This window comes from Chlamydotis macqueenii, chromosome W (assembly GCF_036417535.1).
Source record: "Chlamydotis macqueenii isolate bChlMac1 chromosome W, bChlMac1.mat, whole genome shotgun sequence".
Classification (NCBI taxonomy): domain Eukaryota; kingdom Metazoa; phylum Chordata; class Aves; order Otidiformes; family Otididae; genus Chlamydotis; species Chlamydotis macqueenii.
In genome coordinates, this window is record NC_141592.1 from 521020 (window position 1) to 631667 (window position 110648).

At 42.6% G+C, this 110648-nt stretch overlaps 2 protein-coding genes and 1 long non-coding RNA gene across 4 annotated transcripts; 1 reads left to right on the forward strand and 2 right to left on the reverse strand.

The window, feature by feature from the left end:
* Window positions 1-19589: 19589 nt before the first annotated feature.
* Window positions 19590-53864, reverse strand: MALT1 (MALT1 paracaspase). Of its 2 annotated transcripts, XR_015261366.1 has the most exons (18): window positions 53704-53864; window positions 52088-52254; window positions 47293-47414; window positions 46138-46288; window positions 42235-42413; window positions 41545-41641; window positions 40797-40829; window positions 39028-39054; window positions 37904-37936; window positions 35867-36070; window positions 29997-30174; window positions 28584-28658; window positions 27357-27484; window positions 24813-24962; window positions 23268-23425; window positions 22240-22365; window positions 20480-21473; window positions 19590-19861 (listed from the first exon to the last, which is right to left on the reverse strand). XR_015261366.1 is itself a non-coding variant. In XM_086769759.1 (17 exons), exons 1-17 carry the CDS (start codon window positions 53862-53864, stop codon window positions 21039-21041), a joined length of 2424 nt encoding a protein of 807 aa, XP_086625885.1. In that variant the 3' UTR covers window positions 20273-21038. The 2 variants fall into 2 exon arrangements, 1 of the variants encoding a protein (XP_086625885.1); XM_086769759.1 differs by lacking the exon at window positions 19590-19861 and having other exon boundaries at window positions 20273-21473.
* Window positions 53865-65155: 11291 nt separating this feature from the next.
* ALPK2 (alpha kinase 2) lies at window positions 65156-93694 on the forward strand. Its single transcript, XM_010126658.2, has 10 exons — window positions 65156-66526; window positions 73917-76776; window positions 79246-79393; window positions 80059-80186; window positions 80287-80322; window positions 82454-82728; window positions 82852-82940; window positions 84415-84632; window positions 86390-86438; window positions 93039-93694. Exons 1-10 carry the CDS (start codon window positions 65159-65161, stop codon window positions 93271-93273), a joined length of 5406 nt encoding a protein of 1801 aa, XP_010124960.2. The 5' UTR covers window positions 65156-65158; the 3' UTR covers window positions 93274-93694.
* A 9107-nt stretch (window positions 93695-102801) lies between these two features.
* LOC147596518 (uncharacterized) lies at window positions 102802-107425 on the reverse strand. The gene is made up of 2 exons (XR_015261363.1): window positions 107291-107425; window positions 102802-103343 (listed from the first exon to the last, which is right to left on the reverse strand). It is a non-coding gene; the product is annotated as an uncharacterized LOC147596518 (long non-coding RNA).
* Between the last annotated feature and the right edge of the window lie 3223 nt (window positions 107426-110648).

A 110648-nucleotide genomic window follows, 5' to 3' on the forward strand; every position in this document is an offset into this window, starting at 1 on the left:
CGCCGTGCGTCGGCAGCAGAGCCCCCGGAGCAGCCAGGGCGGCCCCGCTGCCCGGCGGGGCGCGAGGTGCCTCCCGCGGGCCTCCCTCGGCGGGGTTTCGGCTCTGGGGCGACGCAGCAGAGCAGAAATGGGGCCTTGCCGGCCTCGCCGCTTTATTCGTTTCACAAGCGCGGCTCAGCCCGCAGTTGCGGCCGGCGAGGGCCGCGGGCAGGGCCCGCTGTGCGGGGCTGAGGGAGCTGGGCCGGCTCAGCCTGCTGCACCTGAGTCCCCGCAGCGCAGAACCGCGTCCCCGCGGGGCTGCGGGACCTCGCCGCAGATCGACGCGAAATGAGCAGGGCCTTCCCGCAGAGGGTTTGGCCTCCTGGGACAAGCTGCGTTCGGTAACAGGCTTTTGTTTGCTGCGAAGCAACCTGCCGCTGTTACACATTTTCCTATGAAATTTTGTCCCTTTCTGTCACGGGACAGCGTATTGTACAAGCGTGCAGCATAATTTCTAGAAGTTAAAGTTTTGCATGTGGATGACTTTATTGGGTCATATTCACAGCTTTAAATATAGAACTCCCATCTCACATTCATGCTAGAAGCTTGGTTTTTTTACAGACTGCATAGACAGTAATGACATACTCTGGCTGAAATAATGACATTTTACTAACATCTCTTAGAGGCCTGTTGGTGAGGCAGCAGAGTCGCGGAGGCTGCGACGTTAGCACAGCTCGGCCTGGGAGGATGCCTCCCTGGAGCTGTGTTCACAGGTGTGGATCGGGCAGGCTCAGCACCACGGCCGCACACGGGACTTCACCCGCTACAAATTCTGGCTTGTTCCAGTTAACCAAAACAACAGCAAACTGCTTCATTGCCAGCTGTGGCAATCGGTGAGACTGAGTTTATAGAATTTGAATATAATACATTAATGTGGCAATTTTTAGAAAAAATAAATGGATTTGTGTTCTGCCCTAGTCTTAATGTTCAAGAAGGGCTGTGAAATGCAGCTTGCACAAGCCTAGGGCTCATCCCGCAAGTGACTTGTAGAATTAGGCTGTGATATTTATAACACCCCATTTCTTCCCAATGTTTTTGATTAAAAAAGTGAAAACTACAGTCTGTTTTCTTACATTGCATTTCTGTAGTTGGCTTGCATAATAATATAAAGAAGATGGCAGCTGCTACTACTACTTTTGTATTAATATCTGAAATGTTAATTGATTTCACAGTTTATACATGGCATAAAGGTCCTCGTGCATGCTGCCTTTCAGACAGATTTACTGGTTTTCCTTCCAGCCAGGTGTCCTGGACATCTTCATGGCAGAAAAAGTCTGTCACCCTAAGTATTTGATTTTCAAAAAATAAAATTAAGAGAATTTTAAGTATCATTTACAAGTGGTGCCAGGCTGATAGCTCTTCTCCAATGGCTTTTTAGTTCAAACACACAAAATAACAGGCAATTACAATGCACGTGTCCCTACAGCGTCACTTCTGCTTTGTGAGGCTTTGCTAGGTTTCTTAGCATGTTGACCTTAGAGCTGAGATTTAGTCCTTAAGTCATTTCAAGAGTGTTGTGGCTCTGCAAGTAAAGTTGGTTTGCTTAGCTGCTGGGGAGGCACGGGTGGCTTTAAGTTACTCCAGCATTTCCAGAAGTGGGAACTGGAGTCCGTCGCTCTATCCCGTCTCAGCAGCTGGGGCTGTACAGGGACATAACTTGTGTCGTGAATTAGGAGAGTTTTGGTTCCCACAGCTCCTGAATCTCCACCCCTGACATTTCCCTCTGAAAGTACTTCCTTACCCTACTGCAGCCGGCTAGCAGTGCCGTACCATGGCCAGTCTCTGCAGGTGGGGACGCAGAGGACCCTGAGCATGGGTGGGCTGGAGGAGCCTGTGCCATCAGCGGCAAGGTGCTCTGGCCGCAAGCAGCTGCTGGCAGCACACAGAGTTGACAACGCAGATGAGCTTAGGGCTTGCTCTTCATCAGATGAGGAGTGTCCAAAATAGAGGTCCCATTCACTTCCCCACAGACACTATGCCATGTAATCCTTAGAACCGGTGGTGGAAGAAATTACTGGGGTTTAAGATTATTCTGTTTTCTCTATTGACTTTCTAGTGGCCAGGAGCAAAGCCTCTGACTCAGCTGTTCTTGAGGTGGAGAGTCTCAGTCAAGACAAATGAAACCAGGAGTGTATTCCTTCCACTTCAACCCCAGAACAGCACGGAGACGCGATGTCCTGGTCACCTGCGCTAACAGAGCAGTGAGCTTTGCTATCGAGTCGTACACCAGCTATTTCATTCTCCAGCAACTTTAACCTCACCTTTTCTTTTTCCTGAAGAAAGACCTCCAGTGCAGCCCGCTATTACATCTCAGCAAACAGTGCTGCCCATTCAAAACATTTTCCCTTTGATGCGGCAGTGAATGTGCAATAGTAACTTCTTAATTATTTAACTTCGTAAGGATTTTAAGGCTCTTGAAATCCAAAACTCTAAACCATGGTCTATTCATCCCACACTTACTGTATAGGAATCACTTGTAACTTTCTCAATATAAATAGCTACAAACATAGCTTTTACACATTAAAAATGTGCTGGGGCGAAAGATGGTTTTGCAGGTGGATTGACGCAATAAAAAATAAGGTCAAATGACATTTAATTTTGTAATGTCAGAATAAATGGTACCCTTTTTGTCCCTCCCAATTTTGTTTGTTGTTTTTACTCAATAACAAAACATTTCCTTCTTGGCTAGTGAAACATCCTTAGCTTAAGCAAGCAGGGTAAAATACAGATTCCATATTTCCAGTCCTAAATTTATTTTCCAGACTAATAGCTTTACAACTTTTGGCAAAAACTTAATGCTGTCTGTTACTTCAGTTGCTCTTTTAGGTTTTCACCTTAAAATTTCCTGTATCTTATCATCTACCAGAGCAAAGGCCTGCATTTCTTGTTTTAGAATACTTCCGTTTTCCTTTTTATCACTGTTAAGAATGCAGACGTACTTTTCTTTAACCACTATATTTAAACATTCAGTATTAAAAAAAGCCCCTTACAACTGAACTTCCCCTTTTCAGATGCTCCTGTTACTATACATATACATACACTGTTAGTACCGAGGCTGGCCAAGCTGTTTTAGCAGGTCTGTGCTGTGGGCGAGGCCGAAGCTGCGGCTCCCTGTCGGGCTTTCCCGGGCCGGCTGCAGACCGAGGAGCAGGCGGCTGCACGTGCAGCGCTGCTGCGCACGTGGGGAGAACCGCAAGCGGGATGAGGCCCGACCTGGCTGCAGCCCTGTGTGCTGGAGGGGCGCCTCTGCTGCAGGGAACCCGTGGAAGAGCCTGGCTGCTCTTCCAGGGACCCAGCCCAGGGGACCGATGTCTTCCCTGTGGTGAGGCAGGCTGGGATCAGGCCTGGCAGGGTGCGAATGGCCACGGCTGAGCAGGAGAGGCGGTCTCCAGAGCCTGTGCGTGCCTTGGTCCAGCTGTGGGTTCAGCTGTACCTGCTGTTCCCAGCAGCAGCTTGGATCCCATCCCGTTGCGAGCATCTGCTGATCAAAAGCTGAGCTGCGGCACGGCAGGAAGGGGTGCGACGATGTCCTCATGGCAGGAAGGGGTACGATGGCAACCTTTCTCCTTCCAGAGGACCATGTGGGCACTGCACTTACTTAGGGCAGCATGCTTATGGAGGCATAAAAGGCCCAGCAGCATCCACATGGCAGGAATGCTCTTTTGCCCGAATAAGAGTAAAGAGAAGAAACTGAACATCTGGATCTGAAGGGGACACAGATTTTACTCTGATCAGACAGGAGCCGTTTTCCTGCCAGGCGGAGAGCACGCGCACCTCGGGCACTCACACCCACACATGCACTGTGGGGTGAGGCCCCAAGCATATTCTCAGTCAGAAAAAAAGGGGTTTGCTGAAAATACCCATGTACATCAGACTCGCTGTGGCACGTACACCAGAGCTGGCACACAGGCCATATGCCTGCAACACTTGCTGGCTAGTCTCCCTCGAGCTGCCAAGGGTGGAACTGGTGTTCATGGCAGATGGCTGTGTCCCGAGTCTCTGGGAGAACTGTCACAGGTTTACATCTGTTGGCAAAAGGATGCCTTTAAGCCCAAGCATTTCTAGACAAAGTAGGAAAACTTGTGATGATTTGATGATTGTCAAAACTTGGAAAGGCATTTCTTCTGCACCGGAGTATCATTTTTGGAGAATCTAAGATGGAGATGAGTGAAGGGAAGGCCCAGGGTCTGCTGGGAGCAGCCCGTGCTCGAGCTTTTCTCACACCGCTCCACAGCCCCTTGCCTGAGCCTGTCACAAAGGATGTGACTTGGCTGGCACGCTGGCTCGCACTGCCCGTGCTTTGTGCACACTTCCAAGCTGTTCTTAGAATCACAGAAGGGTTTGGGTGGGAAGGGAGCGCTAAAGCCCACCCAGTCCAACCCCCCTGCACGGAGCAGGGACATCTCCAACCAGATCAGGTTGCTCAGAGCCCTGGCCAACCTGGCCTGGAATGTTTCCAGGGATGGGGCATCCACCACCTCTCTGAGCAACCTGGGCCAGTGCTCCACCACCCTCAGGGTAAAACATTTATTCCTTATGTCCAATCTAAACCGACCCTCTTTCAGTTTAAAACTGTTGTCCCTTGTCCTGTCACTACAGGCCCTGGTAAAAAGTCTCTCTCCATCTTTCTTATAAGCCTCCTTTCTATATTGAAAGGCTGCTCTAAGGTCTCCCTGGAGCCTTTTCTTTTCCAGGCTGAACAGCCCCAACTCCCTTGGCCTTTCTTCACAGGAGAGGTGCTCCAGCCCTTTGATCATTTCTGTGGCCTCCTCTGGACTCGTTCCAACAAATCCACATCTTTCCTGCACTGGGGTCCCCAGAACTGGATGCAGTACTGCAGAGGGGTCTCACCAGAGCAGAGTAGAGGGGGAGAATCCCCTCCCTCGACTTGCTGATCACGCTTCTTTTGATGCGGCCCAGGATGTGTCTAGTTTTGTTTTGTTCTGCATGAAGAGACCCTCAAACAAAGGAGATTGCTTACAGCATCTATACTAGCCCCACGGAGGGCCCATGGAACAGTCAGCTGGTTGGTCAGTACTGTGATCGCACCACTCCATGTACTCCAGCAAAACAAGTAGTGTGAGAGTGAAACGCTGCGGTGGAAGGCGTGCGGGTGCGCGGGCAGGAGCTGCAGGAGGGGCAGCACGCGCCTGATCAAAGCAGTTTGCCCCGCAGCACAGAGGAGCACTGCAGAGGGCCAGATCTGGACCTGAGTTTTCCAAGCCATCACCTCACAAACGCAGTCCTCCACCTGTGTCACCAGCAAGTTACACAACAGGACCCTGCGCGTATTGCAAAATGTAAGGCTAATGGATTTTCCCATGAGCACTATGGTCTTTTCCGCTTAGTAACACCTTCCAGATGCTGTGCCAGAAACCCCTCAGTCAGCTTTCTCTTCAAGCGTTAGCCACCTGCCTGATTAACATCCACTGCAACAAGGCTCATCAGCCTAGGACGTTGAAAAATGGCTGTTTTGTTCCCTTAACGTGCCATATGTATGGGGGTTTTTCCTTCCTTCTCCTGATATTTATTCAAGTATACGAGGATTATTTCTGAATTATTCATCATGCAATATCTGATTAGGCTGTGGTGTGCTGGCTCCCACTGCTTAATGAATGAGCCATTAGCCTTTTGCAGATGGTGCTATCAACAGCTATTTGAATGCTGTATGTTCACCTGCATTTACACAGCACTCGGAGCACGAGCACAGAGCTGAACCTAAGCGCAGGGCTGGGAGATGATTTTTTACTGTAATACCTGTCAGGTGTCGCGCCTTGTACCATTCTGCCTGGCTCGCTCACTGCAGAGGCCACGGGATGGCCTCGTTCGGCGCTCCCCGCAGGAGCTTTCCACAGGGCCCCTCTGACGCGGGAAGGCTGGAATCCTACAGACCAGACAAGCAGAGGAAGTCTTTTTCCAACACTTAAATTTTGTTTTAGACAGGATCTAATACAATTTTCTCAGAATAGGAAATATTTGTGTAGTTGAGTATATATCCTACCAAACTAGTCATTACATCACTTCAAGCAGTGAAGTAAAGTACACAAAAAGAAATTGCTAGCAATTATGATCACTTACGTATACACCGTCTGTCTGCACCAGCGCGTCCTGGGAGGTTTGGTCACTGCTGCCGGCTCGGAGGCACGGCTCACCTGCATGAGCAGAGAGACAGGCACTGTCTGTGTGCTCCAGGGAGTTTCTAACTTTAGGAGAAAGAAGTGAAAGAAGACACTGTGCTAGATAGCCCGAGCAGTGGACTGAGAGGAGGCATAGCTGGCACAGGCACGCCCTTGCTTCGGGAAGGTCCTTGACAGATGTTGGAAGACTGTCTGATGAATCGGGGGACACTGCATAGCGCATGGTGCCAACGAGCTGGAGAAATTCAACCCAGAGTAGGCAGCGCGCTTGTATGCGCCTGCTTGGCGGGGTTCCTGCTGGTGCGCTTAGGGGCAGGCAGCCAGTCCAGCACCGAAACAGCCGGGGACGGGGCACCAGGAGGCCGTGTCTCCCACACGAAGCCACCGCTGCCACCGGCAGCAAGGCCTGCCGGCCCCTCTGGCAGCGCGCTCAACCAGGCATTTGGTACCAGCAGCGCCAGTGCTTTTACTTCTGCCTTTCCATAGCCTACCCCGTGAAATGGAGTGAGCCCATAATAAAATAAGGAAAAACATCCAGAGCTGGACTCTGAGTAAGTCATCAGAAGAAATAAGCGACAGCCGCTAGAAGAAACCTTTGCAGTGGGAAGAAGTTCAGTTAGGTGCAGCCTTGTTTCCAGCAAGAGTGATTTTTGTGCTACTTTTCTTCTGTTTACCTCAGGAAAAGCTGTCTTCATGGAGGAGGATGTCAACAGCAGCCTAGCCTGTCTGCAGTTGCTGATTTTGAGGTGCCCCTGATGTTCTTCCTACAATTGAAGCAAAAAAAAAAAAAATAAAGGCGGCTTGCTGATTGCAGCCAGCACAGCCTGGGAGTATTTCAAGCAATCTCAGACTTTCAGTGCTCATACTTGGTATCTCCTGCTGGACGAAGGACATCTGATTCATCACCAGCAGAGGCTACAGAAGATGAGTCAGGGTTATACAAACCCCATTTAGTTTGTGTAACAGCACTACTTTCTGTACTGAAAACTTCCTTTGCTGCTGCCATCAAGGTCTCTACTGAACAAAACCCTAAATATGCAGCGATTAGCAAACCGTCAGCCAAAGTGGGGCTGGTTGCTTGTGCGACCTGGTTTTGGGTGTTTGTAGGGCATTGGCTGCAAGGGAGCTGTGGGGCTGGGCAGCGCAGTGGCAGGGAAAAGGGGCCTGCAGGAGGGGCTGGCGTGGAGGAGAGCAAACTGAAACTCAAGTGCCAGCAAAGCTGCTGGGCAGGGAAGTGTATCAGGTTGTGTGAAAAGCCTTCCAAGAGCAGTAATAGACACCCAAACTCTGTGATGAGTCAAATCAAAAGCAGAAATAACTTTGAACAAAACTTTTCATAAGATACGGGAGAAATGCACGTATAGTTTGCATTTGAGTATTAAACTCTGTATAAAAATTAACTCTGATTAAATCCAGAATATTAAAAATACTGGCAAGCTCATCTTTATGTTAAGCAGTTAATAATAATAGTTTAAAAAAATCCCCCAAGCCCCTTACAGGCTTTGCTCTTATACAGATCATTTTCCTCACTGATCATTTTAAGAAAATATGATTTTATGAATGGCTAGGAGACATCTAAATTCCTCAAAATGCTGTACTGACTGTTGAGAGCTCCGCTTAATTCACTGCCTGCGGCACAAGGTGGGAAAATGATCCCTCCCTAGGAAAGACAGGTGCTGTTATTGCCATTTCCGTGCACGATTGTAAGCTGGAAGGTTTCAGCAACATCTGCTTTTGTGCTGAGAATTACCGACAGCAGATTGCAGTGAAAACCAGACAGTTTTTCAGTTGCCACTTACGTCAATGGTGAACTCACTATTGAAAATAATCCACAGGTGTCTGTGCTACACATCCTTTTGTGGATCTGTCACAGCCTAAGCTGGGGGTTGATGAACGCAACTTCCCAGTTAGGCAGTGCCATGGAGCAAGGCTAAGCCTGGCTCGTGTAACCGAACAGCAAAGCGTGCAAAGCCAAGTGGCGCACAGCCGCTTGCTGGGCTGGCCCCTGGCCGGGGCAGACGACGTCAGCTCTCCTTGGCCTCGGTGCATCCTCAGAGGGTGCCCGCGCTGGAGACCTGCCCGGACGAATACCTCACTGTGACCCCCAGCCCCGGCTGGAGCGGGGTCGCTGGCAGCAGGGAGCCAGAGCAACCCACTGCTCTGCCCTACGCACGGGCTGACAGCGGCGCTCGAGGGCCCACTAAGGACACTGCAAACCACAGAGGTGTGTCATCTGTATCTGTGCAGAGATACGCACGCGTACGTGTCCATACACATATCTACCTTAAGTTGCATGTTTTAGGTTGCGTGCTTACAAATAGGAAGTACAGAAAAATCTAACAGCTCGCGCTTGCTAACCCTTACCCGTACACGGTATGTAGCCATCGCAGGTTCTCACGCCTTCGCCTGAAGAGCTTGCTGCGGGAGGCAGGCCAGGGATCGGCCCTGACCCCACGCACAGCCCTGCGGAGGAGTTTAGAGGTCTATGTAAGAGTTAAGTGGACAGTTATGAATAAAACAAGGCAAGTTTCTTTTTGTAAAAATTTCTGAGGAAAACAAAATGTCTGCTGCCGTCATCCAGTGGGATTTTAAGAGAAGTTGCAGGTTTACACACTTAAACAAGAGGAACCAGGACAATTAATAGCTTGTTGGCTTCCTTCCAGCACCAAGTTGAACCCAGGCTCTACTGCAAACAGTCCTCGAGCTCAAGCTAGAGCTCAAGCTCCTGTCCTTAACTTAAATTATTACTGGGCTTTGGCGTTACCCACCTTTGCGTGTGTTAGTGATTATCTTTAAAACACCCAACAGCCTAAACCACCAAAAATGTTTTAAAACACATCCAGGTCAGAGAAACACTTCTGCTCACGTAACGCACCACGCTGGCATGCCACACTGCTAATCCATGTGCACGGCACGGGAAGCACCCCTCTCCCGTTTGGCAAAGGGAGGCAGCAGGTGCGGGAGGACCAAGGGCTACGGAAGAGGGAGGGGAGGAACCAGGGGAGCATCTGGCCCGAGGTGGACCCAGCCCGAGGGTTTCGGTGTTCAGCAGCAGCCCGTGCCCCTGGTTTTATCTGCCGCCTTTGAGGCCCATTAGCAGCCGCTGGTGGCTTTCCTCTCTGCGGAAGGGCAGGTGGTGAGGCTCTCCTGGTTTGTTTCACATGAAAGAAGCAGATCTAGGACAGTTATCTCGCTGGAAGGGGTCCGCAGGTGACAGAGTCCCTGCCCAGCAGCATGCCCCCACCTCCAGCTGCTCTGGCCTGGCTACCTCCTCACAAAATTAGCGTGTTTTTCCCGCACAGAGATGGCTAACCATTATGCATCGGTTAGACATCCGCTGCTGTCACTGGTGACAATACTTGGGACTGCTGCAGCTGCTGCGGCGCTGATTAGATTGTGCTTAATGGCAGGCTGCTCGGGGAGATACAAGCACGCCGCGGGCATCGCTTCCTCCAGCACCTGCACATGTTGCGGGGGCTAATCCGCCCTTTCAGGCCTGGGGTATCTCTCCTCTTTGTCCCTTCACCTCTCAGAAACCTCTGTCTCAGAAATCATGCGCCCACGCACCCACTGCTCCTCACCGATGCCTGTCCACACCACGGGCTCAGCCTCCTTGGCTTCGTTCCATCCCGGACCTCGCCGTGCTGCTGCCATCCCTCCGCGTTGTCTCCTTCGCCCTGCCAGCATGCCCCCAGGCGGCGGATGTGACCGGGGGGCAGGCAGGAAGCTCTGAGGTTTTGGTTGCACAGAAATTTGCAAACAGCAGTCTAAAAGAAAAATATCTTGATTTTATTGAAGTGTTTAATCTCTTTTTTTTTTTTCCCTGTCAAAACTATTCCCTAAACACCAGTCACAATTGTGCATGTTGCTCACTCTCCTCCCCGCACACTGCATGGTGGATGGGAAGAAGGGAAGAATAAACTTCTGACAACAAAACTGATGCCTGAGTTACAGCCATGGTTATACCAACACTGAGAAACCCAGCCCAGGACTGATGACCTCAAGCAGTGGAGCTCTGAAGCTCACGCACTGAAAGCGGCCCCGTGGGCAACAGCAGATGGAGCAGAGCAGGAGCTTCCCGGGATCCCGTCACTTAGGAGAGCCCTGCACCTCTGCTAAGCTCCCACACGCACCAGGTGACAGACCTTTGCTCGCCTCCTCCCAGAGCCGGTCTGCGGGGTCTGAGGGAGGAGGAGGTTTTGCCACAACGTCTCTGGTGCCAGGGAGAGGAACAAAGTGGCCCCAGGCGAGAGCCACCTCTCCAGCGCATCGCAGCTGAGGCCGCGGCAGAGCACGGAGCTTCCTCTGGCACAGCCCTCACCTCGGGTCCTGCTCTTGCTGCTCGTGGCACATCACTGTGAGCCTGGCGAGTGCTTCGAAGGAATTATACAGCAAAAAAAATCCCCTGTTGAAATCATACTGAAAATTAAATAGTTGAATAAAAATTTAAGTTTGATAGGAAAGCACACAGTGCGAGTTCCCACCCTAAAGATACTTCTTGGAGCTGTCAAAAAATGTCCATCGCGCATAATTAAAACCAACTGCAGTTTGTGATACATCAAAATTCTAATTTTACCTTTTGTACTTTATATATCTCATAGTTTAACATCTTCAGATCTGGCAGGCAGATGGAGTTTAACAGGAAATACTACATCAACAGATGCTCCTACCTAGTTATCTTTGTTCAGTCTGGGAATAAATTGAGGGCTAAGGCAAGAAAACATGTTTTCTTATAGGGCCACCATCTGCTAAGTTGAGAAGCTGCTGCCACCGATGACTCAGTATCACATGGATATGTAAAAATATTATAATATCATTCTCAAGACAGCTATTATTATATATTAATTTTATTATAACTATTGACCAGCACGAAGAGGATAGCAATAAAAAAAAAATACTGTAACTAAGGAGTCTAAAAGGAAAATAACTTTAAACAGAATTAGTTGAGAAAGGGTAATTATTTCTCTTGGGAACCTTTAGATAACAAACTTGGGTTTTATCCTTCTTTTCTATCATGTTCTGTTAAGAAAGGGAAATGGTGGTGGTTCTTGAAGACAGTGCCAGAACGCACAGACCTTGCTCAATGACACTTAAACCAGCAAAACTGGAAAGAAAATTCTTGCTTTTGATGTACAAGTACACCATCAGAACACTTTCACAACTGGCTCTCTGAGGCAAGTTTTATTACATGACTCAGTTTTGGGGATCAAAATCTGCAAGCACAGTTCTGCAATACAGCGAAACGGAGAGTGGTATTTTAAGCTGCCATGTAGCAGCCTATACTTTATACACCGCGTGGGGAATCTGCACTGCGTGCGTGTATTTGGTAGACAAGTGTAAATGCCAAATACTCCAAGAATGATGGGCTATTAAATGATACATTCACAGACATGGTATAAAACAAGTCAGTTTAAAAGCTTTTTAAAAAGTTTACCAGGCTAAAGGAAAAACGTTTCGGTTAATTCCTCTGCAAACTGGGTGCGGTGGCACTAAGTGCCTCATGCTGGCCGCTTGCGGTGTTTCTGGTCGCTGACCCCCAGGGTGGAGGGAGCAGGGCAGATGCTTTTTGCTGCTGCTGTTTATTTCGGCTGCCTGCTGGAACGCTGCTTGTGGACTCTGTGCAGCAGAAACAGGTCAATTAGCATTAACAGCTAGTCACTTCATAGTCATGACAATTTTTCATCACAAGCAATATGTTTTTTGGCAGAACATAGCTGTAGGCAGAAACAACTTCTTGATAAAAAAGCTTCTGGCTAAATGTGTTTTTTTTTTTTTTTTTTTTTTTTTAATATACTAGCTCTTGTCTTCATCATAGATAACGTCAGAACCATTAAAGTAACCAGTCTCAACCTCAGCAATGCAGTCTGAACCTGACCAACTTATTGGTATTGCTTCAGGGAGTGCTTTAATAGCAATAACTTTCTCACATGAGAACTGAAATAAAAGCGGCTGCATGCTAAGTAGAATTTGCACTCTAGAAATATCTTTTTGCATCCCAGAGAATGAATGACCTCACAAACAGTTGTAAAGTTGAATGGAAGCCAAAAATCTAAGCAATTCATGTTAGAAACATCAGTCCAAAGCTAGAGGCCAAGTCTGGAGGACTACCAGTGAATGGAAACGTACAGATCCACACAAATTTCAGAGTTTAATTTACTGTAAATTATCTAGTGTTGAAGATCTGAGCTGAATACGTGCAAATCAAAAGCAGTGGACATCTGATTATCTATTATCTTTACGTAAAGCAGTGCTACAGTTGAGAGAGGATGCCAAAGAATAAGGTGCACGCAAGCTGCGACCTCTTCCCTCCATCCATCATCCAAAGTTTGGTTAATACACCTACTTTACTCAAGTGCTTCCTTTACACCGGAAGACCATAAGCCAACAAACTTCTTCAGCCAAGAAGAAGTAGACAAGTCTTGTGGAAAAAGGAGTGCTTTAAGTCCCATTTATTGTGAAATTAAATGGCAGAGTTGATATTAACATTAAACATCAGACTAGGCGGTTTTGTAACTATTCATTAACTGCAGAGCAGCGTAGATACAACTGCCTCCAAGTCAGCCTGAGAACAAGGGGCTGCACTGCTAAACGTTTGGCACCCACCAGAAACAGAAGATGACATACAAACTCTCAAGCACGAATTTGGATGTAGTCCCTGCAATGTGAGCCCGGTGTGCTGGACTCAGAGTTATGGCTGGAGAGAGAACGGCGAAAATAACTTGGAAACTCGGTCGATAAAGAGATTACCTAAAGGTGTCCGGGGGCTTCGCAAAAGGAATGGTGCTGGTGCTTGCTAAATGAGGGAATGCTCAGGCAGCAGTTTTTAAACAAACATGGTATGCAGTAACTAAGGCAACAACATTGCCGTAATTTTTAAATTAAACTTATTAACAATCTACAACATTCTTCAAAAAGCATCCTTAGAATGTATGGCTTTAGGTGGTACTAGGAGATTTAATTTATCACTTTGGCTCATCAGGTAAAACGGTTCATGACGTAATTAGCTCTGTGCACTTGGACGAGTATTTATTTCACTCATGTTTCTCTGTTAATCATGCAATTCTGCAGGCATTTTTCTCCCGCTGTGCTTGACAAAAGCTAGCTGCCAGCAAGTGGGTGAATTCTAGCACTTGAAGTCCTTTACGACGTGACAGCACTGACAGTGGGAACGTATTACGGACCTGTTTCTCTACCGCTCGGCAGGCCGCCTCAGGAAGAGGCCAGGAGCGGCAGGGGTTTTCTCCCACGTATCCCATCAGAGCAAAGCGCGTTTTAACACGAGGGGGCTGCCGTGTCATGACCAGGATTATGCCAGTGGAGACAGTACGACAGAAACGAGCAGGGAGTCTCCCACTGTAACGTGGAACAAGTCCTACCTCTGACTGATGTGCTGCAAAACCCACCCCGCCTTTAACCAGCACATTGTTTCTGTGATTCCAGGGCAGCGTGCAAACACCCGCAGCTCTACTGCCGGGACAGGTAAATGGCTTGGCACGAAGCACAGCTAATTTCTGATTAAAATGAACCCATTATTTCTACTAAAAGCAGAGCTGATAATCTAATTGGTGTTTCAAATAAAACGTTTTCTTTGCAGCTGTAATACTGAAGCAGTCTGCAGCAGTTTTCTGCGTATCTCTAGGACAGGCAGAAAGCAAAACCTAAAAAACTGAGCATCAGCAAATCAGTATTTTACAGCTACTCTGTACTTCCTTGAATGACTGTAATGCTTCTTACAGACAAAATAAAATATTAGATTTGATACATTCCGACAATCTCAAAGCAGTTCTTAAAAATTTCTGTCCCGATCCTCAGCTGGTGCTGCGAGGCAGGTACCACAGGCACTGCTGGCACTGAACAGAAGGGAAACGATGGGAGAAAAGCCGGCAGACATGGAGACAGGATGTAAGAGAGGAGTCCTGGGACCACTCTAAGTACCGACAGCACTGAAAGCAGCACATTCAGCAGGGAATTAGTCTGAGCAGTTTCGGCTCCGTAGAGGCCAGCCAGGCTTCTCCAGGTGCCTGGGCTGCCTCATGGCAACCAGCAGGAGAGGGGCCTGCCTCCACCAGGTAACCCGCGCTGCCCACCGTGCACACACAACGTACATCCTCTTAGGGATGGCAGAAAGCTGAGCTACCTCACCTTTACAGAGGTGAAATAAATCCCAACCACCGCGTTAAGTCATAACCGAGCCCAGGAAACATCCGAGAGCTGTTTGACCTTATGTGTAGTGAAGTCATTTGCATTACAGGCTGAAAACTTTTCACACTAATTGCAATTGACTTTGAAAAATGAAAGCAGGCTGCTAGCAAATGACTGAGATGATTCTGCCTAAAGAGAGGATGGGGAAGTCCTAGTCACTTCCTCCTGCATCCACTGCAGATGCAGGTGCGGAGGCTGGTCGCTGTGGTAACACACACCCACATGGATCCTGCTCTCATGCTCACTGTGCGTGGCAACAAGGACGGGAGACAGCATTTTTTCTTATTAGCTCTTAAAATGAACCTAGTATGACTAAATTGCAGCAACAGCACCTTAGAAATTGAATAACTGCTGAATTTCCGCAACGTGGAGGTGTTCTTACTGCATTCCTAGACTACTGCAATTACTAAACTAAAAGGATGATCAAACTTAAAAAAACCAAAACCAAGCTAAAAAAACCCCAAACTCCCCAAATGCCCAACCCCTCCTCCCAAGCCTGATACCCTAAACCTATCTCCAGCTCACAGCAAACACCTTGGATCTCAAAATGTCACACTCCAAAAGGTGAGTGGATCTTCCTCTGCCCGAGTTAAACATTCTGTGCAAGGAAGGAGTAATGCTGAAATGCATTCTGCTTACAGTAGTCAGGAATATTTGTCAAGGTGAACACAGCCCTGAAGCTTAACGTATGTGAGAGCAGCCAAAGCTATTAATTAGCTGACAGAATAAGGAAAAGTAGTTGATGCATGGACAAAAGCAAGAACTACAGAGACAGCAAAACCAGCATTGAAATCTTGCAGAGCTTTATGTCAATAAAGAAGGCAAATCCACTCGTACCATTTCTATGGAAGATATTTCTCCAGTCCAGTATGAACAGTGCTTTGCTTGGACTGCAAGAGGAAATGACTTGATTAAGTCAAAAGATGGCACTATTCAAATATCTCCTGCTGTTCAAGTAGTTGCATTTTGAGAGAAATAACAATGTCTGAACCTGGGCAAAGAAAACCTGAAATACTCCATTAGGCTAATGCCCTACGTGAGCTAGACTGGGGATAAAACCTTACCCGTGGTATTGGGCCACCCTCTTCCCACAGCCTCAGCATTAGGTACGAGGTTCACTGGTCCCTGACCTCTGGTGTTAAATAATGCAATCCAGATCATCTCTACCACAAGAAGGTTTCAGATCTCAGCTGGGCCAAAAGCCAGGTCAGAGAATTACATCAGTCAATACTTCTAACCAGGGTCAACTTGAGTTCCAAAACAATATTCTGGCTACTTGATGCCTCCATGTTCCCACTGTTCTGATGTTCCCACAGCGTCTGACAAATGGTTAACAGTGCACTAGGACAGACTTACGTGGAACTGTAAAATCCCTCCTACTAAACCTACCAACAGCAACAGGATTCTAGAGTGCTATTCAAGAAATACCTCAAGCGAGAAATCTTCTGCCCTACAGAACTCGTACAAAGCGGAGAAGATAAAAAACAAAGTGGATTGGCAGAGAAAGGTACTTGGACAGGACAATACAAATGTCTTACTGCTTACGACAGCATGGATCTCCTTTGGTGGTTTGCCGCAACAGAAATACACCCGAGGATGCTTACCCAAAGCCAGGGGCAGCTGTGTGCCACGTTACGTCCCAGCACCCGCTTCCACAGATCAGAGAAAAGCACGGCCAGCATAGTCAAAGGTCAAGGACAGGGAATTCAAAATGCCAAACCAACAGACCAAGTGAATCCCAAGCCATTGATTCTGGAGAGCTCTCTCTTTATAAGCCTCTCATGCTCCTCTATTCCCATCACTTGCTAGAAACAGGATCACTCTCGCAAGTTTACTGCTGCATGAACAACAGCTTCCTGCATTTCGCTTACCCACATTGCTGCAGTGTGAGCAGGGAAAATGGAAGCAGCGTATTGGCCTTTCTGAAGCATATGAACTCTTCCTTTGCCAGAGCTGATTTGGATTACCTTACAACTTTTCTTCCAAACCTATTCAACATCCAAAACCAAATAACAAACGCCCAAGTTATACAAAATCCTGCAGCTGTGGATAAAGCAGACAGCAAAGTAACTTAGCCTAGCAGGTACTGCAAGCAAAAAATAAATATTATCCCCAAACAATTGCACTTTAGGAGAAAAATACGCACAAGGCTTCAGTTCAGAAAGGGCATCACAAGCCAAAGAGAGCTTTAGCAAATGCCTGGGTTTAGTCACGTACTTTAATCCCACCGGTTTCACTGAGATTTAAATGTTGGCTTAATTTATGCACGCTGAACTTTTAAAGTGCTTACTGGATATGGGCCAAAGGAAACGGATGCTGCTTGCAGCTTGCCCTTAAGAACCAGATATTTCACCCTTAATGCCAATGATTAAAACAGTTAAAGCAGCTCCTGAAGACAGTGATGCAATGAGAAAATGCCTTTCCATCACCGTTCTCAGTTTTAAGGAGGGCTCAGAACGATACATTTCCTCCACAGACCCTACTGCCACAGGCAGTTTCGTCAGCCGGTTTGCACAGGTTCCCCTCCAGTCTCTGCAGTCTGTGAGGTTCTCTCCACCATGTTCACGTACCATTTCAAACACCCCGGCCACAGATCCTCAGAGGTGAATCAGCTCCTGCTCAGCCAGGCTGACACAGACGGTGTGCCGTCGGCCCACGTTCTAAACCTGAGGACTAACCAACGCACGCTGGAGCTCTCCGGAGCAGAGGATTCACCCAGCGCTGACCAGCTGACCGCCCGCAGCTCGTTTCAGATCACGCCAGGACAGCGCTCGCCCATCAGCACTGCGCTGCTGGAAGCCCTTCCCGTGCCGTGAAGGAGCATACCTGCAAAGAGACAAGCACATACAGTCAGCGAGCTCCCCTGCCCTTCTCTGGGCAGCTTTTGACGCTTAATAACCGGATTCTTTCTCCATCCGTATTTCCCACGGAAAGACAAAATATTACTGAAAGACGCTCGGGTATCTGCGTGAGGCGATGGAGAAGGATCACTTCAGTTCAGCCAGCAGCACAGTTCGGGTATCAGAAGCTAGAAGGAATACACACCTGTAAAAAAAAAAACCAAAATAAAATAAAAATCCTTGAAGCGCATAGTTTGAGAAAGCCGCACAGGCCCAGGGTGCAGGTATGTTTAACTTGAGCTGAAGCTCATGATTCAGATTTCCCCTTCTTTTTTTGTTACGGAAATGATTTTCTTATATGCTTTGTTTTAATAAAGTTTTGGGCTTTTTAAACTGGGAGGAGTAGAAGAATATAGCAACTACGTACACACAGATAAATCGTTTTATGGACAACAGTTTATTACACAGTAAGAAACAGAAACTTTTATACAAATGAGGAAACCGGGACAAAGTACTAGCTAAATATTGCAGTACTAGACCACGTCTCAAGCTATAATTTTTGATTTATAAGTCCATTGCACAGGCTGGTTAATGCATAGGTACATCTCATTCATCAATAAATATTTCACTATTTAATACCCTCCAGGAGGAAGGAGAACATTAGAAACTCAAGCTCATTTGCAGATTACTTCAAGCACGGCTGTCATTCTGGAAATAAATACATTAATATCCATGTACATACATCCACCTTCCAGCACAGATGAACTGGAAGATCAACAGATCCAGTTAATGATGCACTGGCATTCCCACCTGAAACCTGTTACGACCACGCACAGCACCGCCCTCGCTGTCCAGCCAACACGCTGCAAGGCTACCGGATCCCACCAGAAGGCAGCTCTCTCAGCTCAAGACTTAAACTGGTTTGCCCACCACACCAATGAGATTAAGTTTTTTTATTTTTTGCTACCTACTTAATGAAAAGCACTACAATAATTTTTCTAAAGTGAAAAGATATTTCATGATGGGCACCTTAATTAAAGCAATACTGCTTACCAGTATTACCAGGGCAGGAGAGGCTACTACCCATACCTGAAAACTCCCTTGAATTTTAATTACTCCACACCCCAATATTTTCATGTTTTCAAAGCATCAGCACTTAAAAAAAAAAAAAACAATAAAACATCAGTGTTTGCACACTTGTCCGCAGACACGCATAGGCAAGTCACAGATTCTTCAGTATTTTGAAACAAAACCAAACAGCCCTCTGATCATCTTCATGGCCCTCCTCTGGACCTTCTCCAACTGGTCCATGTCCTTCTTAGGTTGGGGGCTCCAGAACTGGACACAGTACTCCAGGTGGGGTCTCACCAGGGCAGAGTAGAGGGGGAGAATCCCCTCCCTCGACCTGCTGGCCACGCTTCTCTTGATGCAACCCAGGATGTGGTTGGCCTTCTGGGCTGCAAGGGCGCATTGCCTGCTCATGTTGAGCTTCTCATCCACCATCACCCCGAAGTCCCTCTCCTCGGGGCTGCTCTTGATCCATTCTCTGCCCAGCCTGTATTTGTGCCTGGGATTGCCACGACCCACGTGCAGGACCTTGCACTTGGCCTGGAACTTCACGAGGTTGGCACGGGCCCACCTCTCCAGCCTGTCAAGGTCCCTCTGGATGGCATCCCTCCCTTCTAGCGTGTCGACAGCACCACACAACTTGGTGTCATCGGCGAACTTGCTGAGGGTGCACTCTACCCCACTATCCATGTCACCAACAAAGATGTTGAACAGGGCCGGGCCCAGCATGGACCCCTGAGGGACGCCACTCGTGACCGGTCTCCACTTGGACATCAAGCCATTGACCACCGCTCTCTGAGTGCAGCCATCCAGCCAACTCTTTATCCACCGAGTGGTCTGTCCATCAAACCCATGTCTCTCCAGTTTAGAGAGAAGGATGTCGTGTGGGATAGTGTCAAAAGCTTTGCACAAGTCCAGGTAGATGATATCCACTGCTCATTCCTTGTCCACCAATGCTGTCACCCCGTCATAGAAGGCCACCAAATTGGTCAGGCACCACCTGCCCTTGGTGAAGCCATGTTGGCTGTCACCAACCACCTCCTTGCTCTCCATGTGCTTTAGCATGGTTTCCAGGAGAATCTGCTCCATGACCTTGCCAGGCTGACCGGCCTGTAGTTCCCTGGGTCGTCCTTGTTCCCCTTTTTAAAAATGGGGGTTATGTTCCCTCTCTTCCAGTCATCGGGGACCTCAACAGACCGCCATGACTTCTCACATAACAATGGCCAGCGGCTTGGCAACTTCATCCGCCAGTTCCCTCAGGACCCATGGATGGATCTCATCAGGTCCCATGGACTTGTGCACCTTCAAGTTCCTCAGATGTTCCCGAACCTGCTCTTCGAGTGCAGTGAGTGGTTCTTTGTCCTCCCAGTCCCTGCTTGTGCCTTCCACAGCTTGGATAGTGAGACAAGAGCCCTTATCGGTGAAGACAGGCAAAAAAGTCATTGAGTACCTCAGCCTTCATAGTAGAAGTTAAGTTAAAACAGATCAGCAAAATCTTAAGTGTGTTACATAAGAGAAAGTTTGTAAGAACAATCCACCACAGTATGAATCTGTCACTTTGCTCCCTCTGACGATCTGTAGTTCTCAAAAAAAAAAAAAAAGAAAGAAAGAAAGAAAGAAAGAAAGAAAGAAAGAAAGAATTAAAAAAAAAAAAGTTATAATGTTAGTTAACTAGCTCAGTTCGGGTTTTGTTTTCCTTGCACAGCTCTTCATCCGTCAGTTGCTCCCAGACACTGGACATCTGACCAAGAGAGAGGAGAACGCAGTCAAAGCTGATTATTAGCTACAACCAAGGGACTGGAATGCCAGTGACTGATCCTACTATGTACTGAGGAAGGAAAGAACCTAAGGCTTGAAGGAGACATTCCTATAAACGGAATATTATAACATGAAATCTTCACTTCTGTAAAAGCTCCCTCTTTGCTCAGTTCATTTACATTACGTGTCATCTTATATACTCAATAGGAGGCTGTTACAATGTACATAAACACATAAAACCTTATTTTAATGCAGTATATGAAGAGAAATCTCTCGATGTTGAACAACAAACAGAGATGGAAGAGAGAAAGGTATATTTATCATTTTGGGGCTAATGGGTTTTTAAAAATCATGTTGAATCACAGAGGACATGGAAATTCATTTTCCTGCTTAATTCTGCCAACGTTTTTTCCTCTGACAGCTATACGTGTTTACCTTGTTTTTGTATATGATGAGTGATTCCTCTCTCAAAACAGAAGACTTATGAAAAACATATTTACAGTAAATCTTACAACCCCAGTAGGTACTGGAGAAGCAGCCGGGAAGATCCAGGGATTTACTATCTTGAGAGGAACTTTGACATCACAGCCAGGCTTTATGCATTCACCCTCTACCAGAGATCGGCAGCTTCCTCCTAGAAACGTGTGACTGCCCCTGTTTGTTAGCTGCTTGACTGCCAGAGAATGGAACAAGAGACTCTGAGGAGTTCAGGTTTTCCCCTGTATCAAACATCAAATGGTAGGAGAAAAAAAAAATTAAAAGTCATGCCTTTTTCATTCCTAAATCTATCAGTCCAGTTTTGTCTCTTTGGATCTGAAAAATTTTCATCATAACCTCCTTCCCAGTACCACCCCTAGACTTTCCAGTCCCTCTGTCCTGAAGCCCCCACGCTCCAGAAGACGGATAAGCAGTGTGGAAGGTCCCTATTAAAGGATGATACTCTGGTCTGTTCCGAACACATCACAGCTACTGCTGTTCAGAGAATTTGAGGTTGTCAGAGAAGGAATTCCAGTTCAACAGTATCATCAGTGGTCTCTACTGGTACATTACTCTCTTCCACAGGGTGAGGGTAGTTCTGTACTTCATGTCTTGAAGCTAATATCCTTGAAGTCCCATTGCAAGAACATGCCTCTGATTGTCCGATGCTGTCTGAGCAAACGCGGTTTGGATGGTAAACGCCCGGACAGGAATCCGGTTGGCACCGACTAGGGACATAGTATTTAGTTGCCACTAGACTTGATTCTGTTTGATTATGAAAAGGATTATTAGTGATGCAGCAGGTCTGGAGACAGTTACTATTTCTGAATCCATGATGAAGGCCTAATTTAGCAATAAGAGGCTTCCCAACATTAACTTCCTTTCTTTCATCCATTGTATCTTCTATTCCTGGATACTCGTAGTGTAGGCAAACAGTAAAGATCAAGTGTTCCTGCAAAAGATGAAAGGCAGGAGGGTGAAAAATAAGTTACACTTCCTCTCTAAGTAAACAATATAGGAAACACTTAAAAGAGGCACAGGCTACTGGAGGAGGAGACTAACCTTTTTAGGAGCTAAAGACATCTATTAGGCAAAACTTGTTTACTGAGGACCTCTTTCGGTTAATACCCGCTCACCTGATAGTCCTTATTTCTAGCAGCACTTGTATTACACCAGCTGCCAAAAGCACTGAAGAAGATATACCAAGTAATGTCCAGCACAGATGTCCAGACACAAAGATACAGAGATCAACATACTGTGGCACTGTTAAGTTTAAGTGAGAACCTTTCAAACACTGCATACCCAAGAGCACAGGCTGGAATGGAAGGAGATGATACAAAATATTTCATCTCCTACTAATGACTTCGTAAGATGCAGCTCTGCTTCAGGTCACATTCTTCTTGTACTGCAGGGCACAGGAACATCCCCACAGTGTGCAACAGATGATTTTCACAAAAATAATCATCTTGGCAAAGTTCAGTACAGGTCTAGAAAACACAGAGTGCCTTGCACCATGGTATCAGAGTTGCAAATGCATCGATTCCCTGGCTTTATTTTTCAGCTAAGAAACTAAAAAGACTAAGTTGTGCTATTAGCCATCTTTTCTGTGCAAAGATACACATTATGCAGACAATACACTGCTACCTCAACAGAACTGCAAAGCAACATAATTAATCTAAATTATGTGAACAAACTTACGAGGAATAACATATATTAACCTTTAGTTTTTGCAGTGAACTTAGCCTGGTATAGAGGCAGTGTTTGGGAAGGTCCTTCGATACTAAATAGCTTCCAGTTTCCTCAGGAGTTCCTTTATTGGCTTCTTTAGGATCCACATCCAAGTCCTGTGGCAAGAAAGAAATGAGAACTTAATTGAAGGTACAGAATTTGTAGATCATTAAATAATTAGCAGTATTTCTTTTCAGAAAGTCAGCATTTTCTTCTTCTTAAAAGGAAAGAAAACACCAATCTTGGGTTACTTGCAAAAGCTGCTGAAACCACGGTTAGCCACCATTTGAGTTCCATTTGAGTAGGTTACCCTCTTTTGCTGATGGCTCCTGTCAAACCTGCTGTGCTTGCTTCAGGATTGCTTTTTATTTTAACTTAACTTCTACTGTGAAGTACAGTACTAGAACACTAATTCTATGGGCTAAAAATACCTCTATTTATTATGCACTCTAACTCAAATATTTTCATTATAAAGCATCCAAAGTGACCTGTTTGTTCTAGCTAAAAAGATGTTCTGCCCCATGTCCTCTTTCATAGACATCAAAAAAGAATTTTTTTTTTTTTCCCCCAAGGAGCTTTCTGTTTTACTGTTACCCTTCACTTCACTGTGATGAGCTGAGTAACACCAGTGGAACTAGACAGGATCACTCAGGTGCAGAGAACTGTAAAACTAAAGCCTAAGAAACCTTGTCCTGCAAGTAGATGTGTGCTCTGCTCACAAAGGAGCTACTGACATTTCACTTCTTTAATTAAATATGATAAATGCTTGACAGCAGATAACAAAAATCAAAGGAGACTTTGAAAAAGATTACCCCAGATTAATTTTAATGTATTTTTATGTATTAAAAATATGCATTTAAAAAAAAAAGTCAATGTGTGTGTCTGTACATATGTAAGCACCTGACATCAACAGTTTAGACCCATTTTACTACAAAAGATGCAGTCTGACACTGACAGACCAGACAATTTTCAGCTTCAGTGGAGGGAGACCATTGAGACACCAATAGGAAGCACTTACGAGTGCGAAGTCTGTAACGTAGGCTCTGCAAACTACTATTTCAGGTGGCTGCTTTACTATTCGCGTGTAGATTATCATGACATTGGAAAACTCGGCTGCAAACCCCAACTGAATCTGAACGCCACATTTGAATTCAAGATACATACTTTCTGGAAGCTCTGCAAATAAATAACACATTGCATCCTAAATAAAATTTAGCATACATGTTTTCTTTTTGTTTTGGTTTGGTTTTAAATTCAGAAGTTTTTAAAGGCAGAGACCTCTTCCTCCTGCCCTCCCTCTGCCCGTCTCTTACAGATTTACGCTGGAGCAAACCCGGTTAGAAGCTAACCAGGCAGCGACAGTTTGCTGGTATCACACAGTAACTGGCAGACGCTGCCAGACAGCCGACTCAACTGCTTCGCAGGTTTCTTTCCGATCTCTGTGCAACGAGCAAGCCAACGTTACTGTAACGAGGATACAGCTTACTGACCCGAGATTTTGTTTCCATATCTGTAAGGTTAATGTGGTCTATATCCAACATATAAGACACAGCTACAGCATTCTAAGAACCTTTGAATTTGAGAATACAACACATTTCAGGTTCCTTTTTTCCCTTTCACAGCCTATGCACACATTCACAAAGCCTACCCTGCAGTATTCTTCTTCTTTCTCAGTCCATAGAAAGATAACTGAAAGGGCTCAAGGGCCAACGCCATCATTCTGTGTCTGTACACTTGTACTGATTTTTCTGCTCCCACTGAAGGGGATTATTTAACATTATTACAGACATACCTTTATACAAATACAAAGGTTATTCTCTTCCCAAATTCCAAATGCATTCTCTGCTACGCATGGCTTAAAACAAATAAACCATAAGATAACGTTATGTGTTTATAATTTTTGGTTTGCATTTCAATTATTCAGCAAACAAGAATTAAGGGCTTGCTTCCATAAACAAAAATCTACACAACTAGTTGTCTTAAAAATGCTGCCCCTGACCCCCTGCCCAATCTGTCAGAGAAATTTTAAAATGTACTCCAACATGTCTAGGTGAAAAAGACAAAAAGGTTTTAAACTCCACTGCCCTGCTTAAAAGAAGTCTAGAAAGTCTGGAATTGATCTCACCCTTACTTTAGTTTTCTTAGTTGCACACATTGAGAACTCCTTTTCATTGTGCACTTTTACCAGACAGTTCACCAGCTATTTTAGGTGATTAGAATGAGATTAATGATGTCTTAAAAGTGTCATCGTTAGACACAAACGGACTATGGGGAGATTATCCCAGGGGCAGACATCACCCAAGTCTCTCCTACAGTGTTTGAGTCTTCTTAAATGTACTTACTTGGGATGAATTCTGCGTGTCACCTTGTTCATTACAGTCTCGCGTTCAGGTAAATTCCAACACAAAAGTTTCCAAGATCTGAACATGCTAATGAAAATTCAGATAGGAACTTGCATTTCTTCCATTTCCACTCTATATCAGAACCCTCAGAGTAGAGATTGTTAAGGAAGTACATCCCCTTATTTTTCAGCAGGATGGTCTAAAAGCAGCCTGTACTATACCATGAGCTTTGGCCCACTGTAGGTTCCGTGCCAGAGACTCTGCAGAAGACGTGATCTGTTGAATGGGGTCAGTTAATGCCCTTTTCTCAGACAAACTGCTGCGGATCTCCAAAGCTTGCTTGCCTTTGGTGAGGTGACACTTGCCCATATCTAAAAATAAGATGCATAGTTTCTTTCAAAATCAATGCTGCTGAAATTCTAATTAAGTACATCCCTGCAATGCTGTGGGGTTGCTATGGTTATGCCAGTGTCAGCACATCCATAGAAATGTGTAGTTTTGGAAGCATTCATTGCTCACCTCTTCATTCACTTAAGGCTAAACCAGCACGCCAGATGCCTGCAGAGAATCCTGAGGGTTTTGCATGCACCCATGTCAATGTTTTTCTAAACCAGTTTTGCATGCACAAATGTTTTTCAAAACCAGTTCAAGCAATATCACAGCTCTGATTCCATAAGGTTCTAATTAATGTGACTAATTTCAAGAATGTGAATAATACCACTGGAAGGGATTTCTGAATAACTGGATTTCTTCATTTGGGGAAGTGTAGGGAAAATGGGTGCTGGCAGAACTGCGACATGATCTTACGGGGAAGCCACAAAGGTGGGGGGAAGAAGAGAGAGAAATCTCAGAGAATACTAACCCACGTAAGAACACTCAAAAGCAATGACAAAAAGGGTGAGGGGAGGAAGAGGGTGAGAACATTTTTGGATATTTGTCCATTATAAAATTTGTAAACTTCTTACGCAAGCTGAGAGACTGATTGGCCTGTGACAATGGCAGACTGCAAGGGGTGTCTGTTCTACTCCTACTCCTGCTCTGAAGAGGCTGACAATGGCAGAATGCAGGATAAAAACTAAAGACGTAGTATACACACACCCTACAGAGACAGTATGGATGTAGGATGAGTGGAATACAGGGTTCTCTTTTCACAAAAGAGTAACAGTCAGAATGTCCGAGAAGGCAAGAAAGATGAAGGAAAGGGAAGATACTGGAGCCTGCTCCAAAACAACAAGTTTCAGGAACAAGGGCTTAATGAATTTGGGCCTAAGCACAGCAGCTGGTAAGCACTCAGCAGAAGGAGCTTTATTAGAGTTTCTGCCTGGCTTTCAGGAAACACAGCTATAGCTAACTCTAGTTTCTACCACTGCAGATGAGGACAGCAACTCCTCAAACTACTCCTTTGTATTTAGGTAATGCCAAAATTGAGTAGTAAGTATAAATAAAAAGTACTTAATGCAAAGAGCACTCTGCTTGACTGCACCTGGCCAAAGGAAAAAAACCAGATCGCCCTGTGTGAGGTCAGGGGGAATCAGCTTCAGCCCTAGCCTTTGGAGTAGTCATTTTCATTTTCCCATCTACAGATCCTGTTTCTTCAGGATAATTCTGAGATCCTCTGAAATTTTACTTAACTTTTGACAGAAACTTCGTGGAAAGTTTAACAGATAAGACTGAAAATACAGAATGGTAAGTTTGTTTTATGGGATCTAGTCAAGGGCACACCAACTATAAGCAAAAAGACAGAATATATATGAGAATATATATCAGACAAACAAGCAAATGGTAAAGCAAGAACCATCGCATTTCAGTTTAGATCCTGGGGGTATGCTGGATTCCTATTGCCATCAATTTGACATAAATTGTATGCTTATATTTCAGCTAGTCAGCCAACTACCTCTTCCCTTTCCTCAGCAGAGCACAGACAGAAGCTGTTGGTTTAATCTCTGCATTTCCTGTTCAACAGTCTGACCTGCTGATAGCAGAATTCTACTGTGCATTTAGGATCCTCTTGGATTGTTTTCTGCTTTTTGGATCCCTGTCAAAAGACAGACTGGGCAAAATTCTGAGACCTACAGCTGCACCAAGTACCCTGGAAACCACAGCAGAACTTGGCTGCTTATGTACATTACCTACAAATCACAGCATCTTACACAGAGAGCTCTCTGTTACTGGCCGTATCTGTTCTACGTTGGAGTAAGCCTTTTCACAGAAGCAACACATCTTCCCTCAACAGTTTAACTTTAGCACTTTTCCCATCAATTATAAAAGACAATTACTGAACCACGCATATGGAAAGAGTAGATTGCCTTTCATAGTGCACTTATACCCTTTGATAAAGGGCAAATGATTATCATCGCTATAGCACTCTTTGAGGTAGGTAGGACTCAGTTAATTGTTTAAATGAACGTGGAAATGACTCGACTACCACTAGCAGCTGACACCTCAGCCAGAAGAGTAATTTTTGTGAATGGACAATTCAAAGCTCCATGCAGAAAGCCACTCAGAACAAAGAGATTCACTAAAAAGCAGAGTATAAAATTGATCACTATTAAAGAAGCTCCATTTCCTTTATAATACCATGGTATTTGTCAATGTGCTGCCCAACAGCACCTACTTCTTGATAAAAGCTGCTATTTTAACAAAATGCAACAAGAAAGAGCTTAAAGTAGTGTAACACTTCCACCACGCCAAGAACAACATTTAAGCAAAGAAGTTTTTAGTAATGCAGGCTGAGAAGACTGTTAGTGCAGTAAGCTGGAGCTCACCTTCTGCAACCTCATCAAGCAGTACAGTAATCTTCTTGTCTTCTAACAAACGGTCCTTCAAGAACTTGATGAAGATTCCATTGGCCAAGCCCGACTGCTGAATTTCAAAAGCTTCTGCTCCTTGGCACCTATGAGATCACCAGTATCAGACAAGGTAAGAACACTGAAACATCTGTGTGATTAATAGAAAAGCAGAATCATAGAATAGTTTGGTTTGGAAGGGACCTTTAAAGGCCATCTAGTCCAACCCCCAAGATTAAGATCAACATGAGGACAAAAGGAGTACAGTTATGTTGGAAATGGGGAAAAGAAACCCCACAATTTGAAAACCAGGTTTTATCTAAGGCCAACCTGCTCTTCATGTTAATTTGCAAGCAATTAATCCTGGGAAGATTTCACTTACAATCAAGCCATAGACCAGAGCTGACGTCAAACTGCTTATACGAGGAGCTTAAATTTCTCACAGAAGACTTCCTTAAAGCTCTTGACTACTTCTATTCAACAGCTTATGCACTTGACTTGAAAGCTGATAGAGAGGTTATTCAGCTTTCTGCTTAAGTAACCTCTTCAAATAGTTTCAGTTGCAGTTGTAACTTTATTCTTTACACCTAGAATAAGAAACACAGGGGCCAACCCTACTCCTCCAATAATTCATTAATTTGTATTTCTAACACCTTTTTTTTTTCCTAGAAATGTAACTTGCATTAACAGAGGAGACAGCACGTAGCTTCCAGTTCCTCAGCTACTCCACAGTACTCAACCTTCGGTACAAGCTCACAGTGCAGCAAGTACCGTTAGGAACCCAGAGACCGTAACTCGCCCTTCCCTATCAGCACAAAGAAACAGAGCATTACCGCTCTGAGGGTAAAATTTGCTTTTTTCTTCTCTGTGATTTTTCAATCTCTAATAAGTAGTATTTAGATGAGTAGAGCACTCCTAGAAGTAACCATTAGAAAAAGATCAGGACACTGTCCAGCAGTTTCTGGTGTGCTGAATGCAGTTCTTTTGCTGGTGTTACACTCTATCTGAACGGGAACGTTAAATACTGGGAATCATTACACATGCATTTCCACAGTCAGTGGATATAAATTCCACAGATATGGATATAAATTACTGATCCTTTAACACCACAGTTAGTATTTTTCTGTAAAAGATTAGCTATACAATCTCAGGGGTCACTTCTGGCTTCAAAACCTCTGTGGCTTAGCAGGAGGAAAAATTCCTTACGTTGCATATCCAAAAACAATGTTGGCCGTAACCTTCAGAGCATCTAAGATGAGAATTGTGTCATCATACTCATTTCTGCAATAAACGGAAACACAAAAAAAGTAAAACAATAATTTGAGAACTAATAATGGTACCAAACTCTACAGTTGTTCAAAATACCAAAACAGCATAGTTCAGAAACAGTAATTTTTTTCTCTCCTGCAATTCTGGAATGAATCCTGACAAAAGACAAAAATCAGCACCATCAACACTCTTCACGAAGACAATGTAAAGACACAGTCAGACATCATGCATTACCCAGATGAGGCCATGCTATATTAACCCACAATCTCTTAAAAAATAGTTTCTGGTAACTAGCCGATTTAGGCTGTAACAAAACCTGTATGATTTTATTTATTTATTTTCAAAATATGGTGTCTGCATAGTTAATGTGAGGCTTACACAGTCGTATTTCCTATTTGGACAGCCGACTGTGAAGCTGAATTGGGTCACAGGCATTTCATTAGCAGTGAAGTTTAGAGGCTTTCCAAACACTACCGCACTAGCAATTGTCTATTATGAAACATTCCTGAGGGATCAGTTTTCAGAAGCACTGACTGAAGAGCTGATTTCAAGTGCAAGTTTAATCGGGCACAGTCTCTTAACATGGTAAGAAAACAGTACTGTGTTTTGAAAAACCCGGTAAACTAGTTGATTTTTAAGCTGTAAATAAAGATACAACATCCCCAGCATAAAAGCAGTCCAAAAAATCCATGCCTCTGAAGAGTTCTAAAATAAGCACTTCACTTGAGCCCTTCTGTCACATTAACATGCCATTGATCACAGGGATCCTCCTTCCTCCCTGTAACGATGAAGATAGTTAATGATGCCAGAGGGTAATTTTTCTTCCTTAAGATGCCTCATTTCACTTTTATCTAATAAGACTGATGCTCTATAACTTTTAAACAACAAAAAAAGAAGAAATCAATGTCTTTCAAATCAAGAGGCAGGTATCTACCCTGGAAAGAGGAAGTCTAATCACTAGCTTCACATTTCCATCCACGGCCAAAGGCAAAATAAGTCTACGAATGAATCCTACGGACTTTACAAACACTCACGTGCAGGCTGTGAATTCTCAGAACAATGAGCTTCCAAGTGCAGCGAATTCTCAGCCTAGACTAAAGACTTCTCCTCAGCATGAAGGCTGCTTCCTCTCAAGATCCCTTGCTATTCTCTCAAGGTGGCTGCTCGGGTTTTTTTTTGTTAATTTTTAAAATTGGCTCAGTTTTAATCTGTTATGGCAGTGAATAAACTGAACTTCACAGTTGGTTCCCGAAACTGCAGTCATTACATGCTCCCTCTCAATCGTGAAGCAAAAACATCCCTCAAGCATCTAAAGTCAGTTATCTCCATTTATGAATGATGAGATCATACCTTTTCCGGCACATATCCAGTAGGAAGACATTAAGTCCCGTCTCTTTTTCCTGCATTAGTTTGAGGATGTTCTGCACACATAGGCAGTTTGCAGATCGGTAGGGATTTGGAGCATCAATAGGGACCATGAAACTGTTTCCATAGTTTTCGTAGCCATGGCCAGCATAGTATAACAAACCTGAGAGTTCAAAATACACGACTGAAAACACAGTTCAGGAGTACACCGGAACATTTCTATTAGCATTTGAGAATGGTTAAAAACTTCAGGCACTACGTCCACACTATGGGTCTGTGGGAGATTAAGATCATTCAAGTTACTCCAAGCAGATTATTTAATACTGATGTGCTTTTGTTAACACGGAAGGAAGGGGAAGCAGGCAGGGGGAACCACGTTAACATCAACTTCACAATACACAGCCACAACAAATTAAAAAAAAAATTCACACATGCAATAGAATCAATTAGATTATTTGCATCAAACACACAAACTCAAATACTCCTAAAATGCTTTAAGTAGAGTTATGAGCTCTAACAGAAATAATCTGTTATGTACGATACATAACTCACAGACACGGAAAAGGAAGTGTGCTAGCTGTAAAACATCTCCCCACATGCAATTACAACGCTTTGAGTAGCAGCGAGTCAGTGCAGATTTTATAGATAGAAAAAAAAAAACAAAACAACCTTAAAGAGTTCCGATGAATCTTTTTTTTTTTTTTTAAATGAGAAATGCTGTCATCTTTATTTTGGGTTATTCTCCTTTATTTGTTTTTTTTTTTTTTTTTTTTTTTACCATTAATCATTGGCAATTCTTACAAGTACTTTTAACTACGAAAAAAAAAGTCAGAAAAGCCTTGCTTGCGCTATGACAGCATTTTGCAAGTTTTGAGTTTTGCTGTTTCCTCTGTCCAGTCAGTTTCTCAATTTATTTTTGTCTTTTTTATAGGAAGGGATAAGAAATACCTTTACATTTAGAGGGGAAAAAAGAAAAAGAAAAAAAGATTATTCTGTGATCATGTTTGGTTGGACTCCAGAGCAGGTTCCCATTATCCAAGTACCAACAACTCATTTTTAGTTGATTGCATCTACATCTCTTTGCAGTTACAGACTCATGACTCTTGTGGGTCTATGAAACAAACACATTCTTTGCACGCTTACCTAGACACAAAAGATTATCCCTACAATCATCTCCCTCATGTGTCAATACACAACAGTCTACAATATTTTAGGATCTAAAATCTTCAATAAAACATGCAATAGTTTTGTATAAAGAAAACATATCAAGGAATTGAAAAACCTTTTTCTTAACCCTGAAAAAGGGAACTGTAACCTAGTGCTTACATTTTACTTATATGAATAAAAATGCCAAATATTAAAGTCATATCAATTTGCAATAAGATTAGATTATCTTAGTATCAATAAAATCCACTGCCATAAAGTGTAGTTACCAGAAGCTTGTATGATTAACTGGAATTTTTCTGTTGTCTGTTCCCAGTGCTGTTTTTGCTTATCTATGGCAAGTTCCATCTTCTAAAATGAATTTTTATTTATCTATACAAAGCAGTCTACGGGTCAGAACTTCAATTAATATGTAGTTATAGTGCTGCAGTTGAATAAAGGTCAACAGAGATATGAAAATTTATGCTAACTGGAGATAATGGTCATCTTATGTCATTATTCTCACTAAAAATAGCTGTGAAATTAATGGCCCTACAAAACTTGAATATTCAGGAAAGAGAAAAGTGCCTTATTCTAACACACTAAAATTATCTACATTTAAATCAGCTTGTGTAGGGAGGTATGCTAGGTATTGTCACTTTTTCACTACACAACTACAACAAATGAAAATACTTCTCTCTCGCAGCCCTGCACTTTTTGTAAAGGAATACCAAGATCTAATGACAGCCCTTCAAATTAAGCCTTCGGCTCTCTTCTCCTTGTAAGCTCTCAAGTCATTAACAACTACGCCAAGACCTTGCAAACCGCTCCATTCAATCAACAGTGCTCAATTTCTTTTTTTGGGAAACATGCATGGTCAAGATGAGCAGCCAGCAAGTGCAGACAAGGTGAACTCCAGGACGCAAGGTTTCACTTAAACAGAAGTTATTCAGCTGCCCATCTTGGAAAATGGCAACAGCTTCGGTCAATTAAAAGTTAAATTTCTAAAGGGCACAGAAGTTAAAGGGTATCATTAAAAACCTAAACAAATACGGGTTCTACTGGGCTTTTTATAAGATTCCAATGGTTACCTGAGACTGGGTAGTTTCAAGAGAGTTAAAAATGAAGTTAAGCACCAGGTGCATAACTCCACGTCAGGTCCTAAGTTAAAAGAAAACTCTTAAATTTGATTTCTACAGAATTTGGATCTGGATCTAAATCAAGGTTCTTTGAGATTATATATATCTGAGTGTATGTTAGATAAGTAATTGGACTGGCTGAAGGAAACAAGCCTCTTCAATGTAAAGCGCGACTTATCAGGGTATTTCCTCAATGAATAGAAATAGCTCAGAAAGAACAAGTAAATTTCTTTATATCCTTGGCAGATGACTGCACTATGCTCATTTGAGGAGTACCTGCAACAGTTAATACGTTGAGCTCCAGATCAGAAATAAATCTCTGCATACCCAGAGTAAGCAGTACATGTTTGGAGGGCCTCATTAGACATTCTGACACAATAATTTTAAGTAGGCTCAAGTTCCTCATAGGCATCAGCATTTAAGTGATATCTGCCCCTCTCTCTCTCTCTCTCTTTTTTAAAAAAAGGAAGGAGCCTAACTATTTTTAGCCTTTAAAACATATGGGTCTATGCTTTTACCCTTTGTGGAATACAATATTAATTGCACCATACATTCAGAGCTAAGACATTAGAGGTGACAATCATCATAACTTTGTTTACTACTCCTGCTCTTAAGGAACAGTATCTGAAATGCCACTTTCCTGGCAGTAAGCAAGGATTACACCATGTCCTGTTAGGCATCATGAACATGTGTAACAAGGACTAAACAGGGGCAGCCACTATGCCTCCTCTATTTGGAGCTGTGCCCACTAAAAATGCAATAAATCATTATCTATTTGTGCAGTGACAGCATCTTTTATAGGCTTTAAGCCATTAACAGCCACTGTCTAGAAAGAACAAAGTGACCATTTAAATTGAAGTAGTTATTGCCAACACTACCGAAAGAATGCTCTGCTTACCTTTCAGAAATATGAACTTGCTGGAAAAATACAACTGCAAAAATGTGCCTTACAAGAGCTTTCACATAGTGCCGGTGAGAAACTCATTAAAGCCTTTCAGTACCTTATTTTCTAAATTCATGTCAACAATTACAGAAAAAAAAATTGAGTAGGTGCAAGAATCTAAAAGCTCACTCAAATGTGTAAGCACATCTATTTCCCAGAGAACAAAATCAGAAAATTGCCATCAGAAATTCTAGTAAATGTTACTGCTGTAATTAGTCTCCATGTCATGCAAGTTTTGGCTCTGACATAAATGCCCAAATGTCAGATCAGCCAGTTCTGCACAGACAGAGCATCAGGTAACACACCATTAAAAAAGTAATCCTAAGAAATAATCTGATAGTGTGCTCCAAAAAAGAATCAAAAAATGTTTTCTTGGGTGGGCATTACTATAGGAATTCTGCAGTTTAAATAGGACAACTGGTAGAACTTTTTGATCTTTGTTCAGAATAATTTCTGGAGTCATTTATGCAATCTCAGCTTCTAGAAAAATGACAAAAATAGCGGCAGTCAGCAGCAAACTGCTCAAAGCCCAGAGAAGAACTTTTCTTACACTCCAAGCCAGGTCATTCTAGGCCTTTTCCATGCAAGATATGAAGGTTTTTGCTCTGTGCATCAATTCCACCGTGCCCTTCCCCAGCTAGCACAGCCACCAGTTCGGTCTTGTGCTTTGTCCCTCAAAATCACATTTATGGAAGACAAGGAATCCCAATATATGAGTAATCATCTAAGAATCAATGCCTACCAGTAGTCGTAATGCATACCAGACCCGACTGGTTAGTCATTATCCCAGAAGAAGGCATGTCCTGTGCAGCATGTGGAGGAGAGCTTAAAAAGATTATTAATATTCTATTACGGGTATCTTATAAATGGACTCAAATAACAAAAAACTTAGAGGGGAAAAAAGAAGGAGGGAAATGTGTTAAACATCTTTTAGTATATGTACTTTGCTTAATTTGTCCTCCTATAACTTAAACCAATACTGATGTGATGCTGCAGTATGATCATTAAAGTGATGCTGCAATTTAGAGTCCAGAGCCTTGGATTTTTGTGGGGTGTTATTTTTAAGTCTGAAGAGTTTAAGAAAAAAAAAAAAGAAAAAAAAAAAAAAAAGAGGGCTGCTGCCTGCTTAAGCAGCATAACCACTATCAAGCTTTTCATCTAATGTGCAAAGACACATAGAAAGAATAAATTTTATACTCTATATTCAGAGCTTTCACAGAGCTGTGAAACAGTAGTTGTATCCAAGTTCTGCCCAAGCAGGAACCTTAATATTCAACCCAGTGAGTTGTGCTTTATTATTGACAAGCACAGAAAGTCAGAACCTGAAGTCCATTAGCTCACCAGCTTCTCAGCTGCACAGACAGAACTTAAGAGAACTACATTTTCATAAACAAATATCTTTTCAATTTGCTTTCTGAAGTAGAAATGCAGGTTTGCACAACTCTCTCTCCCTGTCAAGGACATTACAAAAAACTCCATGCTTGCCAGGCCAGTCTCACAACAACTGAAAGGAACCAGCAATTCAAAATCAGGATTTCCACTTAACCTGAAAACTTGGCAAAAAAGAAGAGGGGAAAAAAAGATTGCATCCAATCTGTTGAGCGTTATGCCCTAACTGTAAAGCACAACGTTCTTCTCTTATTTCTGTACTGCATGGTTTAGTTTGTAACATCTTCATGAGAGATATCCTTTGCTATGTCCCACTCTCCCTCCCCGGTCCCAACACACCTGGGATCAGAGCGCAGCTCACTGTCAGGGCAAGCAAAGCACCCCTCCTCCTCTGTTCTTTACAGAGCTGGCGAGCGAGGACTAAGAGAGCAGAGCCGCCCCTCCCAAAGAGCGCCAGGACGGAAATCCAGAAAGAAAGAGCATTCTGCAGACATCCAGTAGAAAGACAGGGGATGAATGGAAGGGTCCCACCAGCAAGCCCCGAACATATTCCACGCTGTACTTCGCGCTGTTCCCCACCTCCCCACCAGAAACGCAGGCTCGCAGTCTAAGTGTGCCAAGGGATTGGCTAGCCCTACCCAAAGAGTTAATCTGCAGGCACGGGAACGGAGGAGGACAACAGAATAGAAGTTTACAAAGAAAGCGTTTAAGAGGTCTCCTAAAGGCAGCAAGGACCGCGGCCCAAGACTACACGTAGCCTCGTACACTGCAGCCACACAGTTTTCAACTACTCTGCTGCTAGCTCGTTTCCATAATACACTAATACAGGAAACTCAACAGACTATTCTTGCTCTTGCTTAAATGACCACTACAAACTAGTACTGATGACCTGGAACAAATGTGCATCTTCTGCAGAGCATGTTGTCAAATCCGCTGCAGAGATGCAGCAGCGTTTAGCAAACACACACATCAGTACTATCAAACAAAAAAAGTGCACTGCAGTTTCAGGCATGGTTAAAGTTCAAACATTTTCTCTGTTCTAAGAATAAAGAAACAAGAACATTTTAACCAAAGTCAAGGGGCATGCTGGCGGGCGTTTTTAACTTACTGTTCCCAGCCTACATACGTGCTATTTACCATGAAGTTTCCTTTACTATCACATATAGTGACCTGGCAGATGTTTGTGTACTTGACACATCACAAAACTGACCTACTTCAGAAGGGATATCACGTATTCTTACCATATACTCCTTTGTCCAGGAGAAGTAAAAATTCATCCACTGCATTTCGCATCTCGGACTCAGTAAGATCCAGCAAAGAAACAACTTTGAAATCCAGCTGTCTCAGCAAATTGGTCAATTCATAGACATCTACCATGGGAGCCTTGAGCTGGGGGTGATTCCAGTAGCTCATATTTCCTATTAACAGAGCTACCTTGTCTGTTGCTGCAAAGACAAAGGGAACACAAAACCACATCATGTTTATATATTCCATGAGTTCAATACCTTCAAATTTAATTTCTTCCAAAGTGAAAATAGTGTCCAATCTCAGTTCAGCCACAATATTTTATATGATTTTAAAAGTCACCCTACATCAACGACACAGCTCAACTCTCCTCTCATCCAAAAAGACCTTTCAGCATTGTCTGACAGTCAACACATCCGAACTGTGATGCATCTCAGATTGGATAATCTGTCAAGAATTGAGTCACTAAACCTATCTCCCATTTCTTTAGTTTTTCTGAAAGCACAGACAACTACTTAACTCCCCCATGCAAGAAGAAATTTAGTAAACATGAAAACTCTTACAGCAAGTTGCCAAAGCTATGACCAGTACACTTTCCCCAACCCTCAAATTTTCTTACACTTCTTAAAAAACAAACAAAACCCACCACACACAAGAGGCCACTTTCACACCTCCATCCTCCATGTCTCATCTCTCTAAAACACAGTACATTTAGGTGGAAACTTTGACAGGTCAGACGTAAAAAGTCTTTTTACTGTTGGTTAAGGTTTCTTTTTACTGTTGCTCTGGTTAAAAACAATTATATGGAGATACAAGAAATTTACAGAATTGACGGCAAGTCTACTGATATTCTCATAGTTTGAGATACGTTCCTTTTGATGAATTCTGTTGTAAGTAAACAAAGTACCAATTAAAGGGAAAAAAGTCACATTTAACAGAAATGCTTTAGAGACCACTAGCCTGATTTTCATCCACACATTGCACACTAAGTTACAGAAAGGCACTCCTTCAAAGCAAGGCGTTTCCTCCTTGGTTTGTTACTTCTCCTCTCCAGCAGAACTATCATCCCACAGCTCTGGTGGCACATGAGATCACGTGAATGCCCCAAGCCTGCTTCAGTGTCAGTAGCCCCGCACAGTAGATCCAGAAGAGAATCTCTGTCCACATCCTCAATGTCTAACATTTTACTTCCTTCAAACAAGATGTTTTCAACGTTTTTCAGCTGGAAAACCTCCAAGGTCTCAAACAGTGTAAACTATTTTAAACTGCAGAGACAGTGAGAGAGTGGCAGTGGCATACCGTAATTGAAAAACACTTCTAAAAATACAAACTTTCTGAATAATTTAGAAAACATGAACCAGGACTGGGAAACACTTGCACTCCCCCTCACAATGAGGAACCTAAAGGAGTGGTAAGATTTTGACAGAGGCCAGCAGCCTTTCCATCTGGTTTAGCATCAACAAGACAACATGCCTGACCACAGTCAAGTCTACCATGCAAATTTAAGAACGCAATGAAAAAAACCCCAGCAACTATTCTTCCTAACACACATATGCTATCCATCTATCTTTTATGAGCTTCAGCTCAGCACCAAAGCACCCACACACTGTGCACAGTAAGAGCTGAGCTTGCAGGGACAGCATTCCCTTGGCAGACAGGCTACCAACCCTTTTTACCACATCAGCCTAATACCACCATCTCCAGCTGCCGAAGTATTCAAAGTAATGGCGTAACACACTGGCGAAGGTCGTGGCCAGCGGAATTTGAAACAGTAAACTGAAACAGATGAGAATTTGTAGACACTCCACCGAGCCACTAAAAATACTGGTGCCCTCACCACGGTTTACTACTGAAAGGGCATGCGAGCATTATAAAGGACCATAAAAATACACAGAAGCCTCCCTCCCTGCAGCTACTTACATGCACTACAGTTATTTCACTAGCAGTGGCAGAAGCAGCAATATCCAGGAGAAGCAAAATCTATTTCCTAGGTAAGAAACACATGCGTTCATTATAGCTACAAAACCACTTACCAACAGGTCTGTGATTTGATTGTTCTTGTAGGTCTGCTTGAAAAAGATGAAAAGAGCAGATTATCAGTAACTACAATCATAATTGCCAACGTCAGAAAATGAACCGCATGTTCCATATAGCTGTAGACTATTGGCACGGCTTTGCCTAATACGTTACCAGTTTAAAACAAAAAAAAGTGCTCTTTTTTTCTGGTGAGGTTTTGGGGTGTTGTTTTGTTGTTGGTTACCTGATTTCCTTCACCCTCTTCCAGCAAACATAGCCTAATAGGATATGAGTCGTTAGTTCTACAAATTAAGAAATAATAGATGCTTACAGTATAACTTTGAATATCACAAACTGCACATCAGCATTTCAGTGACACCCAAACCAGTTCATCCTCTCCAAGTGAAATGCAGACAAGCAAGATGGGATGACCATCTGTATGGGTTACTTCATACTTTGCAGAGGGATGGCAGAGCCGATGCTGCGCCAAGAGGAACAGGTCAGCGATATGTATGCTTTGGAGAACATGTTACTTATGGCAGTACCACTCCAGTGACTAGAACTAAGTCTCAGCAAAAGGAAATACATCTGATGTCTAGCCCAGGAAATTACATGACCATTGTGATCCGAGATTGTGGGAACACCGTTCCCTTATGGAGCACTACTCCAGATCTACGTTTCTATAACAAACATCAAACAGGCTTCAAGTCACATTAGCTCACTCCAACACGAATTTAAGAAATACATCAATTCAACGTATCATGGAGGACAGCCAGACACTTTACATCTCCTTCACCTTCAGGCAGCAACATACTAAAACTTAAGAGTCCAAAGAAGCTACAGACAAGAAAACAAAAGAGAATTCCTTCTGTATTTGTCTAAATGTATATGTAGTACAAAAGACCAGCTTTGTGTGATTTTACAAAGATAATAGCAACTCTATGATTCGCTATATCCTTCAAGTTAATTTATTGTAGCCAGAAAGCTGTGCTGCTCTTAACATGATGCCTGCCCCTATTAAATCCCCAGTTACAAATACATCCAAAAAACGTAAATTATATATTGTAACCCAGCTAGGCTTCAGTGATTTGTGACATAAAATGAAGATGTGAAATTAAAGTTTTCAAAACTTTTCACTTACCTGGTTTTTGAAGATCACTTAGATCTTCTGTGAAGAAATACACCAAGAAAATCACAGTTTAAACAAGAAGCAAAAAATACATTTTTTAGTAATAAAAATACAATTAAGTGTCATGCCATTATTAATAGAAGTCAAACATCAGAAAACAAACTACCTTTCTCAAGTACTTTTGGCTTTGCATTTCTGTAAATCTAACTTTTCATATGTTTATCCCACATGCAGAGAAGAGAAAATCCTACATCAGTACACCAAACTATGCTAGACACAGCATTATAATATAGTAGATATCAAAACAAAGGGAGAAACACATCCTACATCTAATCCCACAGGCATGCAAGCAGCTTGAATGAATAAGAAACAAGGTAACAGAATCACCCATTTGAAAAATAGATGTTTGAAGGGCTGCTGAAAAAGCAACATCCTGAGCAAGAAATCTTATTTGTGAAGCCATGTGTATTCAGAAAGACCTCAGATACCATTTTCACACATTCTAAGCTACCACAGGTTTCACTTATTTATTCTGAGAACACAGGAAACTATGGAAAAGAACAATAATTTAGCTGAAGCACCAGAGGTCTCTTAGAGCAGGCCCGCTCCAGGCAGCGAAGCCCAAGGCAGACCTCCGGAGCCACCAAAGCAGGCTCATAGATCCACCTGGGAGACTGCAGTGACCCGAGGTGATGCTACCGTAGGTGTTAACCTAGCTTAGCAGCAGAATGATGTTACATCCAAGCAACCTGTAGTTTGGGTGTAGACCCAGGTAATACAGCGGTTACTTTCTGCTCCAAAGTGTAGTTGAACTAGAGGTAACTGGAGGCTTTTGCACAGCACTCCATCATGTAATGCAGACACTCCCAAGGCAGAAAAGACGTGAAGGCTCAAGGAGACGATCGGTCTCAGAAGCTGTGCCACGGAAGTGGCTGACACCAAAACGTGTGTCACCTGCATGTTCCCGTGAGTGACAGTACACAATCCCCTCACAATGTTAAACCTTTAACAAAAGGGCTAAAGGGGAACATCAGCTTTGCTTAAACTTTGAACAAGAAATACCGCAGAGCAGTTTCATTACAAGAAAATTCTATGATTCTATGAAAAACAGTAGAAAGCTATTTATCGTACTTTGCAAATGCATTTGTTTCACTCGTTGTTGGTAGGTAAGCTGGAGGGGAGCTGCCGTAAGCAGCCTTACATCTTTCTATATGACCCCCTACGATGTACATATTACAGGCTTTGAGATGCTCAGTAACCAAGGGATGGTATCAGCATTCAAGATCATAATACACTTCCTCCTCCTCACTGCAAAGGAGGACAAAAATCATTCTAATAAGGTTGCTGGAAACAGTTCTTGCAGACGCAGTCCTGACAGTGGAACTAGCTCTATGCAGCTCTCTAAGGTCACTCAAGTTCCTAAGCATCTTCAGCTTTTCTTGCAAGGATGTTGCCTCCTGAGCCCAGACAAAGAAATGTCAAGATTTTTACATTCCACTAGAAATTGTAAGCACAGGACACAAAAACAGTGCAAAAGTCAAACAATTTTGAATACTACAGAAGAAGAAACTAGCTTGTTTTTTCTCCTATGTGCTCTAGATCATCGCATCAAGGCAAAGAAGAGAGAAGCACATGCAGAAGGAACGATGCATCACACAAGTGTTTTACAACAGACTGAAGCTCTTAACCCACTCATGCTTTTCAGTAACGCACTCAACAACCCATCATTCCCATTCCCATTAATTTTTAAAAATTGATTCACAACCAAAGATTTACTTTACCTTCTGTGCACTCCACTGCCATAGCTTTCCTTCCTTGTGTTTTAAGGGGAGGAAAAAAAATTGGAAGACAATTGCTCTCAGTTATGAGAGTTAGCACAAAGTGGAAGACAAAGGTCACCTCCAAGCTTCTCTGCAATCTGGCTCATTTTACAGCAGTATAAATCAGCGCTGACACAACACTGTATAGTAATTATTACGAGAACTCAGAAGTACTAACCTAGAACATTTCTTAGGACAGGAAAGAACTTTTTAATATATCTGAGAATACTACTTCGTAACTCCTATCGGGAAGCTATACAAACAGATCTCCTCTTTAGTTTACTGCAAATACATGCATATACACTAAACCCTGTCATATTCATTTATTCTGCTTGCTATTAATAATCTCACCTCTCCTGATTGCTGAAGGACTTGGGGTAACACAGCCCGTATCACCAACAAGGGTTAAACTGTTTTTCAGTTGTCAAAAAACAAAGAAATCAACTTGCAATCTGCTGACAAGCCATGCAAATGCTAGCAAGGCCAAAAAGTGGTAGCTCTTCTATGCTGGTTACCAGAAAAACCCAAAGCACTTTATAACTGATAAAGCTCTAAAATTCCATTTGCTAGAGCAAGCACAGCTATTTTAACAGAAGGATAAGCTAAAAATACAGAGGGCACGTGCTTGGCTTAATACTGAAAGCTTAAAAAACAAATTTTGAAGATTGATATATTTGTCAATTTCTTCTCTAACAGAAAAACTCCTTACCTATAACGACTTCTATCTTCCTGCTGTCCTGATCCTCCCGGTCATTGAATACATGACACCAATATGTCCCTTGATGTTCCACATCCACGTAATTTACCTGTGCAAGCATCACCACAGTCATCCTGGCAGACCCCAAAGGAATACCTGTACCAGTTTCATTTAATCCCACATGCAATAAAGAGTAAAAACTAAAAGCAAAGCCTAAAAAAATCCAAAAGCTGCTGACACCCTCATTCTTCAGTAAGCTGGACAGCACACATGTTCTAGAAATGCTTTCAAGAGCTGAAGAAAGAATGCTAATCCACCTCATAAGCTCGAGAGGCATTAAGCACGGAATGGAACAGCTCATACAAATCGGAGTGCTTTGCAGTGCAAGACAGAAAGAAAAGCTTTCGCTTTTACTGATACTTAATCTTTGTTACCTCCATACATCACACCAATCCAAAATACACTATAGCCTTACATCCCATGACTATCACCTGAAACAGGTCCAGGATTAAAATTATGCCCCCAAGAGCCTCAGAACAGTACGAGCAACACGTAATAGAACAGGGGAACAGCTTACAGCGAGCACTTCTGTAAGAGATTATCAGGGATATGAAGAAGTTATTTCTTCAAGGAAGTTTTATGTGGCAAGTTAAAGGTGGTTACACATTAGTGTCCCAAGGCTGGCACTTTGCAGGAACTTACCATGTAGACATTTTTGCTCCCATTTGCCAAAGGAAATCCATTTCTGAACCACTGGTAATGAGGAATTGGGTTTCCAACAGCTCCACATTCTAGTACCAAAGCATCCCCCACTGTCAGGTTTTGTGGCTGAGGCTGAATACAAATGCGCAACTTGTTGTCAGGCAAACCAATTAAACTCCCTTAAAAAACAAGGAAGAAAGAAAAGAGAAGGTGAGACAACCTAACTGCATATAGATGAATAAGAATTGACGACATAGGGCCACATCTCTCTGTAACTACAAGACACTGTTTTAATAGCAATGAAATGAAGTTACGTGTCCTTTAAAAGTATGCTAAAAATGAGTAGCAGCAGCTTTCCAGTTTTTCAGTTGAAAAGTAAAGAATGCACATTAAATATACCCCAGAAGTAAAAAAAGCAAAGCCCTCTTTCCATTATTTATTCCTGCCTGTAGGATTACAAAGGCTGCAGAAAAAGAAGTAAGTACAAAGAGTGGCTGCTGAAGGATGGACTGAGGATCCAACTTGTGCGCAAGTGCGTACACAGGAACAAGAACTTAAAACTTGAAATCAGTTAGTTTTAGCACATCCCTATTCTTCTCATTCTAAACTAAGCGTTAAACCTTTTGGTAAATACACTAAAAAAGTGCAAAGCTAAAAATGCTTAACAAATATCAGCCACTGACATGTCCCCACATAGAAATGTCTTTGTGAAAGAAACCTATTCAGAAAACTCTAAATGCATTAAAGATTTGTGCAGCTGATGTAATGCAAGTTTCTATATATGATGAAGTTTATTGAAACAGTGTTGACATTCATTTTTAAAACATCCACTACACACACAGGAGTGTTCCTCTGAAAAGGTCTCTGACCTCTGCGTACTAACAGTTCGATTAACTGACAAACACCCCGCAAGCCCAGAACGACTTGTAAAGGTCACACCGGGGATCTTTTATCTCAGCTGCGAGGTCATTCATCTGTACTTTTAGACTATGTATGCAGACACGTTTTGTCATCAGAGATATTAATGACTGACAATTAGGGGGTGATGACATTTTCCTTTCCATAGTAAAATAAAGCGAGACTGTGATAAAGATACTGTAACTTTTATAACAGGAACGATTTTTATATGTCAAAATAAACTCCAGTCCCTTTCACTCAGCTGTTTACAGAACCTTCCCTCTCTCTCAGGGTCCCTGTTTGATATTGGGATCTTTCAACAAAATGTAAAGAATTAATTTCCTTTTAGGGCAGAAAGACAGAAGTAAGATCAGATTGAAAGGAACTGCTGTTGTAGTCAAATTAAACAAGATTAATCTCTAAAACAAGGAACAGAAAAGCTACATGGTGTGAAAGAGAATATGAGATTGAAAGATAACATGGTTTCTGTCTCCAGTGGGACCCCTTACCTGCCATCTCATTTACCGGCCCTTGTTGGTACAGCCTGTTGTTGTACCGCTCACAAAATACGCTAACAAGCCTGTACCAGTATCTTTCGGAATTGCGTCTGGCTGCCTCACTGATCACAAGTTCACAAGACAGCTATGACAGACAGCTTTTACGGAATGGAGAACGGTCAAGCTCTCACCAAACAGAAAGCAATGAAAAGAGGAGAAAAAAAATCTGAAAAAAGAAAGCAAACAAAGGAGCAGGAAAATTAAAAAAAAAAAAATACAGTCAGCATCTGAAATAGATTATTCCATCCCTAGTCAACATTTGCAGAAATGGTACTGTCAGTGCCATCTAATTCAACCAAAACACAGCAACCCCAGGCCAAACGTTACAGGAGACAGAGCGTTCATCCAGTGCAAGCACTACATACCCCTTTTCGGTTTCTCTGTTTTTTTTGTTCCTTCTTTTCCCTAAGAGTGAAAGTTACAGGAAGGAGAATCCATCCTGCCTCTCATCCTTTTACCCATCACCAAGACCTAAACACACTAAAATTCACTTCCACTATGGTTGCTGGTTGGCCGTGAGTCATGGAACACGCCGCAAGGCACTAGTCTGTCAATACCTGCTGCCCTGTAGTCACCAAAACTTTTGCCACACGTGAAAACAATATACTGATGTTTTTTTCTGATTTTTTTTTTTAAGTAGTCATTACAAGGTTATTCATCTCAGCTTCCTGGTGCAACCAGCAAGATCTAGAACTGCAGGTTTCTAACCAAACAGAACTTGAAGAAGGAGCAAAGGAAAAGCAGAAGAAATAATTGATTAGATAAGGGACCAAAAATGTGTTTGAGATTAAGATGTAAAAAGGTCACCTCAAATGACATTGCAATAGCTTTTGATCTTCTACTGGAAGATCTGCTCTATGTCTTTTCCTGACATGAATAATTTTTATATGTGGGATGCAAGTGGAAAACACCTTTGACTTTTAACATAAAACAAAATAAGTACTCTCCACAGTCTGAAGACAGTGCAGTTGATTTCTATCTCACTCATCTTTAAGCTAATAGCAAGCAAACCCAGGATATTTAACTAGAAAGTTTAGAAAGGAGAGACTTGGGCATTGACTCATGTACTACTTAATGCAACTGACTATTCTGTAAAAAAAACCAAAACCCCAAGAAAACCTACACACACCAAAAAACCAAGAAGACTCCACTCCAGCAACCTCAGGAAACTAGAAATAAATGCACAGTATTCATATACTAGATCCAAGAAGTAGATTTCCAATATTTTCTTTGTGTTGTACTGACAAACTCCAGTACTAGTGGGATACTGTTGAGTAGACAGCTATTTAATTTCATTTGCTTTCTGCTATTATTCCATTCTCCTCACGCTTCCTCCAGTTCCATAATTCCATCATGTATGCTCTAGATGGAGATGAACCCATCGCTGAAGCAGAAGCATCTTCAAACCAGTGCTACAAATTCATACGGACTTACACTGGTACAGTTGGATTACTGTGGCTTTTCTTATGCAGGTAACACACACCTGACTGACAGCTGACCATTTACAAAACCTGTGAAGATTCACACCAAAAAGACTCAGTTTAACTCATGTGTTTCTTCCTTTCATAACTTTATTTCAGTAAATTGCCAGCATGTCTTCACTAATATTTGGGTTGGTTATATGAAGTCAAGAAGATTGCATTAGCGAACAGATCTTCTGCAACAGACATATCCTTGGAGCCCCAGTCTCTCTCTCCTTTCCCCAGACATTCTGGCAAAGAAAGAATGTGCTGGGCTTTGACCAGTTCATCTTTCCCGACTGGTACACATCTAAGATTGTGATAGCCAATTAAGACCTGAAAAAGTGACTGGGAGGGAGATCTACCACTTTGCTACCTGCCAGACCTTATTCCAGACCTCAGTCCTGTTTCCTCAGAGTGCAGTTAACCCTTTTGCCATTCCACGGTATCTAGGTTTTCTAAAGCGTTCTCCAGCATGCATGCGCCCTTCTGTAGTTTACTGTTTTCACCTTTTAGGTAAGGTAGACTTCTTTCTAGGAAGGCAGAGAACTTCAACAGATTCTCCTTTAGTCAAATACCTTTCTTCTCAGACTGGCAGACAAAGGGGAAACAAACAGATCTTACTATTAGGCCAGAGCCCATGGGGCAGACACTCAGAACAGACTGTGTGTGTCCAGTCGCTAGCAACTTACAACAAGAGCTAAGCAGGTAAACAACAAGAGAGTTAAAGAACTGTTTTTTCTGGTCCATGAATCCTCTAAAAATTAAATGGATCTGAGACTGTGCGTGCTTTCCATCTATCTGTTCTTATCTACCACTGTGGAACTTTATTTCTGTCTTGCTTTTGTGAACAGCACAAGAACCCAGTAATGAGATACTGCATTTTTCATCAGCCCTCTTTCACATCTGTGCAAGACAGCAATGGGGACTCAAGTTCCTCTAACAAGTGGGAAGACAGACTTTCAGAAGACAGTGTTTTTGCCACTCACCATGAGATGTACCCTGGAGATCACAAACTTCAAGTCGTGCCCACCGACTGAACACAAAGGAAGACTCACTGTTCACTCGACAGATGTAAAAGCCAGAATCGCTGACGCTCACCGGATTCAAAACCAGCTCTGGAGAATTACCATGGGGAACCTGAATTACAGGCAAAAAAAGAAATATTTAAATATAGATTGATTCAACCTAAATCAGGATCAAACACTAGAATATTTACTTAATTGTCTGTAACACCTGCCTCTTCTCCACTTACTTGAAACTTTTGGATGAGAAAGTCTTGTTCTACATATTTAGTACCTCAGAGACAGGCTCTCATATGGTAATAATTCATACGCCTCTATTTAAGACAATTCTGACCTTTTAAGTCAGTTGAAAAGCTCTTCGTCAAATTAATAATTTTTACCTTTCTCCACAAATAACTTTTAAAAATAATTTTAAACTAAATCTCTATTTTAACTGTAATGAGAAGAAATGACTGTAATTATATTTTTAAGCCATGTTTTGGATTATCTAGATAAACTTTTACAAAGTTTATCTTGAGTTAAAAATCTCAGTCCTAACAGCAACTTAAAGTACCATAAACTTATTGTATTTTTTAAAACATTACTTACAATAAAAGTAATGTATCTTGCAGAAAGATAACCAGGACCAGAAATATGGGCGTAAGAGCTGCCATTCAAATTCCAGAGATACCAGCTCACACGCATTCCAGTATTTTACTGAAGAAGTCTGTGGCACCACTGAGGTCAGGCCTTCAACTCTTCCTTCTCAGGAAACCAGTTTCCATCTGGCCAAGACCAACATTGGTCTTGGCATTTGTGCCAGTGTAGCAGTTTCTCAGTGGCCTGTGTTAAACTTCTTAGGAGCCCGAGAGACAACCAAACTTACCGTTTCCTTACTGCCACATTCCAAGACGAGCCTCCAAGGATGAAGCGGTCTGAATATGAGGAACCACCTTAGCATTTTAGCACATTTATAGGGTCATTACACAGCATTTCTGAAAATTCTATTTTTATTAGTATGTATAGTAATCTTCTCTCATTTTAAGTAAGAGTAATAGACTTTAAAAAAAAAGTATCTTCCAAAATTATTACCTATTATTTTCACCATTTAAAAACCCTATCTTCTGTATCACTTATTACCTCTTTTTCCTGCTTGAACCACTGGTAATGCACAAATGGGTGTCCTGTTGCCCAACAACACAGCTTGACGACCTGACCAGAGAGCACTGCTTGAGAGTCTGGCTGTACAACGATCTCGATACCTTTAAAAAAGAATTTACACGTAGGAAAGTTATTAGGAAATAGAATTCCACAATGTAAATTTGGATTTAAATTGTCCTTTGAGCAAACAAAGTTTCTGTCATTAAATATACTTGAAAATAATTTGTTTGTACTGGGTATACACGTAATTCCAGTTAGTTATATGACTTCAAGATATTCAAAATTGCCTTCCAGTACACAAAATCCATGCAGAAATTGATCAGTACTCCACAGAGTTTATCCAAGATTTAAAGTAGATCACTCAGACATCTTAATTTTAGGATACTTAAATCCCTCTTGCTCTCTACTCACTAAAACAATATTTCCAATGGCATCACAGATTCCTTCTGGGAAAGGTATTTCCAGTTTTAAGAGTTTGCTCAGTCTCAACAATTGAGTTGTTAATCTTCAGATTAAGACTAGGCACAGCCCGAGAGACGGATCAAAACTCTAAGAGTCAGTTTAACTACAACATAGTGCATTTTTCTACTGTTCCTCATGCAATGTTAGTTGAACATCGGTTTCAGCTTTATGCCTTTGACTCCTGTAGAACTCAGGGCTGGGGTTTTCTTTTGCCAATACTCAAGGTAAAATTTTCCACTTCAAATTTTAACTGCCAGGAAACAGCACGAGTGAAATTCTGACACCAGCCTGATATGATCCAGTTATTTTCTTAACCTAGACCATTCCAGAGATCTTGTTACAGCATGAACCCAAAAACAGATCCACTGGTATAACCAAGGTCATCAGAAGAAGGGGTGGGGGGAGGTCAACTGCAGACCAGAAAGTTTAACCTCACGTTGCCATGAAAACATACAGGGACCTATTTGTAGGTCCAAAGGTGTTCAGCAACATTGAGCTGATAAACCATCAAAAAAATCGTTAGTTTAAAGGATTATTTGGTATGAATGTAAAATGCATTTAAAAATCCCAGCGGGACCCCAAGCAATACTACAGATTAATGACTAGTTGCTACAGTACTAGTGCTGCGGGTTAGCCCCGGTGGGCAGATAAACACCACACAGTCCCCTACTCCCAGTGGGATGGGGGATGAGGGAAAGGAAGAATAAAACCAAGAAAACTTGGGGGTCAAAATAAAACAAACAAACAACAACAGTAATTGTTGAATAAGTGAAGGATGAGCAGAAGAAAACAAGTGACACACCACCTCGCGTGGGTAGACCGATGCCCAGCCAGTTCCTAAGCAGATGATGGCTAGGCCCTGCAAAACTCCCTCTTTTCCCTTTATTGCCGGGCATGATGTTACACGGTATGGCATATCTCTCTGGTTAGTTCAGGTCATCTGCCCGATTGTGTCCTCTCCTAGCCTATTGCACACCCCCAGTCTATTCACTGGGTGGGCAGAGCGAAACACAGAGAAGGTTTGATGCTGTGCAAACACTGTTCAGCAAAAGCTGGAATATTAGTGTGTTACCAGGAATGATTTGGTCAAAAATCTAAAACACAGCACCATATGAGCTGCTGTGAAGAAAATTAATTCTATCCTAGCTAGGCCCAGTACAACTAGTTACAGAAAAAACACAGAAACAGCGAATGGTACAGAGGCACTTCATCAGCATTTCATTACTCTCAGAAATGAACAATCAGATACAAACCAGGTGTACATACAAAAAAAATATTTTTTTTCCAAGGTCAGTCTAATTTCTCCAGTTTTGGGAGAAAGTAGTTCCTTCTTTATAGTTTAATGAAAACACACTGCAGAAGCTGAAAATGTAGCCTGGTACAGAAGCAGTATTCCAGATTACTAGGGGAACAATCTTACAGAACAGTATAGAGTAAAGCAGAAGCTCTTAACATCTCTTAAGAAAGTAGTTGAGAAAAACAAATTATCTGAAAGATTAGTATTTTGCACTCCTTAGAAGCATTAACAAGTTCTAAGAAATCTGATTCATAATTTCTTCACAGTTTCATTTATTTTCCTGGAGTTCATTCAGCACCATACAGCTATTTCCTGCAAGCACCACAGAACTTAATGGTTCAAGAAGAAAACCTTCTGGCTCAACTTTCTGAATGGTTACAAAGATACACAAATACTTCTTCGATTTTCCTTGGAAAATGCAAAGCTCGAGATTTACCACGGAGGACGGCAAACTGACATTTACAGTTACCAGACTTTGAAACGTGCAGTGCAAGTTAAGTACTCATAATCTTAACTATAATCCAACTGTTACATTCCTAGCTTACACACTGGTAAACATTTTCAGTCACTTCTAGAAACTCGGCCTCAATTACTCACATTCAGATTGAAGTGCCTAAACCGCCGCAGTAAGAGACCAGCCTGCAGAGGAAAAACACCTCTTTGCTCTTGTTTCAGCCACCACAACTCAGTGAGGTTGCACAAGGACCAGACTGTAATACCACAAATTGCATATTAAGCTTTTTTTCCTTCTTAGCCTGGGAGAAAGTTCTTCACATTTCATTCATTTACACCAAGTTCACAATGTGACAAGATGAAAAAAAGGGAAGAAAAAGGAAGAGAGGTGACCCAGGGAATAAGATGCCTAGGCTTTCTCACTGTCAAAAACAAGACGTTTTAAAGTTATTACTATCACTATTTTGTGTCTTTATAGAAAGATCTTCTAAGGAGTTAATCCAGTGTGACAGGAAAGTCTCTAAGCTCTGAGAGGCAAACAAATTCTGGAACTTGTTTCTGGGAGACTATGATTCTCCAAGAGATCCTTTGTATTGCTGCAAACAAAGCCATGCCCCAGCTTGTAACACCACCTCTCTGCCACAAAGGTACTGAAGTAGTACCACTGCCAAAACAGACCACCAAGCAGCATCAAAGCTGTACCCTCACTAACCAGTATGCTCACAGGCTCACAAAGGTTTGTGTCTTTTTAACTGCACCAGACAAGCTGGTAGAAACCAAACTAACAGTTATAGAGATCTTACATTAAATAATGCTGTTCCTAAAAGAACTTCAGCAACTTAAGCTCTTTTTGGTGTATTAGAACAAACTGGCAGTTACAACTTTGTATTTTCACTTCAAGCATCAACCACCCCCGAACATTTAAATGAATGCACCACTAATATCAAGGCCTATGACTTCTTTTTAAATAGTTTAAAATTCTTTTTAACATAAACTTTCTTCAAATACCCTTTGCTTTGGTTTCCCTTGGTTCCAGTTTCTCAGTCTCTGTGAAGCTACCCAGTCCTCCTTAGAGGAGGCTGAATCTACTATGGATCACAATGTTCTGCAAGAGATTAATTTACAACAAGACCATCTCTGCAGTTCCAAGAAGTCTTGACAAAAGTCTACTTACTGGCTTCTCATCCTCAATACAAGGATATTTTAGCTATCTATCCAGTTCCCTAATTGATACCACTATCTCACAATTGTGCTACGTAGCAAGTTCCGGTTTTACTCAGGATTTAGGCTTTATTATGTATTTCAGAACCTAACTTGACTGACAGCCACACAAAAAAAAAATCCTCAGTTCAACAGTGGTGATACTTAGGAGGATCACAGATCAAGCAAACACAACACTGGCTCCATGCAGGCACTCTGCAGTACAAATGTGACTCAAGACCATTCTTGTTTTCAGTACTCCTCTGGTAACCACCATTCGGAGAACAGCAAAAAGGAACAAGCATTCACAGTGCAGGACAGCACACTACCGCCTATGCCTCCACCTCAACTCCTGCCCCTGCGAGGGCAAGCCACTCACACTGATGTAACACCAGTTCCCTCTCCCCTCCAAGCCTACAGTGGTCTACCTCAGCTAGACTAAGCTATCATGTAACTCAATCGCACCTCATTCAACACACTGTGGTCCTCCTAGTACAATAAGAAACAGCAGCCTTAACTAGATGGAACGCCTGCAAAATATTACTATAATTTACTTTAAAAGTTACAAGGTTATGTTAACAATGGTTCTCAGCCCATAGCTGCTTTTCTCACACTGTCTAAAGAACTGCACAGCTATCAATATGGCAAGGAGCTTGCTAGTCTCATTTCCACTCCCTGCTCTAAAGAGAAGCCTTTTTAACTTCCTAGTAGGCTGAATTTCACCACATCCTTAAGGAGGAGAACAGAAAAAAGGGCCCTCGTTTTGCACTACAGCAAGAAGCATTTGGTGTACGTGGTCTTACCCATGCATTCCCTTGCCTTGTCCCACTTCTAGACTTTTTGTGAAGAAGCAAGCTGAATGCGTTAGCAGAAAATAATCTAGTTCTATCCTAAGTTAGTCTGTTTTTCTGTGCAATTAGCAAGTTGGACTGGATCCAATACGCACCAGAACTGGCACTAACTGGACCCTTCCCCTTCAGTTAGGGTAAGCTATGAAATGCAGTTAACAAAACCTGTAGCCCGAACAGATGGCTTGTCTTTCTGTGTCAACCATTTCAGTTCTATAAGCATCTCCCAAAGGCATAGCTTGACACAACACCCACGTCACCAGAGGAAATGGCAGCACCTGTCATATCCACGCAGCCAAGTCCAAGTCTACAGCAACAGTGCATTAAGCCTGCTTATCTACTTGGCTTAGTGTTAATCTCAGACACATATAAGCCAATTACAATGGTAATCATATGAATGCCAATTACTAGAATTCAGACACTAAAGATCATTTTACTTACTGTAGAAAACAAATACCTCAGTGTTTCCAGTGTAAAATGCACAGCTGCCATGAAAGCAGAAACCAGAACTGACCTGAATGGCTGAGGCACTGGAGAGCCTCCGCATGCTCCAGGGCCTGCAAGAACTCCACAAGCTCCAATACAGTGCAACCACGATCTCCCAGCAGTTTCAGGAGACTCCAGCTGGGACTTCCTTCTGGCTCCAGCACTTGGAGGGAACACTGCTCTAAATCCAGAGGGCTACAAAATAATACGAGAAAGGCATGGCATAGACCTTCTTAGTACTTTTTCCTCAGAAAGGAGCCAAGTTTAAAGTCACTTGTAGACAACAACAACAAAAAAAAACCAAACCCCCAAACCAACACAACAACAACAAAAAAGAGATGGGAAATTCCTATCTGATCTGAACATATTTTTACAGTATTTCCTTCAAGTTTCAGGAAATCGGAGGTTATACAGCAACACCTCCACAGACAGAAAGTGGTATTAGTGAGTCGCATGCTACAAAACAAGAGATGCTTGCACCTAACAATTCTGACCAAACGTATTAAGAAATCTTCTAATTTTCACTTTTTAAAGTCTCAGCAGAAAAACAAGTAGAGCACCTTTCATTTTCATGTGCCTAATTCAGAAGCGGTAAAGAGTGAGTCAGAATCTAACTTGAAAGTCCAGGAAGGCTTTGATTTCCAGAGTAGTTCTTAAAACAAGTAACTGCTGCAGCTTAGCTGACACATACATCTGCTGCCTCGGTGCAGTTAACTGCTGCAGCTATAAACATGCATCATTTTAAATTTTGGTGTTACTTCTTTATGCACTTTGAATCACAACAGATTAAAATAACACAGATAATAAGGAAATGAATACAGCTACAGAGGGAATGCAAGTTTACGCAGTGCCACTAAAAAGACTCATCAATGTTTCTTTCATTGAATCACACAGCCATGCAAACCCGTATCAGGTAGGCCTTCATAGTATTTTACCGGGTAATGTAGAGAAAGAAATACAGCAACAGGCCCTACAGAGGTGCGACTTGCACCCCGTTACTTCGCCGCGGGAAGCCCTCAGGCGGGACGAGGCGATCACCTCGCGGGGTGCGGGAGAGGCGGGCTGCGTACCCCGCACCCTGCCTGCCCCAGCGCGGGCTGCGCCCAGGGGCGCGCCCTGCCTTCGGCGGAGGTGCGGGCCGCCGCACGGCCACCGCAGCCGGGTGACTCTGCGCTGGGCCACAGAACACCCGCCGCAGTCGGCTGCCGTCCTTCGCTCGAGTACAAAGTTACAGAGGAGCTGGTAAGCAACGACAAACCCACACCCGCCTCACCATGGCCGCCCCGCCGCCGACCTCAGGACCGACCCGGCAGGGCCCGGCTGCTCCCGGCAACGGATGCGCTGGAGCGCGGCCTCAGGGGAGGCTCCGGGAGGGACCCCGGAGCGTCCCCGACACTCGACCCCGCGGTGGCACCACGGCCTCAGCCTTCGCTCTGCCACGACGTGCGGCCCCTCCGCCCGGAGCTGCGCCACCTGAGCCCCACAGCTGCCCCGCTGCAGGAGCCGGCCCCCTCCACTCCCGCAGGCCCCCGCCGAGGCCCTTCCCGCCCCTCGCGCACCCCCGGGGCCGCGGGCCGCCGCCTTGCAGCCTCCCGTGCCAGCTGCCGCGCTCCCCGCGGGCCCGCTCCCACAGGCCGCCCTCACCTCAGCCGGACCCTGCCTCGGCTCCCCGCTCGCTGCGCCAGGTCCCGCCAGCCCTTGCCGGGCGCTGCCCGGTCCAGCAGCGCGCTGAGCCTCCGGAGCAGCGGCTCCGCCAGGCGGCTGAGGGGCAAAGACCCCGGCGTGCTCCGCACCGGTTCCGACATCGCCCCGCTCCAGCCTCCCCGCCGGCTGCGAGCCACGGCCCGCCCGGGGCGGTGCTCCCGCCCGGAAGGACGCGCGGAGCGCAGCCGCACGGCACAGCCCGCCCGGGGCGCGGTGCGGCGGGGTGGCTGTTGGCCTCGCGCGCGGGGCAGCTTCCCGCCATTTTTGAAAGGAGCTTCGCCATGTCCGTGCCTGCGGGGCCCGTGGCCGCTCGGAAGGGGAAGGTCTTCCCCTGCTTCCCGGCGCTGCTGACAGCGGGGGGGGAACCGGCCGACGTTTTGTTTTACCCATTTTGAAATGGGAAAGCGGAGCCTCCGTCTGACTTTGAGGCTGAGACCTGCCGCCAGTGCGGGCAGCTGGTGCTGAGGCCAGACGTGGCCAGAGAGCCGGGAGCAGCTCTCCCGCGAGAGGGAGAGGAGTCGTGAGGGGTATTAAACCAGGCAAAAATCATACCACACTGGGGGCAGGGGTCTCGCTTTGAGGAGAAACGGTGTTATCTAACTGCAGCCAACACAGCCATGGACTCCTCGGTGACACCTGCCGTCCCGCCCGTGTGCTCTCAGTTCCCAGGCACACAAGTGCCCGGCCTGAGGGGTCAGGGCCCTGTGTGTCCTGTAGTGGAGGCGAGGAGGCACTGCTGGGGAAGAGTCTCCCAAGGAGAAGTTGCCACAACTGCTCGCGATCACTGCTCCACGTGAGTGTGGCCATGATCTAAGGGGAATTCTCATCTTTCTGAAATTACTACTTGCTCAGAGTAGACTGAAAGTGCCTTAGAAAGTGATTTTCCATTTTTAATCTGATGAAGCATTCAAATGTAGCTACTTGTATTTCTGCAGTATTTCTTCACGTGACTGCAAGCTTGCCTTGCTTTCCCAGTGAGCAGGCTGGCAGTCAGGCGGCTGCAGTAGCACAGCACTGAGACCAAGCTAATAGGCATTGCGGTTCCGTAGAGTCTGTTGTCTCATGGGCTGCATTGCACTAGTCAAGATGGGCTTACACCTGCTTGGAGGTGCACATCTGCCTGCAGAGCAGATGACAGTATAGCATCTCTCCTGACTTCTGTGGGGTCCAGAATCTCTGAAAAACAAGCTATTTAGTTAAACTTGACTTGAAGAAATTCCATTGAGTGGCTTTTTCCTGCATCATTAACTGATAGTTTATTTCTCCTAATTTAGGTGCGAAACCAACCTGCATGGCAAAACAGATACAGGTAAGACAGTGAATTTGACGTCCTGATGATATGTAGTTCTCCACAGCTGGGTATGACCTAGCTGGCAGAAAATCAGGCAGGTGCCTTTCACACACCTCAGCCTATGGTCTGTGCTTGTTGGGTGTCTTCCTACAATGATAAACAGTTGAATTAGCTCATGTTGAATATGGTTTGAAATCCTGGCTCTCATTTCTTTGAGGACTATTTTGACTATTAGGCTATTGTATAAAACGTAGATATACCTGCTGCTATTTCTGAGTGAAGGTGGTGGCACGTGCTATATTTATTGCTGAACGCACCAGTTTCCTATCTGGGTCTAGATAACACTGGGAGCAAGAAGTATTTAGCACCGTAATATCTCATAACCAGTTTTAGCTGTGATTTCAGCAAAATGCTTAAGAAAAAAACTTGGCACAAAACTTGCTTTTTAGCCTTTTCTAGATCCCTTGAGCAGAGAGTAGTTTGTGCAATTCATTCAAGTTCTTCCTCTGTGAAACTTGGCTTCTTGGGTAACAGGAGTGGGAATACTCCTGTATTCCCAATTAATTACTTCAATAATTACTTCAGGATTCACTTATTTGCCTTTGAGGAATATGAATCATTCAGTGAATTTTTATGTCGTGATTGTTAAAAGTTCAGTACCCACCTTTGGTTTCCTCAGCAGAAATCGGATTGCTGATTTTCTCATGTTCAGCAGAACTTTTGTGTGCTTAACTTCAAGCAAGTAAGAAATTTCCAATGTGCTTAGCAAAGCAGTTAAGAAGACTTAAGCATGTGCTTTAAAAAATAACTCAGTGCTTTATTATGAAAAGCTAAGGCCAACACTTCCTCTCTCTCAGGGCCATGAGGAAATTCCCGTGGACTTCTATGGAAGTAGGATGTACCCTCTCATCACTGCCAACTCTCGCTCGCTCGCTCTGTCTGGCTGAGGTTTTCCTAGGAAGAGCCATCTGCTGCGTGTAATGAAATAGTCTCTCTTAAAAGTCAAACTGCTCTGTGATCAGACTCACTATACTAAGGTCACACTAGCAAAACAACGCCGAAGCTTTCAGCTAGCTTCTCAGCTCTGAAACAGCATGCCTAAATTAAATGTCTTTTGTCTTGTAACACAGAGTCAAACCACAGCCTGGCCCGCTTCTAGAACTTAAAGAAAGAGCACTCAAGGGTAAGTGCACATTTGTGGTTTGAGAGGTAAATTTGTTTATATTTTCAAAATTACTGTTTATAGTGTTACTGAACACGAATGTGATTTGTTATTTGCTTCTGCTATAGTAATTTTTGCTTGTCCTGATAGATTTTTTTTTAATGCATGTTGCATTTAGAATTCTGCTAAATGTTTCTGAAATTACACTCTGATACTGTTTCCACTGAGTTTCAGCAAGACAAACAAGATTGCAAAAATCATACGACAGCAAGCTTCCTTCTCTAGAGAATGTGTAAGTGATACTAGGTGTCCTGAAATACGCATTTTATTCTTTCTAGGTATATATTGCATGGCCTAATACTCATTAGATAACAATTTCCTCCACTCCTGAGAAAAAAATCTGGTCACTTGGTAGCATGAAGATGATTATCAGGCTAGATTCATGAATTGCTTGTGCTGACGGTGTCAGATGCTTGACAAATGTTAAAAATAGATTAAGACAGATCAGTGTTAAGAGTTGTGCTGTGATTGCTTATTTTAATTGCTCTATATTAAGGTCCTTGTTAGAGATACGCAGAGCTAGTAATTTCTTCTTACATTTAGCCAAGGCATTATAGCTGTGGGTTTTCTTTATACCGTGGTGCTGTTTACAATGGGTAGTACACTACTATAAAAGTTGTCGAAAAGCCTCCAATGTTGGAAGTTGAAGAAACACAATATATCCCAGTATATTTGGCAAGGACATATTTTCTAGACGTCTGCTCTTCGAACAGCCAAAATTTCATTGATAGTTTTCTTACCCAAGCCTTATTATTACAATAGACATATGATAATTTGTTTAGATAATACAGCATTTTGCTAGTTTGATTGCTGACATTACATGCTTTTCGGCAAATATGCTGCTCTAAATGTTTGATTTCACTGCTGTGTCTTGAAGGATTTATAGAAGAATAGTACAGTTATAGTTATTGTTTGTGTTCCAGCATTAGGGATTGCAGACAGAAGTGACTGAGGCAGAACTACTGTGAGATACAGAAACAAATGGAAATCATCATTGTAGATCCTTGTTTGCATGGGTTCCCACTACTCTTATGCCATTAAATGTTAAACTCTGTATTAAGCAAACTACTGTATAAATACGTACTATAGCCCTATTGTGAATAGAGTTCACAAAGTTAGAATTGAATTCAGTTTTTGTTGCCTTGGGGATTTTAGCTTGTACAAAGTAACAACATTTAGGAAGTAGGCATGATCACAACTTTTTTGGAAAATGGTTTTATGGCTGTCTGGCACAATCCCTTTGGAAGGCTTGTCCAGACTAAGAGTGAAGGAAAGCAGATCAGAAATTTCATGTGGAATTTGATTCCATCAGTACTGATAGATGCATGGAAGAAAAGAGAATCACAGAAACATACCAGTGTTGATGGAACTTTGAAAGGAAAACTTTTAATAAAAGCTTTGATTTCTGTTAAAGGAGAAGTTTAAAAAGAGAACATGAAAACAAGCATTTAAATATGGCAAAACATTTATGGCAACCTTTTTGAAAAAAAAGTTGTATGTTTCCAATTGTAAATATAAATATATTGCACATATTTCTATACAGGGAATATAACACCTCATTTAAGAAACTAAAACTGGTGTGTAATGTCTGTGTTTGTTGTTTAAGAGGAAAAGCCTATGGTTGTTTTTTTTTTTTTTTGGAAGAAGAAAAATGCTAAACTTAGAAATTTGCTACAAATTAAAAAATCTCTGTTGGGATGTGCCTTGGATGAGGAAGTGAAAAAAAAGTACGTGTTCCCACATGCAAAACAGTTGGCAGGCTGGGAACGGGGAGCGGATGGAATTACGGCTGCTGATTTCTTAGAGGAATGTTGCAGCTATTCAAACCGTATGCAAACTCTTTGCAAGGAAATTAAGACGTCTTTGAGAAATATTCCAGGGAGAATGGAAAGGGAATTAGCATTAACCTTGGGACATAACTGCATTTAAGCAGGACACTAAGATTTCATAGGCGGCTGGGAGACAGGATGTGTATTATACGTACGGTGGTTCTGGAAGGGATCTGTAAGGTTATTTGAGTGATTAGGCCTATGACGTCTTTGTGTCTGTGCAAACCAAGAGTCAGAGTCATAAAAACGCAAGCAACCCACGAGTCAGGGTCATAAAAACACAAGCTTTGTTAGCAGTCATATTTCATTTTAAGCTACTTTTGCTACTGCATTTTTTTTGCTATGCAAGCTATTGCAGTAAATGTTATTCTTCCAGTCCTTATACATATGCTCAGAATCACTGTGATTTTCTGTCTGGGGTATGTGGCTTTTCATGCCTAATCTTAAACAGTACAGTCGTATTTGCTGACAAAAATGCACATGAAGTCCTGTTTCCTTGACCACTGTAGAAATCAATAATAACATATACAAGCTTTCTTGTGGCCAGCACTTCGCCCTAAACTTTCCTGTTTATGTCTAGAGACATACTGGAGATTCCTTTCTGCTTTTTTTTTTTGTTATTTCTGTTCTGCTTTTGCTGCTTTTTCTCCCTTTAATCAATATAGTATTTATACCATCCTGTTGTCTGTGCCAACTTTCTGATTGGATCTGCATAGTGTATGACTATTTCTGTTCATCATAAAGAAAGGTTTTGTGATTGTTAGTGTTTTGGTTTGGAGATTTTTCATGTTTATCTTAAATGAAGCTTAATTATATCCTCCAACTTTCTTTGTGGTTAAGCTACCTGCCAATATAACATCTCTGTACAGGGATGTATGAAAATGTATATAGTAAGCCCAGGCAAACGGAGAAGGAGCTATTGATAAATCTAGAGTTTAGTAGGATAGTCTAGGGGATAATAATTGCTTTACCAAAAGAGCAAATCCAGATCCCAAAGTTTATAGCTTGTGGACTGAGGTGATAGTAAGAAACTCTGCTGGCATTTGGGAAGTTTCTTGTCTCAGACCAAGTATCTCAGAATAAACAATGAGGCACATGAGCAAATACTCCACTGACTTCCTAAACAAGATCAGTCTGATGGAGAAGTGTTAAAAGAATAGATGAGCAGATGGTATTATGCGTTCATCCACACCCTCCTCATATACACATATGTACAAAGGAGAAAGATTGTGCTTTCTGTATGTAGGTTTGTGTGTAGAAGTTCAATGGAAGTTAATCCTTGACCTGTTAAGCAAAAGGGATCTGCCAGATGTTGTGTGGGCCCACAAGTATGGACGATGGCAGATAAGTTCCTGAAGGCATGGTCTGCGTGATCTGAGGTTGTTAAAAAAACACACGTTATAGCTATCAATTTTTCTTGTGTTTTCAGGTATCCTAGATCCAGTGTCAAGCTGGTATAAAGAGACCAAAATATTAGTTGATGGAAGGATGAAATGGGGGAATATCAGTTCCATTCCTCCTGCGTGTTTAGCTAAGATAACCCTTCATGTGGGCTAATGTAGTTTCTTCTTTCCCACTCCTTTGCGCTGCCGTGGGCGTAAAGCGGGGCGTTTGCAGAATGCGTACAGCCGTGTTTATGCACTGGTGTAGAGCTTTTAACCTACCTAGACAATGCTTTGGTTGTCAAAGCACATTTACATACGTCAGTTGTGCTGCAGTACTATACAAGTTTTAGGCATTGATCAGGTGTCCATTGTGCCGGGCAGCATGTGAACAGACAGCGTGGTCTTGTGTGGTTGTGATAAGGGGGGACACAATGCATGAGTGTAGACTGACAGGTCCTGTGAAAGAGGGGAGGGAGCAAGTGCATCCCAAAGATAGGAATAAATCCTATTGAATAACAGGAAAATTAATGGCCACTTTTAAAGTTTAATCAGATTGGTATATTTTTATCAGCTAAAAAATTTTTGCTGACATTAGCATTAAGCCCACAGTTCCTTCTGAAATCATTAGAAGTGGCTTTGGGTCCACCACCTAAAATGGCTGTTACTAAAGATTAAACTCATTTAAACATTATTCCTTCCACGTCGAAGTGTAATTTTTCAAAAATGTTTTGATCTCAGTTGGAATAAATTATCAACTATTGAACATTTTTTATTTTAAAAATAAGTTTCAAATAGGGACAAATGTTAGCATTTTAATGAAAATAAGTTGGAACAATAAATTTTTTTTTAAAATTTAGAATTGGAATTTCAGATTATTTTTTTCACTATGAATAAATTTTTCAAAACCAGTATGAAATTATGACAAAGTATGAATTTAAAATAAAAAAGCATTTATTTTCTGAAAAAATTATTTGAATTTCTTTTATTATATATTTTCCTGGGAGAAATATTGAGTGATTGTTTTAGCCATTTTGATGCTTTTTCCAGCTATTCTTTTGCATAATATTATTTGAATCTGGTTGTTTTTCACGAACAGTTTGATTACGTCCTGCTGTAACAAGATTTTGGTGAAGCATCTACGAATGTCCTTACTGCCTGTTGCTGCCTTGTTAACCTGACCGTTCCAGGTTTTCGTCAGTTCTGTATTTCTCCTAAATGATATCCAGCCACAGTTCTCAGGTTACCATTTTCATCCTGCTGCCAGCTTTGTTTTCCCTTATTCTTGGTTCCTAGGGCATTAAGCTAAGGCAGTATCAGACCCCGGTGATATGCCTGTGATTTTCTTTGTGAGAGTAGAGTCAGACCTGAGTGATGGGTGGAGAAAGGGGAAAGGGGAAGCCAACATGACCAGGGATAGTGAAGGTGAAATTCGAGCTGTGGCTGCTCAGCAGTGATAAGTTGTGACTGAGGAATGATTTATCATGGAGGGCAAGAAGGCCCAGCTGCAGAAGGGGTTAAGCTGGCTGGAAGCAAGAATACCAGAGATGCAACTGCCCTGTAGGCCCTTGGTGGTAAGAAACAGCCACTGCAGCCATCCTGCAATGTGAGCACTCGGGGGCCACCTTTGGGCGGCAGAGCTGGGCTCCGAGCTGAGGCACCCATGCAACTGCTCACAGATTGGTGCTAGTGCAAGGAATAGGCTGCTGCTGATCTCTGCAGACTCCTTGTAGAACTGTTTGTGGCAGTAGGACTCTGTACAATGCATTGTTCATTACTTTTTTTTTTAATTTAAACACAAATGTGTGTTTAGTTCACCTCAAGGGGTACCATAAAAATTCCTCCACTGTTCTGATCAGTAAGAGATGGAAAATATGTTTACGAACCATTAGAGAACCAAAACAGGCACCTTTCTTACCATTACCTGCTACAAACCAGTGCTGTTGATTTCTCGTACATGGCTCTGCTTCGCTGTGCTCCTGTCATTAGCTAGCAGCTGGTTCATCAAGTAGCATCATTGGTTTCCAGAGCAGGACTTGAGACAAGCAGCCGGAATGCACTTACGTTTATACATTTAAATGTTCTCTTATCTTCTTTTCACCAAATGTTGAAAACCCAGTTTATTAGGAATTGAGCTTCTTTTCAGGTTGCTAGTCAATGGCTGATGGTGAGTTATCATGACTTCCCATTAATCTTTCCTCAGTGAATTTCATTATGCGTCTTTTATCACAAGTTTTCTTGAGGAGCTGAGAGGGTATTATACTAACAGTTCTCTTTCCAATTTCTATCTAAATTTAATAATTGAAATTATGATTTTATCTAGTGTCTTGTATTTTCTCCTCAGATTTAAAAAAAAATAATGTCTCTTTATCTTGGGTGGAAAAAACAGCATTTATTGCAGTTTTCCTCTTGGAACATTATTTTGCTTTAGTTTCCATTGTTGGATCTGACAAAATGCACAGCAATCTAATCTAATTTTCATATCGAGAAATCTGACAGCTCTTTTCCCCTTGATGTCAAAATGCAGCTGAACTAAGATAATGATAACTGTATAGTACAATTGCTTTAGTAGGGAGTATTCATGAGTCAATCTGCATTTTAAAAATGTTGCCGAGGCTCGTTTCAGCTGGGAAAATTACCATGCTTTTAAAATAACTATTTATTTTAAAATAAAAAGAGGAAAGAGGCATCTGGTCTTCTGAAAAGCAAAGATAAAAGCAGATTTGAAAGAATGCAACAGGGAACATTAAGCAAATACATGTTTAAGAGGGGACGAGTGAATGCTGGGGGGTAATTCCATGGCAATGTGATAAAATGGGTGAGGAAAAGATTAATCTCTAATGCTCCACTTTTTCCTGTTAAATATTTATATTTCTTAGAGTAGAAATGGAAAGCAAAATGTGATCAGAGATCTGAAAGGCTGAAGATAATGGGATCTGATGCCTTTTTTCTCCAGGTTCTTGTTGCACGCATGATCTAGATTGTAGTTCAAAGGCCATCAGTAGAGTATTGGCCCAGGGCCAGTCGACAGGTGTCCGCATTAATTAAGGCCACTACAATATGCACTAATTGCCCTCTTCTTGGCATCTTCAGCAGGGAAGCCCATGTTACGAGAGCTTTTGAACTAGACTGCTTCTCAGGCTCAAAGCTGGTAGTCTGAGGAAGCAATCCGGGTCAATGCAGGGCCTCCGCGGGGAGGAGAGGAGAGGGAGAGGGTTCAGTACCTTTGATACGAGGAGTAAGAAGTGGGAGAAGGTATGAGAAGGCAGTAGAGAGGCAACGTGTTTTGTCAATTTAATCTTGGAATAAATCGGCAAAGGTCCGGTAGACAAGGACATGGAGGCCAGCAGTAAAGGATGGTTTGACAGTCAAGCGTGATGTGCCACGAAAGTATATCATCAGCTCGGAGGTGTAGCTGCGAAGTTGCCAGAAGACAGAAGATTACGAAACAGGTTTCCAGCAGTGCAAGCCAGCCTAGCTAGAGATGCTTTGCAGCGTGAAACTAAGAGGGAGAAACACACACTGCTGTATAGAGTGTTGCTGACATACAGAAGGTTTGAGGTTATCCACACAGGACGTACAGGGTAGGAAGCTGTGTGCAGGCTTCCTTACAGCAAGGCTGCTGCAGCTCCATGCCCATGTGTCCAATCAGTGCGGCTGAGCACGTGTACTCGTTGGGCGGGTGCACGTGCGGATGCAACACACATATGTTGTATGCTGGGAGAGGGTGCTGGTCTGCTTCCCCTGTCTGCTGTTCTTCTTCTGCACTGCTTTGTGTGTATGGAGTCAAACTGTTTGTCACACAACCTAACACTGTCTCTTATAGTATCCTTCCTGTTGATCACCTTCTCTTCCTGCTTTTCTCCTCCCAGGTAACTTTGTGGAAAAGATGTCTGTGGCAGAGTTTGCCCAAAGGAAATGAAAATATACCTAGCTGCTTTGTGCTCTTTACATGAGAGGCAGATTCCGAGCAAGCCATGGAAGCCCCTTGCTGCTTAGCCATTAAGCTCTAATCTAGCTCCCACATATTTTCTTACTGACTTTGATCATTGTCTGCGGTGGACTGACACAAAGCTGGGTGCTGACAGCTCCAGTGACTGCTCTGCTTGTGGTCCCGCAGGGAGCGGATAGAGCGCTACAGAGTGGTCGAAAGGGCGTCGGGAAAGGTTGTGCTAGGGGGCTGGTGGCTGGTGATCTTGCAGCCAGGAGAGACACATTAGCTGAAAAAGGTCACAATGGGAGAAGCTGAGAGAAGGAAAAGGAGAATGAATAGAGGTGTCCTTAGATTGCTTCATCAGCTTAGCAGGATGGCAAGAGTTTTTCCTGCTGTTCTTCATGTCATACCAGTTCTGTGAATGAAAATAAGTCACTACTCTTCAGAGCTTTTAGTCTGACATCCTTCATGAGGTCAAATTTACTTGAAACTCAGTTCTGCTACACTGCTTTTCCTGATGAGGGGATGCTTGGATGGTGGAAGAGTCCTGTTGTGATTAGCGTGGGTACCTTGTGGTGAAGAATGACCCAGAGTGCCTTTAATAGTATACAAAAACATCTCAAGTGTCTAAAATACCAAGGTTTGGGAATGCTTAGGAAACAAGTTTTTTTTTTTTTTACAGGAAGAGAGAGATGGTTCCATATTTATTTGCATTAGGTTAATGGAGGCCTTTATGTAAATTCTGCATTGCCACACCATTTTGCTACTGCACAGCTGTTTGAAAGTAAGACTCAATAGGAACAGGAAATTGAAGCTAACCAGCCACATTTCATTATTCTCGCACCACAGAAATTACAAACACCAAGCCAAAGTACAATAGAATTGCTTTCAACAGAAATAGCCCTGTAAGATCTAACCAGACTGATTATTCCAGGTATTTCTACAAACAGATTTTGGAATTTATGTCCCTATGATGCTGATTCAAGGAATAGCCTACTGTTGTGCCGATGTGACTACCAAACCAGCAGATACTTGGTACCTGTAGAAGTAATGTACATGTGAAAATTTGCATTGTCCGCATATTACTGTTTGCATGTAGAAATGTCTAAAGGAGATGTGTGAAAGCCTATTTTTGTGTATGTGTAGGCATGCTTAAAAATTTGTTTTCCTAGCACGAATCACTCCAGACAGTTACACTGTGTTGCCATTAAATGTCATTGCATAGATAGCTGGATTATAGTTACTGCTTTAATGTTTGATCTTGATTTTTGAATATTGGTTTCTCTTTTTTGAAAAGGCTTGCAACTATGTGTCAATTGAGCACTCTTTAGAAAATATGGATACCCATTTTAGAAGTAATTTAAAACCACATTTATTTTATTTGCAGGTGCACAGCACAAGATCTGCACTTTATTGAAGAGTACCAGGAAACAGTTTGACAGCTAGAATGACCTGCTCTTCAACTTTTGTTGAACTGGAATCAGATACAAAACCCCAAACTTCCCCAGAATCCATTGTTAACCTAAACGACAATGCGGGAGACTTCAGGGTAAAATGAGAAGAACGAGAAACATTTTGCATGACGCAAGAGTTACCCCTGTGAAGGTGACCCCATGTTGATCTCACCAGATTCTGACTCTTTAAAAATCAGTGGTTTACTGCCTGAAAAACTCAGAAAAGCAAAGTATTGTCTCAGTTTGAGAAATCCCACAGACACTTGCCTAACAAGAAGACAACATGGATATAAAAAATGTATTTAAAACCCAGGAAAATAATTCCTGCCTAAGGGATTTGTCAGAGAATTTTGATGACTTAATTAATTTTAACAATATGTTCAGTGTCACTGGTGGAAAAGCAGAGAAGTACTACAGCAGACAGGTGCATTCCTGCCCTACAAATGCCATCAATTATCACACAGACAACTGTTCCCTTAACACGGAAGACTCTGTATCTGGTCACTCTCTGGCAGGTGTCCAGGCATGTAAAGAAACTGGTCTTGGTAGACCTCTAACCATAAATACCCTGTTCACTGAGCAGGCAGATATTCCCATAGCAAATCACAATTATTTTGTAAAAGGTGATTCTGAAAATTCTGCCACTATTCTGGAGATTTATGCAGAGAAAATTCCCAGTGTAAGTGATGACTTTTCTGATGATGACCGAGAGGATTTTGAACGTTCAGACGTGCAGACGGTGCATGAAAATGAAATCTGGAAGAAGAAACTAGAATTTTTATTAGAAAGTGATGAGGAGGATGATTTAAAACTCGGTAAGGATTGTGATGGGTGTGCTTACTTCCTCAGTGAAATGCCTCGTCTGTTCCAAGTGTCAGATAACACTACGCCTATGGATACCACCATTGGCTTCTGTGGTCATCACTCAAAACTCAAAGGAGTAAATGTAAGGAGAGACCCCTCTATGTACAGCCAGTCAACTTTGCAGTCAGAGATGACTCTCGCTGTTGGACACCACCGAGATAAAAGTGCCGGTTTGAAAGACAAAGAAAAGTGTAAAGTGCCTGTTGCATCTGCAGCCATTGAAAATGACCATCCCAGAACTGAAGAAGAAAATAATGGAAGTGGCCACTCAGCTGCAGGTTTCTCAACCGACAAATCGAAGAACAAGGATAATATACGTGCCAAGGCAGACTCCTCTGCTAGTGGCATAGGTGCTTCTTTGGCAAATCAGGCTTCAGAGATGATGACAGAAAACAGTCTGGACAAGGACTTAATAGGTGAAAGCTCATTGCTGCTAGAGGACAGGGGAAGAAATTTGCCGGAGGAAAATGAAAGGCATGTCTATACTTTAACAGAAAGCCTAAGAAGAAACCTTTTAAAGTTATTAAACCCTAAAGAGCTTTGCAGATATGTAAGTAATATAGGACAATCTTTTGAGACTGCAGCAGAGGTTAGGGAGTCCAGTGCTCTGTTTCTCAGTCAGGAAGGCGTCGTTTCAGCACAAATCCCCGAGGAGACAGAAGGCTTGCAAATGCAGGCTGGTTTGTGTCGTATGGAAGAGGCAGATAAAGACTGTCATTGGGAAAGGAAAAGGACTTCGGGCCTGTCTGAGCAAAATCAGATGCCAACTGAAAACGTCTCACCCAGGGTAAGTAAAGTGTTTCTCATTTAATAGAAAGAGCTGTTCTACTGACATGAATGCATTTTATTCCTCTTTGTCACAAAATAATGTAAAATTTAAATTACTTTAGAAGATACTAGTCATGTACTTCTGAATGACAGCTACGGCTGGGAAGGAAATCTGGTTTTGAAAAAGGCTCAAATAAACCATAAGCTGTTCTAATTATAGAGTGAGACTGATAATAGTAAGAGGCACTAATGGGACTCTGGACAGCTGGATAGGGAAATACGATCTGTAGGCTATTGCACAGGTCTTATCAAAGTAGTGCTTCTTTCAACCCAGAAAGTTTCTCAAATACCTACTGTGAGCAGAGAATGTTTTGATTTACTCTCTTTTCAGTTTATACTCAAAGAACAAAATTGTCATCCGCTTATGGTGCTGGAAATCTAAAACAAATCATCAGGGGTTTGCTCTGAATTTATAACGAGGAGGGGAATTTAATCCAGAGAGTTCGTGTTACAGAGGTGAATGGAGCTTTGCGTTTTAAAAATAAAACAATGAAAGAGCCGGATATTCTGGTTGAAATGTGAAAACCAGCTAAAAATAAAAAAGACCGAAAGTGGTACTCTCCATGTACTTGCATATTTTATGCTGTTGGTAGAAGATCAACTAGGGAAATCAGTGTAGTTTTACAGAGTGGTAAGATGCTCCACCAGTTTTCATAAGTGGAAGAACTGGATCATACTTTTTGTTTCATGTAGTAAAGACTCAAGATATATAAATATATATTTGAGTATTAAATGATGAATAATCTTATTATCACCGACTTTACCGATTTGAAGATACATAGCTAATTGTACAGAAAAAAACATTTATGACAAATAAACACATGCTTTTTCCAGTTCCACATGCTTTTCTTCATCTATATTATTTAAGCAAAAATGTCTCCCAGTTCTCTGTAGTAAACTGACTTTAGTCTCACCACTGGGGTGTCTTAAGCAGTCAAAAATAACTGAATTCCTCTGCCCGAAAAACACCCATAAGTTTCTGTGTTTTTATGATACGTAACATTCCAATCACATTTCAGCAGCACATAATGTTCTTATGATGGGCAATACCCCCTATTGGAATTAACCTACTGAGAATTTCTTGGCAGCATGTATTACAATGGTTTGCAAGAGCCATTGTTTCATTTTTTTGTCCAGAGTGCAGTACAATAATTTAAGTCCCAGAACCCTCTTAGCAAAGAGCAGCTGTTACATTACTGTAAGTGCCGTGGCCAAATTTTAGATCTGCTAGTTAGACTCTTGCTACCGGCAGTCAGTATGTATGTACTCTGTTTGTGTGTCTGTGACTAAAATTTTACATTAGATAAAAATTTAGTAGGGAAGAAGTATTGGTGTACACAAAAGGGCTACAGATGAGCACAAACCAAACCCCTGGTTTTAAACACGCATGAATAAAGATTACATTTAGGTGTAGGTTCAAAATTATGTGGTCTTGAAAATGAGCCAAACAAAAGCATCCCATTTGGAAACTACTCTTTATAGCACAAGGGAAATGTGGACAGCTTCTCACAGCTCCCATACAGTAAGCCAGAAACTCCTCAGCAATCTGCTTGTATAACCTAAGAAAGGCAAGAAGGAATCAACCTCCTGTTGCTGCACGCAGGTTTATGTGAAAGTGTGCTGTGCTATTAGCTGGAGGCCAGCATTCGGGACGGCTCTGTCGGGAGCCAGGTGAGGGGCCTGTAGCAAAAACCACAGCTGACCGCTTTTTAAGAGCATTGTGTTTTCCCTCTCCATGTGGTGAATGAGGTCTGCTGAGAGGAACACACAGCTACAGAACCGCAGCACTAATTACCCAAGGATTTACACTTCTCCTCAGTGCCAAGTTGCCTCCAACTTGAACAACCTTTGCAGTCTGTCTTGTGCAGCAGCTGCTGTCTTGAGTGACTTCGCCTTCCATTAGATGGTCAAGGTGGGAGCTCCTGACTCCTCTCATGACCTGGTGGTCTAATCTCAGGTGAAATTCTTTATTTATCTAATGCTTCAAAGCAGCTTAATTAATAATAGGTCCTAAAAGCCAACTGTGCCAGATGTATGATATTACATGCAGTACAGAGAGCCAGGAGGCTTCAAGTTTGCAGTGTGCCGTCATGCAAGAGCCAGTCCCTGTTTAGTGTTCAGCAGCACTCTCAGCAGAAGGTGCTGGTGTCACTCCTGGATTACAGAGCCCATGTCTATGGGCTGCCAAGTGCCAGCAGTGTTGGTGAAATCCTGCTGGAACTGGCAGGTTCAGAGGGATTCCAGGGCATAAGCAAAGTACTTGACGTGTATGCTGATACCCTGGGAAGAATGGCATGTGGTGTTTGTGTATTCTGAGAGCATTTTTTTTTCCTGCTGATTAGATCTGCTGTTCATCCTGCCATTATTTTGGTTTCACTCATATCAGAACAGCCTGTTCTTGTAGAATTTGAGAGCTACTTGGTTTAACCTTCCTGACATAAATTTACATCACTTGTAGATAATTTTCTGTTTTATTGTACAAAAAGGAGGGAAGCAGAACTGACACAGAACTTCCAAGCAATCAGGTAGTCTGGTTGTGCACAAAAAATACTTTGTCTAGCACGTCATACCCTGCTTTTTTAGATTCCAGAGGAGCCAGGATTGCAAGGGCTGCATAGGCCAATGAAGCTGTTCATCTGTTGGGCTGCTGGTCCCGTTCAAGATGTTAGGATGGTTGCTCTCTGCTGTTGTGTCATGTCCTAGAAGCTGCCATGTGTAATGGAGAACTGTGATGTAGCGTGTTTTGTTGTTGCAGCACTCTTAAGTTTAGAGCTCGCTGCTGTGCAGTTAGTACAGAAATGCAGGTGCTCGTCACGTGCACTGCACTCCAGTGCTGTCACGGAGAGGGTGTGTGCTGGGAGCAACATGTGGAAAGATGTGGGAACAGGGTGGAAAGGTAAGAGGGGAAGAAGGAGTTGGGTTACAGAACAAAGGAAGAGCAAAATAAAACTGTTTGAAAGGGTGTCAGAACTGTTATGACAAGTTAACTCTGCCCACGAGGAGTTACCCTGGAACCCAGCAAGCGGTTTCACAGAAGCCAATAAACAGCTGTTGGGAGGGAACTGGTTTAATGGCTGGCTTTGAATACAGAATAGGTGAGGACTTCTGTTCCAAAACAGTAATGAGTAAGAATTACTGTGCATGCCCAACACATAATTTTCAATCAGCTTATAGTTGTTTCATTTTTCGTTCAAATGTTTTTAAAGTACCTCTCTGCCTCTTGTCTCATTTGAGTGAATGGTTGCTGGAAAAAATGAAGACTTTCTGGTTATCTGAGCTCAAAATCTAGTCAGTTATAATTTTTTATGAAACATGAAAACTCTCTCTTGTTGCAACTTGCCACCACTAACAATTCTTCTGCTGGAATTTTGAAAAACCAGTTTGCCTAAATCTGTTTCCTATGACAGAGGAAATTTGGATCCAAATCTCCTCCAACTTGGATTCTTAGCAGAAATTAGATCTCTCATTTCTCGAAGTTTTGCTCTTCATTGGAAAGTTTTGCACTCTATAAAATACTTCAGTAGTCCTTGGATGCAGAATAACTCTCCATCAAGTGGTTAGCATGCTTTGTTTCTGAATATAATATTCATACTATGTGCCACAGATCCAACAGGAGAGCTTGAGAGGCTACGCTTTGTCCTTTCTAATAGGCTACAGTGGTTGGTACATTCAGTCAAAAGGTGGTCCTGTCTCAGGCTTCTGCTCTGAATCTGGCTGGGATGAGAGCTGGACGTTCTCAGGGAACAATCTGAGTCTGAGCAGCGCGCTAAGGGGCAGAAGCAAGCAGAAGAGTCCCAGTCTGAGTAACTAGAGCTCATGCAGGCTGTGATACCAACCCTACTTGTTCCGCAGGATCCACCCTAGCACTGGCAGATAACACGTGTTACGGTTGGCTCCAGGCTTTCCTGGGAGACACGCAAAAAACCATCTGTTGGAAAATCCTTGCCACTTCAGAGCATGGACCCGTGACAGCCGTGCACGGTCAGCCAATTGCTCTGTGTTGTTGTCAAAGGCAGAGAACTCGCTTTCTGTCCTTTGAAATACTGTAGTTCTTATATAACTTCCTATCTTTCTGCCTCTTCAGCAGGAATAGCGGGATGCTAGCAGGATATGCCTGCCAGTAAGCATCTGCAAGAGAAAATATAGCTCATGTCTTTTGTTTCACCTGTCTAAAGCAGTTGAAATAACTACAGGTAGTGAGTTGTTTTAGCTAATCTAAGGCACATGTGCCGTTTAAAGCAGTGTTACTTTAGGAAAGAGGAATTTGAGTGGCATTGCATGAAACAGGGAAGTAGAAAAAGCCACTAAGCTACGGCTGGAGAACACTGTAAACCAAAACCGGTTCCAAATATGGTGTATTTGAGGGAGCTCTGATCCAGAGGCAGCGATATACTTACTGTCTGTATTCTACAGATAGTCTGTTACAAACAGAGGGATATAAATATAATATGGAGACTTTATTTAGAGTGGAGAATTACCTTGCTAAACTATTTCCTCTTAAAAAACAGTGAGAAAACAATGAGGTAAAATGAATCGTCTCATTTCAGAGACGAACAACTTGTTATCATTAACAGAAGTGGTTCAGTTGATCAGGTGAGAGACTGATGTATACATTATCTCTACATTTTGCTTTTAGGCCTACTTTTGTCAAATGCAAGGCAAGGCACTCCATTACAAGCTCTCTTTTGTCATTGTATTTATTTTCCAGCCATCAAAGTGTATGTCTAAACTCTACGGTGCTGCATTTCTATAAACACTGGAGACAGACAGATGCCAACATGGACAGACACACAGATTAGATAGATAGATAAAAGGGTTCTTGAAATAATTAGCCCACTTTCCAGTGGCCTGAGTAGATCTGTCCATTTTCTGTTTCATACCAACAGCAGGTAGGGACTGACTGATCATGTCTCTAATATGCTTAGCAAGGATTCCACAGGTTTTAGTAAAAGCTGTGATTGAGGCTGCTGTGGCTGTAAGAAATAGAAAAATAAACTCTGCTTTCCACATGTTCGAAGGGGAAGTGGAGATGGCAGAAGGAGCACTAGGTCAGACCAAATGCTCAGAACCAACCAAGAAGAGAACTGGAATGGACTGTAGAGACATACCCAGGCTTACATCCCCCTTAACTAGAGAGGGGTGCGTCTAAACTCAAAGACCCAAAGACTGGCATCTTCTCCAGTCCCCAGTGCAGAGCAGATTTGAGCAGGAGACCAAGGCACTGGGAATCCGAGGGGACTGCAGTTGTGGAGCTGAGGTTCCTAGGCTCAGGGCTTCTAGGTAAGTACGCACTGGCCAAGGAGTTTTGAGGACAGTGTGGCAACTGCATGGTGCTTGGGTTGGGAACAGCAGTTAAAGTCATTGACAAAAATTTTGTATATCTCTTCCTTCCCCATTGTTCACAGCGTGTAGTCAGCTCCACATCCTACTCAAGCTGAATGGAGAAACAGAAAGGATGAAAGGAATTCCAGCTGAAGTGGGTGGCTTTTGCAGGAAAGGAAAGCAATATTTACTACAGCCGGTAATCCTTTTACCATGAACTTATGGAAACTAAGAACCTAGTGTCTGAGCAGCCCCTGCCTCTCCCTGAGCACACAGCAACTCATGGGAAATCCTTCATTGCATATCCTTCACTAAGTAACACCACTTGCTCCTTTTCAGAATCGCTTCTCTGAATTACGTGTCTGCCAGCACTCATTGCGCATTTTCAGCTCTGCTGTACCCAGAGGACTCACCCGTTATGTACCACAGTTGTTAATTTCAGCCACCCAGCACATCACTGCAAGCTGACAAATAACTGTGGATGGAACTGGGACATAGGAGGAGAAAAACCAATGCAAAACAGTTATGAAGTTCAGTTTGTGGCTGGATAAAAGCTGAAAAAAATAAAAATGTCTACAAATATTGGTGTTTTTTAAACTCAGTCTGATGTTTTTTAGCATTTCTTCATTTCTGCTGGGATACGTGCAAAGCTTCGGACAACCACTAGAAAGATACAGGGTCAAATGTGCAAACTGATTCATGATGTCCACATTGTTATATCCTGTTAATGGCTAGTTAAAAGGAAATAGTTTTTCAAAGTTGACTCCTAAATTGCTCTCTACATTTAGAGATTATTCTGGCAAATGAATGGCAACCAAAAGCGTAAGGCGTAATTTGTTTAGGAAACAATGTGTTTTTGTCTTGGAAAAAAATTGTAGGCTTCTCCATCTATGATTTGCTATGGGTGAAACATGCTCACCACCTCCATGGAATTGATGTAGTCTGAAGAGGACTAGAGAAAATCTTGGAGAACAAAAGCTTGGCAAGAACTCTGGAACAAGTGTTTAAGAGTGAAAGCTCAGTTCTGGGGGCAATGGTGAAGAGTTAAACAGATTTTGTATGCCAGGCAGATGGCAGCACTTTCTTCATCCCATGTAAGCCCAAACACCAGCCAGTTGTTCTCTTTAATGAGGTCTGCACTCCTTCCATAAATGAAGTTCAATTTGGCTTAGTTTAATTGAGGAATGGATTGTTTCTACGTAAAGTGAGAATTTTGATATAGAAGAATAAAGGAGACACAGGAGGAATATGTATTTTTATTTCTTGCCCCAGTTTTCCCAGTGGTGCCCCTAAGGTTGCGATGCATGTCTTATTGCTAGAGGAGGGCTGAATTTGCCTTATACTGGGCAATTCATTACCATTTGGACAGAAGCAAGATCTGGATTGATCTCTGGCACACTCTTTGAAGCAGGACTTGTCACTTCAAGGGGTCAGAGGTGGCCAAAAACAAATTTCAAAGATGGCTTAAAACTGCCCCAGAGATGTTCATTCCTTGGTAGGAGTCTTGTTCTGAAGTACATAGCATGGCAGATGTGGGGTGCGTTCTCTGCAACTTTTCAAGGCTGATACATATTAAGAAACCAAACTGAAGACAACAATGCCCACAATGGAAGCGAAGGGGAAGGCAAGCTCCCAAAAAACTAGTCTGAGTAGTTCCAGCAGCTTGTCAGTTTGGATTATATAATAATTACATAAGCATGGTGGGACACTCTGACTGTTAACAAAAGGCATAGGCATGACTGTTTTAGTTTACTTTATTTTATGATTTTATTTTACCTGTTTTTAACTAGCCGGACTATATCAGTTATTGATCTTCATCTTGGTTACATTTTATCTTCTCAGCATTTGGATCCAGATCTGAAACTTACCAGGATTCAAGGCTATTAAGACCCAGGAGTTTGATTTCAATCCATTAGGTTGATAACTACAAGTCAAAAACTTGACTGTTGACAAATACTAAATAAATAAATAAAGTCAAGCAGGAGTTCTAATTTTTAATTAAATTTCTCTTTTTTTCTTCTTTGTAGAATCAAGGTGCTAATCTTAAAATCTTTACCCAGAATTGTGAGAGACTATGTATGGAGCCTGAAATAGAAAATGAAGGCAGCTTCGTAACTTGTGAGAGTGCAGGAACCATCCATCTAGCCTCAGAAATGCTGTGTACTGGAAAGACATTACAAGCAGAAGGTGCAGATTTACAGACGTCTTCTCAACACCGTGCTCCTTGTGATAAGAGAGAAAGTTGTCACCAGCAAGCCTTCTGTGAACAAGCAATTAATATTACTAGTAGTGGCAGCAAATCAAAGAATGACGTTTCACCTTTTCCTTTGTGGGATACGGACTCTGTTCCTGATAAACAAGAATGTTTATGTGCTGTTGTCTCTTCTGCAAAGCTATGTGATGAGCCAAGGGAGGGAGAGCAAAGGTATAGTTTTGACTCACACGATGGCAACGACACAGATATTCTCTGCAGTCTGTCATGTGATGAATCTCAGTTTGAAGCTAATCCCATGTCAGTTCTGGAATCTGGAGAACCTGGGTGCAAAGGAGATGCTGATATATATGCAGTGCATGACAGGCTGTGGAAACTTCTTCGTGAAGATGACTCAGACTATCAAATCCCATTTGAAAACCGAGGCATCACAAGTTTACAAATTAGGCTGACAGATATCAAAGTCACAGAACAGGAGACCTGTTCTGATCGTCCTTTGCCAATAAATGTAATAGAAGGGCAGGAACCTATCACACAGCCAGCTAGTAGACAAAGAACAGAGAAAGAAAATGTTTCTAATATCCTACGTAAAACAGATGAAGCATCTAACAGTGCATCCATTTGTCTTGCACAAGTGGTAGAAACAGATGGTATGTGTCTAGGTTCTAGTAGTGGAAATAAAACAGAAACAGCATCCATTTGTGTTTCAGGAAACAGTATCATCTTAAATACAGCGGAGTGCTTGGAGCAGAAGCCAAATCAAACTTTAAGTGACAGGAACGGATCCATTCAAATGACTGTTACTTGGGAAGGAAAGCTTGCCATTAATAGTGCTTCCCAAACACATGGTGCAGATTCTCCTCAAAGGTTAAAAAACGCTCAGAGTGGTAATTTAGCATGTGACAAAGAAAACCCAGCTTACATGTCAGATAAGTCGCATGGGACAACTGGACAATTACTTCATACTGATCAAAAAATGTCCTTGATAAATGAATCTGTAGCTGGTAAAGGGTGTGATTTTAGAGACTGTTACCCAGCAAGAAAAGAACTGGCTTATTTCCCTGAAGAGAAAGACATTTCCCCCAGTGAAAATACTAGTCAGCTTACACATGAAGAACACTCTTCTGTTGAAAACATACAGAAAAGTTATGAAGAGAATTTACAAGGAAAAGGAAATCACTCAGACTTGAATGCAGAAAGTGACACTAATTCTGACAGTTATAATCTTTCAAAAAATAATTACTGTAAAGATTTTAAAGTTGTTTCTAATGCACAGAAATACAGTAACCTAATGCAATTGCCTAATTTAATTAAAACTCCTGAAACCATGACACATAAGAATCTACCCCAAAGTATAGACCAACTGACAGAAATAGAAAAACAAGAAGTGGTATTCACTCCTCCTTTTGAGGATCCATTTCTAAGAGATTTTTATGTAGAATTGCCCAGACATGAACCACCTAAACCAGGAGACGAACAGAGAGAGATTTGCATAGGTGATGAACAAAGGGCTGAAATTTCCTGTGACTCAGGAGTTAGTCATGGTTCAGAGAGTCAGACTGCAGTTTCCCCTCATAATACATCAGAACAACACGTATTTTTTGTTGACAGCACCTTCAAGTCTGATGAAGAGTTAAAAACAGATTCTTCAAAAAATCATACATATGGATCTGGAAGTGTAACATCAGTTAGTACCCCATGGCCTAGAAAGGCTCAGAATGAGTGCCACAGCACAGCAAATGAGCATTACAGAGATATCCGTCATCAGTTAGACGTTGAACGACTGACTGTAAAGGAAACATCACCATTCTTCACACCTGTAAGCCAGTCAGAGGGCCTTCTTACCAGTAGATCAGCAATGGGGTGCCCTGGCACAGGAGGTCATGTGAAAACTGAACCCACACAACCTGCAGTCAAAGTAGATGAAAATTTGAGTATGCTGGAAACTTCGCACAGAGCCTTGCAGGATCAGTTCCATAGGGTACCTGACGAAAACAAGGAGGAAGTAGTTTTGTGTGAAAATAAACAAGAGATTGAAAGAGCTATTGACTATAACCCAGGTGAAGCTGAAGCAAAGTCTCCTTTGCATGCTTCAGTGAGCTCCAGGGCTCAGAGACAGATTATGAATATTAGCACTGAGCAGTCCTGCCCTGACCTGCTCTCTTCCAGCCAGCTAACTGAGGTTGATAACTCAATTAAGTCCACTGAGTATGATAAAAATGAAGAAGATGTCCTAACATCAGAGAGTGTAGTAAGTGGTTTAGTTCATCAGCCACCAGTTGATTCAGGGAACAACCAATATTTTCAAGAGCAACCACCCTGCAGCAGAACTCAGCCATTCTCCTTAGCGTTGACCACACGTGCTCCATTCCCGGTCAGTGCAGAAGGGCTAAGAAATCAAGAAGGGTCAAAATCCTACCAGACATTACCAACTGGTGCTGAGCCTGAGCCCATCAAATGTAACCAGGATGCAGCAAAGAGCGGGCATTTAGGTACTGGAGCGAAGAAGAAACTACCACCAGCAACACTGTCAAAAAAACCCCGACTAGAGGAGAGAGGAAACTTCAGCAAGGATCCTAGCTCTGTTAAAAAGTCTGTGAAGAGTGAGGCGGGCATGATTCACAATGAAGATAGAAAAGAGCAAAGGAAACTAATTTTGAGAAAGGATAGCAAAGGTAAGAGAAAACTGCTTTTCGTTTCTGTCCTTTCCCATCATTCTGACTGCAGTACAAAATTCAAATTCCTTAAACACACTGAAGCCTCCTTTGGTCTAAATCATATCAGCTAGGGATGTCCTGCCCTCACTGACTTTGATTTCTGGTTCTGTGAACTTAGAAACTAGTGCTGTCCCCATGCACAGAGCTGAACCCTCCCTAACATCTTTTTTCCTAGCTGGCAAATATATGAAATTTATGAACTTTTAAGCCTCTTTGAAATGGTTACTTCTTCATTTATCTTTCCAGGGAAATTTTCAGGGATATATAGCATAGTGGTACCACAGAGCCACACACAATATAGCAGCTGCAAGCCCCCAAATCTTGCATGTTGTTATGTTCCCGCAGCATTGTGTGGGTTCTGCATTCCTTTTCACCGCTGTTGGTCATAAATGACACTGATAAAGTTAGCAATATTAAATTGATACAGAAAACTTAGAAGTGAAATGAGAATCAGGTTGCTTGTCAAGAGTCTCTAGAAGGTTGCTAACAGGTAAAACAAAATGCAGACAAGAGTAGCAATAGTGTAACAGCTAGACAGATGAGATATTTGTGGTTTCTATGAATACTTTGCAAGGACCAAGGTCTTATTTTTGCCTTTTGACATTACATTTCATGTCCACATCATAAAATAATCTAATAGATCAGAGCAAGTCTCAAATAAAGGTAAGCTACACAACTATGAAGCTCTTCAGAGCTTCTAATTACAGTGTGATCTGGTGAGAGTTCTACTTTTCCGATCACATTTAGAAAAACACCGAACTTTTCTCTGTTCAAAGATGTGTCCTTTACCAGAGAACCTAGTGTGTGGGAGGAGAGACACATTCCTCCACAGCAGGGCAAGCAAACTGCAATTACTGAGAAATGCCCGATCTTTTTCCACATGCCTGAGGCTATGCTTGAAAAATGTTTTAAACATTCAGGTTGCATCAGATAAGACTGAATTTTCTTAACCCGCTTCTGATCTGCTTCAGTCTAGACTGAAACGAATGTATGTTTGTAGTTCAGAGAATTGTGTGGACCTTGGCCCAGCGTTATGGGGAGGTTGATATGGTTAGTGTAGTATATACTCAGTGTTCTCTTTTGTATTATTTTCAGCTCCCGGAGGAACGACTTTGTGGTTAGGACAGGGAATCTGGAGCTGTTAGTTCTATTTACAGTTCTGTCACATACTGTCTGCGTCATTTTAGCCCTGATTCAGCAAGATTCTTTGGCCTAAGGACTTAAGTGACTGCAGGTTAAACATAGCAGTGAATTCCAGGTGCCTGACCCTTTGAGTTGCATCCAGCATTCCTTTGGCATTAGATGGGGAAAGTTAGACTGCTGGAATGGGATTCCTGGGGGAGATGTGTCATGCCAGCTCATTCAGAGTGCAGCAGCTCAGAATTAACACAGTAGGAAGTGTAACATCTTGCATTTTACATCCCTTATATCTGGCAGGGGGGTCTCACTTGAGTGCAGGGATGTGTCACGGTCCCAAAACCTGTCCTTAAGGATATGTTGATTCTTTTTCTTTCCAAGTACTCTCCATCTTCCTGCTCATGCCTTGCATGTGCCGAAGATGTTGGAGTGTTCTGTGAGCCATAAAACAATTCTTAGCAGAAAACCAGGTTATCAGGACCTTCCCCAGACTGGGCAGAGTGCTCTCTTTCTCTGACATGCATGATTCTTGGATTTGTTCTGCACAATGGTCAATGCTTAGCAAAATAATCACGCCCTATGGCTGGAAAGGTAGGGACTTTTTTTTAGGGGCAGGAAATTGGTCCTCTGAAACTAAAGAGGGAAGCAAAGGCCACTGACATTATCAAATGCAAATATCTAACCACTAAGTGTGGGTTCCTCTCTGCAGCTGTGTTTTAAAGGAAATGGTGCCATCAGTGCATCTTGCAAAAAGTCTCATCCTGGCAGTGCATGTTAGGTATGTTCAAGAACACCTTTGAGACTGAGCATCTCCTGGGACTTAAAGTCTTTTCTCTCAAAGGCTGTGATCAGTTAAAAAAAATGTACTAGTTACAAGTATTCCATTAACATGAATTCTCAGTATGTAACCATAAGGTATGCTGCACCTTTGTGGTATTGGTTTTTACTGATAAAACCAACTGGTCCTTTAGTCAGAGAGAAGGTGTTTTGATTAAGAAAATATTTTATGTTGCTGCCTTTTTTGTCTAGAACTTCCCTTGCGTCCTGTTCCTTAAATTCGAAGCATCATTGCATTGAAAACATTTCCATTGACTGTGTGGGGCACCAAATCAGTCTTTTAAAACCTCTGTATTTTAAAGCCTTGGTTTCTGCATCAGAAGAAACCGTAATTATTTACCAGTGTTGTCAGATTCATATTCTTAACATTTGCAAACAATTCTAGGATTCCTTTAAAATGCCGAAACAATATAATTATCTTCTAATCCTGAACTGCGTCTCTTCTGTTTCAAGCTCCCAAGCTGCTGAAGAAAATCCAAGCAGAGTTGTTCCCTGACTGCTCTGGAAATATTAAGTTATGCTGCCAATTTGGTAACATTCACGGTGACTCCACCATTAGATGGACTAAAGATTCCAAGTTACTAGCCCGACTGCAGAGAAGGTGAGTGAATGTTTCTGCATCATAGAATCACAGAATGGTTTGGGTTGGAAGGGACCTTAAAGATCGTCTAGTTCCAACCCCCCTGCCGTGGGCAGGGACACCTTCCGCTAGACCAGGTTGCTCAAAGCCCTGTCCAGCCTGGCCTTGAAGATTTCCAGGGAGGCTGTCTATCCTTGTGTGGTGGAAGAGAATTGCTGAAAACACTTACATGCGATGTAGAACTTGACCAATTGTGAAATTGCGTACACAGACATCGGAGAGCAAAAATCTAGCTTGAAAAAAAGCCAAGGAACAGAGAAAGCTGAGGAGTCAATACTGAGGAACAGCATACAGCATTTTGGCCTTTTATATGTTCATACTTTATATATTTGGCCATGACATCGATAGGAATATTAGAATGCCTTTTGGTGTGATTTAATTATTTTTTTAATTTGATTGAGGTACTTTTCTTTCAGAACATAGTAGGATCATCTATTGTGAAACACATGATAGGCTGAATGTTTCTAAGTACAGTGAAAGAAAATGTTTTGTCTACTTGCATCATATTTGAATCAGTCTTTGCAGTGAGGGACAGAAATTCCAGGGACAGCAGGAGAGATATATGGAATAATCAGGAAAGATCTTTTAAAAGTATTAATGTGGAAAACTAACATATTCTGTTCCAGTGCCCAGGATGACTCTCCCGTCTCTTTGGCAATAGCTAAAGCCAGTAACAAAGACCAGGGAATGTACTATTGCTGCTTGAATAATGTGTATGGAAAGGTGACTGCTGAGTTTAATCTGACTTCTGAAGGTAAATTCCAATTTATAATTTTAATTAATAATAATGGCAATAGCCATTTCCATTCATATTTTTTTTTTACTACAAACTCTGTTTCTTTGTTTTCTTTTAGTATTGGAACATCTCTCAAGTTTTCAGAATTATGAAGGTAAGTACACACGTCTGCTTGAATGTGTACTCAAATCTTTGTTCCCTCTGATTTCCAAATAGAACAAAGGATGGAAAAATATAATTGGGCTGAGACATTTTGACAGTTATCCCATGGGATGCTATGGGAATCCCTTGAAGCCATTGAATCAGTATTGTGTTTTTGCTACCTGTCTTTCCCTCTTTGCACTCAGCTTTGCTGTACAATCCAAGATAAAATTCACTTTAGTTTATGGGAGTCTTGTAGGTGAAATACCCTCATATAGGATGGAATGGTTTGTGCAAGGTGATGGAGTACCTGCCATGACAAACTGTTGGTTTGAACTTAACTGAGTAACTTCTCATTAGCTTGATGCACTAGCCCTTCTCATACAGTAAACGGTGAAACAGCTTTGCATCGCCTCATACAGGGACACAGACACACCCAGAGTACTGAGAGCTCTTTTGGCAGAAAAACTTGCCAGTGGTGTTTGAACACATGGTCTTTGCAAGTCACCTGCTATGTAATTTACTCCAAGAGAGAGATGGGCACGAAGGTTTGGAATGTTTTCCCCATATGTTAACTTGTGTTTAATCACACTCGGCATATGTCTCTCTGTGCTGCAGCTAAAGATAGACCGTGCATTGCAAATGGGTTTATCATTTCTGAACGCACTGTGCTAATCAAGTACTTCATTCAGCCAATTGATTTTTCTTTCTTTTTCTAGAAGAATAAAATTAAACATGTAGTTCCTTGTTAAACATGTAGTTCCTCATGTAACAGCACTGTATAACTTTTGATCAGCAGAGAATTTTAGGTGGAGTTAAGGAGCGTTCTAATTCTAGCTTTGTATGCGCATGGTTTCCTCTGCTTCAAGAGAGGCAATAGTGTACAGAGTCTAAACCAGAGATAACTACAAAGAGGAGCTGGAAGAACTTCATTGCTGTGTAGTATAAACCTTTTCTTCTCCTATTTATCTTTTGAAATTATGTTCCTTGAAATGTGAGTAGAGAGACTTGAAGTGCGGTTAGAATTTTTTAGTTTCTCGCACTGCTTAACCTTAACCACTTTTTTTTCCCCTATATTTTTTTTCCATTTGTATTCCAGTGATCATTTAGAAGGTTGAAATCTATAACCTTGCTTGATTTCAGCTGTAGCAAACTTAGGCACACATTCTTATGCTACTGGTACCTTCAAAATGCAGAGGTGAGGGGATAACAGAAATATTGTTGTACCCATTTCTCCTGAATACAAAGATCAGTAAAACTGATGTATTTGCTTTTTGATTGAAGCTGACATGGTCATTTATAGAAATGTGGTCCTTATTCAAAATCACTTATGAAATAAAAATCTTGTTGCTTTCTCCTGCCTTTGCTAATGAACCTGTTTTTAAGCTGGTGCTTGCCAGATTGAAAAGAAATAAACACTTCAACATGCCAGTCTGCAGCACTGGAGCTGATGTAGTGAATGTGGTTGGTATAGGAAAGGCATGTTTCTGTCACGGTGGTTTTGGGTAAGGACTGAAGCCTCTTTCAGCCGAGTGCCTCTAGGAATACGTTGACAGAATCTTTCACTGAAAAGATTCCAAGCTGAAAGCTAGAATAAGCTCTGGTTGTATCAACAACTTCTGGCTTTTCTGAAAAGACAGGCTAGCTTCAGAAGAATGTGTTCTGAGCACATTGGGCACAGAACTGACTTCTACTTTTAAATTTGTATCTACATTCACTCCTGCACATTGGCTTTATTACTGTCTCTATCTTCCCCAAAAAAGCAGAGTTGGCAGGATCTTTGTTTTCCCTCAATGTCTCTTTAATTCTCAGTCAGCTTGCCTTACTTAACATTCATTTGAAGCTCCAGTTTACAACCCCCCTAAAGTTTTAAAAACAGCTTTTGTTGATCATTACCTCTATTTTTGTTTGCTACACTCTGTATTCTCTCCTTATGAACCTGAACTGCCAGCTTTCTCCGTGCTGGCTTTAGACGGTACAGGCAACAAGCCACGTTTAGAGGAGGAGGGTCCCAGCCCCATATTAACACCATTGGGCATTTTCTGTAATACTCTATGGAGAGATACATTTGTCCTCCCATGTCCACCCCTTTCCATGGAACTGCAGAAGGATGTTGTGCAGAACAAAGTGTTGTTGTGTTCTAGGTGTGGAAGAAATTGAATTCATGCAGCTCATGTTCAGAGAAGATTTCATCAGTGACAGCTATTTCGGTGGGAACCTGCATGGAGTAATAGCTACAGAAGAGCTTCACTTCGGTGAAGGCATGCACCGGAAAGCCTTCCGAAGTAAAGTGATGCAAGGGCTCGTGCCAGTGTTCAGTCCTGGCCACCCCTGTGTTCTCAAAGTGCACAGTGCTATCACATATGGGACCAAGAGTAAGGATGATCTGGTTCAGAGGAACTACAGACTAGCACTGCAGGTAAGCTTCCCCTGTCCTTTGTAAGCTAGAATTGTGGGGAAAAGCTGTCTTGCAAATATTCAAACAGATGATCTGTCAAATGTTTTGAGTGATGCTGCATAGGCATATCTGTTTGTAATATAGGAGTGCTATGTCCAAAATACTGCAAGAGAGTATGCGAAGATATATGCATCTGAAGCCGAACCCTTGGAAGGCTTTGGGGAGGTACCAGAGTGAGTATAAATATATATATATTTATATGCATTTAGACATATGCGTGTATGCATTGTCCTGTGCTACAGCTGCCCACGGACTGCTAGGAGTGATTACTAAAGGAGAAATGAATCCTGAGAACAGTGTTACAGCTGGAGTCATGACCTAAATAATACCGAGTGTCAAGGTGGTGAGATAGATTCCACTCCCATTAGAGAAGGATAATAACGAGTAGAGAAAGTAAATAGCAAGCAAAAGGCATAATTTTAATATAAACTTAGAGGAAATTATTCATGTTAGTGAAGCAACACCAGTAGGTGGTAATACTAGTATCATCTAGTAACATCAGTAGGGGATAGTCAGGCCTTCCAACTTTCCATTAAAAATGAAATCTTGAGAGAAATCATGATCACTCTGAGGCTGGTATGAATTCACTCCTTAGAAAAGTTTTCTGTGTAAAGAGAGGCTTAAGCCAGGAAGCTCAGCTCTGATTCTAGGTTTTCCCAAAGACTGGTTTATTTCATATCAAAAGCTTTCCTTTTCCCAACTATGTGTACATCAGACCAATAGCTCAATACGGGCTCACCTCTGCCTCTGAGGCTCAGAAGTGGCATCCTGAGGACTTGGTAATAGATCTTTTTCAAAGGATTTGCTGTTCCAGCGTTAGGCTACTGTGTAGAGTTGAGTTTGCAATGCGTGGTTGAAATTCCATCTGCCTTGCTTCAAGGATAAGACCTACATGCTTGACAGCAGGCTAAATTTCCATCTCTGTTTAGATGACCCAAGATCTGCTCAGCTGCACTGATTCCCTGGAAAAAAGGACCACTTAAAACACAGCATCTGGAATGATTTCCTTAAGCTTTAAGGATTAGAAATAGTGATGGACATGGCAGTGAAATCTTTTAGGGAAAGTATTTGTGCAAGTCAGCTTATTTTCTGGAAAGAACATTGCTCTTGGTGAAATTTGTATTTGAGAGATTTCTCTAGGCACAGGATGTAACCTCTCGTTTTGATATGAGAGAAACGCCATCACCCTACGAGAACTAGAAGTCTGGTGCAAATAACATGGAAGGTTCAGATCTGTTGCTTTATTCTAGACAATTGGCTGGAAGACAGCAGCTAGGAGCAAAACGAGATTATGTGTATAGGCTTTTGGTTTGCTTTTTAATTTCAAAATTTTAAGGCTAGATTCCTTTCTTCTAGCCAGCCCTTGTCAGACCAAACTTGTATTTAAAAAAGCGTATATTCCTTACAACTTTTAATAAGAAAAATAGAGCAAGATAAAAGTCATCCATGTTCTCCAGAGTCAGCTTTAAAGCTACAGCCTTAGCTTGTCTGTGCACCTTTGACTGTAAGAGAAAGCTGGGGAAGGGGAAGTGATGGACTTGGTAGCTGTTCATTCGCTCTCCGAGATCACCGGCCACTTTGCCTGTTTCATACTCCTTAATTGACAGAACTCTCTGGGTTTTATTAGTTTTTATCCCTTGATTTCAGGATCATTCCTATTTTTCTTGTTCATCGCCCTGCTAATAACATCCCCTATGCAACAGTGGAGGAGGAGCTGGTTGGGGAGTTTGTGAAATACTCTGTCAGGGATGGCAAGGAAGTAAATTTCCTGAGAAGAGACTCGGAGGCTGGCCAGAAGTGTTGCACCTTCCAGCACTGGGTGTATGAGAAGACCAATGGCAGCTTGCTTGTCACTGACCTGCAAGGTGAGTTGTCTGAGTGGGGGCAATAAAATGGCTTTCCCATGACACAGGCTGGTGACCACTTGCAGTCAATCCCCGGAACTGCAGAACTTCGAGACTTGCTTCTGAGCAATGTTATTCTTGGCTTCCTGTGTCCTATTGGCAGTGCTGAACGTGCTCCTTCCAGAACCCTGTGATGGGCAGTCTTCTCCAGGTGCAGACAGTACCCTGGCCCTCTGCCTGCTTTGTACAGCATCTCATGCAGATCAGAATAAAATACAGGAGAGAGAGTTACGATATTTTGTTTTCTAATCTCGTTTAAGTGCACTGTGTTTATTTGTGTGTGTTTCCCCAGGAAACAGAAATACATTAATTAATTGCCTGCTGTAGCAGCAGGGGCAAACATGTATTAACCTATGCAATATCATGATTATTTTTTACCTGGCTTATGTTCTTGTAAGAAGACAATTTGGAAAAGAAAAAGCAAATCTTACACTCTGAATGGGAGAGTTGTTCTTCCACATGTCCCCTTAGTAAATCTGGACACTCAATACGAGTCAAGTCTGGCGTATTGTATCACCTCCCAGAGGTTAATGAAATGTCTTGTAAATTAAAGACTTCCGTTGTTAATAACATCCTAACCCTTCACTTTTTCTTGTAGTTAAATACTTACAATATCTGAACAGTAGAATGCTCCACGTTCAGAAACATATTCCTTCAAAAAAAAAGAAGAATGGTGAAGAAATGCCCTCCTTGCATTTATTAAATGCTGCGCTTATGCTCCTATGGGTGTGACTCCTTCTAGCTGCTGAAATGCTGGGCCTGTGCCCAACACAGTATCTCATATTCTTTTACAAGAGAAGGGAGGAAAATCAGCAACAAGACATCTGAACAAGATCCCTGAAGTAATTTAAAGGGAGAAGAAAGAACAGAATCCTAGCCTGAGGGGAGCACAACAGCAGAAATGGTGTCTGAGCCTCTATAATGATTGCTGCCACCAAGGACAATGTACCTGCTGCTGTTGAAGAGAAACATCCTTCCTCTCTGATCATCTTTTAATTTGAGTATCTAGGCTGCATTTTTCAGGCATACCAGTGCCAGATTTCTGAGGGTGTTCTCCAAGGAAGATGATCTTGAGACTATAATTTTCCTGTACAGAAAAATTTGCACACTACAGGACTGGATTTTGCTTGTAAACAAGTGAACAAAGGGACAGGTCAAAAACCCCAAGTTTTTGCAAATACAAAATAAGAAAGAGATTTTGTATCTCTCACTCAAAAAGTAAAAATAAGTTTGGCTGACCTATTGCTCTTTGATTAGCAAAGTAAATATGCAGTTCCTACTGGTAAACATTATAGTCTAAGTTTGCAAAGCATAAACCCACAAAACCTCAAAATAAATACACGCATCTCAGAACAAATACATAAGCAAAGATTTTGTATGTTTCTTAAAATGCAGTCCTCAAAGTGTGACCCCTGCTGCCCCCCCACTGACTGTCTAGCACAGGAAACAAGTTGTGCTCTGTTTATCACCTTGCTATCTGTAAACTACCGGTATGAGACTGACTTCTAGAAATTGCTAGTGATACAGGGCACAAACATCCTATTTGTAATTGAGGTACTTGAAAACGTTTTGAAAAAATGGTGACAAATAATTAAAATTAAAGCCATGAATCAATAAATAATATTTAATGCCTCTATATACTTTTTTCTCTTGAATCTGAAGATATTCCTAGAAACGCTAGGGTAACATAAGCTTTCTGTTTCCTTGATGCCTTGTAGGTGTAGGAATGAAGTTAACGGACGTTGGCATAGCAACACTGGCCAAAGGGTGAGTGAAACATTATTTCTCAACAGCATGGCTTGGCTTTACACATCAGTCATCTCTTCACAATTTAAATATGCTGGGGAAGGGTGCACTGGAAATTTATTCTTGCTGTAACTTTGGAAGAAAAACAATCCTCAGTAGCGGAGGTGACCCTTGTCCCCCCTTACTCTTCCAGTCAAAGGAGAGAGTGTATCTACCGCCATACTGTGGGAACTGGGGAAGGAGATGCACTGAAAGGGGCCAAAGTTTGTATTGCCATGTTTGCAAGGGATTTAAAGGGATGGTGCATGAGGGAAAACAGCTGAAATCCCTCTTGCAGCCAGCAAAATTGCCAAAGCTTTAGAATATGTATTTATGATACAAGCTTTTATGAAGACTGTTTTCGCAGTTTAGAGCTCTCTAACATTTCTTCCTATAGCAGGCAGTGACCGTGAGCTTTTCTTGAGCCTGTGTTCTCATGAGCTGCGCAGGTGGAGGGAAGATGTCTGTTCAGCTTTGTGTAGGCCACTTACCTGAAAAAAAAGGAAATGTGTTAAGAGATTTGATGGTATCTCATTCCCTTTTCTCTCAAAAGCAGTAATTCTGAGCTATAATGAAAGATCTATTCATAATATTTAGAGGCCTGTTTCCTACCAGTTTTGCAATGGTTTCGGGTCTTTTTGGGAGGCTGAAGCATGTATGTAAATATATAGGCCTTTAATGTTCTAACTTTCTTCCACTTCTCTTAGATTTCTGTTAATTAAAGCTTCTAGTTATACTACAGGCCAGAAGAGCCATTGCTAGGAACAGGCAGGGTAAGCAGTCACACAAATCAGCTGGCTGCTGAAAAGGAAGGGAGGTAAATGCATGTGGCCAGTGCTTTAAATTCATAGTCTTTGAGGATCTGACAGGAAAAGCAGATCTGATCACGTGTACTCAGTCTTTTTACTAAACTGGAGCTTGTCTATATACCAGTGGTACAGGAAAAAAAAGCCTTACAATATCTTTTAAATTATTAAAAATTTGACCCCAGAATATTCTGTGAAAATCCTTAAAATTTGCAGGCTGGCATCTATTCAAAACTTACATTGATTTACTCCTTTAGCTGTAGATCCAAAGTGAAATCAGCTGAAATAATGTTGCATCATCCTATTATAAAAAGAAGTAATAAAATTTTTATTTAGGCAACACTGTTCTCTAGAATCAGATTTGTAGAAATGCTTTAATGGGTGGTGTTGTCCAGCTCACTATGGGGAATTGCTCCTCTAAAAACACTTGTTGAGCTAGGGGAGAGGAAGATGAAGTGAGAAAATGAATATAGAATGCAAGCTGTGTAAGGATCACCTCAGTCATATAAGAGAATATCATTTCCCTTCATGAACAACCTCTTTAAAATGTTGACTGTTATTTTGTTTGTCATTTAGCTAATGATATTGCTACAAGACAACAGATTTTTCCTAGTGCTGTATTTTTCTTTCATGCTCCTTTCCCAGAAAGGACACCTCTGCATTAATATCTGCAGTTTGATTTTTAATGGGGAAAACAGACAAATCCAGAGAGTTCATCTGTATTACTGGCTGTTGCGGCTGTGGTAGTGTGCAGCCATGCTGCTGAGAGATTGTCTGTCTCACACGTTGGGGAGAACATGCGTACTCCTGCTTAACCAACAAACGTGGTATGACACTGCTGTGATTTTAGCTGCATTGTTAGAGAAGATACAGAGCTGTTTTTTGGTGTCATTGCCTACAGAAGTTCCATTGTTTCCTCAGCCACTCTGCAGAGGTGGTGCCCTCACTGATCACAGACAGGGCCTCTGCCTCCAGTTCTTCTAAGCCTGGGCCAATCCCGTCAAGGCAAACCAAAAATATCCTTGGGAAATGCTTCTGTGATATGTGAGGAATGGAAAAACATGCATTTTATTCCTGGTTGGAATGTAAATAAGATACAATTCTAATTTCACTCTAAGATTAAACTCGTGGTCGAGGAAAAAAGAACCTGAGAAGAAATTAATCTCCCCTGCCCCTGCCACGCTCATAGTGTAACCAAGCTTTCAGACAATCTGGTGTGATGGTACAAACCGCTGTTGATGCATGGGCAACAGCCAGTGTGGCAACTCTCGTGAGTTATTCATGGCTATTATTTATTCCCCAGTGTTTCTTGTAAGACAAAGCACAGTAAGCAGCAGACATTTAAATTATGTACCTACATTCAGCATTGCTCATTGCTGTTAGTGATTTTTTGGGAGGTCCAGGCTCATATTCCAAGTCTGAATGAACATTTGTGGATGAGCATTTGTGTATCCTTTGTCTTCATCTTTCCCCTCCCTCGCGTAGAGGCTGTGGAGAGATTGACGTTTTCAACAATTAACACTTCAAAGTAATTCTAACCTTTTATCCTTCCCATGTCTGTTTTACCAGTGAGCTGGAAAGCAAAGGAGCCAAAGCAAAGGGTCGTTTGTTCGGTGCGCTGGAGTAGCTGCAGGACAGTTTCTGTCAGCAGAGGGCGAAGCCTGCTTAGAAACCGGGAAGCCTGGCAGGGGTTGTTAGCGTACCGCTGGGGCGCACCAGCGGCGGGGAATCCGTCCTTTAAGTAAGCTGTTCGCTAGATTCTGTGGCGAACGTCAACAAAAAACATACCACACTGTGACTGGCTTCTAAGTGCAAACAACGAGCCGGTTTAGACGTTGTGAGCGAGTGCCCAGGTATTTATCCAAGAATGGTAAACACAAAGATGAAGGCATCGGGAACACAGTGACCCAGGGGCAGGATGATTAATTGGAGCACTGTTTGCCAAATGTGGATCTAAAAGTCTGTCTCGTTTCAGGGAATTAACAAATTTAGTTTTACTCAGCATCGCAGCAAGAGGCATTGGGGAGCTGAAGCCTGGTGACAAATCCAACATTCCCCTTTCAGATTTAAGGAAGATTTGGTTTGGTCCAACCCCCAGCTGTCAAGTTTGGGAGATGGAATTCTGTCCAGGTTTTATTTAGCAGTCATCTAGTCAGTGAATTAATAGCACATGCTGTGCAAAGTAGCAGATGCGTGTTTTTCAAGGATTGGAATGGTCAGTGGTTTGGGGTTATTGAACACAAAACATAGGAGCGCAACGTGGACTGGACAATTTAGGAGCCATTCAGCTATGGAGACTTCCCCCCAGTTACACGTACCACAAGCTATAACAGCACAGGATGGTTAGAATTACGCTCACAAGTCCTGCCAAATTACAACAGAGCTATGGTCATTAGGTCTGTCCAGAACAAATGCTGTGGTCTGGAGCACACAAGCAGGGCTCTGTGAGCAACAACCAGCAACCAGCTGGCAGAACTCAGATACAAACCTTTGGTCTCACATCTGTAGGTTAGTTTTTCTGAGTCCCGGTATGAGACCTGGGGCTGTCTGCACACTGCAGAGCCAAAGTAGGCTCATTCTGCCTCTGAACTTCCAAAATAAGCAAGGAGTGCTACCTAGGCCACCTCTGTAGCCACACGATCAAATGCAAGCCTATTGTTTTAAGAAAAGGGAAATGAGAATGGCTTGATTTAGGAGCAAAGCTAGCAAAATAAAATTAATAATGTGTTTTTAATATAAATGTTCCATCTCTTGTTCACGAGATATTTATGCTCTGGCTTTTACTGCAAATATTTCTGTTATTTGCTGAATTCTAAAGCTATAGTTAGCAGAACATTTAAATGAAATGCTCTTCATTTAAAGTGTCCTTACTCGTAGTACCATCTGAGCAAATGCTGCTGTTTCTGCTTTGTTTAGATGTTCCTTCAAAGCCATGCAGGAAGTGACAAATACCAAATACAGACAGGAAGGCCATTTAGACTGACTTCTATTTACTTCATGAGAAAAGTGGATTTTTTTTTTAGCTCAACTTTTTCTTTCCAAGATTATTTCCACAAAGAAATCAGTATTATCAGAATTTTATAGCATGAGAAAAACACATGAAGAAATTTCCTTTAGCTGCAACAAAATGGTGACCTAGGGAAAAAATGAAAGCAAGGACAAGAGAAAGAGTGTGCGGTCATTTCGCAGCCACAAATTAACATAGCCAGCATTCAGTGCAGTGAAAGTTCTCACCTGATCAATAGCTGTGGAGGTTACTTACCGTTAATATTTCTGCCAGAACACACCTACACAAAGTGCGGGAGAAATGGAGCCTCTCAGTCAGTCTTGCAGCAGAAATGGAGAATTTCAGGTACCAGAGTAAGCAGGTGCTGCCCAGAGGCTGCACAGAGCCTCGTTGTCTCCCCGGGCCTTGGCAGCCACCGCTGTTACACACACTGCCGCAGCAGCCAGCAGGGACACACCGTGAGCTGCTCTTGCCAGGGGCACTCGCTGGAGAGACTCAATGGTTAATTGAGTATTCGTGACAAATTAATCAAAATATTTTGGTCTTAGGTTATTGCTCTTTGCTGGCAGTCCATTCCTCTGCTTTAACTAGTTCTGGAGTCAGGATCATTGCTTGATACAGAGATTTTCCTGCTGAGCACCGGCGTGTTTGCCTGTGGAACTTCTGTTCTGCTGGCGTGTGGAGCACACACCTGACGGCTCCAGCAGAGGAGCTCCAGTATGAAGTCTCAAGTCTGCTACTTCTCCAAAGGAGGGAGAGAACAGTTCATTCTCTTCTGGGCTCTGGGGTATAGTCCTGAAGTAACCATGGCACTCCTCTTAAATATCCTTTGGATACACAAGCATGGAGAGGAGAGGAGAGGAGAAAAAACTTGATAACCCTCTGAGGTTCATCTGGCTGTTTAGAGAGAGCTAGCTGAGTGGTTTCTGTAGGGCAGGGCAGGCTTACTCCCTGTTTCGCTTAGAGGGTAACCTTGTCTGGTGTAACAGCTTCACATGACAAATAATAGTAAAATACACTTGGAGCTTTATTTCATTGAAATACATATTTAACATTCAAAAATTCTGACTTCAAAGAAAAATATGAAAACAAAATACTGGCATGAGAAGACAAAAAGGGCTCCTAAATACTTACGATGAGAAAGTCGAACTCCCAAACAGTTTTTGTTATTGAAGTTAACCACCAGCAATGCTTTAATTTCTTAGAAGGTTAAGATCTCCTCTTCACCTTGCAATTATCTGGAAAGTCTTCATCGTCCTGGCTGCAATAGCTTGTCTGAAATCATTTGGGTTCCATCCCCCATGGGTGGGCAATTGCGACAGTGTTTAAGAGCAGCAGCAAAATGTAGAACTGACTTTTTTTGGCTGTAAGGGGGCCTGCCAGTATACATTACCATTTTGGTATGTGCCCGAAAAAGCAATAAATATTACCTTTCAGGTATGCTGGAGACAGTTGCAGATTTGCATCATGCGCCAAAATTCCTCCTAGAGTGGAACTACTGATGCTAGGAAAGCAGTCAGCATGAAGTTTCAGCTTTTCTGTTTCTTTTCTGTAGAGGAGCACTAGAGATGCAAAATAGGACAGCTAGATATAGATGCTGCAGATATCGTCTCCTTTTGTTGCAAAGTATTTTATTGTATTTTCACCACTGGCACCATTCTTTTGTAGAAGACAATTTGGCAAACTACGTTGCAATAAGGATGCTTACCTGCCAGGAAGAGTTTGACCTTCTCAGAGCAACAGTGTTTTCTTTAGCACTGTGCAGTCTGCATGAGGAAAGAAGTTCTCTGGAATGCTGTGCAGTGAGCATGCTGTGTTCATTTCAGTGCTAAAACCTGTTTGGTTTTCGTGCAGTGATAACTCACAGCTCGCATCTGAGGACACTGCATGGCCAGCGAGCCAGGAGACTAGGTAGAACATGCACTTATTAAGGTTACTGAAAAAGGAAAGGAGCGCCCTGACCTTTCTTCTCTCTTCTCTATCCTTGTAATTTGACCAAAAATTCTTCCTTTAAAAAGGAGATGCAGCTTTAAAAAAAAAAAAAAAATCTGATGCAGCTTAAAAAGCAGGCAGCAGGAGTGTCAGCAACCAGTGGCAAGGCGAGAAGAGGGATGTACATGTTCTGCCTGCTCCCTGGTTTTGCTGGCCCACTGAAGAAGGGAGAAGTAGCAGTGGGAGAGACGGTAGTGGCTTGGGAGCTGTGAAGGCTCGATGAGACTGACTTCCTCAGGAACGCTCCTTATATCCTTCTTCCCCGAGAGGCTGGGCTCCTTGAGCTCCTGTAGTCGAGCCTGGGGGAGGGAAGAGCGTAGCACAGAAGTTACGTCCGTGTTTGGATGAAAACAGCTTCTGGTTCTGACAACAGCTCGTGCGGCAACCTTGTCTCTTCAAGGTAGTCAAAAGCACTGTTTCTAGGGAATGATGTAGAATGGTTTCATTGTATATTACTGAGACAGAGTTAGCCAGCAGACAATTATATTCCCAAATAAACGAAATGAAAAATAGTAGGCAGGACACAGACCACAGAACTATGCCTCTTTAACCCTTTTCCCTCTTCTCCCACTACTTGTTACCTGGTTTCCTTCACCTCTCAATGGCTCAGTTTGATTTTCTGTGACAGAGTTAGTGCTTCTCAGAACTACATGAGTGGAAGAGTCTTCCCTAGTATTTTCAACTTGCTTGTGAGTCACCAGTCATACTGTGCCTCCCAGTGCTGAAAGTGAATCCTGAAATCCCATTTGGCTTTTTTTTTTTTCTTTGTTGCTACAGATACAAAGGTTTTAAAGGCAACTGCTCGATTTCCTTCATTGAGCAGTTCAGAGCCCTCCATCAGTGCAATAAGTACTGTGAGATGCTGGGGCTGAAATCACTCAGAACCACTCATCAGAAACAGAGGAAGGCAACATCCATGAAAAGCAAAAATCTACCAAACTCATCGTCTATAAAGAAAACAGTGCCCAAGAAAGCAAGAGAACCTAGAGACTTCATTTCTTCAGAGCACTGAGTTGCAACGTCCCATCTTGCGAGAACTCTTCTCAAGGATGTGTTGTAGTGACAGGCACCAATGACCTGCTGGGGCATAACTTCAGTCTTCTGCCTTGTGACATTATCTTGAAGTCATCCTGATGCTGATGCCAGCAACAGTGGAAGGAGCTGATTCTATGGTTGCCATACCTGAGGTTTAACATCGGGGCAAGGTTTTGAAGGCAAGGTTTTGAAGACAAGCTTAGCCATCTGCCTGGATTATTTTAGAACCCTTCTGTATATTGGTATCTGCACATTTTGAGTCTTGGACATTGAGTGCGCCACAGGTCACTGGAGAGCATCTTCCCTTCTGCGTGTCTGTGCCTGTGACCCTGTGGGTTCAGCTGCTACATAAACATCAGTATGTTTAAGATACCACTTAGTAAAAGTTTTGCACAGTATTGTTGCTCAGGCTGCTATAGAAAAATTGTTTTCTTTCCCAGATTTTTGCATATTGTAATCCTACTGTAATCCTATTCTTGTCATTTTTTCTACCACGTACTTACATCTTTTAATACAAGACAAAGCCATTCATGATTAGACATACATGCCTTCTGCTCACCACAAAATCAGCTAGCATCTTTAAGGTCCTCACAAAGTGATGTCATCAGCTTAAAGATGGGCACCTTGTGTGATTCTCCATAGAATTCCTTGCTTTCTGTGCAAGCTTTCTTGAATTTACAGTTAACCCCACGGCACAGTGCTGTTGTGCTTGCACCAGTCCTACTGCAGGATAGAGCTTTGCAGTCTGCATGTGGCCAGACAGCTACCATCTGAAATAAAGCATTTCATGTGGAGGGTATTTCAGTACCTCACAGCATTTTCAACTAGAGTAAGTACAATGTCTTTTCTGCGTAGCACAGCCGTTTTGTGAAGGAGCATGGCAGGTGCCCTGGGCCAGTGTCCACCTGGGCCAGTGTCCACCACTCCTCTCTCTGCTAGAGGAGTGACTAATCAAAAATGCCTGGGCAGGGCCAGAACTGGAAAAAGATGCCGTGCTCCACTAAACTTATGTGTAGCTGATGTGGAGATTTGCAGCCAGAGGAGGGAACCACGCACGTCAGAGTGCAACAGGTTTACTAGAGGCGGCAGGTGAGAACGCAGCATGCAGTGCCTAACACAGAACACAAAGGCTCAACATTGTCAGACTTCGTGTCCCGGTGTGGTTACTAAATAACGGGTGGTGCCAGAAACCAGTACCTGTGTGTAAGAGTCCCAGCAGTGCTGAGGGAGGCACGAGTGATTTCGGACTGGGTTCTGCTTTGTATTGATAAGCACTGGGTGTCAAATAAGAGAGAAACTGTTGGGGACTAGCTGACACTAGGGACAGAAACGGATCTGACTGCAGTGTAGGTGTAACATCTGTGGTCCTGTTTACGGTTAATGGAAGTCTTCTCAATAGAATTCAGAGCAAAGTGCAGGTCATCTGGAAAACAAACATTTGAAATAGGTTAGATTAACTGTTCCAGAAATGTGCCCGTGTCTCTCCATTGAGGGAAAAGGAAGCAAGTGTCAGACAGACATCTGCATTTTAAGTTCCAGTTGTTGAAGAACTGTTCCTACTGTCCGGAGAACTTCATTGGATTAAGTTCTCCAGACTTGTTCTGAAACGTTTGAGATTTTAAGTTTTCTGCTAACTTAGGTGGGGGAGACCAATTACAAAATGGTGTTGCAGAAATAAGGATGGTGTTATAGTCCATGTAAAATTAAATGTATGAAAGGCTATTTGAAAGATGAGTTTTTAAATAGAAAATGCCAAAGAAAGGTGAGAACTTTGAGTGTGACTGAAATTTGGGTTAAAATGTTGAGAATGAAAGCTTGACAAAAAATTACAATGTACTCAGGATGGGAAGCTATCCATTTCAAAATAAAGGTGGATGACAATGCTGTGCTACTGCAGAGAATCTGAAGTGTCACAAGAGAACAGAGGTAGAAAAGTACACGGAGCAGGAGTTTTGAAGGAGTTCTCAAACACAGCAGGCAGAGGGAGATGTGGCACAGATGAGGCAGATGGACTTGTTAATACCGGCTGTGCTGTAGGGAGGTTTTCCCAGGGAAGTGCCACTGTTCTGGTGTCTCCATTCAAACCAGGAACCGGTTTGAGTTTACCTACATCTTTCTCTCAGCCAACAGGAGGTTGGTGCGTGTGAGAGAACAAGACACCGTGCATGGCCACACAGCACACCTCGCGATGGGGATGGCAGCAGGCCGCGCTCCACTCCGCCTGGCAGTCGTCAGGCATCATGTGTGGGAGCCTGGAACGCTGTGCGCCGCTGATGCTTATTGCTGCTTGCGGTCCTGGGTAGCTCTGGTGGGGAAGGGAGGATGTTGGGAATGGGCCAGTCAGGGCCAGGCAGTTAGCAGGAAGCTGGCCGCCCAGCCTGGGGCACCGTGCTGTTAGGCCAACACTGTGTGTCAGGGGGCCTAGCTCGGTAGTCCTTTCCCCTTCTGTGGTGATGGGAGAGGGTCTCAGCAAGAGCTCTGCTCCTGACAGCATTGCGTCAGCGGGGAGTGCCAGTATGGGAAGGAGAGTTCACCGCAGGGCTTTCCAGTTCTTCTGTAGCCATGCGCGTCAATAGTGTGCTGGACAGCGTTGTGAGGCTGCTTGCTCGTCAAAGCCAAGGGACAATGTAAGAAGCCTGCGCTAAAGAAGTGAGGCCTGGTGTAGCCGTGAACTTGAGTTCCCTCATGCTCTGCAGTAAACAGAGAAGGCTCACTTGGGGGTTATTGCCTGATCCGATGCTGCACGTGTGCATGGTGCACATGTGCATGGTGCACGTGCGTGTGTTTGCAGGCCACCCTTCCTCTACCTAAGGTACTCTTGTCTGTCGGTTAGGAGCTGGAAAGTGGTTCCCTAGGTTTCTAAAATAGGCAGTTTCTGGTTGTTCCAGAAACATCAAGTATGATAGTGGCATGTAACATCTTTGGGAAGGAAATTTGCTCCCATTTCCCCTCTTGTGTTCTGCTTGCTGATAGTTCTGATCTCTAAGAGACTCGGTATTGGGAAACCAATGCTCCCCTGCCCCCACAACTTCAGAGAATTCATTTCATTGGTATTTCATTGGTGCTTGTGTAAAAACATCACCTTACTGCATTGACCTGGCGTGTTCGATGCTGATGACGGCACAGAGACAATGAATATTATCCTTGTCCAGAAAGATGGAGGTCTCAATCCTGGAAGTGACTAAGCTCAGCTGGATTCTCAGAGCACCCATCTGTGACCATAGTTCCATCCCTGCAGTTTACTGGACAGAGTCATGACTTTCTTCCTTATTCATTAATCAAAAACTCAGATAGAATGTTGTTGACACCTGTTGGCCAGAGTAAGCAGAGCAGAAACCGTAGATCTGAACAAGGATGTTTATGCTCCGCATATCCATGGAACACAATACAATGAAAGGCTCTATGCTCTGTCCTCTCTTCTAAAGAGAAGACGATGACATTCTTGTCCCCTGGCAGTGAGCAGAAGTAAATCTTTTAGAATGCTTTCCTCTGTGAGGAGTTGTCCTCACGCCCACTGATGGAGCATTAATTAAGGACTCAGGCAACATTCTGGTTATATTTCTGTTTTGATGGATTTAGTATTTTTCATTCATCTTTCAACTAGACGTGACATCTGCGCTCAAAAGCTAATTTTCATTTTCTTGTTACTGATCTCACAGAGTAAATGTGTTCGCAGAGCATTATGTAATAACAAGCCATTTGTTATTTGGTTTTCTTTGGATTACATGGGCATATACCCAGCTAAAGTGAATGCTTTTCCACTGCTCAGGAGTTTATTGAACATATCTTGTTCGTTAATAGGCATACTGCATTGCGCATGTATTACAACACTGTGTGAGTCACAGGTCCTGAATTTCTGTCGGTGGAAGGTCTAGCTGGTGATAATAGCAGAACCTGGCGATACACTAGTCTAAAGCAGTCATTCTTCTGTAATAGAACAAAAGCTTCAATTAAAATAATGTCACAGGATCCTGTTAAAATTCAGTCATTGCCCTTGGTTCAGCTCCATGTGCAATTCCATTGAAATAATTATACCTAAAATGTTACCGAACGTAGAAAACACTTGACTGATTACCTCAGTTAGAGCCGTCCTGACAAGTGTTAAAACCTTGCTCTGTCGTGGTGCCCGGGTGATTGCTCTTGGGCGTATCTAAGGGAAGCAGAGAACTGAGTCTTTGCATTTTATTTGTTTCCTTTTTGCCCCGTCCTCTCTCGCACTTGCTGAGTGTCCGTTCTGCCCTGCTGCCTGTCTTGTTTGACGGGTAGGAGCTCTGTGGCAGGAATACCTTGTCCATGCAGGCCCCTCTCAAAAACATCCCCAACTCCTTACTGACGTTTCTGAGTCGTGATACAAGAGTTGAAAATGTAGACAGACTGACAGTGACACAGAGAGAGCTCCGGTGTGCATGTCAAAAGCTGAGTGGAAAAGATGATTAACAGATTGTTTGTATGCCCATGTCTAAATTGTCATGTCGAATTTTTTTAGAAAGACTTTGCTAATAATTGCTCTTCTTTGTAGACTGATAACTAGCCACCCTACCCACCTTAGTCTTGCTGTTACGGAAAATACATGTATACCCTGTATTGGAAAGTATATCCTGGTTTTCTGACAAAGAGTGAAAGCTGAGTCTAGACTTTACTTCATAGAAAGGTCTAGGCCAAGAAATCAGACTGGGAAAAGGGAGTTGGGTTCCTGTTTGTGCCAGTTGACTCCAACGGCAGGAGAAAGAATCATCTAGTAAAACTATGGTTTTACCGTGGTGTACCTATGTTACCAGTATGCATCACCTGGATGGATGTCTGCAAAATCATAAGCAGTGAAATAATAATTATCAGCAGGGTAAACAGTATTCTCACAGGGCTCCAGATTGAATGGCCCGTTGAGGTGAACAGGCGAAACAGCTGCCTGTTCTACAGACAGGCTGTTAACCTGAGCCAAAGTCCGCTTTTTGCCTTTGACGTAGGGAACCAAAGCAGCGGTTTTGTGAGCAACTCAAATTAATACGTATTCTGATCTCAACAGAGACATCAGCAAAGCAGAAACTGGAAGCTGTTTTTTAAAGGAGCACTTGGAGGTTACTTCTTGCTGCTAACAGTTGTGTTATTATATTAATAAATATTCTTAAGCACACACAGAATGAATGAACTGCACTGTGTCCTGCTAGCAATTTAAAAATGTGAAGCTTTCCATAGGGCACCACAGTAGTTTAGGCTGAAGCACTAACACTTTGTGATTTAAGTTCTATTACAGAGACTAACAGTGATAAAACACTCAGGAATGGAGTCAATAAAGCTTCTACAGGACGTTTCTTTTTGTTCAAAAGTAATTAGTAACAGGAATGGGCTATAGTGACTGCGTTTTTAGAGGTATATGTCCCTGTAGATAAACTGGTAAGTCTGCCTGTTCTTTCACAGGTTTTAAGTGCTTTAAAAAACATCTGAGCTCCAGTGGTAGTGTTTTTCACAAACACCTAATGGATTTCAGTGCATAGGTCCATATCCACAAAGTATTGGGCACAGAACACTTAAATTTATCTTTTTTGCTTAGAACTTTATTGCTCAGGGAAAACTGGCCGCCCCTGTGCCTTTTGAAACAGAACCTTGAGTACATCTGAAAAGGTCGCCTGAATGTTCAGAAGTGTTCAGTGGTAGCAATGAATGAACTGGAGTACATCAGTCCTCCACGGATTCAGGAAGACAATTTGCACTTTTGAAAAGCCGTGCACAGTTGCTGGGAATCAGCTGCAGACTCTGATTCCAGCATTAGGTCTTAAATAGCAATCTCACCCACAAGGAGAAAGTCAGTGGGTACAGAAAACAGTCAGCCTGGTCCTGAAATACAGGGAGATGTGTCTGGAGGGCAGAAGAATTTTCCCTAAAACTGGAAAATTGAGAAACTTTTCACCAGAATGTCTGCAGCACTTTTAAACCGGCGTGGGAAGATAGGTCCTTGCTGTAGAAGTTCCATTATCCTTCATTTCCAGTTTCCAAGTGAGAAAAGCCAGACTGCCAAGTTTCAGGATTTCAGTCTTTGACGGACTAGTCTTGGATGAATTGCAGCGCTGTGATACATGTCCCCAGTCCTTATGCATGCACCAGCTTTACAAATTGCTTGGCCCCAGGTCTCCAGAGGATGCAGCTTCAGAAGGGAGCTGATGAATTTCGACTGCCGTGCCTTGAATATTTATCCACTTCAAGGAGATGTAGGATGGAGGACCCCATGAGAAAACAGGCAGTGTGTTTCCCAATCCATTCCTTGTACCCTATAGCAAGAGAAAATTGTATGCAATTCTTGTTGAAGGAGCTTTGCGGCATAACTCCCGCAGCGTAACCTCACATAACCCAACAGTGAACTGCAGGGATGTAGCTCCGTTATGCCTTAATTCTTTTTTTCTCTTCAGGAAACGTCAGCGTATCTAATACTTGTGTGGGTGTTGCAGAGGTCATGTTGCTCTACAAGAAAAGCCTCAGTAAATAGCTTTTCATTTGTGAGTTTTAAGAGCACAGTAAGACAGTAATAGGGAGAGAGAATTAACGTACGCTGCTACCCTGCCGCAGGGCACCAGGGACAGGTTAGGAACGGTTTGCCCTGTGGATGTCTGGCTGAATATCTCAAACGGGTTTCCTTTAATAACATTACAGGTGGAAGCTGGGGGGCCCGTACTCCCGTTCCACCGCTGGAGTACCAGCAGTGGTGACTCATGTTTTGCATCTCTAAAAGAATGAATGACGTGGAATAAGCGGTGCTGACATTGCAAATTGTAGAGCTAGTCCAAAATGCCAGACCTAATCTCCAGCTCTTTCTGTTGACATGATACGGGTATTGTGCTCAGGCAAGCAGCACATGAGGCTTACTGAGTGGGAGGAGAGAAACAGCTTAAGATGTTCTGCAAATAAGAAAAATCACAGTGCCAGTGATCAAGAGAAGGGCGAGCGAGACTGGTGCGGGCTCCCTAGAAAGCACTGCAGGTGTGGTGAGGGAGGGAAGGGACTTCATTTCTCTCTCAGTCAAAGGTTTAGAAGAAAAGTAGCTGCTGCGAAAATGTTACACAGAGGGCCTTGCGGACAATGTCGCTTTTGCTTTCCTCCTGCAAAGCCAGAGAAAAGAGGAGTTCCAGCTCTCTTGCCGACTCCTGCCCCTCAATTCACCTGTACAAAGATTCCCTCAGCCAGAAGCTCGTTCTCAGCAAAGATCTTTTGAAAAATAACCCATAATTATCTACAGCTCTGCTGATTTCACTGTGAGTCTGCCGTAAAATACTGTGGGTGTGAAATTACTGTCATTTACTGAGTCTGGGACAACATGGGAGTATTGGCTTTGGGAGCCTTTCTGTGCGGCTGGCTTCTCGCTGTGTTTATGGATGACCAAGGCTGCTTGTTTTGCAATGGTGGCAGAACAATGACCCTTGTTACTGTTAATGCTTGGTGGTTTTACAGATGCCCAGTCTGTGCTAGATGTTTTGGATCTGGCTCACTACATTGGTCTTTCCAATTACTCTATCTGCTCCTTTCAGACAGAAGATAGGGCCCAACCTTATGCTGCGGGGCAGCCCAGCCCTCACCCTTCCCTCTGCACCCTTTTTACAAAGAAGCTGCAGCCTGTTTCTTTTTAGACCACTAACAGCTCGCTTGCCAGATGAACCACATTCATGTTCCCCCAGATACACAGATACGCATTTGCTCTTGTGACGGGTGCACGCAGGGTCAGATGAGGAGGGCTGCTTGTTTGCTGTGGCTAGAGTTGTGCCGTGCACGTGGCAGCACGGTGTATCGCAGCTGCCGTTCGGTGATGTGACAGGTCCGTGTCAAGTGACATAAAAGGGGTGGACTTGTCAGCAGGACCCTTCAGAAAGCCTTTGAGGCACACACCAAATGGCTGGTACTGCTGCTACGGAAATGTGTTTGAATGAGCTTCCTGTGTCATGTAGGAAACATCCAAAGGGAGGAATAACATCAGGATATTTCTGTCCATCCATTCATGCCTTATGCGGTAGCCAAGATTAAGATTTATTGTTCCTGAAAGCAAAACTGGACCAGGGAAGAGGAGGCCAATGGGTGCAGTATATACTGGAAGGATGATGCCAGGGAAGTGGGACAGTAGTGGATAAGCATCTGGCGGAAGTCTCTCAGAAGAGACTTTATCCCTCGGAACAATGTTAAAGGGATGGGGAGCACAGGTGCTGTTCTCTCTCCTCCCAGTTGGAGAAGGAGGTTCGAGGAGAAGGAGACAGACTGAACAGGCGAATGACTGGCTGCGTAGCTGGTGCCGTGCTCAAGGTCTCTGCTCCCCGTATCACCTGCTTTGTCCCTGCGCTCACATGTCCGCTGTCACACTCCCACCTCTCCCCCACCTCTTCTAGCACTGCCCCTGTTCTTTCCTCTTCCCTGTCACTCTGCCTCATGTTCATTTGGGACAGCAGGGCTGGAAAAGGAAAAAAAAGCAACAAAAACCCTTCCTTCCTCCTGTAGGTAGTAAGTTGTATCTTCTTCATTCTGCAAGAGCTGTTCTGCCCTAATTTATCAGCAGGCTACTGGATTACTCCGTTCAGTCGCCTTTTATTGCTGTATCAGATCCCTGCACAGAGGGGCAGCGCAGGTTTGCAGAACAGATGGTCACAGAAGAAAAGTGTGAATGCCAAGAGTGATTAGAATACCTATAAGGTTTAGGAAACCTGTTCTGGATTCCTCTGTGACCACCTGCTGTGTTACTATAATCTGAAGTGCTGAGAATTCTTTTAAAAATGTCTAGACTGGAATTCAGTTTTAATATAAAATATTGTAGTTCTTCCATTAATTTTCAGCAGAACACACTGCTAATGACTGTTCCACAGCAATAACTCATGGAAGAAAACAAGGTTTAGGGAATAAAATTAAGTGACTCATTGAAGATCTGTTGGAAAACAGTGTGTAATAAAATTGGTCACAAATGGAAACATGGTCTATTCTATAAAGGATAAATTTCACATATTCATCTATGCTTTCTCCCAGCAAGCATCTGGGAGCTGCTCTACACATCACAGCCGTGGGAAGCTCCCTGTTACTATGCATGCCTGGTCACTTAGCACTAGAAGTCAGAGGAGAGGTGGAGTTTGAAACATACTGATGAATGTTAAGGTTACTACTCTGATAGCAAATCACGGAGCAGCATTCTGTGAGCCTAAATCTGGGATTATTCGATGGGATTTAGGCTTCTCAGTGCAGTGCTGGTGCCTGGCTTTCATTAAGCCCTTTGGAAGCTTCTACAGATTGTTCCTATTTTTTACAATAGTTTTCAGAAGAATTTCTCTGAGTAAATTGTGACCCTTCCCAAAATAGTATGTTTAGAATATAAGACCACAGACTTGAGCGTCGTGCTCAAATTATACATCTAGTTGTGACAAAGAAGGGAACAAAGCTGAAAGCGTTTGAAACCTCAATAAATGATATTTCAAGTTAGAGGTCATAGCTTTTTATCAGAATTTTGGAAAGCGTTCTGTTTGAAAAATGTCATGAGCCTCGCAGTCAATTAATGTTCCAAATGGATGTTTTAATTTGATGCCAAAGTAAGAGCCAGAGTTTCACTGCATCAGCTAATTGGCTTCAGTATTCTGTTGTCATGGTCAATCCAACAGGAAAAAGAAAATCCCAGGCTGGCCCAGCCCCACTGACTCCAATGAAATCCACATTCCTAATGAGGACATTGTAATGATGATACCTTAAGATTACTCGTGTGCTTTATGATGGGAATCTGGAATTCGTGTAAAAGAGGATGTATTTCCCATATATTATGGTGGGTTTGCTTATAAAAGAGAGAGCAGAGTCATCCTGACATCCATATAAAAAGGTTATTTATTCCTCAGCACGGTGGGAAAGTGTATTGCTGCAGTTCACATACTTTTCTGAACTGATGGCTTGTCTATCAGTAGCTATTTAGTGTGATAATGGCGTTTGATAGACTGGACACAAACACCATTGTCACACTCCACAGCTCTGGTAGCAGTAGATCGTTAGTCCGCGGAAGAAGTAAAATACACACGTTGCAGACTTCAGCGGGAGAACTTCTAAGATCTGCAAAATACAGAGGGAAGACCATGTCTGTGCGTATTTATACGTGGTACAGTGGGATTCTCACCAAGGAGGTGGGAAAGGGGATTCCAAATTTCTTTGAGGTGAATATTTTGTCTCAGTTAGCTGTAGTTATCTAAAAGCTAAGTAGCTTTAAGTGTCCAAAGGAGATGGACAGGCACCTGAGAAAGTAATCACTTCTATCCTAAGAGACAAAGTTATGAAGGGAGGGATGAATCACTCTCTGCAAGCATCTGTGTCTTATTGATGGAGACAGCTCAGAATAAGCGCCTGATTTACAGAGCTATGTTAGATCTGAGGAATCACGATATTAAAGATTATTTTTGGTTTCCACGTACTTGTTTTTACCAGTGTTTTATAGCTAGCCCACTGACAAAACAGCAAGTTGGTCTGGACTCCTCGTCCCACTTCACCTGTTTTATTCAATCCAAGTACTTCTGTGGCACGTCAACACCCGTGCAACAGGGAATTAAGCAGTGGAACTAACATGCACGACTGGTGTTTCATTTCTTCCCAGAACAGTTTTTTCGGTTTAAGAGGACAGAGTGTGTTTTTGTGTTTGTTTAGCCAGCAAGTCTAATAACAGTTCTGCACATTCTCGGTATTATAAATCCCATAAAAGATCCTGTCCGTCAGGAGTGGGCTAAGAGCACACAAACAGTAACTGAGGTTCACATGATGCACAGTGATTTCTCAAGCCATGGGAGTTCAGTTATGTGTCACCATCACATCTGAACAGTGCAGAGATGCAGAGAAAACAGAAAAAGGAGTACCGGGAAGGGAGGAGATTAGGGACCAGGTGAGTAGTAGTAGCCTTTGTATCTTACTCCTCCATGTATCCACTTTTTCCTCAAAGACTGTAAACTAGTGGGATCATCTACGCAAGATCGTATTGGATATTAACTGGAAGAAGCACTGACCTGTGCAGATAGAATGTAGCTTTTGTGAAAGTGCAAGCCAGCTAGTTCATTAACAGGAATAACAAAATAATATTAGTAACTAATCGATAATGGTAATGAAGTCTGCTAACGTAAAAAAGGGAGGGAAAAAAAAGAAAAAAAGAAGAGACAGACCACGGAGTGGAATTCCTTTATTTCCCTGGAGCTGGTAAAAATCTTTTAAGGGGAGCAGAGTACATTAAACATTAATTTTGTGTGACTTTGGGTAGATTCTGTATGTGTTGAGTACAGAAATGTTTTTTGTAGCTGCTGAAAACTTAAATTTCTGACTGAAAAAAGAATGCTGTATGGACAGTTGGAGCATCATGGGAGAGGATGGAGTTGTCTTTTTATTCCAAGAGGATGGAATCTCTTGCTATAATGCCTTTCAACTATCTGTCTCATTTTTTTTTTAAGTTCTGTAAGTGCATTCCTATTTTTACATAATCGAGAGCATTTGTTACCCATTTGTAGTAAAACTAGACTGTCCAGTAGTCTTCTGGATCTGGTTGCATTTTAGCAAAAGACAGTTAAGCAAGTTAAAGCATTTCACAGATCCTCAGAGAGCTCCTCCTATGGGCTTAGCCTTCCTGTCAATCTCCTTTTTAATCTTTCCTGATTCACTGCCCTGGAGATGTGTCACTCCCACACTTTAATGGCCTTAACGCCTCTGCTTTATCCTCAGCCTGCTGTCAGCACTCCCATCGTGCCTTCCAGCTGAGAAAGCAGAGCGAGGCACAAATCTCTGTCATCAGCTGTTTGTAAAATCTAAATGTTTGAGGTATGTGTGCTGAATGTGGTGCAGCTATGGAGGAAGATCACATTTCTGTACTTCTTGAGACCAAGTGGTCACCATGTTAAATGCTAGCTTTTGTACGTAGGAGAGGCAGTCCCTAGCTTGGATCAGGGCATGCTGCAATTAGGGAGAAGTGCAGCTCTGTGTGCCCCAAAAGAAGAGCTTGTGTACGGGCAACTACCACTATTACAGCTGAGGCACTGGGGCTTGTGGGGAGTAGAACATGGCTCCCTGAAGGAAATGATCCAGAAAAGCACCTGCTCTCCAGAGGAGGGGCAGGTTGAGGGCTGCTGCAGCAGCCGAGACAGTGGGAGGAGCTGTACAGGAAATGGTTAAGGGTAAGGGCACAGGGCTCCCAAATACAGATGTTTATGCAGAGCATCAGGTAGAGAAATTTAGCTGACTGTATTCTACAGCATCCACAGTTGAAGTGCCAGCAGAGAGGAGACACTACCACACACATACTAGCTGGCTGCTTGCCTGTGCTGAGTGTGTCTGAACCACCAGCGTACTCTGCGCAGTGTGATGAGTTATCTCCTCTGCAATCCTTACCTTTTGATCCAACTTTGTTTCTCCCCTGGATCTTTTTCTTAAATGTAACCTAGTTCAACCAGTGTTGATCAGCCAGTGCAGACTCCCTGGGGCTCTGGACCAGTTTAACTACGGATTTGCAGTACAACTAATCAAACCTCAGTGAAAGCAGGAACTGGCAGTGGGAGCTGGAGTGGCCCTTGGCTGGTAAATAGCAGAGAAATGAAGCCTCACTGGCTGGTTACCAGGTCAGACTGGTTTGTTTTTCAAATGTGATTATTACAACTGCTCCGTCATTCTCATCCTCGTCAAGGAAGCGAGCCTGTAAGTGCTTGGGCAGGACTGCAACTTTTCCAAGTGCTTTTCATTTTTCACTGATTTTGTCTGTGGTTTGAGTCTGTGCATGCTGTAGTGGGAAGGAGGTGTGCATTTGAATGCATACACAGAACTGCCAGGCAGATTTGCAGATCCCCAGGTCAGGCCACTGTGAAATCACAGCTATGAAGCAGACATCTTCAAAAGAAGGTAAGGCGCTGCAGCACACCCTGCACATCAAAATGGTACTGAGTTTTTTGAATTAATGATGGCAAATACACAGTCACACCCAGAACATATTCTGTCTAGTTAGGATGCAGCTTGCAGTTGTAGACCTGAGGTCCGCGAGGATTTTTTTAATAAATGTGCCTATGCCTGTAGGTGATAATGAGAAGTGAACGCCAAAAGAACGTAAGCACTACATTGCTTTCTAATTCATCACAGTATTACTGGTTTTTCTCCTTACCTTTCCTCATACTCATTTTACTGAGCTTTCCCTCTGCAGCAGAGAAGAAAGGTCAGGCAAGAGCCTACTCTAGTTAAGCTCTCTGAGGAAAAGTCTGGCAACTGATGGCAGATACAGTGCAGAGAGCAGTAGGGCCCTGGCAGAAGTGCCTCTAGACTTTATGGTGAAATGTATGTGACAGTAGATAGCCAGGCAAATGATGCAGCTGCAAGCAGGCAGTTTTATAGTTCCACAACTACATGGAAACTTCTGGTGATTCAACAGGAATATTTCCAAGACAAAAGGTAATGAGAGAAAGAGAAATGGCCACTAGTTTTTAGTGCTGCAATGGAGAAAAAAAATCCAAAACAATGGGAAAGTTACTGGACAGTACAGGGAGAAAGCAAAGTATAAGAAAAAAAAAATATCAGAGAAAAAAAATCCACTTTTTTCTTCTCTTCTGCTAGACATTTGTAGAAAGAATATTATTGGAATGTTCCAGTTGAGAAAATTGCTGTGAAGAACGAGGATTTTTTCAAGAAGTATCTTGATGGATGACAGAACCTGTCCTTTTTGCCTATCCAGACTTGGACGCATTCCCGTAACCCCTGTGAAATCTAACCACACTTACTGTCAGCTTCCCCACTGGCCCCTTTGGTTTTTTAAACAATAAACATTCAGGGTGGCTTACCCACTGACACGAATAAAAGCCTAATCTCTTTAAAAGTGCCGCAGAGATCACTATGTACAAGACATTAGATCCTGTTAAATTACACTCACAGATAGGCCACAGGCATTTGCTGAAGTGCTTAATATTTAAAATTCACCTGCCCTATTTTATTTTTGTTAGTCCATTTTAGCATTTCCTTTTCCTCACATGAATCAAGCACAGGAAGGCACTTACCATCTGACAACTGCCAAACGATCCTCCGGTGTGGCGTTAGGGCTTGCCAGAACTGAGATTCTCTTGCATGGCATTTTGCTAAATATCACCGTATTTGGATCTTTGGAGGTCTTGGGTTTCTTTTAGGAGTTCCCAGCAGTGGTCAGCTGTTGAAAGCCTCTGTTTCCAGTGGACACCTTTGCCTCGCCCTTTATGGGATCCTGAGGTTTGAAAGTAAACAATTCATTCTCTTTCTGATAAGTCATATTAAAATATTGATCTGGGGGAGGGAGATGGCCCTCCCTGCACGGAGCCAGAGTCACCTTTAGTCAAACGAGACTAAGGAAAAAAATCTCTGAAATCTCCATTTTCTCTGTCCCTTCGGAGAGAGCAGATGTGGGTAGGGAAAAATGCAAAATATTTTTTTTTTTCAGCTGCCTGTTTTGCTTAATCATGAGATGAAGAGTATTTACTCTGTCTTCAAATTAATTGCTTACTTCTTCCAGCGAGACTGATTTCATCAGTTCCACAGATCACAGAGATAATCTTAGTGCTCACTGCTGGTTCCTACCAGTCTTTTTTTCATTTTAAAATTTTGATTTACTGTCTTTTCTGCATAGGAATTTTCAGCACTCTGAAAGAGCCTGTCATATTTTTAACAGGTTTTACTTTCCAGCACACCTATGAGGCGGGGGAAGAAGTCTGACTTCAGTTGGCCTATCTAACGCCAATGGCAAAACCAGGCATTAAACACACGTTTCAGGACCTCGTCCAGATAAACAGCAACTAGACCATTGCATAAACCCCCAAATTTAAGGCATGGTAAATTTTACGGTTTTTTGTGAAGGCTAGTATGGGATTTGAACCTGAGATTTCTCTAAACATAAATTAAAGTCACACCTTCCTGATAACCTCCCCGATTAGTATTTCATTGCTTACTTCTGTTACCATGCTTCTATTCCATCGGAACATAAGTATTTTGTAACAGTCTTACGTAAAAGTAAGTAATGTGTTTTGTTTTTTTTTTTCAAAAAAGCAAAGTTTTCAATATAATATCTCACAAAAGTGAGGAACCAGGTCACTTTACTGGTGTTGGCTGGATATGTTAATCTGGCAGTGGAAAACCACTGCGAAATCAAATATGGAAAAAAATTCTTTGCCTTGCAGTCTCCTTGCTTTCCAGCTTTAACTGGACCTCTGACAGAACACAAGTGCAGCCTCTGTCCCTGTTAAGATACCTTGCCTCAGCACTGCCAGGGGAGATGGGACAGGCCAGTATATATATGAGCTCTAAGAACCAGAGCTCTCCTTTTGTGCAAAGGGTCCTACACGTAATCGATTCAAACACAAAATACAATGCCGTGTAAGGGAAAAACCCTGAACCACAGAGCCACTAGAACACCCTCTTTCCCATCTTTACCAATTTATGGCATGCCTTTTCTCCTTTAGGTTGTCATGTATTTGGACTGCAGATTTGTCATGGCAAGAGCTGTCTCCTACTGTTTCCTAAAATGCTGTTTCCTAAAATACTGTTTTCTAATCACAGTGTAGCTCCAGTCTCAGACACACCAGCAATACAAATAATAATGTCAGCAGTCATGAATAAAAGAAGGCACTGAACTGTGCTTTCCCTGCAATAGTGAAGCTATATTTATGGGTCATTATCAGTCTTATCACTGCATATACACTTCAAGAATAGTTTTTTCCCTGTATGAAAAACTCCAGAATTTATAATTCTCAGGCATTTAATGACACACACACACACACACAAAGCTATTTTCCTCAAAATGGCAATCTGCAATTGTAAGTGAAATACAGCCCACTACACATGGACCCACTGGTGAGTCTGAAACAGCATTGCAACATTCATTACTGATGCAGACTGGTTGGGGTCCAATTCTTTGAAATTAAATGCCAAATTATTTGGAAACTCCTGAAAAAAAAAAAAGGGAACTGGCTTGTTTAAACATTAGTAAAGGTGACACAAGGACAAATAGTGCAATACACATTGCACATTCATCTGAGGGCCAAGTTCTTCCCTTGAAATATGTAGGTACGACCCCAAAATTGTCTAACTTTGAAGTTGGCACTGCTCAGAACAGAGGACTGAGTCCTGTGACCTGCAAAGGTCCCTTCCAACCTAAATGATTCTGTGATTCCATTTCATGTGCATACCTCCTGTTGACTAAGGTGTCAGTATATAAAGGATGACATTTGATCCATTCAAGAGTTCTTTCCTATCATTTTTCTTACATAAAATGTGGAGGATATGAAGAGTGAAGTAGAAATGTGAGGAATGGAGTCTTTTCTATGTGGAAGGAGTGGAAGAAAATTCCAAAACTGAAGGCAGAGGTAGGGCTATGTTAGGAAGTTTTTCACACTAGGAAGATTCGACAAACAGTAAGAACCTATGGTTTAGCTCTGCAATACCTTATTTATGAAATTATTCAATTAAGAACAACAATTTTGGCACAGAAAGGGTTAAAAATTCTGTGCAAGAAGATCTCAGTAGTGTATTAGGAGAATTATTTTATTCTGTTTCAAAAGGATACGGGCCTACAAGGGTTTGGGAGTGGTATAAATCGCTTTGGATGAATAAATGTTCTTTACAGCTGGTGCATTTTGATCATAAATACATCAGGTGTTCAACAAAGTTCATTTAGAAAGCCTCTTTGAAACGGCTTAAAAAACACAATTACTTTGTTTATTCAGAGTACATTTCAAAGCCAGTTTCACCATTCGGTTCAAACTGAAGACTTTCAAATGAGGGCTCATTTACATGACCTGAAAGAGGCTCACCTGAATCAGTTCTCATTCTTTTTTTTCTCTACACTTAAAATCAGAATAGTCTGAACTTTGTAAGAAAATAACACAGAGAAGAGTCATGGTGTGCATCTAGAGTAAGTGGGGAGAAGTGAGTGGATTGGGAAGAGCTTTCTCTTCCTCATTTGAATGGCCTAATATCTCATCTTATCCAGCTAATTTATCACAAACCTCAGGTGAAAGTCAGTTGTGGTTTTGAGAGAGATGGGAAACTACACCCCCAGCTGAGGAGAGAGCTACAGCAAAAGTTTCTGATCTGAAAAATCTGATGCTATAAGGTGCAGAGGTTTAAGAAGGAACTACTGAGGTACCAGTCCAGGGAGATCTCCATTCTGCAATCCTCTGAAACTTTGATATTTAACGGTTTTCCTTCCTTAGATTCCAGCCTCAGAACTTGGCTGTTGCACTAATGGCCATTCACATATGAGAATTTGAGTTGTATCTTTATGGCTTTACTCCAGCTCTATCTTTAATGAGCATGTAATCAATACTCTTAAACTGATTTGGGGCTGGCTATTTCATCTATGGAAAAATCCTGTTACAATCTGCCAACTGT

Bases quoted from the DNA above. Each gene is read 5' to 3' on its own strand.
- ALPK2 (XM_010126658.2), top strand. From the start codon at position 65,159: ATGGATATAAAAAATGTATTTAAAACCCAGGAAAATAATTCCTGCCTA. The intron at 79,394-80,058 runs GTGAGTGAATGT...ATTCTGTTCCAG, and splicing joins CTAGCCCGACTGCAGAGAAG to TGCCCAGGATGACTCTCCCG. The intron at 82,729-82,851 runs GTAAGCTTCCCC...TTTGTAATATAG, and splicing joins ACTACAGACTAGCACTGCAG to GAGTGCTATGTCCAAAATAC.
- MALT1 (XM_086769759.1), bottom strand. From the start codon at position 53,864: ATGTCGGAACCGGTGCGGAGCACGCCGGGGTCTTTGCCCCTCAGCCGC. The intron at 46,289-47,292 runs GTAATAAGTGAT...CCTGTAATTCAG, and splicing joins GGTTCAAGCAGGAAAAAGAG to GTTCCCCATGGTAATTCTCC. The intron at 22,366-23,267 runs GTAAGTGCTTCC...TTCTTGCCACAG, and splicing joins ACGTTACAGACTTCGCACTC to GACTTGGATGTGGATCCTAA.